The following is a 144,179-nucleotide window of genomic DNA, read 5'->3' as shown; positions in this document are numbered from 1 at the left end:
AATGACTGAAACATTCTTTATTGTTTGTCTCCTATAAGCATTTGTTTGGGTTTCGGTTTGCGCCATTTTACTGCAGTGCAGTAGGTTTTCAGCTATGTAAGTTTAAACCATTAATCTTATCAGTATTCCTGGATTTTGTTTGGGTACTAATCTGTTCTCCGCATGTTACAACAACCTTCTGGATGATGTATGATTTCAGACATATAGACCCGTAATAACACTCGGCAATTTCCATGTAATAGCATATTTTAGTTGGGCAATTCTGTATTATTTGGACGTAAATATAATTCAACTCGCAATTTAATTAAGCCGAACAAGATAACGATTGGGGCTCAGAAATATTGTTAAACAGGTACATATTCATTCAAAACTCGTGGATGAACATGCTTTAAAGATGAATAGTAAAAGTCATGCTAGTAGCTCTTTTTAGATTTGAAACAAACAAAGATTTCATTTAAAATAGAAAGGAAGCAAGAGTTCAAAATCTCAGTGATTATATTCCAGTCCATGTAATTTGTTTCATGTGTAATTTTATTAGCTGACCACACCAGGACTGCATAGGATTTTTCATAAGAAGTTTAAAAGTTACGTTATCCATTTATTATTCGGGAATTTTTATCTGTGCCACGAATGCCTTGTGCTATATCTGGTTGTACATATTCTACTGCTACGGAACGCAAGTCAAACATAAATGGCATGCGTATTTCAAGCCTTTGACAAAAAGACCTCAAATCTCATTATATGAAACACGAGAGCATTCCTATTAATCAATAAAGAAAAAGTTAAAATAAATGTATAAGGTCGACGTCAACGACACATTTTCGGGCCAGTGTTAAACGTTTCCTTGACTAAGCAAAATAATTTTGTTACAAAATGATTAATGTTTGTCATCCATGATGTTTTGGAGACCTACACATATTGTTATATAAATCTCTATTTATTTGCCTGTGCAGGGTACTTAAAACTTACTTGATTATCTCCAGATCTCTCTGGGAAGGTCGCAGTTGAGTGATATGGCAAAATCTGTGGATTCCTGAAAATAATAAGGTAGCTGTTTATCAAAGGAATTTATATGAAATTGCTTGATGTGCGAGGTTTTCTGAGACTGAGTTTATTCTGTTTAAAGTTAATTTATTCGTGAATCGTAATTTCTGGCTCTTTAGAGACAGCTTCGTAATTTTCAAAGTTCAGACAGAACGGGAACGACTAGCCATTTGTCTACTAAATTCAGCTTACTTCTGCGACAAAAAGTAAAGTTTTGGAAAACTAACGGTTTGTAGATACGAGTCATCGGTACGAATCGGTAGAAGCATAGATTAGTAATACGCCGTACATGTGTATTAGTGCGATCAATTCGTAACAGAAAATGCCAAAATACTTCAGAAAATGGGAAAAGCACCAAAATTGGCACAGCTATTTATTAAAGCATTAAAAACATTTTTTTTCATGGGACCCATTTGATATCTGTCAAGATGGCCGATATGGCGGCCATTTTCCAAAATGGCCGCCAAACTCAATATTTACCTTAGAAGATTCTAATGAAAGGTCATTATATTTACATTCACCCCCAAAATGCACTAAATATAAATGAATATAATAAAATAAATCCTAAATTTGCAACAAATGCAAAAATAACAATTCAAATGATGTTAGTTTCTTTCTGTTTCCATGGTAACGGCAGAAATCTAACCTTTAAAACTAAGTTTAATATTATCATTGTGTAGTTTTCATATTTTAAAGAATATTTTGTTTTAATATATGTAATATATATTATTTCACTTTAATTCCCTCCACAGCAGCATATTGAAACATTGTTGTTATTCCCTTACCAGTATTTAGCCAGATGGGGCTTATGGGTTGCCTCTGTATGCATGTCAATACGTCAGCCATGCAGAGTGGGATACTGCAATAACTTTGAAACTACAGCAGAATTTTTCATGATACGTGGTACATGGATAGATGGCAATGCAGAGAATGCCAATGTCATTTAAATTTGTTCCTATGGCAACAAATATTGTTGCTATGTCAACAAATAGTGCACGAATATGACACAAAGTGTCATCCTGCAATTCTTCAAAACAAGGAGAGATTGTTTCTTGAGGAATTTTACATAGACAGAGGGACAAATTGAGAACATGCTTGTTATCTTATTTTCTCCTCTTGTACATCATTTTGTCCGTCTGTATGTCGGTCCATCATTTGCAAATGGCAGATTCTTCAATAACTTCAAAATTGCAATTCTAAAGACTTCTTTATGAAACCTTGTTTATAGATGGTAAGTAATATGGAGAATGTGAAGATCAATTAACTTAGTTGCTATAAAAATTGTAGTTTCTTTGACACCAAGTACGACAACTACCCCTTTCAGTTTGGGACTTCGAAATGCAAGAATAGATTATAGCGACGGACTAGTAGGATCAAATGAAACAATGTTCCTTATTATGCACCCGCAGTCACAATGTCTGCGTAATAAATTGCTAACTGTGTAACAAAGAAGAGTAAGGCTGAAAATATAAAAGTTGCTTTCATGGACAACACTTAGTAACTATTCTGTGAAATATATTACTCTGAACAGGGAGCTGAAATCTGAAATAAGGTACATGTCAGATACTCTTGTCAGTACACACAAGCACGAGATTGTCGACAACTTTAGTTACCTTGTATAAGGCAGTGCAGAGCATTTCAGCACGTTTGACAAAATACGTCTTCCTCGACAGCCTTTATCGAGGTTGCAAATGCACTTGAGCAGCTGTTGGTACGAGACTCGGGTACTTGAGACAAAAACTATTGGAAAGGTTCCAATATATCAAAGATCTCTCTGGTCAGCCTTATTTATCTTGACTAGGAATTTTAGGAAAGTGATAGAACAACCGACAACCCATATGTGCCCGACCTAATGGGCAACCTTTTTTAGTATGTTCAAGAGGTGTAGCAGACGATGCAGGAATGCACATTATAGCCCTAATCTATATGTGAACATATGGTTGATCAAGCTACTTGACTTATTTTGCTGTAAAGAAGAGTATCGAAAGCCTCCATTTATACCCCAGAAATATAATACGAACAGTTTGCTTGTAGGAAGATGTAGAAAATGCATTTAAAAGCTTGATTCACCGGTAAGCGCGAGCTGTACTGGTTAGTTTTGTTTGACAAGACAGTGTTATTCTTACATTGGACTGCTTAACTGGAAGTACAAATGGTAAATAGATAATATTTGTCGTCTTAAAACTAGTAATTTAAATTGGTATTAAAATTGTGTTTCGAATGTACCTGTGCTCATTAGAAAAATCCTCAAGTACTCACATTTAATTTAATTTTAATTTCAGTAAAATGTCCAGAAATAGATATTAGAGCACATTTTTCTTGTAGAAATGATAGATTCTGCTCTTAATTTATACCCCCGTTACACTCAGCCATGTTCCCACTACGTCGTAAAAACTAGCAGGACGCAGTAAGAACATGTACAATGTAGAAGAAATACAGTAGACTCCGATAAGAACATGATAATTAATTATTATGGTCTCCATGAGTAGAGAACGCGGTCGAATTTTGGACATGTTCAAAACAAATGTAGTGAGAACGCGGTCTAATCAGGAAGCAGGAAGGACGTAGTAATGATTAACTAAAACCTAGTAGGACATAGTACAAGCGTGGTGCGGACGGGAAAGGCTGCATGGCGTGCTCACTGCGCTGTCATTGGGTTATCATTACGTTCTTGCTACGTCAATGGAGTTCTTACTACAACTTATCTACGTTTGTGTGCTATGACCATGCTACGTGCATGCCACATTGTAGTATACCGCATAAGGTTATTAATACGTTCTTTCGGTTCTTAACACATCTATGTCACGTTTGCAGCAGGTTCTCACCATGATTGGTTCAGATTCTGAAATTTAAGTATGAATACTGGATCCAATTCCCAATCACTTCGTTTTCAATCAGCAATGGGTATCGAACATCATCAGGAATTGCCACATAATCATGGACTCAGCAGTACTGGCAGCTTGTAGTGGACTTTTGGACCTTCGTATATCCTTCACACTGCTTTTGCTTATTCCACCACAGTCTCTCTATAAGACTGCTCTTTTTTCTTCATTGGGGCGTTGGGGTGGGGGGGGGGGGGAGTGGGGGTGGCGTCGTTTATTGTAATTTATGGTTGTTGAGTGTATATGCGGACACAATTATGTCAATATAACTTGCAGAAGGAATGAAAAGAAAAGAGGCGCATGGCGTTGTATTTATAAGAAGCTGACGAATGCAGGCAGTGAAAAGGTGATAAGCATATGGTTAAAGCATTATAAGCGAGAGGTGCAATCTGACTGATCGTACTAAGAATGTAGTAAGAACACACTGGACGTGAAGAAGCGCGTGGTAAGAAAATTAGTGTGAACGTGTAAGACGCCGTTAGAACCTGGCAAGGATGTTAAAAGCGCGCAGTATGAACTTTAGAACTGCACATTTTTCGAGTTTGATCCCCGTCCCCACCGCGTCAAAATTTTCAGGAAGCAGTATGATCTTCAAGGTCTTTGCCTGAGAGTGATCAGGGCATTAGTGACTGTACATTATATGCTTATGACATTAAACTATAAAACCATTGTTATGGCACAATGTGCTACAATTTGACAAAAACAGAATATTACAAGGACATGCAAATGTGAATTTGATTACGCTGATCAACCGGCAATGACTTTTTCCCAAAGAAATCATGATGATCTGACAGGCCAGGGATGTTCACATGGTCTATCACACTAACATAATTAATGAATTATACAGTTTTATTAAGAGTCATTAGTTCTCTTAGTGTATATAAATTGAAATGAATACAGCAGCACTTACAAATTCTGAGTCACGAAAACTAATGACAAAGTGAAACACATGTCATTTATTCACTAATACACATTACAGACTAAAACTTCGTTTGCTCAAACTCTGATAATTCGAACACCATTCTTCAATTAATCTATCGTCAGGTCCCAAACAAATTCCTTTAGAATATATTTTTCGATCACTCATTCTACCGATAATTCGAATAAATTTAGTCGATCCTGATGGGTTCCAGTTACCGAAGTTCGAATGTATTTATAATTAATTAATTTACAATTGTTGTAAAGTTCTGCACAGGACTGTTGCCATTTTAAACATTCTTGATATGCCAGTTACCATTATATACTTAATTTTGATTCATATAAATGCATTATGACTTTTCTTCTGCTTAATAGCACATTTTATCCAAGGGAGACAACTTTTTTCATTTTTGTTGGAAAAGCGGTATTTTTGTTAACATAATATGTTTGGATTTATTCAGGCTGGTGATTTTAGCTTATTATACTGATGACTGTAAGTGTCAATAGAAATTTTATATATAATATTATGTATTTTTGAAAATATATACATATATGGCGGCCATCTTGGATTTTTCGGCCATATTGGATTTTTCGGAGTGGGTCTCATGCTCATTTTTAGTATTTTGCCCTGAAGTAGTTATGTACCAAGTTTCATGCTTTTCCCATTTTCTGAAGTATTTTTACACCATTTTACTGTACTATATTGTCACAGGATCGTTTTTAAAAGTGACGAAGCTATTTGTTGCGAAGTTCACAAAACATGCATGCATACCCACACGCACGATGTCTATACATGTAACACATCATGATGATTTGTGTCTACTCAGTTTGGAAGAGTCCGTATATTAGTTATCGGCCGAAAAAGTTTGGGCTTTCATGAAAAGATTCATTCATCATTATGTATATGTTAGTCCAGTCATTACACTTTTGTATTTCTGATATGCTTAGAATATATGATTATTTCAAGATAACCAACGCTTGGGGACTATGAAACAAATTAGCAGAGTTAGCAAAGAAATGAAAAATGAAAACAAAGAACCACAAACGAGGTATAGGTTAGCAATTTGGAGAACATAGATCCTACATTGCATAAATTTTTACATTTCTCGATTTTAAGTTTTAGAGCAATTTTTTAACCTTGGTCTCAGAGCTTGTAGTGACTATGAACTTCATCAGAAGTACCGTTATCATGATTCTTCTCTGGATACATGCCAGTGAGAAGATATGGCCGGGAGAAATTGAAAAACCCTACCCCACCCACTTGATATTTGTAAATTCTGAAACGCTCACGGAGTTTTCGCATGGACATTTAACTTTTTATATGAATTTTGTTACATGCTTTTGTAAAAAAGCATGACAAGAAACTTCTGTAAGTATGTCAACGTGACGTGTAATTAATGCAACTTTAAAATATCATTATACCGACAAAATAACATGTTGTATATGTCGACATCTAGTAACATGCATGTCGACATACATCAAATCGACACAGCCAATCAAATTAGGAGTTTCCAACCACGTGGTAAGCTGACAAAATACATGCTTTCAGATCTAAGTTAAAATGAACATAAGAATTTACACTTTTTTACATGTATGATTTTGCTTTCGATATTTATACTGTAAACATGGCGTTTGCTTCTTTGGAAAGAGCCCATCGCGACGAATCCAACGATACCAAACACTCATATTTTCCAGTTTTTAGTTACTCGTTTTTAGGTTTATAGAATAAACCGAACCGACAGGTAACACTATATTAAGCACATTTGCAGAAAATGATGATCAGAGAGTTAGCAGTAGCAGTAGGAAACTCGTGAAGTTGGCAGTAGCAGAAGCTTACAGCAGCAGTAGCAAATCGTAAAATTAGCAGTAGCAGTAGCTGGTTGTAGCAATAGCAAACCGTGAAATTAACAGTAGCAGTAGCTGGCAGTAGCAGTAGCGAATCGTGAAATTAGCAGAAGCAGTAGCTGGCAACAGCAGTAACAAACCGTAAAATTGGCAGTAGCAGTAGCTGACAGTAGCAGAAGCAAATCGTGAAATTAGCAGGGCCAGTAACTAGCAGTAGCAGTAGCAAATCGTAAAAATAGCGGTAGCAGAAGTAAATCGTAAAATTAGCAATAGCTGTAGCAAATCGTGGAATTAACAGTAGCAGTAGCCGGCAGTAGCAGTAGCAAATCGTAAAATTAGCACTACATGTAGCAGTAGCTGGCAGTAGCACTAGCATATCGTAAAATCAACAGTAGCATTAGCTGGCAGTAGCAGTAGCATATCGTAAAATTAGCAGTAGCAGTAGCTTGCAGTAGCAGTAGCTGATCGTAAAATTAGCAGTAGCTTTAGTTGGCAGTAATACAAAAAATGTAGTAGGAAATTGAAGAATTAGCAGTATCAGTAGCAGACAATAGCAGTAGCAAATCGTGAAGTTGGCAGTAGCAGTAGCTATCAGTAGCAGTCGCAATTCGTTAAAATAGCAGTACCAGTAACTAGTAGTAGCAGTAGCAAACGTGAAATTATCAGTAGCAATAGCTGGCAGTAGCAGTAGCAGGCAGTATCAGTAGCAAATCGTGAAATCAACAGGGTCTGTAGCTAGCAGTAGCAGTAGTAAATCGTGAAATTAGCAGTAGCAGTAGCAGTAGCAAATCGTGAAATTAGCAGTAGCAGTAGCTGGCAGTAGCAGTAGCAAATCGTAAAATTAGCATCAACAGTAGCAGTTACAATTCGTGAAATAAGCAGTAGCAGTAGCGGGCAGTAGAAGTTGCAAATCGTGAAGTTGGCAGTAGCAGTAGCTAGCAGTAGGACTAGCAGAAGCAAATCTTTCTGCGGAATTCGACAATTACAAACGTTAAATGGACGAAATACAGAGACATTGAGACATCTGCAGGTGTGTGGCAGTACAAATAGAAAATATTGCGAAGAGGATCATTATATTATAATACATGTTGGTTGTTTTATATTATTATAAGAAACGAAAACTGTATGCGTGTACTTAATGACTGTTGTAAATGTCTGTTATATACACTATATATACAGATATACTATATATACAACAGAAAGTTGTAATTTGCAGAAAGGCATGTCCCGTCCCTCAAGGAATCTAGGTTTTGGCTCAGCCTGACTAAACTTCAGATAATGAAAATGTCAAGTAGGCCTATAATGTAATCTGAATTGGTAAAAGACACTCAGATTATTGTCATACACACACTTCGATCATCAGGATAAAGTTTTAAAATTTAAATACATTTAATAAAGATTAATACTTGGAAGATTTTCGGGTGTCACCTGAACTACACAAACGAAACTATACCTTATTTAGTATTTTTATACCCATGTTTTTTAAGAAAAAGTGGGGATATTGTTATCGCCTCCGTCCGTCCGTCTGTCTGTCGGGCGTTGAATACTGTGTGTCGACTTGATGCATGTAGGCAGGAATGTTACTAGAAGTCAACATATAGAACATATTATTTTGTCGGTATAATTATGCTGTAAAGTTGCATTAATAACACGACAAGTTGACATACTTACAGAAGTTTCTTGTCATGCATTTTGACAACTTCTGGCGTTGTATACCGTATGTCGACATGAAGTATGTCGGCAGGCATGTTACTTTAATTCGACATATATTAAATGTTATTTTGTTGGGATTTAATAAATCGACACCATGACATAATTTAAGACAACATGACGTGGTGTATAGAAGTTTTTCGTCATATTTTTGATGTTGTTTTCCATTACAGCTTCTTTTTGTTGTAGGCCTACTATGCAGATGCGTGGCTCTGTGGCTGTGCTTTTGGTGCTCTGTGCTTCCGAGAAATCTATCCTTACCTATTATCTATTATGTGCTGTGTTGTGCAACGCGACAGAGACGACATCATCCAATCATCAGGGTGCCCCATACAGGCTTCCGTATCATCATGCCCGATATCACCTGTGTAAGCAAAATTGTTTGTACAGGTAATGAAATATACTTTTTTCTCTCAGACTGGCTTTGATAAGGTCGGTGATCTATCTGGATGTTTGTTCTTATCTGAAATAATAAAATGTACGTGGGGTCCTCTTCCACAATCAAGGCTGGAAAACAACCACATGACTATAATTTTGTCGGCGTGGCAAAGAGAAAATAAAACTTACCTTTACTGTCGGCGGTAATGTAGCTTTAAGGAAGATATTAGCTACAAAACAGTTTTTAACAGTTTATTTGTATTTCTATAAGATGTACGAGGGATGTTCGAAATGCATTGCTTATTTCTATCTAGAGACTTCAAATTTCAAGTTAGCCCAAAAGGCTCATTTCATGCCCTCGAAGTACTCCGTGGCTAGAAATGCAAAGTTTCAGCCGATGTATCCACTTCTAAAGGGCTTTCACGGTACGCTGATTTGGGCACAGTAAAAAGGTACTGATGAATGGCAGACCCAAGTGCCTTTTGGGGAAACTGGTATTTCCGCCCAGCAAGGAATGTTTTCAATTTCGGAAACAAAAAATATCACATGGGGCAAGGTCTTGGGAAAACGGGGGGGGGGGGGGGGGGGGAGGAAAAAACAGTTACTTTTTCTTCTTCAAAAACGCCGTAACTATTGCGGAGGTATGAGCGGGGCATTGTCATGTAAAGACGGACAGTTTAAAAACCAGTGGCGGGGCGTCGTTTCTGATAATACTTTTTCAGTTTCTTCAGTACTATGTCTTTGTAGTATTTTCCCGGTGATGCTTTTGCCCTTTTTCACCGGCACTTTTTTTGCGACTCCCTTCACCAGAGAAGAAGATTGCATACAAAAACCTTCTTTGCACTCAAAGAACGTTGGCAATTATTGGGCGTTTGCTGTGTTTTTGGCCCAGATCTTATTCTAACCCTTTTTGACGGCTCAAAATAATGGACCCAGGGTTTTATCACCTTGACGACATTTGGCAAACTACTTTTTCATATTTTGGAAACATTTGAAGCAGCTTTTTGGCCACTTTAAAAAACCCCGTTGCCTCTTTTGCTCATCAGTCAACAATATGGCACCCATCTAGCAGAAATCTTTCTGACTTTTAAATGCTTTTTCCAAAATAAGGTGAACCGTTGATAGTGATATCCTACCTTTTGTGCAATATCACGAACTGTAAATTTTGGGATCTCCCTTTAATGATTTCCTTTATTTTGGAAAAAAATTTCTTTACGAGATGGTTTTTGGCCTACCTGATTTTGGTGCATTTTTGATGGACTCTACACCAGACTCAAATTTCTTTTTCCACCGCCGAACTGTGTCATAAGACACACAAGCAGGTCCATAAGCAGTAGAAAGTTCAGTCATCAGCTGCTTCAAAGAACAACCAAGTTTTGAGCGAGCTTTGTTGTAAGCCCGTATTTCATCTTTCTTGTCGACGCTTCTACCAACCATTTTTACTACAGTGGTCAATGATTGCGTGTATTCAAATGGCAAATTTTATGTCTTACACTTAGTCTAACATGTACATTTATACACCGTTGTGTAGGTATTGAATAACCCCATACAGGTAGGTATTGGTTTTTATCGTGCCCCACGTGGATATCGAGCTAGAGGACAATAAGCAATTCATATCGAACACTCTTCGTACACGTCAAGTTCCAGTGCATACTCGAATACTAGAGATGGTACCTAACCAAATAAATCAAAAGGGGACAACTCTGAATTGATCAATAAACTGAAGCCAACATTAAACATTGATCAAAAGTGAAAGAAAAATCAGATAGGTCCTTTTTCAAACAACTTACCAGGCAGACAAAATATGACCTACATTTGTTTAAATCCCTTTGTATTCAATATACAATATGCACGCTTTTCTCATGACTTACACTGACAGTTATTTTGTAAGTTGTAGTGAGGCCCTGATAGAAAGTTTAGTAATGCATGAAGATTATATAGAATAATGCATACATTCCTTTGAAGAAAATTAACGACATTAAGAAACGTTATTAAGTTTTGATCTTTTTGCCAAAGTTGTTTATTTATTGTTCTCATTGATTTACACAACATTTGTACATGTATCAAAATGTAAAATGTATATATCCAACAATGAGAAATAACAAATAAAAGTTAAATTGGTAACACAAAAAATCATTGTCGTCAAATATAAGTACAATGTTTTAAGGTAGTGGTTGTAATTACTACATATTAAGGTAGCTGACAGGTACTGACTCTATGTAATGTATTTTAAGCAATTCTCAATTTCAACATTTTCTGGAGGGAACAAGCACGATCATTTGCTTTCCTTGAAAAACGAATAAATGCTGAAAAAGCCTATGAAGATTACACTATTTGATGATTTTCGTTACAGGTCAACTACCCTAAGCAAACTAAAAGGTGTTTTATTTATTGTTGAAAACAAAGCAATCGGATAATTTCAGATATCAACATTAATTTAAAACTTATACTGTTTACACAGCTGGAATTTTTTTTGTTGTTGGGGCCTCTCATTTACTAGTACATCAACAATTATCACCTGAATTGAGTGCATTCATGAGTGAAAAATATTGATGGTAAAATGGTGTAGGGGTTTGTTTACAATATAAAATCTTTAATAACTTCTTTAAGGTACATTTTTAATCCCCCGTCCTTCCGTCTTTCCGTCCTTCCATCCTTCCGTTCGCCCGTCCTTCCGTCCGTAACAAAATCGTGTCCGGTCCATATCTCCTAAACCCCTTGAAGGATTTTCTTGAAACTTGGGTCAAATGATCACCTCATCAAGACGATGTGCAGAACCCATGAGTCAGCCTTGTCGGTTCAAGGTCAAGGTCACAACTCAAGGTCAAAGGTTTGAGCCTGCCATTTTGTGTCCGCTCTATATCTCATAAACCCCTTGAAGGAATTTTATAAAACTTGGGTCAAATGATAACCTCATCAAGACGATGTGCAGAACCCATGAGTCAGCCATGCTGGCTCAAGGTCAAGGTCACAACTTAGGGTCAAAGGTTTTGAGCCTTCCATTTTGTGTCCGCTCTATATCTTCTAAACTCCTTGAAGGATTTTCATGAAACTTGGGTCAAATGATCACCTCATCAAGACGATGTGTAGAACCCATGGGTCAGCCTTGTCGGCTCAGGGTCAAGGTCACAACTCAAGGTCAAAGGTTTGAGCCTTCCATTTTGTGTCCGCTCTATATCTCCTAAACCCCTTGAAGGAATTTTATCAAACTTGGGTCAAATGATCACCGCATCAAGACGATGTGCAGAACCCATGAGTCAGTCATGCCGGCTCAAGGTCAAGGTCACAACTGAAGGTCAAAGGTTTGAGCCTTCCATTTCGTGTCCGCTCTATATCTCTTAAACCCCTTGAAGGAATTTTGTAAAACTTGGGTAAAATGATTACCTCATCAAAACGATGTGCAGAAATTATGAGTCAACCATGCCAGCTCAAGGTCAAGGTCACAACTGAAGGTCAAAGGTTTCAGCTCTGTATCTCCTAAACCCCTTGAAGGATTTTCATGAAACTTGGGTCAAATGATCACCTCATCAAGAATTTGTGCAGAATTCATGAGTCAGCCATGTCAGTTCAAGGTCAAGGTCACAGCTAAAATGAAACGTTTACCCTTTCACTATCCATAGCAGTGGCGGGGGATTTAGCTGTCTTTCAGACTGCCTTGTTGGTATGGTTTTGGTAAGCTTATAATAAAGAGCATGTCATTCTCTTTCACTCAGATTTTTTTCAAGCGTTTTAGACTCTTGGCTAGTCTTGGAATTTGACTTTATTAAAAGACAAAATGAAGTTCAGTATAGGCTCTTTCAAAATGTTGAAAGTAGAGTAAACTTACCTTATATTCTATTGAATTTATTTAGCTGTGGGAGCTTTTGATATAGACTATAATTGGGGAAGTCCTAAAATCTTTGAAACACGGTCAATACAAGAGTTGTCCATTTTGCTTCAGATATTTGAGAAAGTCATTTTTTAGATATCAAATATTTCTATTTTTGACATGGAGAAGAGGAAAACCATTAATATATTTAGAAAATTGGTGCACTTAGCTATTATTTCATTCTGAAAAAAACCTAAACAGATGAATTTGAACTTTTTAGGTACCATCTCTACGAATACATGATGTCTAGATTCAGTAATAATTCCGAAATTAAAAATACATTGGAAGTGGTTATTTGTTTATGAATAAACAGTCGAACAACTATTTCTGGAATGACTGAAAAATTATTTATTGTTTGTGTCCTATAAGCATTTGTTCGGGTTTCGGTTTGCGCCATTTTACTGCAGTGCAGTAAGTTTTTAGCCTATGTAAGGGAAAACCATTAATCTAATCAGTATGCCTAGGTTCTGTTCGGGTAGTAATAACCTGTTCTCTGCATATTACAACCATCTTCTGGAGGATGTATTATTTCAGACATATAGACCCGTAATAACACTCGGCAATTTCAATGTTAAAACATTTTTTTCGTCGGTCAATTCCGTATTATTTGGACGTTAATATAACTCAACTCGCAATTCAATTAAACCGAACAAGATAACGATTGGGTCTCTGAAATATTTTTACATGTGTAATTTTACTAGCTGATCGCACAAGGACGGCATAGGAGTTTAATATAAGAAGTTTAAAAGTTACGTTATCCATTTATATTTCGGGATTTTGTTCTGTGCCACGAATGCCTTGAGCTATATCTGGTTGTACATTTTCTACGGATAGCAAGTTAAACTTAAATGACATGCGTATTTCAAGCCTTTGACAAAAAGACCTAAAATCTCATTACATGAAACACGAGAGCACTCCTATTAATCAATAAAGAAAAAGTTAAAATTTATGTATAAGGTGGACGTCAATGACGCATTTTCGGGCCAGTGTTAAACGTTTCCTTGACTAGGCAAAATAATTTCGTTACAAAATGATTTAATGTTTGTCATCATTGATGTTTTGTAGAACTACACATACTGATATATGAATCTCTATTTATTGTCTGTGCAGCGTACTCAAAACTTACTTGATTATGTCCAGATCTCTCTGGGAAGGTCGCAGTTGAGTGATATGGCAAAATCTGTGGATTCCTGAAAATAATAAGGTAGATGTTTGCAAAAGGAATTTATATCAAATTGCTTAATGTGTGGGCTTTTCTGAGACTGAGATTATTCTTTGTAAAATTATTTTATTCTTGAATCGTATTTCCTGGCACTTTTGAGACAGCTTGAGCAAAAAATACTGACCGTACATTTCAAAGTTCAGACAGAACGGGAACGATTAGCAATCTATCTGCTAAATTCAGTTTACTCCTGCGACAAAAATTAAAGGTTTGAAAAACTTACGATTTGTAGATACGAGCCATCGGTACGAATCGGTAGAATAGAGAAAAGTGGAAACTTCACAGGTCGCCAAACACGGAAAAAACGAAAATGTTGCAGGCTCGGTTTGATTGAGCCTGTTCATGGACGGTAGTGGAAATGCATAGGTTCATAATATGCCGTACATGTGTAATGTAACCGTTATAATTTGGGGTTACGGAAGCCACTGGGATAAAACCTGCAGAATCCAAGGAACAAGTCAGTCATGTAACTGCATACATGTGACTTTATTTTATACAAAACAACAAGAATACAAAGTATAATAGTATTCAGTGAACTAGTATATGAAAAATATGAATGCTAAATGAAAAGTATTTATTTGTCATAAATTACCAATAAACATGGGGCAAACATGTAAAATGCTGAATATATTCCGAGCAAACAAGAAGTATGATACTTATAAAATATAGATATACCGTCTAATAATAAACAATTAATCTATCACTACAATATTCTTTCAAAATGATTAGTAAGAAATTCATTACACTTGAACTACCTTTTTTTCGCACAGATTACCCTAATATAACTTCAATTATAAATAAATGAATATTCAAAATACAGTGTCTGGAAACAAATGACTGAATGTATGTGAATAAGAAATTATAGTCACAAAATACACATAATACATTTCTTTATAGCAATTGAACACTTCATTTACCGAATTATGAATATGAATTATCATTACATTACAACGAATCATTCAAATACCTAATAATATTTAACCGCAATATACAAGATACTAAAGTATATAAAATGATAGTAATTTTCTCAAAACAACATAACAAAATATCTTACCTGCAGAATCCAAGGAAAAAGTCAGCCATGTAACTGCATAAATGTGAAATGTACAGTATCAATAAATGTCAGCTATAACAATCAACAATATTAACTATTTCCAATAGTTAAGTTATCTCTTGTTATTAGAAAAATTAACATCACTATTGTAACCTGTCCAGGCAACATCTGGTATATTGATATTCATTAATGTCCACTTATCAACAACAAAAACTGTTACTACAGTATTGTCACAGGATCGTATTTTAAAGTGACGAAGTTATTTGTTGCGAAATTCACAAAACATTCATGCATACCCAAATGCAAGATGTCTATACATGTGCCATATCATGATGTTTTATGTCTATTCAGTTGGGAAGATTCCGTATATTAGTTATCGGTCAAAAAACGAGAATTATTTATATGAAACATCAATGCATAATAGAAAGTATACTACAATCCTGAAAGTTTTTAAGCCATTAGCTTGGGCTTTCATGAAAAGATTCATTCATGAATATGTACATGTCAGTCCAGTTTTACACTTTAGTGCTTCTGTTATGCTCTAATTAGAATTAACGATTATTTCAAGACATCCAACGCTTGGGAACTATGAACAATAGATTAGAGGAGTTAGCAAAGACATGAAAGAACCACGAACGATGTATACGTTAGCATTTTGGAGAACAAAGATCCTACATTGCATAGAATTTTTAATTTCTCAATTTTAACAGTTTTAGAGCAATTTTAAACCCCTGTGTTAGAGCTTGTAGTGACTATGAACATAATCAGAAGTACAGTCATCATTATTCTTCTCTGGATACGTGCCAGTGAGAAGATATGGCCGTGATAAATTGAAAAAACCGTACCCCACCCACTTGATATTTGCAAATTCTACAACGCTCACGAACTTTTCGCATGGAAATTAAAATTTTTATATGAATTTTGTTTCATGCTACATTACTAAGTCGTGCAGTAGGAAACGTACCCTGACATACGTGAATGTCAAATCTAGGAACTCTGCCCCAATATTACTTCTTATATGTGGTGATGTTCATCCATGTCCACGTCCCAAGGCCAGAGGACATAATACAAGCACTGACAGTCAATATGTCGGCCAGCGTGTATATGTCTCTCAGAGACTTGGTTGGACGAGTCAGTGGAGACACCGATATTACTATCAATAACTATATGGTTCTGCGATTCAGGTATACTGTTTAATGGAAAGTGCAAATGAGATATTGAGAAAAGGTTGTCTAAGGATCATGAACTAATGGCTGGTGGATAACAATCTTTCTTTACACTTGGGTAAAACGGAATACATATTTTTTGGGTCCAAACCTTATTTTTGGAACAGTTTCAGCTTGAATATTACTTGTAAGGGTATAAGTATCTCATCCTCAAGTTTTCCTTAATATTTGGTCGTTACGTTGGATCAGAATTGATCTGGTGAGGCTATTGCTAAGTCAGTTATTAGTACAGTTAATTCCAGGTTAAAGTTTCTCCGTAGGGTTAGTAAGTTTTTTAACATTGCATACTAGGAAGTTCCTAGTAATCACTTATGCAATGTCATTATGACCATTCCTAATCCCTCTGGTACCCTGGTCTGTCCCAGTACTTTAAGAACAGGCTTAAGACTACCCAAAACAAGCTTGTCAAATTCGTTCTGAACTTAGACACCAGGTCTCATGTTGGGCAAAAATATTTTATTTACTTTAACTGGTTACCAGTACAGAGAAGGGTCGGACAGATTATGTTGTGTCATGGTCATAAGATCAGGTATGGTTCTGTCCCGGAGTATCTTGGAGAACATTTTATCCCATTAAACACAGTGCATAGTCGCAATACCAGGTCACGTGTTACTGGAGGGGATTTCTTTTATTTACACTGTCCCATGTCTTTGGAACATGGTGGGGGTAAGAGTGAGGTTGGGTGCGCACCATAAACCGGTTTAAGCTCCCCAGTGGTGTTTTTGCCACTGACCGTTCCAAGGCGGTGCCCCACTGTGTTCCTTTGTTTGTTCGTTTTGTCCTTGTATGTTGACTTTGTGTGCGCGCGTGTGTGTATGCTTATTGTTCGTCTTGTCCTTATGTGTTGGCTTTGAGTGTGTGTGTGTGTGTGTGTGGTGCACGCGTTTGCGTGCTGGGGGGTTCGTTTTGAGGAGGCTGCGCTTTTGGTGCGTGGCATTCCCTGTTTGATATTTCTCTTTGTTTTTTACAGCCTATTCCAAACCCTGAAGTAGGTGACGGTAGTTTATTTTTAAGGACACGGGTCGTTTTGCTAAGCCTAAAGTACGCAGTTTTGGGGGAGAAGTCATTTGCTTGTAAAGGAGTACAGGGATGGAACAGTTTACTACAGTCCTTGAGAGATCTACCCACTTTATCAGTTTAGGACTGCTGTAAAAGAGCATCTGTTGTCCTTATAATACTGTTATTTTTAATATTAACATTCCAGTTAAAGCTACTTTTAACCAATAAAGTCTTATACTGTGAATTGATATTTGCTAATTTTAAAAAATGAGTTCTTAAAAATACTTAGCCCATTATATCAGTCAGTCTAGTCATCTTTATTACAATTGAATGTTTTTTTATGCCCCCACTTTGGCGGGGGGCATATAGATTTGCCCTTGTCCGTCCGTCCGTCCTTCCGTCTTTCCGTCCGTCCGTCCTTCCGAAAATGTTGTGTCGCGCCTAGCTCCAAAAGTATTTGACGTAGGGTCACAAAACTTTACAGGAATGTTGGTCAGCATGTGTAGTTGTGCACCTGGGGTTTCGCGTCCGGATTCATTCAGTCGTGTATGAGTTATGGGCCCTGACTTTGTAAAAATTGGTCATTTTAGTGTTGTGTCGCGCCTAGCTCCAAAAGTATTTGACGTAAAGTCACAAAACTTTACAGGAATGTTGGTCAGCATGTGTAGTTGTGCAACTGGGGTTTCGCGTCCGGATTCATTCAGTCGTGTAGGAGTTATGGCCACTAACTTTGTAAAAAATGGTCATTATAATTTTGTGTAACACATAGCTCCAAAAGTATTTGACCTATAGTCACCAAAGTTTACAGGAATGTTGGTCAGCATGTGCAGTTGTGCACCTGGGGTTTCGCTTCCGGATTCATTCAGTCGTATAGGAGTTATGGCCCCTGACTTAGTTAAAAATTGGTCATTTTAATGTTGTGTCGAGCGTAGCTCCAAATTTATTTGACCTACAGTCACCAAAGTTTACAGGAATGTTGGTCAGCATGTGCAGTTGTGCACCTGGGGTTTCGCGTCTGGATTCATTCAGTATTGTAGGAGTTATGGCCCCTGACCTAGGAAAATATTTGTGTCCTTTGTCATATAGTGGAGGCATCTGTGTCCCATGGACACATTTCTAGTTTTCTTTTAGTACTAAATTTTTATTGATAATGAATAAATGTATCATTTGTGTTTGTATTATTAGTATAAACATGGCTGTGCCATTTCACAAATAATTTTGCTCAATATTTATTCTACTTATCTGCATTTAAATTCATATCAGTACGTGCGTAGCTAAATTACTTGTTTCTATAATCTATCTGTGATCTCATATGATGTGATATTAGAAATACATGACTTTCCCATGGTTGTGCCACTAATATCAAGGACCACAATGGAAATAACAGAAAATCGTTTTTCTCTTTATTGTGCTAACCTTGGTATTGGTGTGCATGACTTGGTGATTAACAGTAATGTATATCATTGCTTTTTATTATTTCTGATATGCATTTCGTTATTGCCATGCTGTGTACAAGATTTGATACCAAATAAATCTATCTATCCTCGTATAATTACGAAATGAAATTATCACGATCAACATTTTCACATTACTCCGACAATCATATTTATAATGAAGTATATACCGAATACCAATCTCTACATCTGAACATAATTAAACGTTGAATTTGCAAAATTGACCCAGTTGTTAAGGTGTCCGCCTCGGGATCAGGAGGTCGAAGGATCGAGCCCCATGGGGAGCGTTCGTCCGAGGGATGTTTGTCATGGGACTCGTTCCGAAAAGGCCGGTTCGTGAGCCGCGAGCTAGTTAAATGAATGGTTACCGACTTCTATCCGCCTGGCGCCTGGCATAGTGGTAGGAGTTGGGAGGTAATTGGTACGCACAATAAAGGTGTCTCATAAGCCAAATTGGCTGGTCCTTTCACCTTTACCTTTTAGTGTTACTTCAAGTCAGATATGGAGAATCCATTTATACTCAAGTACAAACGAATGAGTTTCTTTCAAATCTGGTCATAGATATATGTTGCATATAAACATCACTGATTTAGGCATAACCTGTAGTGGTCAAACATGAATGAATAAAATTGTGTAGGCAAATAATTCTACATGGCACAAAATAAGAAGATTCTCTGAATGCATAGAACGCAGCTAAGGTAAATGTGATATAATTGGTTTGATTAAATCTGTTCGTGAGAGGTCCTCATGTCCCATATCACTTGCTTGAGCGGATTTTTAGTATATCATGGAATATACTTTTGGCTTAGAAAGGTCGGTGGTTCTAATTTGGTGTTCGTTCTAATAAACAGTACGTGGGGTCTTCCTCCACAATCAAAGGCTGCAAAGCTACCGTATGACATATAATTATGTCGGTGTAACAAAGAAAAAACTCACCTTTACTGCCGGCGGTAATCTAGTTCTCAAGCTGGATCAAAGTAGCTATATAGCCGTTTTCAACGGTTTACTTCATTCCTGGAAGATGTACACGTTAATTTCCCAAGTAAAAGTCATACAACAGATCTTTAGATTAAACTGATGACAAAAGGACTAGAAAATATATTATCATTGAGTCCAGGTACGGGGAAACTTTTTTACCACACTAAGACTCTTGAAATTTTATATTTAATAAGAACATTATATGCAAGCATTAGACGCTAACACATTTAGTCAAATATGAATTAGTAACCCCTACATTCTTTTTAGTTGTAAATGGCCTACTCTTCCGATTTAATGTTACTATATTCCTTAGACATACAGGAATCATCACCTGGCAATATTTAACAAAAAGACGGATATAGTACTAATGTGGATTTCGGTGTCATCGTAACGTAGCAGCAATTGTCTGTGTAAAAACGTACAATACTCACGCAAATAGACGGGAAATTGATACCAAGGTCTACGCGCCAATGATGTCAGTCAATGATGTAAGTAATATGGAGCTACTGCAGAGGCATGTTTCTTTTTTGAGAATTACACTGTGTACTAATAATTCTATAGACATAGATCGGTTGACCAGTTCATATTTGTAACCGTTCTCACTTATATTTGAAAGCACCTTACAGTACCTTTTTTGTCGAACTTCCCTTAGCAGAGCGGCTATAGTCTCTAACTTCAATATACTAGCATCTTGTTCTTTCGTTTCGAAAGCTTTAGATGTAGATATTTGTCATGTGAAGAAACTTTCCAACTTGCTTAGAGAAAGTCAGTGATTCTACCTAGGTGTTTGTTCGTTTTTTTAAATAATAAAAGGTATATGGCACGACAGATTTCGAGTATACCTCTGACGTGTAGGAAACTTTCTTTTCAAATAGACATCTGTACTGTCCTTGCGCACAAATTTAGTCTTTATCGAGATTAATTTTGGTACTACATGTTTTACTACTACATTGTGGCCTACACACATTATGTCTATGAAGCTGTCCTGCTGCTTTTTAAAAGAACAGTTTGTTTTCTTTGTAAATGGTGTTATTACTAGTTTTGGGCAAGTGAAGCGGACTGTTACCATACATATATCAAATGCAAAGGATTATGCAATAAAACACTCATTATGTCAAGTACGGGAGGAATTTTTACTGTCGACACACGGAACTTCTGTGATAGTGAAACGACTGCTTTTAGTGATAGTTAAAAAGTCGCCAAGAAGATCATTTGTAAGCATAGAACGCAGCCAAGGTAGTCAAATAAGAATGAGTAACCCCTATATTAAATTGTAGTTGTATACGACATGCTTGATGTTCCCAAATATATCCAAATCCGTAAGTATATAAATATTGTTTTACATCTGTAACCCAATTTAAATAACCTAAATTATCATAACAGAAAAGAAAATTTCATAGGACAATTTGATATATCTGTTTCTAGGCAAAGTTAGCAAACGCATCTATTATTTGATACAACGTTTAGCTGAGTATACATATACATGGGGAACCTACCAACGTCCCCAAGAACAGCATCGTTACATGCACTTCACTTTTAGAAAGCGTTTACACGCATATACCTGTATTGATTCGACACATCTGAACCATATAGTAACACAACTTTTGTATTTAATATTTTAAAGAACGTTTTATAAGGTAAACATTGCACATTTTGTAGAGAATTAAAAATATATATCAGTGCTTTTTCCGCTTTAACCAGCACAGCTTCAGCCATTTTGTACAAAGACAGTCTGTTAGAAAAATATAGGTAAACATAGGTAAAACCATTTACAGTATCTTGCACGTTGTTACCAAAGGACCAACGTTCTCTCCTCGCTGATCGTCCACCTCGTTTAAAGACTAGTACTTTCGTATTAAAAATTTTTACTGTAAGTTTACTTGTATTACAAAAAATTCTAAAATATTTAATTGCCTTTGTAGCCCTACCAAAGTATCTGCTAGAAGAGCAATGTCATCTGCGAACATAAGTAGGAATATTTCCATAGTATCAGGATATACATGGGTGCCTTTAGTATTGTTTTGACATAACAAAGTATACAATTCGTTTATACACATGGCAAACAAGATCGGACTCAAGTAACATCCCTGACGTAGTCCAACAGGGCATGAAAATATACTGGTATAACCTTGTTGTGTTCTAACACGTGCTTTAACAGACACCTAAATGGAATGTATAGCCTTGTATAAATTATCTTGAACACCATTGTTCTTTACAATACCGTACAATAGTGACCGATCAACCGAACTTTCTGAAAGTCAATGAAAGCTGTGTATATCGATTTTCCTTTCACACTTAAAAATTTGTTAACAATAGAATACAGTAAAATGAAATATATGATTATAGAGGGTAAGATAATTGAACAATCCAAATGTCAAATACGTGGAGAGTTTATTATCGCCTAACGGAACTTGAAGAGTGATTTTGTGATAGTTAACCTTTGTTGTAAGCATAGAACGCAACCAATGGTAGTCAATTAAGAATGAGTAACCATAGATTATATTTTAGTTTTATACGACATGCTCTTCATACATAATGTAACATTATTCATTAGCCATACAGGAATAATGAAACCTCGTTCGTATTATTTAAGATCATGGATGTAAGCAAGCCTAATGTTGATTTCAGTGTCGTTGTAAAGTAGCAGCAGTTATAGATGTATGTACAATACTCTCGCATTTGTATAGGAGACTCATACCATGGTCTACACATCTAAGGAGACTGTCGTTGCAATACATATAGTGTCATTACAGGTTTCTTTTTTCTATGTATTGGATTTCATCATTTCTCAATCAAATATTTATAAAGAAATGTTTGTTTTCTGAGAATTGCATTATATCGTTTGTCAGCCAGATATTTCTATAGAGACAGAATGGTTGACCAGTTCAGTATTTAAATAAACGTTCTTCCTTATATTTGAAAGCGGAGTACATACCTTAATTGTCGGAGCTTCCCTTTGACTTCAATTTTCTTGCATTTTGTTCTTTCGGTCTTGAAACTTTGCTTCGGAGGTAGATGTTTTTCATGTAACGAAACTCTCCATCTTACATAGAGAAAGTCAGTGATTCTGTCTAGGTGTTCCTTCGTGATTGGAATAATAAGTACATGTACATGCTACGTCAGATCTGCTCTGTAACTCTGACATCTACGCTGTTATTAGAGATTAATTTTGGTACTTTACGTTTTCCTAAACCTAACGTAAAAAATTATACACAAAAGAGAGTTTGAGATTTCAACTTTCGCCTTCCCCTTCAACGTCTCTTGCGAAGTTAACGTATGAAGTTGAAGTTCGATTTAAATTCCTTGAGACTTCAAACGTTAGAATGAACCGAACTTCATTTAATCCTCCTTTTCAATTTATCCGTAATTATGATCGTTTTTTTTCGTGCATTATAAAAATGAATATCAATGTATTTCATTGTTGATGGTGTTCTTGAAAGATGATGCAGTTAATATTTTTCAAACAAAGACATGAAACACCAACTATTACAAATGCATTTGTCGTAATCCTTTGGAATTAAGTTAAATATATGCGATAAAGAAAACACAAAAGGTATGACCGTAAAATATAAGGCGGATTCATCCGTCATGCTGTGGACTAGTATTTTATAGTTTCTCTTAAATGTTTTTTCACTTAAGGGGGAATGGTACTTTGTCAAAATTTAAGTTTTGCTGATTGTCTTATATACCAAAATAAACTTGAAGATATTTACAATAGATATCATCATCTTTTAGAGCAATAAACATGCGTATGACGTTACCATGACGTCGTAAACATGACCCGTTTTCGCGCTTTTTACGTCCCTTAATGGTAGCACTAACATAGTATAAAACTCGATACTACAAGCGTATTGTTGGCGTCAATGCATTAGATTATATATCAAACGATAGAATAAAGCAATTTCTTAGTGATTATTAACATGAACAGGTATTTCTATCTGAATTTTCGAAGGAGGTTCGAAAACAATCATTTGGTTGTTTAAGAAAATTCAGGAAGAAAATCGATTCTGATTCATTTTGCAAAAAATTGGCCCGTGGAATTTTTGCCAAATTTTTATATATGAAAATTCATTATGTTGTTAATATCTATGCCAAAATAGAAAAAAGTTCACCGAAGCGTTTTTGTAGTAAAACCGTTTGAACTTGACTACTGTAGAGTCGTTAAAAGACATGTAATCGTTATGTAACGTTACATGTGTTTATTTTAAATGACTTGTCATAATTCTACCTGGAAACCTATAAACAAGCAGTTATGAGACATGAATTAAATATTTCAATCTAATCGTAAAAATATTACACATTTCATAACATGTAGAGATAGACCCTAAAATTTTCAATGATAGAAACACATTAAATTAAGTCTAGATATTGATTTCCAAGTCCTTGACATAACCAAAAATGGTTTCACAATTGTGAAATTTATGATAGTTTTGTTAATATCAATTACAGAAGTTTAAATATTTAATTTAAAGTTGTGATTCACAAAGAATGAAAAACTCTTGCCTTGGGCTAGTACTTATAAGCAGAGATATCTATTAGTTTACTTCCCTTGCAATTACACAAATGAATGGAAAATGAAAACGATTTAGGACACAATATGATACTTTTTTGCACAACAAAAACATTTAGGATTTATTCATATGTATTTGATTTACTCCTCAAAACCTGGTTCCTATGATTTTGTCAACTTACTTATGGTGAAAAAATAACTTTTAACAAGCCGAAAATAAAATGAAATCCTTGTAAGTATTTTAAAGTACAGATAATACAGTTTTGCTTGTATCAAAATGTCACATGAGAATCACTTTTGTAATACAGAACACCTGGTAGGATTAGTAAGGTGCAATTATATTGATCTCATATTTCCTATGCCTATAACATGCAGTATTCCAAAATATTTTCACGGAAAAGTGCGTATCTTTTAAATTACTAGAAGTTCTTGATGTTTATTTCAATAGCCACTTCATGCACCTTTTTCAAACTCAGCTGCTCTCTAAAATAAGTCGCGATAAATACGAACAGTTCAGAAGGCTAAAAAAGTTAAGTTTTTGAAGAAAGGGAGTGTCGGGAGTGATAATAAAACGGAGAAAAGCAAAATAGAAGAATCGTCGATTATGCATTTTTTGGTAATGTATTTGACAATGGTTGCAAAATATGCGGAAAAAGACTTTATTGAAGCCCGCCCGCTTACCTCAGTAGGTAGGATCTCGGGGTCGCTAGTTCGATCCTCGGACGGGGCGTATGTTCTCCGTGACTATTTGATGAACGACACTGTGTCTGATATCATTAGTCCTCCACCTCTGATTCATGCGGGGAAGTTGGCAGTTACTTGCGGAGAACAGGTTTGTACTGGTACAGAATCCAGGAAGCTGGTTAGGTTAACAGCCCGCCGTTATATGACTGAAAAACTGTTGAAAAAATGGCGTTAAACTCAAAACAATATAGTGTACTACATTTTAAAATGTAAAATCTAAAATGCTATGGCATTTTACGGAACCACTTACGGAACCACTTTTTAATAAACGTTGCAGATGCATAGGATAATTAAAATACAAACATTTCCGCACAGTTCTATCCGAATGTGAATTTCGTTTAAATTGTATTAATGATACAATTAAAGGCAGATTTATAGAATTTAAGTAAGTACTACAGTAATAAGACTGTTAAAAAAGTTGATTAATTTTCTGAATCAAGTTTTTACGCTCGTTTCAACAGCACGGTGGGTAGTTTCCTTAAACATTGTTCCTGGGAACGACCAGTACTAAACCCCTAACCTCCGACACAAACTACCAAGTGTTCTCACATAAAGAGCCATGTTCGGTAGCGGGGCTCGAACTTACAGTCCTCCATCAGTGAGATATGTCAGTGAATCAGACCACGTAGGCAGTCCTAAAAATTGACAGTTTATATATATACGCTATTTTTCTTTTGCAAGCAGTACAACGGAATTTTAAAATTCGAATGTTACGTATGAATTTTAAGATTCCGCCGTGTACTGTTTGCAAAGATTACACGTCAAAACATTTACATAAATGGTTACCGTTCTACCTGTTTTAACATATGTTATTTGAGCCGCGCCATGAAAAAACCAACATAGTGGCTTTGCGACTAGCTTTGATCCAGACCGGCTTGCGCAGTCTTGTCAGGAGCTATGTTGTTCGCTTTTAAAGCCTATTGCAATTTAAGAACCGTTAGCGAACAGCATGGATCCTGACCAGACTGCAAAGCCACCGTATGTTGGTTTTCACAAGGCGCGGCTCATTTCATTTAAATATTTCTGTTATTTTTTTTTTGTTGCACAGACGGGGAAAAAAGCCTGAATAGAAACGACTAAATTAAAGAATTTTAAACATGCCATCAAAGACAGGTGCCCCTTCCGTTTACATGACGACATAACGATATAGAATGATGAATGTTCGTCCAGATGCCGTCGTGGCTTGTTTCACAATATTGTCTTTCCTAAAATTCAATAAAAAAATATTAAAGTTTGCAATGTTGGTCCAAATAGAAACTAGCAGTATACACTAGAAAACGATCACTCAAAAAGATGCTAAATCCGTTCCCGATCCTTGATTATGTACTGAGCTTTTATTTTACACGTATTTTAGAAAGAATAAGTTTGAATAGAATGGCTGTATAATAAGTCTTAATAAATTAAAAATGCTTATATTTTAATAAAAAAAACAGCCAATGAGCGGCAGTAAGCTCGTCTACCTGCCTGACATAACTGAAATACTGAAATGGCCGTAAAACAGGATTCTATCAATCAAAACAGACAATAATATGAATTCATTTGGAATTTCCATATAAGCCGACAATCTCGCATGTTATGCACCCTTTTCCGAGGTCACCGTACCGCGCTACTGATAATTTCCTGACAAGTCAACACGATGCTGGTATAAATCTATACTTTAGGTTGTGTAACTTGTGTTTCTGTAATAAGAATGTATATAACAGCCGTACTTAATCAGTATCTGTTTGTCTCCCTTGGCTATATTTTTGCATGAAAACAAAAATGGGATAATCTCGTTAATATTAGTACTAAAGAAATATTATCAATAAATCTATCTATAAATATAAATTTGCCATCAAAATTTTTGTTTGTTTCAAAGCAACTTATTACATAAAATAAATACACATACAAAAATATCATATATGTAAATTTAACACACCCGTAAGAGTGATAATTATCTATGACTGCTATATAAGTATAATAATTTCCTACAAGTGAGAGTGAAAAAGAGCATCACTTTTATTGAGGGTTTTCTGTCAATTACTTATGTTAATTTCGTTTTGAAAATTATATTATTATTGACCCTTGAGCCATTGGATATGCTATGGTATTCACTGGAAGAGGTCAATATTGTCCTCCTCCGTTGAATATCACATCATATCCGATGGCTTAACAGTCAATAACTGTTTTATTATATGGGTTCAAGTTTATAAATAAGTAACAAATATTGTTGCAACATATGTAATGTTTGAAAGTAACAATAACTGTGTGAAAACTTATCAAAGTTTACACGAAAACAATTAAATATGGTCAACTTCACAGATGCCAAAACATTGGAGCAATTCTGTAAAAGCTATGGAGCCCGATATTCGTGCTCAATTGCATAAATAGGCAAGCAGTTCTGGACTGGAGAGAGTAAATTCTGACATTGTAAAATTTTCAGATCCAGCACATACAAAACGGATCGTAGGAAATAAACTTGAAAAGATTAGTCGAACCTGTCCATCATTAACCGAGAAAGTGAAATCATCATTCATTAAAAAATTCACATACGCTGTCAATCAAAACAAACAAAAAGGAGAAGCTGAATTAATACAGGCGCTAGAAAGCATAGTTCCACATATGTATGGAGAGCACCATCTTTGCAGCCACTGGTGTAAAAATAAGGCTAATAATGTAAATATTCACGTGCTTATGTCATGTCTTAAGCGACGTTGTTTATTGCGTCACAATGCTCTAATTCAAACGGCTGTACTAGAAAAACGCTTCGGTGAACTTTTTTCTATTTTGGCACAGCCATTAACAACATAATGAATTTTTACATACAAAAATTTAGCAAAAATTCCACGGGCCATTTTTTTGCAAAATGGATCAGAAGCGATTTTTTTCCTGAATTTTCTTAAACAACCAAAAGTCTGTTTTCGCACCTCCTTCGAAAATTCGGATAGAAAATACCTTTTCATGTTAATGATCACTAAGAAATTGCTTTATTCTGTCGTTTGATATATAATCTAATGCATTGACGCCAACAATACGTTTGTAGTATCGAGTTTTATACTATTTTAGTGCTACCATTAACGGACATAAAAAGCGCGAAAACGGGTCATGTTTGCGACGTCATGGTAACGTCATACGCATGTTTATCGCTCTAAAAGATGATGATACAAATTTGAAATATTTTCAAGTTTATTTTGGTATATACGACTATTAGCAAATCTTAAATTTTGACAAAGTACCATTCCCCCTTAAATTGGTATTTTGTACATCGAAGTCCTTAAAAGACGCGTTTTACTTGCAGACACTCATAAACAATGTACCTGATGAAAATTTAACCTTTTAAATGATATGTTGATAACATGAGCCACATTTAACAAGCAAATTGAAACAAATGTAAGACACTCTCGTAATATCATACATTTTGGCATCATGACACTCTGCATGACTCTGTATAATGCCAAACTTTCAGACAGAACAATATAATTGTGCCAAGTCACCATGTGTCTAGCGAAACAGTCAAGAAAGGTTAGGTGGAGACGGAAATAACATTTGGGCATATACATGTATTTGTTTGAATACACTATTTTATAAGTAAAGCATGTGCAGATCCAGGATTTTCGGTTAGGGGGATACCAACTTTAAAGAGGGGGTCACTAAAAGGGGATGGGGGTGTCACACCGAGTTTCAAGACCGATTTTCTTTGTAAAATGTAAGAGTGGCACACAATGCCCCTCTGCCAGGCTCTGGGTCCGTGCATGTAAAGATTGAAATTATCCCATACGGCTAACAGGAAACTTCTCGCATCATGATATCATAGATCTGAAATGGTCTGATATTTCAGAAGAATTTTTCGCGTTACTAGTACCATTTTATGTTTATAATTAAAACGCAACTGTCATATAAAGTGTCAGACAGAAATGGATTGTTTTTATCTGGAAGTGAAAATAAGATGTTAATCGCGCGTAATTATTTATTTTTCAAGTAAAATGACTTTCCTGCCATGTGCCTCCATCCAGATTTCAGTCTTTGATGCCGAGTATGTGGACAGGGTAAATGAAAAAAGACTGAAGTTTTGACTTTCGTGATATCACATCTTCGGACGTTCAGAACTTCACAAAAAACCCATCTAGTATAATCGATACCGCCGCCTTGGGACACAATTATGCCGTAGAAAAAAACAAGGAAGAATATCAACAGGGAAAGCCACGTTAAAAAAACGCAGCCTCCCCAAAGACACACACGAGTAACTCTCGCACACCACACATAAAAATAAACACAAAAGTACAAAACAAACAAATACAGGAACACACGTAGAAGTTAAAGTTAGAACTAAATCTCAATGCCTCTCAAATCAGTTGATGACTTCATACTTCCCGGTTCAATTTAGTTAAAATTATTAGCCATACAAAGCTTCATTATTCTAATACTTAACAGATAGATAGATAGATAGATTTATTTCGATAATTGAGCAAACATAACATAGTTACAATACATGCATATAATAAAATTTATAATCAAAAATAAGTTGTCATATGAAGTAATGTGTTATGAACTATGTCAGTCACATCAATATCAAGGATGACACAAGAAAGAGAAAAAAATCTCTTATTTCCATTGTGGTCCTTGGTACCAATGGTCTGACATAGAGAGGCATGAAACATTAACATGAATATATATAAAAAAATTACTGAGTTCATTTATTATAAAATAACGTATATGTTATGCATATGTAATTATAATTGCTCAAACTAATCAATTTATGATTCTTAATTAAACGAAAAACAGATGAATAAATAGACACCAATATCACATCAATATCACAGTACATTGTAAAAATATAATTTCTTAAAAAAATGCATTACAACCAGGGACTAGATAACAGAAAGAACACAGAAGTTCAGCAACGAAGCTTATCGTTAAGAAAGTGATCCTTTACCGCCCTTTTAAAACTAGATATGTTGGGCAATTGTCTTATGTGGGGAGGCAGCATGTTCCATAACTTGCAGCCCAAGTAGGAAAAAGACTTTAGACCAAAACCTTTAACTTTCGGTGGCACAAATGACCCATTTTGGCTAGATCTAGTTTGTTATGCGTGAACAGAATCCTGTTTAACGATATGATGACCCATGTAATCAGGGGACTGACCATTTTTTATTTTAAAAACATGACAAAGAGTAATTTGTTCAACTCTTCTGGAAACGGGTAACCAGTCTAGGGAAATAAAATGATGTTGTTCAATATGACATCTGTGTTCCAAGTTCAATACAAGTCGGATCAATTTATTTTGTGTAACCTGTAGTTTGTCCTTCCAAAATTTTGTTAAACCAGGATACCAAAATGAACAAGCATAGTCAAAATGGCATTGAATAAGGGATAAAACCAAAAGTCTTTTAGTATGTTCATTAAGATGGGCCTTCTTTCTATAAAGAAATTTTAACCTGGCATTAGCTTTCTTAATAATGGAACTAGTCATAGATTCACCAGTTAAACTCTGATCTAAGGTTGCACCCAAGTATTTGACAGCTGAGGTAGGATTAATATTTTGACCATTACACTTTATATTAAGGTCCCTATTAGTCCTAAGTTTAGGCTTGGAACCAAATATAATAGATTCAGTTTTACCCAGATGTAGAGACAATTTATTATCAATTAACCATTGACTAACCATTTCAAGATCTTTAGCTAGATCATTTTCAATAGATGACTTAGTATTACCAGAGACCATTATAGCAGAATCATCCGCATAGAGTAACAGTTTATTTTGTACCACTGCAGACATATCATTCACATAAATTAAAAACAAAAGAGGCCATAGTATTGACCCTTGCGGGACACCACAAGTAATTTTACAAGGCTTAGGAAAGGTTCCAGAGACATCTACAAGTTGATGTCTGTCAGATAAATATGATCTGAACCAACGTAATACATCAGGGCCAAGACCAAGGCCTTCAAGTTTCATAAGAAGGATAGAATGATCCACAGTGTCAAATGCCTTCTGGAGATCAAGTAAAATCATGCCTATGAGATGACCTTTATCAATTTCAAACTTGATATAATCAGAAAGATGTATGAGACATGTATCAGTTGAAAATCCTCTTCTGAAACCAGACTGAAACTTGTACAATAAATTTTTGTCATTGAGATAGGAATCAACTTGGTCATAAACAACCCTCTCAAAAATCTTGGAAATTATACTAAGTATGGACACAGGGCGGTAATTACCAACATCTGTTTTATCATTTTTCTTAAAAAGGGGAACAACTCTTGCAGATTTCAACTCATCTGGTACTACCCCTTGAATTAAAGACACATTTATGATATGTGTGAGAGGACAAGCTATAATAGATGCACTATCTCTAACAAACTTACAAGGAATACCATCCAGTCCAGTAGACTTACTTACACTGAGTTTACTTAAATATTTTAATTAATTATAGTGTTTCGCATCAAATTTAGTCTAATTATACATATGGATAATCGAATAACTTTATAAGCAGAAATCCTGAAACGAAGTTTTTTATTTCACATAGTAATAAAGAGAAGTCTTACTTGATATTACATAGAAAACTTCAGTAGCAACGTCTGATATAAATAAAATACACGCTTATCGATGACGATATACCCCAACGTTGAAGGGGAAGGCGAATGTTGAAATTTCAAACTCTCTAATATATCTATAAAGCTGTCCTGCTGCTTGTAAAAACTGAAGAACTTGTTCTTTTTAAATGACGAATAAAATACTTTCAGAAGGTTGAAAGCGGAAATTTATTTTACAAATATATAATGAAATATATGATTATATAGGATTAGAAAATTTAACAAATCTAATGTCAAATACGTGGAGAGTTTATTATCACCTAACGGAACTTGAAGAGTGCTTTCGTGGTAGTTAACCTTTGTTAGCATAGAACGCAACCAATGGTAGTCAATTAAGAATGAGTAACCACTAGATTAAATTTTAGTTGTATATGACATGCTCTTCGTACATAATGTAACATTATTCATTAGCCATACAGGAATAATGAAACCTCATACGTAATATTTAAGATCATGGATGCAAGCAAGACTAGTTGTAATGTAGCAGCAGTTATACATAGAGGATATTGTGTGTCTTTTCATATTGAATTTATGAAACGAGTTGAATAAAATTATAAAATGCAAGGCTCTGCCGATCATTTTATCAATTTTATTCGACGAGTTTAATAAATTTAATGTGGAAAGTCACAAATGTAATATAATTTTTATCACATGTCAGCCTTTCCTGTAGAAACTTCAACAATTTAACTTTCTTTTACTATATAAACAAGTCAATTTGACCAACGTCTTCTATATCATTAACGACGTCGACATCAAAGCTTTATTACACTTGTGTATTATAATTTTTATTTAATGACTTTATTACACTCCCGCGACGTCAAATATGTGATAAATGTATGTATAATACTCTTGCATGTGTACGGGAGACTCATACCGTGGTCTACACATCTTAGAAGACTGTCGTTGCGATACATATTGTGTCATTACAGGTTCTATTTTCTATGTATTGGATTTTATCATTTGTCAATCAAATATTTATAAAGACATATACATTTTATATTCATTCTCTCTTATCTTTAAAAACACTGTACTATATATATTTTGTCGGAGCCTCCATGGCCGAATGGTTATGAACTTATCGCTTCGGTTTCAAAACCTCATTTCAGATGTAGATATTTCTTCATGCCAGGAAGCTCTTTACTTGGCTCAAAGAAGGTCGTTGGTTCTATCAAGGTGTTCGTTAGTGTATTCAAAGGCTGGAAAGCTACCTTATGACCTAAAATTGTGAAGGTTTGACAAAAAACTCACCTTTACTATCGATAGTAATCTTGTTTTAAGGCTGACAGATACAGTATTTCTTTTCAACCGTTTTCTTGCATTTCTGTAAGAGGTAAAATATCAAAAGTAAAATTAGTACACTTCATTTATAGGTTCAATTATAATTCCGAATAATAATCCTTTGCAAGTAAAAATATCTTTATAAATATTAAGCTGGTTAAAACAAATCTTGCTGGAATTATTGTAAAATGATTCCGAGTTTGTCTCCCACAATCGTTTTGTTTGTTCTTCGGATAAGAGCCATGTTTAAACCGTGCATTAATTTGTCAATAAATCTAATCAGTGGTCCTGGATTCTGTACTGGTACTAACCTGTTCTCCGCATGTAACATCGACTTTCTGCACATGAATGAGAGATGGAGGAGAAACTTTAAATGGTATGAACTCAGATTATAGACCCGTAATAACACTCGGCAATTTTCATGTAATAACATATTTTCGTTGGGCAATTCTGTATTATTTGGACGTAAATATATCCCAAGTCGCAATTTAATTAAACCGAACAAGATAACGATTGCGGCTCAGAAATATTTTTAAATAGGCATATATTCTTCCAAATGACATGAAACTCGTGGATGAACATGCTTTAAAGATAAATACATGTAGTAAAAGTCACGCTAGTAGCTCTTTTTAGATGTGAAACAAACAAAGGTTTCATTTAAAATAGAACGGGAGCAAGGGTTCAAAATTGCAGTCTATGTTAATTGTTTCATGTGTAATTTTACCATACAAGGACGGCTTAGGATGTTTCATAAGAAATTTATATGTTACGTTATCCATTTATGATTCGGGATGTTTTGAGCTATATCTGGTTGTTCATTTTCTACTGCTACGGATAGCAAACCCCACCTGCTTAGCTCAATAGGGAGAGCAAAAATGTACGGATCTCGGGGTCGTGAGTTCGAGCCCTGGACGAAGCATATGTTCTCTCGTGACGATTTGATGACAGACATTGTGTCTGATATCATTCGTCCTCCACCTCTGATTTATGTAGGGAGGTTGGCAGTTACTTGCGGAGAACAGGTTTGGACTGGTGAAGAATCCAGGAACACTGGTTAGGTAAACTGCTCGCCGTTATATAACGTAAAAACGGCGTTAAACCCAAAAGCAAACAAACAAACAAACAAACAAACAAATAAATAAATAAAAAAAAAAACAAAAAAAAAAAATGAAGAAAAAAGGATATATAAATGGCATGTGTTTTTCAAGCCATTTGACAAAAAGACCTCAAATCCCAATACATGAAACACGAGAGCAGTCCTAATAATCATTGAAGAAAAAGTTAAAATTTATGTATAAGGTTGCCGTCAATGACACATTTTCGGGCCAGTGTTAAACGTTTCCTTGACTAGGCAAAATAATTTCATTACAAAATGATTTAATGTTTGTCATCATTGATGTTTTGTAGAACTACACATACTGATATATGAATCTCTATTTATTGTCTGTGCAGCGTACTCAAAACTTACTTGATTATGTCCAGATCTTTCTGGGAAGGTCGCAGTTGAGTGATATGGACAAATCCGGTGGATTCCTGAAAATAATAAGGTAGATGTTTGCCAGATGCATTGATATCTAATTTCTTGATGGGTGAGGTTTCTGAAACTGAGCTGATTCTGTGTAAAATTATTTTATTCGTGAATCATATTTCCTGGCTCTTTAGAGACAGCTTGAGCAAAGAATGCTTAACGTGCATTTAAAAATTTAGACAGAACGGGAACGATTAGACATTTATCTACTAAATTCAGCTTACCTCTGCGACGAAAAGTAAAGGTTTGAAAAACTAACCGTTTGTCATCAGTACAAATTGGTAGAAGCATAGATTAGTACTAAGTCGTACATGTTTATTGTCACAGGATCGTTGTTTTAAGTGACGAAGCTTTTTGTTGCGAAGTTCAAGAAACATTCATGCATACACAAATGCAAGATGTCTATACATGTAACATAATCATGATGTCTTGTGTTTACTCAGTTGGGAAGATATCGTATAGTATTTATCGGTCGAATATGTAACATGAATGCATAATAGAAAGTATGCTACAATCCTGAAACCTTCTAAGCCATTAGCTTGGGCTTTCATTAAAAGATTCATTCATCATTATGTACATGTTAGTCCAGTCATTACACTTTAGTGTTTCTGTTATGCTTAGAATATATAATTATTTCAAGATGTCCAAGGCTTGGATACTATGTAACATAGTTTAGCAAAGAAATGAAAAACGAAATAAAAGGACCACAAATGATGTATACGTTAGCATTTTGGAGAACATTGATCCTACATTGCATAGATTCTTTTTTTTTTATTTTAGTTTCACGATTTTAACAGTTTTAGAGCAATTTTTGAACCTTGGTGTTAGAGCTTGTAGTGACTATGAACTTCATCAGAAGTATCGTCATCATTATTCTTCTCCGTACCCCACCCACTTGATATTTGCAAATTCTACAACGCTCACGAACCTTTCGCATGGAAATTTAACTTTTTATTTGAACTTTGTTACTTGCTATAGTACTAAATCGAGCAGTAGGAAAGGTACCCTTACATACGTGAATGTCAAAACTAGGAACTCTCCCCCAATATTACTTCTTATATGTGTTGCTGTTCATCCATGTCTTTGTCCCCCAGGCCAGAGGACATAACATGTCTAGTGATACAAGAACCGACAGTCAATATATTAAATCTCGTGGACTGCATTTCTTACATTTAAATGTATGGAGTTTGATTCCCAAGTTAGAGGAACTGAGACTGCTTGCATGTCTTACTCGGCCAGCGTGTATATGTCTTTCTGAGACTTGGTTGACACCGATATTACTATCCAGAACAATGTGGTTCGTAGGCGTGACCGAAATCGACACAGTGGAGAAGTCTGTGTCTGCGTTAGACAAAACCTAGCAATCAATCCTAGGGACGACTTGAATAATTCTGATTTGGAAGCAGTTTGGATTGATATACTTCTGCCTAAGACCAAACCCATACTCTGTGGTGTTATTTATCATGCACCGGAACAGCTTAATTTTTTCAAGTGTTTGAAGCAGTGTGTTCTCTAATTCAAGTAAATTCTGAAACCATAATTCTTGGTGATCTCTTTGTGAAAATTTGTCTGATTTTACAAATTCATTTAATTACAGTCAAATTATTCAGGAACCTACAAGAATTTGTAATTCTTCATCTACATATATTGATCTGATACTTGTTTCAGAAAGGGACAACTCAGAGTGGTGTGATATACTCTTCCATCAGTCATTCGTTGATCTTTTGTACACGTAATGTAATACAATCTTCTATTTGGAAGCACAACACTGTCAAACTTAGATCTATGAAAAACTACGATAAAGAAGACTTCCAGCTATCTCCTTTATCAACTGACTGGATTAGTGTAATGTTTTCTAACAAGGTTTCAGATGCTTAGACCAATTTTAAGGAGGTAGGATACCTTGTTACAAGGGTAAATTCAAATTAGTTCAACCGCAGCATGTTTTTGTATTTCGTGTAATATGAAGTTTTAACTGCTACAATCTCAATTTCGTTTGTCTCTGTCCCTTCAAGTTCAATTTTTATCCAGGTTTGAAGAACATGACCCTCCAAAGGTATTTCATATTGAAAGAAGAAGGAAAATACGGATATTAACACTTTTCAGTGTATTTTATTTTCATTGATATCCGTAGAAGTCTGCATAATTGATAATTTTACTGATATGCACGTTATCGTTCTAATATAAGCTTAAAATGTATATGTCGCGGGGCTCGTGTTTCCATGGTAACGCATTTTCTCTCATTTTTAAACAACTATGTATAAAAATAGGGGTTTTCGACGGCTTCAGTGCCATTCTGTTAATGACCAACATGAAATATTTGGATAATATTATTAGCAAAATACCAAGTACTTTACATGGTATCCTATTTTTCTTAAATTTTAAAGTAACCATGGCAACAGAGATGTTTAAAATAGCTTATATCTTGCTGCTTGTCGTAATTTCTTTAAAAAAATATTGAATAAGATTATCTTTCTAGTTGATGTAGCTTTAAAACATATTATTTCTAACGTAGGTTACATTTTCGTGTTATTTGCATTTATTTTAACAAATTTCACAGCTTAGAGTACGTACAGCAGTACCCCTCGTCTGCCATTTTTCATGGAAAAATCGTTCAGCGTGCTGCTATTATTCTCGTGGATATTGTTGAAATGAAAATAAAAAGCCGAAGCTGTGTTTCTTAAATAGACCAGTGTCAACGCTTTTGAATTTTACATTTAGATACATAGGTCACGGGCTTCGTTTCCATGGTAACATCAAATCAATTCAAGAAACCACAATTTTCTACTGGAATTTGAACAATTTTAGATCTTAGTTTTAGTATGTAAGTAACAAATTATCAATGGAACCTGAAAAATAGGTATTACAAATCAAACTGCTAGACTTTTTATTTGAAAATGGCCGTAACAAGTAACCTTTCACCCAACTATCCAAACAACATTGGTTGCCATCATCCATTTTCTTACATTCCGCATAACATTTCAATGTAACTACATAAAAGAAGCAAAATATTGATTATTATTCAGAGCAAAAGACTCATAAAAAATATTTCAGCAAATAATGGTTATTAGAAAATAGTTAAAATAAAGAAAATGTACAGAATTACGTACTTTCAAGATAAAAGCTATTAATTTTGCGCGGTAACTGACACGTAACGTCATGACGTCAATGACGTCATTTTAAGGCAACATTGTTTTGAAGCGTTTCTGCGGCAATTTATTCATTATTTCTGCATTATTAAACCATAAAGCATTAGATCGAAGACAAGTTCATGATTTGTTTTCAGAAGAATGAATATACAAACACATTTAGTTTGTCGTAAACGTCGTCGTAAATCGTCACGTTAGCTTCCGGTTGGACATGCGCACATACAAATATGAAGGTAACCTACCTCCTTAAAGTTATAGTTATGTCTGTTATTGACAATATTGCATCTGTAAAACAGTGTCGAATTAAACAGCGAACAGAACCTTGGATAACATATGACATTCTATCGAGCATTAAAGAGAGAGAGATAAAGCTTTCCATATTTATAACAAGAGCAAATCCGAAGAAAATCGTTTAAAACAATGTAGAAACAAAAATCAGTATCTTGTGTTTAATGCTAAGCTGAGGTTTCTTAAGGAGATACTTGAACAATACAAAACAAAAACAATCAAATTCCCGATGGAAAACTTTAGAAGAATTTGGTCTGCCTTCTAAAAAAGGCTGTGTGTCTGCTTGTAACATTGGTCTCTAAATTGATGGAGATATTACATTTGATGAAATTAGATGTTGCTAATAAATTCAACCCCTTTTACACTAATATTGCTTGCAAACTTTTGTACAAACGTTAGCCAATTGTTCCAACATTTTTGGTAAGAATTTTGTAAGTAATTTTTATGCTTCTAAGAGAGTTGTTCCTAATTGTTTTTCTTTAAGTATTGTCTCTGAAAATAAAATTTTGAAGTATTTATAAATTTAATTGCTAACAAGGCAACAGGCTTGGACGGCATTCCATCTTGATTTGTTAGGGACAGCGCATCTATCATTGCCCGCCCTCTTACACACATTGTTTACTTTTCCATTATCCAGGGCTCTATTCCAGATTATCTTATATACGCAAGAGTGATGCCCCTCGATATGAATAATGATAAGACAGAAGTAGGTTACTACCGGCCGGTGTCTGTTCTTAGTATTATATCTAAGATATTTGAAAGGATTATTTATGATCAAGTTGAAGACTGCCTTGATGATAGAGGTTTTCCTTTCAGTTTCCAGTCTGGTTTCAGTCAAGGTTTTTTTCTCCAAATATCTATCTGATTTTATTCGTTTTAACATGGTCAAAGATAATATGGTTGGGATGGTTCTTTTGGATCTGCAGAAATCCCTTTACACGGTTAATGATGGTACTTGAAACTATGGGCCTTCATACAAATGCTGGCAGACAGTATAGATCTATAGATAGTATTTATCTGATAGATAACACATTGTCGATATTTCAGGCACCTTGTCTTTGGAGGTATCTATTACATGCGGAGTACAGCAAGGGTCCTTGGCCCCCTGTTGTTCTTAATTTATGATAACGAAATGGCCGCAGTTATCCAGGATAAAGTTTTTAATATGCTGATGATTCAGCTATACTGATTACTAGCAAGTGTAAATCAGACATTGAGAATAGATTGTCTAAGGATCATGAACTAATTAGTTAAATGCTGGTGGATAACAAGCTTTCTTTCCACTTGGGTAAAACGGAAACCATACTTTTTGGGTCCAAACGTAAACTTAAGAACAGTTCCAGCTTGAATATTACTTGTAAGGGTATAAGTATCTCATCCTTAAGTTTTGTTAAATATTTGGGTGTTACATATGATCAGAAGTTATCTGGTGAAACTATTGCTATGTCAGTTATTAGTAAAGTTAATTCCAGGTTAAAGTTTTTCTATATGGTAAGTAAGTTTTTCTTACTAGGACTTTAAGAACAGGCTCCAGACTACCCAAAACAAGCTTGTCAGTTACTTTAACTGGTGACCAGAACACAGAAGAGTCGGATCGATTAGGTTGTGTCATGTTCATAAGATCAGGTATGGTTCTGTATCTTGGAGAACATTTTATCCCATTAAACAAAGTGCATAATCGCAATACCAAGTCATGTGTTACAGCCTATTCTAACCCTGAACTAGGTGATGATAGTTTTTTTTAAGGACACGGGTCTAAGCCCAAAGTAACAATTTTGGGGAGAAGTCATTTGCATGTAAAGGGGTACAGTGATGCAACAGTTTACAGCAGTCCTTAAGAGATCTGCCCAGACTTCATTAGTTTAAGACTGCTGTAAAAGAGCATTTGTTGTCCTTATAATACTGTAATTTCTAATATCTATATTCCAGTTGAAGCTACTTTTAACCAATAAAATCTTATACTGTGCAGTAATATTTCCTAATTTTAAAAAAATGAGTTTTTTTTTAAAAATACGTAGTCCGTTATATCAGTCATTCTAGTCATTTTTATTACAACTTAATGTCTGTTTTCTTTTAGTACTAAATTTTTATTGTTATAAGTTTGTATCAATGAAGCAGTGTCGTAAAATGGATGTGTACGCATTTAAATATTATCAGCTTCTTGATCAATTTGCCTCAAGAAAGAAACAGGTAAAGAGGTTAAACACGATAGGATAGCAATTAGACAATACATGACTTTCCCAAGGTTATGCCACTAATATCAAGGACCACAATGGAAATAACAGAAAATCTTTTTCTCTTTATTGTGCTATCCTTGGTATTGGTGTGCCTGACTTGTTGATTAACAGTAATGTATATCATTGCTTTTTATTATTGTTATTATTGCTGATATGCATTTCGTTATTGCGTGCTGTGTTCAACATTTGATATCAAATAAATCTATCAAATAGATCTATCCTCGTATAATTTCGAAATGAAATTATCACGATCAACATATCCACATGACTCCGCAAATTATATTTATAATGAAGTATATACCGAATACAAATCTCTACATCTGAACTTAATTGAATGTTGAATTTGCAAACCTAGAGCACTAGTATCAATTTAACTTTACTTCAAGTCAGATATGGACAGATATACAAAATTCTAATATAAAACGTCTATTTTCCGGCATTCATTTATACTCAAGTACAAACAAATGAGTTTCTTTCAAATCTGGTCATAAATATATGTTGCATATAAACATCACTGATTTGGGCATAACCTAAGGACATGTAGTGGTCAAACATGAATTAATAAAATTGTGTTGGCAAATAATTCTACATTGAACAAAAAAAGAAGATTCTCTGAATGCATAGAACGCAGTTAAAGAAAATGTGATATAATTGGTTTGGTTGAATCTGTTCGTGAGAGGTACTTATGTCCCATATCACTTGCTTGAGCGGATTTTTAATATATCATGGAATATACTCTTTGCTTAGAAAGGTCAGTGGGGGTCTTCCTCTATAATTAAAGGCTGCAAAGCTACCGTATGACATAATTATGTCGGTGTAACAAAAAAAAAGACTCACCTTTACTGCCGTCGGTAATCTAGTTCTCAAGCTGGATCAAAGTAGCTTTATAGCTGTTTTCAACGGTTTACTTCATACCTGGAAGATGCAAACGTTAAATTTTGAAGTAAAAGTCATACACCAGATTTTTAGATTAAACTGATCACAAAGGACTAGAAAATACAACATCACTGAGTCCAGGTATGCGGAAACTTTTCCACCACACTAAGACTCTTAAATTTTTTATATTTAATAAGAACATGATATGCAAGCTTTAAACGCTAACACGTTTAGTCAATTATGAATTAGTAACCCCTAGATAATTTTTAGTTGTAAATGGGCTACTCTTCCGACTTAATGTTACTATATTCCTTAAACATACAGGAATCATCGCCTGGCAATATATTAGAAAAAAAGAATGTAAGACTAATGTGGATTTCAATGTCGTCGTAACGTAGCAGTGTGTAAAAAAGTATAATACTTCCGTATAAAGACGGGAAATTGATACCAAGGTCTACGCGCCAATGATGTAAGTCGTTGTAAGTAATATAGAACTACTACAGATGCATGTTTCTTTTTTTAGAATTACACTGTGTATTAATAATTTTATAGACATAGATCTGTTGATCAGTTAATATTTGTAACCGTTCTCACTTCTGTTTGAAAGCACCTTACAGTACATTTATTGTCGAGTTTCCCTTAGCAGAGCGGCTATAGTCTCTGACTTCAATATACTAAACTGAAACTGAAACTGCTTTATTTGATTAAACGCCTAATTTTACACATAGTATATTCACTGGCGTTGTACATTAAATAAAAAAAAATCATGATAAATTATATACAAAATGGTATCAAACAATGAAACACGACATATTTGACAAAATTTCTGTACAACAAAATTACAACATTGCGTATAAAGGATACACGATCACACTACATAGTAGAGTATACTCAGCGTCTCTACCATATTCAGTCCACCAACAGAGAAATGATCAGAACCATGATTCAAACCTTTTAAAAAACAGTGTTTTGTGTTTTTTTTAAAAGTGTCTACCGAATTCAGAATTTCTCACGTCTACTGGTAGTTGGTTCCATAGTTTCGGCCCTACAGTACGAAAACTTCTGTCGCCAAATGTTTTACGTTTGTTAAATGGTACCTTGTAACAACCTTTAACAGGGTCTGAAGATCTTAAACTACGTTTTGGTGCTTGTTCCGATAATAATTCAGTCAAGTAAGATGGAGCTTGGCCGATTGAACAATTAAACATGACAGTTAAAATCTTAAATTCAATTCTAGCTTTAATAGGAAGCCAATGTAGTCGGAACAAAGCTTGTTTTGAACTGCCGTACTTGCTGAGTCTTAAAACGAGTTTGGCACACATCTTCTGTATCCTTTGCATTTTCTGAATTTCACAGTGAGGAATGCCATACAATATTGCACTGCAATAATCTATATGTGAAATGACCAGTGATAATACCAGAATTTCAGTAGCCTCTTTAGTAAGGTATTTTCTAATATTTTTGATTCTAAGATAATTAACCATTGCGGTCTGACATTTTCTCTTGACATGATCCTTAAAACTAAGATTTTCATCTAAGAACGCCCCTAGGTACCTTATAGAATGTACTGATTTGATTTTGTCACCTGCAATGTCAATTTCTGTTATTGAACATTTGTCAAGTTGCTGTCTACTACCGAATAAGATGAATTCAGTTTTTGACGTATTCATTTTAAGTTTGTTTTGTTTCATCCAGGTATCAATGTTGAATGCGCAGTTTTCAAGTTCTTGAATAGCCTGTTTCTCATTTTCAACTGAAGATGGTCGAAATCGTTTGTTGGCAATATGGTCATCAGCAAACCCATACACTGATATTGACTTGGGAATGACATTAAATAGAGTTCCTGCGTAAGTGAGATAGAGCCAGGGGCCTAAACAGCTACCCTGGGGAACGCTACATTGTAATGGGCGTGGAGTTGAAACAGCAGTTTCTACACTTACACTACAACTGCGTGGCCTAAGATAAGAGTAATCCAGTTGAGAGCTGTACCACATAGCCCATACTGAGAGTGTAACACTTGCACTAAAATATCGTGGTCAACAGTGTCAAAGGCGGCACTCAGATCCAGTGCAATTAGGGCACTGACCTCTTGATTTTCCAAGCCTTCCAACAAGTCACTTGTTAATCGGAGTAAATCCGTTTCGCATGAGTGAAAGCGTCTATACGCAGACTGATTCTTGGGAAGAAGATTGTATTCACTAGCGTGTTTATTTAATAAGAAAAGAGCTGAATTCTCTATAAGTTTCGATAGAAATGGCAAACTATCGCATGTTTCCACTTCCATGGAAAAACCCCTTGATGTAATGACAAATTAACCAAGTTAGTTATTAAAGGGACCAATTCATTGAGATGCATCTTTAATATTTTTGTGGGTAGTTTATCAAGCTCACAGGATTTGGTTTGAAGTTCATTTATTAATGTTTTCACTTCTGCTTCACTTAGATTTCTGAAAACCTCAAAACGTGGAACATCCCTTTTTTCTGGTACGTAACTTTCATAATTTTCAAGTGATTCGCGGATCTTTTCAATTTTGTTCAAAAAGAAATCCGCAAATTTCTCTGCCAATGTAATGTTACTTTCTTCAGCGGGCATTGGATTTTCAGACTTTGTTCCGGTGAGTTCCGATACTAACCTGTACAATTTTTTTGAATCTCCTTTTGAACTTACAACTTTCTCACTTAGAACTGATCTTTTTTCTTTACGAATTTCATAATGATACTTGAGACGTAGCTTTTTTACAGTGTCAAGTTGGTAAGGTTCTCGGTATTTTCTCCATAATCGTTCAGCTTTACGTTTCTTGTTCTTTCGTTTCGAAATCTTTGGATGTAAATATTTGTCATGTGAAGAAACTCTCTAACTTGCTTAGAGAAAGTCAGTGATTCTACCTATGTCTTTGTTCTTGTTTGGAAAAATAAGAGGTATATGGCACGACAGATCTCGACTGTACCTCTGATGTAGGAAGCTTTCTTTTCAAATAAACATCTGTACTGTCCTTGCGCACAAATTTAATCTTTACGAGGTTAATTTTGGTACTGCATGTTTTCCTACATCATTGTGGCCTATGCACATTATATCTATGAAGCTGTCCTGCTGCTTGTTAAAATCATAGTTTGTTTTCTTTGTAAATGGTGTTATTAATAGTTTCTGGCGAGTGACTATTATTATACAAATATTAAATTCAAAGGATTATGCAATATAACACTCATTATGTCAAGTACGGGAGGACATTTACCTTCGCCACACGGAACTTCTGCGATAGCGAAAAGACTGCCTTTAGTGATAGTTAAAACGTCGACAAAAAAAGCTTTTGTAAGCATTGAACGCAGCCAAGGTAGTCAAATAAGAATGAGTAACCCCTATACTAAACTGTAGTTGTATACAACATGCTCTTCGTACACAATGTAACAATATTCATTAGCTACACAGGAATAATAAAACTCCATACGTATTACTTAAGTGTCATATATGACATGCTCTTTTGATTCAATGTAGCAATATTCATTACCCATACAGGAAGTAATAAAATCCACAGGCAATAAATTAATAATAGCAGATGTTGAAAAGCCTAATAATGATTTTAGTGTTGTCGTACCGTAGCGGTAATATGTGTAAACGTACAATAAACTCGCACGTGATCAGGAGATTCATACACTTGTATAGAGTCGTTTCAATGATTATAGTGTTATTTCAGGTTTCTGTTTTTTGAGAATTGCATTTTATCGTTGATCAGGCAAATGTTGTAAAGATCCGGATGGGGCGACCAGTTCATTTGTTTTTGGACTTTATCGTTTGTCAATTAAAACCGATAAAGACATTTTATAACCATTCTCTCTTTAATATCTTTAAAAACACTGCACTATATCTATTTTGTCGGAGCCTCCATGGCCGAGTGGTTATGGACTTATCGCTTCGGTTTCGAAACGTCATTTCGGATGTAGATATTTCTTCATGCCAGGAAGCTCTCCATCAGGCTTAGAAGGTCGTTGGTTCTATCTAGGTGCTCATTCTTGTAATCAAAGGCTGGAAAGCTACCATATGATCTATAATTGTGAAGGTTTGACAAAAGACTCACCTTTACTATCGGTAGTAATCTTATTTTAAGGCTGACAGATACAGTGCTTCTTTTCAACCGTTTTCTTGCATTTCTGTAAGAGGTAAAAATCCAAAGTAAAATTCGTAACCTTGATACCTAGGTTCAACAATAAAGCCGAATCTGAATTGACATGAAACTGTTGGATGAACATACTTAAAGGACGAATAGTAAAATTCATGCTATTAGCTCTTTGTAGATGTGAAACAAACAAAGATTTCATTTGAAATAGAACGAAAGTAAAGAGACTTCAAATTCACAGTGATTATATATCAGTCCAGGTAATTTGTTTCATGGGTAATTTTACTGGCTGACCACACAAGGACGGTATAGGACTTTTCATAAGAAGTTTAAAAGTTATGTTATCCATTTATTTTTCGATTTTTTTTTCTGTGCCACGAATGCCTTGAGCTATATCTGGTTGTACATGTTCTCCTGCTATGGTTAGCAAGTCAAACTTAAATGGCATGTGCATTTCAAACCTTTGACAAAAAGACCTCAAATCTCATTACATGAAACATGAGAGCTCTCCTATTAATCATTGAAGAAAAAAAGTAAAATTTATATATGAGACTGACATCAAAGAATTTTTTTCGGGCCAGTGTTAAACGTTTCCGTGACTAGGCAAAAGAATTACGTTATAAAATGATTTAATGTTTGTCATCCATGATGTTTTGGAGACCTACACATATTGCTATATGGATCTCTATTTATTGCCTGTGCAGCGTACTTAAAACTTACTTGATTATGTCCAGGTCTCTCCGGGAAGGTAGCAGTTGAGTGATATGGACAGTTCCAGTGGATTCCTAAAAATAATAAAGTAAATGTATGCCGAAGGCATTTATATCTAATTGCAGGTTGGTTTCGGATTTGTAAAACGTTTGTAACATGTATGTATAATTAAAAACAAATAAAAAAAGAAGGAACAAGACCATGTGTGCTACAACTTTTCGGACATTATAAATATAACAAATGCCCAACAAGTTACGCACCTGTAAATATATTTGTCAGCAATTAGGACTGGGCATATCTCCGAAGGGAATATCATTTCGATCGGGATTAATAATATACACCCATCGATGTAACGGGGTTAACACAAGAAAAACACTAAAGTTTTGATAACTTTTTATTAAGAGAATGCTAATTCTCAGACTACCATGACAACTTTGTAAGATACATGTATAAAAGTTATTTTTTTTACAAAAGGAAATCAGATAAAATTGTACATAGACGTGTTTGTATTGGTGATATTTATGTAAACTAATCAAAAATATAAATTATATAAAATATAAACGGTAGCACTTTTCTAGAGATGATACTGAATCTTTTGTGTTCTTTCTGTTGTTCTTGTATTCCCTCGATCCGGGCAAAATAGTCCGACCGAGTAATTATCCCCGTCCAGGCACGCGCCAAGATGACATAAACGAAATGTGCTTAAAAACTTCGCGCGTACCATCAAGACATAACAAATTGTCCTAAATGACCCACCATGGAATCGGGGTATTTTAACTTGAAAGTGTTATAACAGTAACATAAGGCATAAGAAAAGCACAGTATTTTTGAAAAGTTTAATAAAAATATCGATATTCTTATCATCAGGCTCATTATGATCACACGATTATATTATGAATTGAAAAGCTTCTTTCACTTGTCAAAGCAAATGCTACATTATAAAATTGTGTTAGCCACCTTTGAAATAGGCCCGAATTTTCAAATCTTCTTCCCTAGGAAGACTCAAAGAGATAGTTCAGTACTACTAATTAAGAGGTTTGTTGTTCGTGGCCTTTGTACTTTGTGGCATGGCAAAGATTTGAATAAACATAATTTTGCTTAAAATCGTTCTCCTCTCCTCCAAAATCTGATTCACGCAAAGAAGTTTTCAGTTACTTGTGGATGTAAAGTCGATGCATGTATAGAATATAGGAAAGTTATGTAAGACTATCAGGTAAACGGCATAAGATCGACAAAACTTTGTACAGTGCAAAATATATAGTAATATTTAAAGGCATAAAATACCAACCGTTAATTTGATATGGATTAACGATATTCAGCAAAATTAGAACAATATTCAGAAAACCAGAAATGTGCTTTGACCATTCTCCATGCATTACCACTACTTAAAAAGTACGATTTCAGGTACGGGAGGACTATTTACATTATATTAAATGCAATGGATTATATTATGTAATATAACACTCATTATGTCAAGTACGGCTATTTGCCGTCGCCACACGGAACTTCTGTGATAGTTGAAAGACTTTTAGTGATAGTTAAAAAGTCGACAAGAAGACCATTTGTAAAAATAGAACGCAGCCAAGGTAGTCAAATAATAATGAGTAACCCCTATATTAAATTGTAGTTGTATACAACATGCTCTTCGAACACAATGTAACAATATTCATTAACCACACAGGAATAATGCAAACCCATACATATTACTGAAGTGTAAGACATGCTCTTTTGACTCAATGTAGCAATATTCATTACCCATACAGGAATAAGTAAAGTCCACAGGCAATAATTATGAATAACAAATGTTGACAACAGATAATAGATAAGGGTAGATTTCTCGAAAGCACGGAACACTAAAAAGCCTCAGAGGAACGCATTTGCAAAGTAGGCCCACAACAAAAAGAAGCTGTAACGGAAAAATATAACAGACGGGTTGCTTCAAAAATCTAACAAGTACAAATAAATTTATGCCAAATATAGATAGAGGGGGAGGAAGTGGTAAAGGGTAGATAGGGGTGGTGGAGGAGGTTGAAGGGGAAAGTAGAACAAGGATGAATATACAAAGGGAATGTCATGTTCCTTAATCACAGTTAACTACGTAAACCACAGTAGCGCAGACACTCGTGTATCAAAGATAAACACACAACCACACATAACTAACATAGAAAAGCAGACAAGTAAGATATAAAAACACTGCAGGTTACCGCTTTAGACACAAACACACACCAACAAGCAGGATAAAACAATCGTGCACCGCCCCAGGATCCAGGCAGACTAATATTGATTTTAGTTTTGTCGTAACGTAGTAGTACAATGTGTAAACGTACCATAAACGTGCACGTGATCTGGCCCCGTGTTCACAAAACGTTTTCAGTCTCAGCTGAGTTTGATAATGAAACTTAAATCGTCATTTATATCAAAAGAGTATGTTTAAAACTTAATTTTATGCTCAACATTATTTTCAAGTGGCTCTTCAGTATTGATGGTCTGTCTCAGATTAAATTTAACCTTGAAGTTTTAGTAAAACTGATATTAAAATATCAAACTCAAACTCAGCTGAGATCGAAAAATGTTTTGTGAACACGGGGCCAGGACACTTGTATAGAGCCGTTTCAATGATTATAGTGTTACTTCAGGTTTCTGTTTTCTGAGAATTGCATTGTATCGTTGATCAGTCAAATATTCTAAAGACCCTGATCGGGCGACCAGTACATATTTTTATAACCATTCTCTCTTACCTTCGAAAACGTTGACCCATGCTTCGGATGTAGGTGTTTCTTCAAGTGAGGAAGCTTTCCAACTGACTTAGAGATGTTGCTATCAAGCCGGTTGTTCGTGTCTGAAATAATAAAGAATAAAATCTGTAAAAAAGATCCTTTGGAAGGAAAGAATGCAACCAAGAAGAATAATAGCAGACTCGGTATGATTGAGTCTGTTCATGAGAGGTAATGAAACATGCAACACCTCTCACGCCCCCTAGCACCGGCTTAAGCGGAACTCTATTACACATATGTTGAATGGACTCCATGATCCCAAAGGACCAGAAAATATAACAACACTGAATCCAAGTACGGGGAGAGTAACGGGGTCTTTTTCTGCAATCAAAGGCTGGAAAGCTACCATATGACCTATAATTTTGCCGGTTTGACATGGAAAAATCCTATACTCACTTTTATTGTCGGCGGTAATCTGGTTCTCAGTTTTATGATAGCTAAGTAACTGTCTTTTATTCGTTTTCATATAGTTCTGAAAGATGTACACGTTAAATACACAAATGAAACTCCTACACTTGATTTCTAGGTTCAATAATAAAACAGCTCATGCTGGAATAATCGAAAACCGATTTACTGTTTGTCTCTCATAATCATTTTTTGGGGGTTTTACAGTTGTTTTACAGTTATGTAACGGGGGCTGTTATTCTAATCACTGTTCCCGGATTTTTGAATATAAGAACTAACTTCTGCACTTGAATGGGAAGAAAGGACGTATGATTCCAGATACAATGCCTTTTATCTAAATGTCACGGAAACATTTACGCGTCGTGCGGATATCGAACACAGGACTTTATGATTCATAGAACTGCACTCTACATATTTAGTTAACCGTACTTCAAACACATGTAGCAGACCTATAGTCATTGCGAGTATGTATCATCTTTGTAGCTTATTTCAAATTGTTAAGCAAAAAAGACCTGCATATAAATTAATTTAAAACTGTCTTGATAACCAATCATCTGAAGTTTGGTACAGATCATCATTATCGGACTGCAAAAAATTTCTGCGAAACAAAATTATCTGTCTTTATAAGATGATATAAAGCATTACAATTAAATTCAATTTCTACTCTAAAATGTATCATTGATTAAGTTGATTTCATTTATTATGAAATATTACACGTGGTCCTCTGTGGCTGAGTGGTTATATTCGCTGACTTTAAATCACTTGACTCTCACCAATATTGGTTCGTGCCTCACTTAGGGCATAAAATGCTTCTTGTGAGGAAGCCATCTAGCTGGCTTATGGGACTTTTTATTCTTAAAACGCTCCAGTAAAAACGGGATGTACATGTGTATTTGTTAATCTGTAAAATATAACTGACCTATTTTAGTTGTAGTTGCAATAAATGTTATCTCACAAGAGTTACTAGAGCAGCCTTAGAAAAAGAATTGTTTATAACTTTCTGTAGAAATTCAACCGCTTGAGCTTTTGAGAATGTTGCACAATGTGTTAATTACGATGACATTTAGACTGTAAGTACGTTTAGTGCATCACAAAGATTGTTCCGGATAGATAGTTTTCTATTTTTAAGGTGTAACATACAAGTATGTGCGCGCGTGTGTGTATGCTTGTTGTTCGTCTTGTCCTCATGTGTTGGCTTTGAGTGTATGTGTGTGTGTTGTTCGTTTTGTCCTGATGTGTAGGCTTTGAGTGTGTGTGTGTGTGGTGCACGCGTTTGCGTGCTGGGGGGTTCGTTTTGGGGGGGCTGCGCTTTTGGTGCGTGGCATTCCCTGTTTGATATTTTTCTTTGTTTTTTTTGCAAACTATTATCATATTTTCAAATTATATTTAGCTATAAAATGTATTTCTTAATGCATAAATGGCTATGGCAAATTCGTTAGTCACTAGTGTGACACATACTCGCTAAGTTTTGGCACGATAACATCCTGTATTGTTCGTAATACACTTGGAACGCTTCGTTGAAGACATCGCATTATGCCGATAGCAGCAGCAGCAGCAACACCAGCAGCAGCACCAGCACCAGCACCAGCAGCACCACCACCACCACCAAAACTCCCACCACCACCACCATCACCACCACCACCACCAACAACAACAACAGCTCAATATGTGGTATATGCATTATATCTAAGAACAATGGATGTAAGCAAGAATAATGTGGGTTTCAGTGTCGTCTTAATGTAGCAGCTGAATGTGTAAAAACATACAATACTCTTGACGGGAGATACATATGCAGGTCTGCGAGCTAATGTAGACAGTCGTTCAACTAACATTGTGCAAATACAGGTTTCTGTTTATGAAACTTGCATGATAATTTGATCAGTAAAATGTTTTCAAAGACATAGATTCGTTGCGCAGTTCAGATTTTAATAACTGTTTTCATTTATCTTTACTGTGCTTTACCTTTTTTGTAGCCTCTGTGACCGAGAGGTTATGGTCACATCGCTTCGGTTTCGATACCTCGCCTCGGCTATTAATATTTCGTCATGTGGGAAGCATTCCAATTGGCTTTGTGAAAGTCGGTGGTTCATTGTAGGTGTTCATCTGTGTTTAAAATGATGAAAGGTATGTAGGATCCTCTTCCATAAACAAAGCTAGAAAGCTATCATATGACCGATAATTGTGTTGATAGGATAAAAATACAATAAAACTCACCTATACTATCGGAGTTTTTCTAGTTTTAAACTAACAGGAGCTAAATAGTCGTTTTTAGCCGTTCACGAGCATTTATGCACGATGTACACGTTAAATTCCAAGTAAACCTCGTACACCTTGATTTCTAGATTCAATAGTAATGCCGAACTTAAATAATACCTTGGAAATGGTTATTTGCATATAACGAACAAACCATTTGAACAACTCTTGCTTTAATGGTTGAAAAATTAATCAACGCTTGTGTCCCGTAATCGTGTTTTTTGTTTTTATGGTTAGCGTCATTCTTCAATAGTGTAGTAGTTTTTCAGCTCTGTTAGGGTAAGCTGTTTAGTCTTTTATTATACCAGATTTATATTATTATTATACCAGATTTATATAGCGCCCTTTTCATGATAAACACGTTCAAAGGCGCTTTACAGCAACTGCAGCCACACAGGGCGCGAAATCATCCTCTACTAGTACAGACACAGAGCGATCTGACCAGAGGGACAGAGTGAGATAAAGCCCCCAGAACAGACAGAGAGAACTTTAGTCTAATCAGTGTTCCTGGATTCTGTACGGGAACTAACCTATTTTCACGTGTTACAACCAACTTGTCCACATGAATGAGTGGAGGAAGTAGTATGATTTATTTCAGACACAACGTCTTCTATCAAATCTTCACAAAGTACAAACACCTAGTGCGCAGATCAAACTCACAAGGCACTTAAACTTACTTTTTTTGGTACTTACACAGCTGTTTATAAAACTATTTGTTTAATGAAGTTTTGGGAGAAGGGACGGTTTATATATGAAATCAAGCTATATGCCTGTGACTCGCATTATTTGTTTAAATACTTACGTTTTTCTTTTGTTATATCAGGCATCTCCAGGAAAGTTAATATGCAGGAAGAGCGGGACGCAATCTCTGACCTTCAAATACGGTTGTAAAGGGAGCGGTGGTCTAGAGGTTAAAGTGTTGGCCACTTAACCCGGGAGTCATGGGTTTGAACTCCACCATGGTTACGACCTTGACTTTTAATATGACACCAGTACTGTTTTATCCAGTTAGCGGACTCGAAAGTGGTTCATATAACCTTAAAGCTTTCATCACAATCGAGCTAGAATAAACTTATATGAACTTAACTAAAATACGGTTGTAGGAATTATCCTTATATAGACAGCGTGTTGTGTACAGGACATGTTGAATGAATGCAGTCGTGACACGTCAGCTTTTGAATAGTCTGTAACTCTTATGTATATAGAGCACTTTTTAATATACATCTGCACTGTCCTTGGGCATTTATTCGAGGTTTCCTTTTAATACTGCATGTTCACTTATTGAATTTGTAAATATTGTTTAAAATAGTTTCAGGCTGAGGTAGAATGTGGGAATGGGGGCGGGAGCAAGATGCAAGGATGATGGATGGTGTTTCCAACGGATTATATAAGACGTTTTGCCGTCCATGAGAAGGTGTAACCAAATCTAGCCTGAACATTTCAATTTTGTCGTTCTTCGCAAAATGTGGAGTTTCCAGTTTTTCTATTACATGTATATTCATTATGGAGTAATTTGCAATTAGATGAAGTATTCTATTATAATTCTAACTTAAACTCAGCTTTAGAATAAATTTCGTAATTGTTAAAATGATTATTGTCAAACCCTGGTTGATATACAGCGCACAATTTGAGGAATTTGCGGGAATTTTGATGAGGTTGGCTGCGTTTTTGGAGGTGGGGGATGAGTTGGCATTCTTTGTCTAACTTTATTTTGATAAAATATTGAGTGGCTCACAGCACTTGTAATTAGCAATTCTATATGACATATTGCAAATCTTAGTATTTTAAAGTAAGAAGTATTACATCTGTACATATGAATGGTAATCATCATATTTTCATTTGCTCTCATAGTGCAGTGTCTCCTCATTTTTCTCTTAGAATTCTTATCTGATTATCATATGTCTTTTGAATGTGTGCGTAGCAATGCTACCTCAGAAAAATCTTTGCTGGAGCAAAGATGTTCATAGTTTTGTTGTACTTGGTGGATAGTAAGAAAAGTCAAGAAACTCTTACCAATCAAACTTACGTGGTGGAATCGGTCTATACTATAAGCAAATCGGGACCATAGCCAATAATTCTGTTTAGCAACGGCAGTAACGTCTTTCCGCGCTGCACGCTCCAGCATTCAAGACATTGCGTTAGCTTTACCATGCTCACGACATACACCGTGCTGCAGCGCTAAATTTAACAGAGAAAGCTCCCCCGACCACCGTTGTGTGGACTTTGTTCCACAAAGCAGTATATACTATGACGTTCAACCTTTGAAAGAATTATTTGAAAAAGTTTCAGTCGGAAATATTTTATCATTTTTAAAGCAGATAGTAATTTATCAAACAATCTGAACATTTCATATTCTTATTCACATCGTTTGCAATATTATTCTGTTTGCAGCTGATATTTTAACACATACGTATATACATTTTTACATAAATGATTTTAGATATGCTTTACACTTTTACATGGGTGATTTTCAATGACCTTCTCCTCGCCGCCCTGGACCTATGGGACCCATGTACTGATCTAATTATTCAATACATCTGTGTCAAGTATAAACTTATCCGCCCCCGTCGGCTAGGCTAACCCAGGCGGTAGCATCAAAGCCTCTATCAAAGCCTCAAAAGCTCCGACCTGCTCTCCCTGCCACACAAACCGAAGTTTGCCTGTCAAAGCATAAAAGAGATTCTGTTTTTATAAAGCCTCTATGGTAGTTCACCAGGTCTATCTCGACAGGATTTAAATGCCATGGCTTCTTCAAATTTAAGCTCTAATTGCTTAATTGCCTCCATGATAATCCTACTATCCGGTGCCACTTGTGTGCTACGGGCCATTTCTCCCACTGCAAATAAGCGTTCCTCCTCTTCGCACCACCTGGATTGGTGCTTTCGTATACCAAATATTGCCATGTGTGCCTGTTGGTATTTACGTACTACCTGCATGGCCTGTTGGATACTTGTAGGACTATCCATAAACACATGGTGGCCAGCAGCATTATCCAACATGCCCTGACAGAAACGACTTATGACTTGATTAGTCACAAACGAATCTGGCAGGCCGCAAGTGTCAAAAGCCGGTCTGCAAAATCATCCAACATATCGCCCTCTCTCTGGTAAGCCTGTTGAAACTGCTATTGAGTCGCAGTTGGCAACTCGTGCTCGCCAAACCGCGACTCAAGCTTACCATGTAAACTCTGGTAGGAGTTCACCTCAACACTATCATGTATCAGTACATAACAGTCCATAGCTTTGCCGGTAAGACACCGGCACAAACCCTCAAATGTCTTAGCATCTGACATCCACATGCCTATGCATATCTGGTAAACTTTAAATCAAAAGCTTCCCAGCTGCCCTCGAATGTCAAATGCTTTGGCAAAGAACTTAATTTCTTTGCCAGCTGACTATAGTCGGCTCCCACTTCCCCACCTGATGATGGCCTACTTGCATTAGCATTACTATCATCACCAAAAGGTGTGCTACCTACACCAACGTTGAAACTCAGTTTCGTTTCTGGTAACGATACCCTACTCCTGCCCTATGCTGGTGTCCCAAGAAATTCAGCCTTTTTATCCTTTTAAATAGACACATGCACTGTCCTTTGGGTATATAGTTAATCTTTATTTGGTACTGCAGGTCTACCTACTCATTGTGGCCTTCCATAGGCAAAGTATGCCCATTATATCTATGAAGCTTTCCTGCTGTTTGTTAAAAAAATAACTTGTTTACTTTGTAAATTGGTGTTTACAAAAGTTTCGGGTGGGTGTAAGATGGAAGGCTGGAGAAAGAAAAATATAGATACATGGTACTTGAGTTTTAGACATTTATGGTACTTGAGTGTTAGAAACTTAAGCCCATTTCGAGTAGTTTGTTTTGTTTGTTTGTTTTGGGTTTAACGCCATTTTTCAACAGTATTTCAGTTATGTAGCGGCGGGCAATTAACCTAACCAGTGTTCCTGGATTCTGTACCAGTACAAACCTGTTCTCCGAACGTAACTGCCAAATTCTCCATATGAATGAGCGGTGGAGGGCGAATAATTTGACACACCATGTCTTTTATCAAATCGTCACGGAGAACATACCCCTCGCCAATGGCTCAAACTCGCAACCCCGCGATCCGTAGATCTGCGCTCTAAGATCTTGAGCTAAGCGGGCGGGCTACCTTTCAAGTAGTAACCACTCCGTGTATTTTTTCACTTTTGTTTCTCTTCATGTATTTTGCTGTTACAGTAAGTGTTGTCTGTGTATAATTTTATAGTCAGAGAGAAAATGCGCTTTACCGGGGAGCTAACATTGAATAATATTTTAACGCTAATAACCGCTTATCAATTTCGATATAAAAATGTGTGTTCTGTTTGAAGTTTGAAGTGGTATTTGGAGCTACAGGAATCATTTTAAATGTCAAACCCTGGTTTATATATAACACACAATTTGAGGAATTTGCAGGTATTTTGATAGGGCGGAGCAGCGTTTTGGAGGTGGGGAGATGAGTGAGCATTCTTTGGCTAAATTGATTTTGATAAAGTATTTAGTGGCCAACAGTCATTGCAATTCTTATAATATTGCATGTCAGCTACCTCAGAAAATTCTTGCTGGAGTTCATTTTTTTCATATTTTCTAATTATAATTAAAATATATAATGTTATATATTTATATTATGTCATTGTTTTCATTTTAAACCACGGGCTTGTGCAATACAATCTTGTACCGAAATCATCATGTTATATATTTATTTTTCGTTTTTGTACTTGAAACTTACCGTAGTACGAAGCGATGAGAGTTATGGATGTTCTCCGCCTAGGGGCATTCTCTACAAAACAGTCAATATAAATTCATGTACATGATATAAGACAACGAACTTAAATGACAATATCTTTATTCAACCATACAAAATTTTCCTAGATTTTATATTTTAGAAATCTACAAATGTTATTTATTTTAATTATCTTTAACAATTTATAACATCTTACTTAAGATATGTTATATTTATAAATGAAATTGGACCTCGGTTACCTTGTACATAAGGGATCTGGACATCAAAATTCCAATGATTCCGCTTCAGTCGTTCATGCTTTTCTCTTATTCAGGTCTGGTTCAACATTGGGGGCCTCCGTGGCCGAATGGTTAAGGTCGCTGACTTCAAATCACTTGCCCCTCATCGATGTGGGTTCGAGCCTCACTCGGGGCGTTGAATTCTTCATGTGAGGAAGCCATCCAGCTGGCTTACGGAAGGTCGGTGGTTCTACCCAGGTGCCCGCTCGTGTTTAAATAATGCACGGAGGGGCACCTGGGGTCTTCCTCCACCATTAAAGCTGGAAAGTCGCCATATGACCTATCATGTGTCGGCGCGACGTTAAATCCAACAAAACAAAAAAAAAAAAAAAAAAAAACTGGTTCAACATCTCGATTTATGCTCTGTTGTTTGCCTATGTCTGGTCGGATTACTGACACAGGCTCTTCAAGCTTTCAAGCTTTTAGATTTTCTTTCATTTCAATTACCTTGAATAATTAAGCCGGTAGAAAATCAATAAAACAGTGAAAACTATTTTGATATTTACATTTGGCGTTTTGCATATTTGTTACCTTTTGAAAAGATTTTACTTTCATGTTCTTTAAAATCACCCGATAAGTATAATTCACATAAATAAACCTAGGCAGAGAACCAAAAGTGTCCAAATAAATTATTATGAAGTATATAAAAAGGTAAAATCAATTTCGGTATAATTCAAGAAGCTCACTTGAACACTATTGTACCTGAATTGTATCAATTTTCCGTTTATGTTTGCTAGCAGCAGTAAAGGTTGGTTGTCACTTTACCTGACCTAGGATGTAGGGCGTCGAGGACTTTGCCTGATCTAGGTAGTGGTGGTGTTGGGTCATCTAGATCTTTGTCACCTGGAATCTTCTAGTCCAGTTGCGAGAAACAGTGAAAGAAATCCATACAAAATTAAATTGTTGTCTCTCCATAAGAACGGTCGTTCTTACAAAATTCTATTAAACATTTAATTGTTAAATAGAAGAAAATTTGAATACAGCACACTCAAGGATATTTCAATAACAACAAACAACAAGTGCAAACTCGCAGAAAATTACCTTGTTGAACTGATACAAATGGAAGAAAAACAGGATTCCAAGGAAACGCTACATAGAATGAATTTCGTATTACCAAGCAGTCCATAAAAGCCAAAAACCAACGAAAACAAAACAAAACAAAACATATAAATCTAAGTTTTCACAGAGCAACACAGTCAAATAAACATTATTTCACCTTTACACACAACTAGCCAAAACCCACAGCCCAATACAAAAAATGCCTAAATTATCACAGAGGAACATAGACCAATAAACATTTTTTCACCTTTACACACAACTCGCCAAAACCAACAGCCCAATACAAAAAAAATACCTAAATTATCACAGAGGAACACAGCCCAATAAACATTATTTCACCTTTACACACAACTCGCCAAAACCCACAGCCCAATACAAAAAACTGCCTATATTATCATAGAGGAACACAGACCAATAAACATTATTTCACCTTTACACACAACTCGCCAAAACCCAGAGCTCAATATAAAAAATACCTGAATTATCTCAGAGGAACACAGACCAATAAACATTATTTCGCCTTTACACATAACGCGCCAAAACCCACAGCCCAATACAAAGAATACCTAAATTATCACAGAGGAACACTGACCAATAAACATTATTTCACCTTCGCAAGCAGTCCACCAAACCGACAACCGAATACACACAGAACACATTAATTGCATAAGAGGAAGACAGATAAATAGACGCAACAAGACAGAAAGAACACAAACATGTTGACATGATATATTAGTTTTATTCAAAGTGTAAATAAACGTGACAGAAGTCACGGAACTGTGCATTTTAATCATAACCATCCAAAGTTGTTTTTCAAAGAAGTGATTTAATGATCATCTGAGTTGTTAAAGTTACATATTAACCCACAAAATCTTTATTCGTTTCAATATCCTACATACAATTTTCCTCAAACCTACAGCGTGTAGTTTATCATCTGAAAACCTACAATAAAAAAAAGAAAAAAAAATAGTTAAAATAGTTAAACGGCAGAACTTTTTTAATCTTTTAAGAAATGAAGTTTTATTCAGTAATTCGAATTCTGAAATGGTATAATTGGATTTCTAGTGAGACCGAACGCTATCGTTCACGCTTTTTACACTCCAAGGTGTATTTTATGCATACATGGAAAATACTACATGAAATCACGAATATTTTGTTGCATTTTATGAATTTTGCAAATACAAATTAGCCCACTAGATATAACAACATATGTCAATATCAGACAAAGGTTTATAACGATACTGGTGCGGACACCAGAAAACCTTTATGGGGAATATAAATCTATGCTTGCCTGCCCGTTGTCCTTACATCAGTCCTTCCATTACCCAACAAAAAGACTGACTTTGTAAGAACTTTTCAGTTAACCGTTTTAAATATACCCTGTTTTATATATGGCGGACAATTTAGAGAAAATGCAGGGACTTTGGTATGTCTGCAACGTCCAAAGACATTAAATGTTGAAATAAAAACTGGTCATGCTTTAGCGACATTTAAAATATGATTGCTCTAGCAAATGAAACGGTTTCCTGCATTTGATTCTTCTGTTGTGCAATAGTCATCTTGTTTCAAAAGAAAGTACAAGTAATGTCTTTGTACTATTTTTGTGTTATTCATGTCTAGTCTTTCAACGTTTCTGATTACTATAAGATTATCTCAAGATGTGCAACAATTCGGAAGAATGAAAAACAAAGATTGGCAAAAATGAAACAACATGTTATGTATACACTAACCGTTTGGAAATCAAAGACCCTTATTTCCATAGCACTGCGCCAGTCATGTTTATAATTATTACCGAATGAAAATATCTAAATCAGAATATATACATTGAAATTACAAAACTCGTAAAACTCGAGACTAGTTTCAAAGTTCGTTTAGCTCCATGTCGAATATGCCTGTGGTATTAGACACGATCACTTGTGAGCGAATAGCTTAAGATATTTTGCAACATTTAAGTAGTAATTGTCTAATTGTCGGAATTAATAATTATGCACTAAAATATATATAAACTTCGCTTTTTATTAATATTAGTATGTTTCTTAGCCATGAATATCACTGCCTTAGGAATGATTATCAAGGGTATTAAAACAGGAAGGAGTTACCCCTTGATTACTAGTAAATTTCAGCTTGTGATGGCCTGCTCATCTAAAACAATGTATTTATATTCATATTTTCGAAGCCTCCGTGGTCGAGTGGTTATGACCATTTTGGTTTCGGTTTGATATTTCTTCATGTGGGGAAGCTCTCTAATTGGTTTAGAGAAAGTCGCTGGTTCAATCCAGGTGTTAATTCGTGTTTAAAAAGTACGTGAGGTCTTTCTCCATAAACAAAGGCTGGAATGCTATCACAGGACCTATAATTGTGTCGGTATGATATGATAAAAATACAAAAACACTCACTTTTACTAAAGGCGTTTATCTAGTTTTCAAGCAAACAGGAGCTAAAAAGTTAGGGTTTTCTGCCATTTACGTGCATTTATGCACGATGTACACTTTAAACTCCCAAAGTAAAACTCCTGCACTTGATTTCTAGGTTTAATAGTAATGCCGAACTTAAATAATACCTTTGAAAGGGTTATTTATATATAAAGAACAAACCATTTGAACAACTCTTACTGTAATGAGACAAAATTTATTTCACGCTTGTCTCCCATATTTGTTTGATTTGTTTTTAGGGTTAACGCCATTCTTCAACAGCTTTTCAGCTACGTTAGTGCAAGCCGGTAATCTAATCAGTGTTCTAGATTCTGTGCGGGTACAAACCTGTTCTACACTTGTAACAACCAACTTGTGCACATGAATGAGAGGAGGAAGACGTATGGCACATATGACCTATAATTTTGTTGGTGTGATAAAAATACAACAAAACTCACCTTTACTATCGGTGTTTTAGCAGGAGCTAAATAGTCGTTTATTTTTCAGCCGTTTACGTGCATTTATGTACAATGTACACGTTAAATTACCAAGTAAACTTCGTACACTTGGTTTCTAGGTTCAACAGTAATGCCGAACTTAAATAATACCTTGGAAATTGTAACAACTCGTGCTTTAATGGTTGAAAAATTATTCAACGCTTGTCTCCCGTATTCGTAATTTGCTTTTAGGGCTAGCGCCATTTTTCAACAGGGTAGTAGTTTCTCAGCTATGTTAGGACAAGCCGTTAATCTAATCAGTGTTCTTGGATTCTGTACGGGAACTTACCTGTTCTTCACGTGTTACAACGAACTTGTCCACATAAATGTCTACTATCACATCTTCACGCAGAACAAACACCTAGTGCGCAGATCAAACTTACAAGGCACTTTAGTTTACGTTTTGGTAGTGACACAACAGTTGATAATATAAAACTATTAGTTTTATGAAGGGGGGAGGGGCGGGATTTATATGAAATCAAAGTATATGCTGTGACTGAATATATGTCTGAATGCTTATGTTTATTTTTGTTATATCAGGTATCTTCAGGAAAGTAAATATGCAGGCAGAGCGGGACGCAATCTCTGATACTCAGGGGAGCGGTGGTCTAATGGTTAGGGTGTTGGTCGCTCAACCCGGAGATGAATGGTTCGAGCCCGACTAGGGTCACGACCATGACTTCTAATTTGAAACCAGTACTTGATTTTCCAGGGTTCGGACTCTAAAGTGGTTCATATAAGCTTTAAGCTTTCATCACATTAGAGCTAAAATAAAAAAGTATAAACTAACCTAAAATATGGTTGTAGGAACTAGCCATATATATAGACAGCGTATTGTGTACCGGACATTTTGAATGAATGCAGTAACGACACTTCCGCTTTTGAATAGTCTGTAACTCTTAAGTGTATAATACAGATCTGCACTGACCTTTATCGAGGTTTCGGTTTGGTACTGCAGGTTTACTTACTGAATTTGTAAACGTTGTTGAAAATAGTTTCAGGTTGAGGTAGAATGTGGGAATGGGGGCTGGTGCGAGATGATGGATGGTGTTTCCAAAGGATTATATCAGATGTTCTACCATCCATGAACAGGTTTAATTGAATCTAGCCTGAAAATTTTCATTTTATCGTTCTGCACAAACTTAGGAATTTGAAGTGTTTCTTTTAAAATCATTATAGCTTAATGCGCAATTAGATGAAGTATTTATAATTTTAAATAGTACTTAGCTTTACAACATATTTCGTAATTGTTAAAATGTTTATTGTCAAACCCTGGTTTATATATAACACACAATTTGAGGATTTTGCAGATATTGTGATAGGGTTTGGGTGCGTTTTGGAGGTTGGGAGATGAGTGGGCATTCATTGGCTCAATTGATTTTGATAAAGTATTTAGTGGCCCGCATTCATTGCAGTTTGCCACTTATAATATTGCATGCCATGGCGGTGTGGCTATACTACCTCAGAAAATTCTTGCTAGAGTATATTTTTTCATATTTTCTAATTATATTTTACAATATAAAATCTTGTACCGAAATCATCATGTTATGTTTCTATTTTTCGTTTTTGTACTTGAGACTTACCGTAGTACGAAGCGATGAGAGTAATGGATGTTCTCCGTCTAGGGACATTCTCTACAAAACAATCAATATAAATTCATGTACATGATATAAGACAACAAACTAAAATGTCAAAACTATATTCAACCATACAAAATTTCCCTAGATTTTATATTTAAGAAATCTACAAATGTTATTTGTTTTAATTATCTTTAACAATTTAAAACATCTTACTTAAGATATGTTATATTTATAAATGAAAATGCACCTCGGTTACCTTCTACATAAGGGATCTGGACATCAAAGTTCCTATGCTTCGATTCAGTCGTTCATGCTTCTCTCTTAATCAGGTCTGGTTCAACATCTCGATTTATGCTCTGTTGTTTGCATATGTCTGGTAGGATTACTGACACAGCCTCTTCAAGATTTTAGGTTTTCTTTCATTTCAATTACCTTGAATAATTAAGCCGGTAGAAAATCAATAAAACAGTGAAATTGTAAATATTTTTCACCATAATAAACTATTTTGAAATTTATACTTGGCGTTTTGTATATTTGTTACCTTTTAAAAAGATTTTACTTTCATGCTCTTTAAAATCACTCGATAAGTATAATTCACATAAATAAACCTAGGCAGAGAACCAAAAGTGTCCAAATAGAAATTATTATGAAGTATATAAAAAGGTTAAATCAATTTCGGTATAATTCAAGAAGCTCACTTGAACACTATTTTACCTAAGATGTATCAATTTTCTGTTTATGTTTGCTAGCAGCAGTAAAGGTGGGTTGTCTAGGACTTTACCTGACCTAGGTAGAAGCGGACGTGGGGCGTCTAGGACTTTGCCTGATCTATGTAGCAGTGGAGATGGGTCATCTAGAACTTTGCCTGATCTAGGTAGCGGTGGTGTTGGGTCATCTAGAACTTTGTCATCTGGAATCTTCAAGTCCAGTTGCGAAAACAGTGAAAGAAATCCATACAAAATTGAATTGTTGTCTCTCCATAAGAACGGTTGTTCTTACAAAATTCTATAAAACATTTGAGTGTTAGATAGAAGAAAATTTGAATACAGCACACTCAAGGATATTTTAATAGCAACAGAAAACAAGTGCAGACTCGCAGAAAATTACCTTGTTGAACTGATACAAATGGAAGAAAAACAGAAGGATTCCAAGGAAACGCTACATAGAATGAATTTCGTATTACCAAGCAGTCCATAAAAGCCATATACCAACGCAAACTAATCAAAACACATAAATCTAAGTTTTCACAGAGCAACACAGTCAAATAAACATTATTTCACCTTTACACACAACTCGCCAAAACCCACAGCCCAATACCAAACATACCTAAATTTTCACAGAGGAACACAGACAAATTAACATTATTTCACCATTACAAACTACTCGCCAAAACCCACAGCCCAATACAATAAATACCCAAGTTATCACAGAGGAACACAGACCAATAAACATAATTTTACCTTTACACATAACTCGCCAAAACCCACAGCCCAATACAAAGAATACCTAAATTATCACAGAGGAACACAGACCAATAAACATTATTTCACCTTCGCAAGCAGTCCACCAAACCGACAACCGAATACACACAGAATACATTAATTACATAAGAGAAAGACAGATCAATAGGCGCAACCAGACAGAAAGAACACAAACATGTTGACATGATATATTAGTTTTATTCAAAGTGTAAATAAACGTGACAGAAGTCACGGAACTGTGCATTTTAAGCATAACCATCCAAAGTGTTTTTCAAAGAAGTGATTTAATGATCATCTGAGTTGTTAAAGTTACATATTTACCCACAGAATCTTTATTCGTTTCAATATCCTACATACAATTTTCCTCAGTCCTACAGCGTGTAGTTTATCATCTGAAAACCTATAATAATACAAAATTTTAAAAAAATTGTTAAATATATCGGTGGTACTTTTCTAATCTTTTAAGAAATGAAGTTTTATTCAGTAGTTCGAATTCTGAAATAGTATAATTGGATTTCTAGTGAGATCGAACGCTATCGTTCACGCTTTTTACACTTCCAGTTGTATTTTATGCATACATGGAAAATGCTACATGTAAATCACGAATATTTTGTTGCATTTTATGAATTTTGCAAATACAAATTAGCCCACTAGATATAACATCATATGTCAATATCAGACAAAGGTTTATAACGATACTGGTGCGGACACCAGAAAACCTTAATGGGGAATATAAATCTATGCTTGCCTGCCCGTTGTCCTTACATCAGTCCTTCCATTACCTAACAAAAAGACTGACTTTGATAGAACTTTTCAGTTAACCGTTTTAAATGTACCCTGTTTTATATATGGCGGACAATTTAGAGAAAATGCAGGGTCTTTGGTATGTCTGCAACGTTTAAAGACATTAAATGTTGAAATAAAAACTGGTCATGCTTTAGAGACATTTAAAATATGATTGCTCTAGCAAATGAAACGGTTTCCTGCATTTGATTCTTCTGTTGTGCAATAGTCATCTTGTTTCAAAAGGGAGTACAAGTAATGTTCTTGTACTGTTTTTGTGTTACTCATGTCTAGTCTTTTAGTGTTTCTGATTACTATAAGATTATCTCAAGATGTGCAACAATTCGAAAGAATGAAAAACAAAGATTGGCAAAAATGAAACAACATGTAATGTATACACTAACCGTTTGGAAATCAAAGTTCCTTTTCTCCATAGCACTGCGCCAGTCATGTTTATAATTATTACCGAATGAAAATATCTAAATCAGAATATATACATTGAATTTACGAAACTCGTAAAACTAGAGACTAGTTTCAAAGTTCGTTTAGCTCCATGTCGAATATGCCTGTGGTATTAGACACGATCACTTGTGAGCGAGTAGCTTTAAGATATTTTGCAACATTTAAGTAGTAATTGTCTAATTGTCGGAATTAATATGCACTAAAATACATATAAACTTCGCTTTTATTTAATATTTATATGTTTCTTATCCATGAATATCACTGCCTTAGGCATGATTACCAAGGGTATTAAAACAGGAAGGAGTTACCCCTTGATTACTAGTAAATTTCAGCTTGTGATGGCCTGCTCATCTGAAACAATGTATTTATATTCATATTTTCGAAGCCTCCGTGGTCGAGTGGTTATGACCATTTTGGTTTGGGTTTGATATTCTTTCACGTGGGGAAGCTCTCTAATTTGTTTAGAGAAAGTCGATGGTCCAATCTAGGTGTTAATTCGTGTTTAAAAAGTACGTGAGGTCTTTCTCCATAAAAAAGGCTGGAATGCTATCACAGGACCTATAATTGTGTCGGTATGATATGATAAAAATACAAATTGAAGAAGTGGAAACTCCACAGGTCGCTCAACACAACAAAAACGAAAATGTTGCAGGCTCGGTTTGATTGAGCCTGTTCATGGACGGTAGTGGAAATGCAAGCTACCGTCCACGCCATCTAGCCCCGGGTTGAGCAGAACTCAACATTTACACATGTTAAAAGTACAAAAATCAATTTAGAGACATCCGCAGATGTGTTCATACGGCGGTGCACATAGAACCTTCAATGCTACTCTAGTGTAATTGCATGAAAAGCGGCGTATGGTCCCCAGTTAAAATGATGGGTCTGCCCTAAACGAGAAAACAATGAGCAGAACTAAACAAACTGGAATTTAGAAAGGGGATCTGAGGTTATGGAGCCTGCATATCATATGAACTGCCAAAAGACAAAATTAAAAAGCAGGCGCCATATCCAAGGGGTGATTATATAATACCCAAAGCTATAAAAGCGGGAGTATTGGAACCACCCAGGTCGAAATTCTCATGTTCAGAAACTTAACGGTACCAATAACACGACATAAAAGTCGTGCTGAACGATCTGAGAAGATCGAAACTATAACAGCCCTGATTGAATGTACGGGGAGACTTTTTACGGCCGCCACACGGCACAAACAACGCTGCTGTGATAATAAATAGAAAAAGTACTCACCTTTACTAAAGGCGTTTATCTAGTTTTCAAGCTAACAGGAGCTAAAAAGTTGGGTTTTTCTGCCGTTTACGTGCATTTATGCACGATGTACACTTTAAATTCCCAAAGTAAAACTCCTGCACTTGATTTCTAGGTTCCGTAGTAATGCCGAACTTAAATAATACCTTTGAAAGGGTTATTTGTATATAAAGAACAAACCATTTGAACAACTCTTACTGTAATGAGATAAAATTTATTTCATGCTTGTCTCCCATATTTGTTTGATTTGTTTTTAGGGTTAACGCCATCTTCAACAGCTTTTCAGCTATGTTAGTGCAAGCCGGTAATCTAATCAGTGTTCCTAGATTCTGTGCGGGTACAAACCTGTTCTACACTTGTAACAACCAACTTGTGCATATGAATGAGAGGAGGACGACGTATGACACATATGACCTATAATTTTGTTGGTGTGATAAAAATACAACAAAACTCACCTTTACTATCGGTGTTTTTAGCAGGAGCTAAATAGTCGTTTATTTTTCAGCCGTTTACGTGCATTTATGTACAATGTACACGTTAAATTACCAAGTAAACTTCGTACACTTGGTTTCTAGGTTCAACAGTAAAACCGAGGTTAAATAATACCTTGGAAATTGTAACAACTCGTGCTTTAATGGTTGAAAAATTATTCAACGCTTGTCTCCCGTATTCGTTATTTGCTTTTAGGGCTAGCGCCATTTTTCAACAGGGTAGTAGTTTCTCAGCTATGTTAGGACAATCAGTGTTCTTGGATTATGTACGGGAACTTACCTGTTCTTCACGTGTTACAACGAACTTGTCCACATAAATGTCTCATATTACATCTTCACGCAGAACAAACACCTAGTGCGCAGATCAAACTTACAAGGCACTTTAGTTTACGTTTTGGTAGTGACACAACAGTTGATAATATAAAACTATTAGTTTAATGAAGGGGCGAGGGGCGGGATATATATGAAATCAAAGTATATGCTGTGACTGAATATATGTCTGAATGCTTATGTTTTTTTTTGTTATATCAGGTATCTTCAGGAAAGTAAATATGCAGGCAGAGCGGGACGCAATCTCTGATACTCAGGGGAACGGTGGTCTAATGGTTAGGGTGTTGGCCGCTCAACCCGGAGTTCATTGGTTCGAGCCCGACTAGGGTCACGACCATGACTTCTAATTTGAAACCAGTACTTGATTTCCCAGGGTTCGGACTCTAAAAGGGTTCATATAAGCTTTAAGCTTTCATCACAATCGAGCTAAAATTAATAAGTATAAACTAACCTAAAATATGGTTGTAGGAACTAGCCATATATAGACAGCGTGTTGTGTACCGGACATTTTGAAAGAATACAATAACGACACTTCCGCTTTTGAATAGTCTGTAACTCTTATGTGTATAATACAGGTCTGCACTGACCTTTATCGAGGTTTCGGTTTGGTACTGCAGGTTAACTTACTGAATTTGTAAACGTTGTTGAAAATAGTTTCAGGCTGAGGTAGAATGTGGGAATGGGGGCTGTAGCGAGATGCAAGGATGATGGATGGCGTTTCCAAAGGATTATATAAGATATTCTACCGTCCATGAACAGGTTTAATTAAATCTAGCCTGAAAATTTTCATTTTATCGTTCTGCACAAACTTAGGAATTTGAAGTGTTTCTTTTAAAATCATTATGGCGTAATGCGCAATTAGATGAAGTATTTATAATTTTAAACAGTACTTAGCTTTACAACACATTTCGTAATTGTTAAAATGTTTAATGTCAAACCCTGGTTTATATATAACACACAATTTGAGGATTTTGCAGATATTGTGATAGGGCTTGGGTGCGTTTTGGAGGTGGGGAGATGAGTGGGCATTCTTTGGCTAAATTGATTTTGATAAAGTATTAAGTGGCACGCAGTCATTGCAATTTGCCACTTATAATATTGCATGTCATGGCGGTATAGCTATGCTACCTCAGAAAATTCTTGCTGGAGTATATTGTTTCATATTTTCTAATTATATTTACAATATAAAATCTTGTACCGAAATCATCATGTTATGTTTTTATTTTTCGTTTTACTTGAGAGTTACCGTAGTACGAAGCGATGAGAGTAATGGATGTTCTCCGCCTAGGGACATTCTCTACAAAACAATCAATATAAATTCATGTACATGCTATAAGACAACGAACCAAAATGACAATATCTTTATTCAACCATATAAAATTTCCCTAGATTCTACAAATGTTATTTGTTTTAATTATCTTTAACAATTTAAAACATCTTACTTAAGATATGTTATATTTATAAATGAAATTGGACCTCGGTTACCTTCTACATAAGGGATCTGGACATCAAAATTCCTATGCTTCGCTTCAGTCGTTCATGCTTCTCTCTTAATCAGGTCTGGTTCAACATCTCGATTTATGCTCTGTTGTTTGCCTATGTCTGGTAGGATTACTGACACAGCCTCTTCAAGCTTTTAGGTTTTCTTTCATTCAATTACCTTGAATAATTAAGCCGGTAGAAAATCAATAAAACAGTGAAATTGTAAATATTTTTCACCATAATAAAACTATTTTGAAATTTATACTTGGCGTTTTGCATATTTGTTACCTTTTAAAAAGATTTTACTTTCATGCTCTTTAAAATCACTCGATAAGTATAATTCACATAAATAAACCTAGGCAGAGAACCAAAAGTGTCCAAATATATATTATTATGAAGTATGTAAAAAGGTAAAATCAATTTCGGTATAATTCAAGAAGCTCACTTGAACACTATTTTACCTGAGTTGTATCAATTTTCTGTTTATGTTTGCTAGCAGCAGTAAAGGTGGGTTGTCACTTTACCTGACCTAGGTAGAAGCGGACGTGGGGTGTCCAGGACTTTGCCTGACCTAGGTAGCGGTGGTGTTGGGTCATCTAGAACTTTGTCACCTGGAATCTTCAAGTCCAGTTGCGAGAAACAGTGAAAGAAATCCATACAAAATTAAATTGTTGTCTCTCCATAAGAACGGTCGTTCTTATAAAATTCTATTAAACATTTAATTGTTAGATAGAAGAAAATTTGAATACAGCACACTCAAGGATATTTCAATAACAACAAACAACAAGTGCAAACTCGCAGAAAATTACCTTGTTGAACTGATACAAATGGAAGAAAAACAGGATTCCAAGGAAACGCTACATAGAATGAATTTCGTATTACCAAGCAGTCCATAAAAGCCAAAAACCAACGAAAACAAAACAAAACATATAAATCTAAGTTTTCACAGAGCAACACAGTCAAATAAACATTATTTCACCTTTACACACAACTCGCCAAAACCCACAGCCCAATACAAAAAATACCTAAGTTATCACAGAGGAACACGGACCAATAAACATTATTTCACCTTTACACACAACTCGCCAAAACCCACAGCCCAATACGAAAAATACCTAAATTATCACAGAGGAACACGGGCCAATAAACAATATTTCACCTTTACACACAACTAGCCAAAACCCACAGCCCAATACAAAAAATGCCTAAATTATCACAGAGGAACACAGAGCAATAAACATTATTTCACCTTTACACACAACTCGCCAAAACCCAGAGCCCAATACAAAAAAATACCTAAATTATCACAGAGGAACACAGACCAATAAACATTATTTCACCTTCGCAAGCAATCCACCAAACCGACAACCGAATACACACAGAACACATTAATTGCATAAGAGGAAGACAGACCAATAGACGCAACCAGACAGAAAGAACACAAACATGTTGACATGATATATTAGTTTTATCCAAAGTGTAAACAAACGTGACAAAAGTCATGGAACTGTGCATTTTAATCGTAACAATCCAAAGTGTTTTTCAAAGAAGTGATTTAATGATTATCTGAGTTGTTAAAGTTACATATTTACCCACAAAATCTTTATTCGTTTCAATATCCTAATACAATTTTCCTCAGACCTACAGCGTGTAGTTTAACATCTGAAAACCTACAATAAAACAAAATTAAAAATAAAGTAGTCAAAATAGTTAAATTAACGGCAGTACTTTTCTAATCTTTTAAGAAATGAAGTTTGATTCAGTAGTTCGAATTCTGAAATGGAATAATTGGATTTATAGTGAGACCGAACGATATCGTTCACGCTTTTTACACTCCAAGGTGTATCTTATGCATACATGGAAAATACTACATGAAAATCACGAATATTTTGTTGCATTTTATGAATTTTACAAAGAGAAATTAGTCCACTAGATATAAGAACATATCAGACAAAGGTTTATAACGATACTGGTGCGGACATATTTTATGACTTCGGTTCGCTACAAAACTAACAACTTTTCACCAACCTAACAATACATCACACACACAAACGATGTATCACATAATTAAGTTTTACTGCTTTTTTACGGAGTACCAGACTTATACACGAAAGTGGATACTTATATCCTAACTTTGGCGAACTACATATAGTTTGGTGCGCGTCATTACACTGCATAAAGTAACTTGTCAATCTAATGAATTCCTCTGCTAGAAACGGCACAGTGGAGATTTATAATTACGATTTAGGACACTTAGAAAAAAAATATCAAATTAGTTAAAACAAACTAAGCCCGTTAACTCCAATGCCAGTTATGTACATGCAAATGAACATATATTTTTTTAGATATAAATTTCAGTTCATTTTCAAAAAACTTACTCTTAACAAAAATGTTTAGAGTAATACCGAGAAATGGCATTTTCTTCTTTTATAAAGGTTTTACACCATGAAAAGGCTATTAATATAGAGTAAAATATTTATAAAACATTTACAGCCTGCGCATAATGGTCTCCTTTCCTTTTTATAATCTATTTACCTACTTACTTTACTTAACAAGAACAATAATTCAAACCATAGCATATATTCCTTTTTACAGCAGCAGTCTCCCTTTATCACCGGTGTTTTCCATTATTCATTAATGTCACTGCCATAAAATACTAAAATTTCGCAATAAAACAAAAAAGAAAAAAAAAGGTTTTAAATAGATTGAAGAAAACACATGAAAATTGCGATATATTTTATAACCATTTCTCAATATTTATTGTTCAGGTATTATAAATTAATCACGGGCTTTAATGCGATGACAACTGTATAACCCTATACAAATTCATTGTAAATAAATATAGTTATACTTTCATTCTTTAAATGGAAGATCAGCAACAGTTTATTTTCACTTAAAACTTGTAAATAAAATCATAAAATAGGAGAAAGCGGGTGTTTTTATTTTAAATTCATGTACACCTCAATAATCACTGATAACCTTTCCTTGTACAGGTTGGTACACTTCAAACAAGCTGTTAACACGATATTAAATTTCATGTATCGTAATGCGCTTCAAGCTAAATTATCATAAAATCTATCACTTAATGTATTTTTTTCATATATTTTTGAATTATTAGACACGAAATGGGGTAGCCTGTCTCCATCTGACCATGAAAATTAAAAAATAATCGTACTGTCGAAAAAGCAGTCATAATGAAATAGTGTTATTTTTGCGGCTAGCACAGCTTATAATATAATGAAAGGGAATAATCTGTATGTGTTGTGTACATCTTTAATAAGTTTAGTTTTATAAGTGTTTTAAGTGTTAATTTCTGAAATTGCTATATGTATGGAGGTAAAGGATAAAAAAGTGTGTTATCTTAGTCATTTCATGGAATTAAAAGGATATAAAAATGATAATAAAATCTTGGAATTATACCTATACAGGCAAAAGGTTTCTGATAACGTAAGTATTTTCAGAACATAGATCATTTTATTCCTCTTTGCTGTGTCTATGCATTCAAATTGTATGCAATATGTATCTTCAAACAATATATTATATAAATCATAATAATTAATAAAACTTGTAATTGATATATTTAGGCAACCGTTTACTTGACAGGTTTGTTGAAATAAAATGTCATAAAATACAATCGAATGCAGTTTAAATGTTTAATGCCACAAGGAACGGTTTCACTTTCAGTACATACAGACATAATTATTTAATAGGTACGTTTTCTTTTTACGTATGCAACGTAAATAATGTCAATTAATTTGAAAATATGTTTGATAACTTCATACTTCTGCAAACTGAATCAAAGTCAAACTATGATAGTTTTATTAATTTATTTTTATGACTTTATGTCCCGCGGTATATATGAATAAAGATTTAAAATAAATTTCTGATGTACTTCATTAATAAATATCTCATTTAGCTATTGCAGAGATTAATGGTTTCAAAAGTTTGCCTGAGCATTGCGCTCATTTCATATTTCAGTATTTATTGATATAGGTACATTAAAAGCTAAGCTAATGCTCATATTAAGCACACAAGTTCGAAATGAAATGGCAACAACTGCAGCATTTTTGTATGTTACTAGCTTAATGTTTTCAAAGTCAAAACAATCGTTTTTCATCGTTTATGTTTCTGTAATTTAAAATGTAAATTGTTGCAATCAACTATAGCTAACAGAGTGTGCAAGTCGCAAATATTTTGCATACAGTTTAGGGGCCTCTTACCTTACCGGCATGCGAAATGAAGGGCAAGACCTAGCGATATATATTCTTTCTTTTATTAGGTCTGTGACGAAAAAAATTGCAAGCCTTTTTATTTTTTTTTCAAATGTCATATTGTATTTAAGAACAACTACTAAAATATATATTGGACAGCGGCTTTTATCTAAAAGAGCTTTTATTATCTATGTGAGACCTTTAGAATTGCATTTGTAATTACCACAAGAAGTTTTTATAACGGAATCGCTAAAGGAAACGGAAACGGAAACTGACTCATCCATAGGGTTTTTTGTAGGGTTTTAGATTCATGCACTTAAATTAAGGAATACTGCATTTAAAAAGGAATGTTGTAGAATTTGATTGTCGAGGAGACGGCTACCTAGATATTTCTATCAAGTGGCGTTATGGCTCGTATGAATTAACCCTGGCCTAACGTTTGTTTGGTGAGAATTTGTGTCCAAATTGCAACTGAGCTTCGGATAAAGCTTCACTTGGCAGCAAATTCAAGTTATTTTATCATGTTCCGCAGAATACAGAAGTCGGTTACAAAACATTAGTTTAGTCTCAGTTTGTCCTCTTTTATTTTGTAGTTTTAGTGTTTTTTAAAAAAACATTTTAATTGAAATTTCCATATAAAATAAAAGCTAATTTCCTCGTTTTTATATCATCGTGACTAGCCAAATAAATCTAAATTGATGACATATTAACCTTTATTCCTTCTTTATATTCCTGTAAATTTTAAACAGTTTACCGTTCAAAATAAGTGAGAAATCAAATTATTCAGTTTCAGTTTCATTTTTTATGATTGCATATGTCATGTTTTGTGATTTTCCTACATATCTGCGATATGTCACATGTTTAATTAAAATTAAAGCGCCCTAGAACGTATATTTCATATGAAAAGGGCGCTCAACAAATCTGGTATAATATTAGATAATAATAAAAATGAAGAACAAAATGAAAACAAATCTTATCACTTACCGCTTATTCATATTTTGTAGCAAAACTCTGAATTCATTTTATAACCGTTATCCATCATTGTTATGTTTTACAGAAAATACTACACTGTCTAAGATCTAATTTCTTACAAACCTATATGAAAAATGTAAGAAATCTTAAACAAAATAGACACCTAGACACTTCTGTAACTTCAACTGAAATGAGAATCGCCCAGCTACACTTTTAATAATTCACTGTTTTAATGTAATGATAAGAGCTGGCGTAAGTACATTACTTATTTGATTTTTTTAAACATTATAATGACGAGAAACAACGCCTTCCAAATCAAATTCCTAAAGAGAAAAGTTGATTGACAACTATATACATCACATGACAACTGCAAATCAATACACCTATGTATAGATTAGAGAAGTAACTAGAAAATGAAGGTAAACACTGCTGGAATGTATATTCATTTAAATAGTTTAGATTACTTTTATTTTCCATTACCTTTTATCTTGTATAAAACACAGCAAACGTTATTCAATTACAAGATTCAAAATATATTAAACAATAACCAATGAAAATATTTTGTATAACAAAACAGTAAAAGTAATATAACGTAAGCATTGGGAAAAGCAAGGTATTTTGGTAGCTCCGGTCCGAATTTTCCCATAATGTTAGACCTAAATAGCTCCTTTAAAATCTACATCATCAGCTACATGGAGTGCTTGAATTTGCGAAAGCCAGGGATAGTTTTTGGTTTGTTTACAGTTATTGTCAAAATGCATTTTGTATACCGTTGTTATTTTTCTTAAACAGTAATTCATCATGCAATTATAACATAAGGACCTTGTTTAGCAAAAATAAGCAAATTATTTACATATTCTTTGTGTTATATTTTCCCTTCTTAATTTGTAGCGTTATTTCTACATTGTACATGACAGCTGTGATTTAAAGTATGACATGGAAAACATAAAACTTTACTTTTGACTGAACTTGAAACATTGTTTATAGACCTTTCAATAACATTTCTTTCTATTTGGAGTAAAAATAAAATATAAGACATTTTATGCTTACAAACGTTGCTACGAAAGCGAAAGTCACACAAAAAGAAATTTGGAATTAAACTCTATGACGATTGTATTGAAAACCAAATGGATAAGCTAATTATATTTCACATTCATTTTGAAGTAAAAATTATGTTTATATTTGATTATTAAGGCTTTATTGTAACAAAACGCTTACAGTTGTGTATTCAACATGGCTGTAAACAAACCATAATATAATGAATATAAATTCCGACATTATTTTCTTGTAATGACAAATATATTAACAAAGATAATTGCATATTGACACGGCTAAATGTTAAGGGAAACTTAAGTTAAAAAGATTTAATGTATCTCTCTAAAGAACTCTAATATTTTAAGAATGACACATACATAAATCACTCTGCATTTACGGATGTACCACAAACAAATATTTATGATAATATGAAGTTAACTTAAAATTTGCTATCTTCAACAAGCTTTGCAATTCACCATGCATCAGAAATGTTTTGTTTGAAGTAACTGTATGACAGACTTTCACATTATCTTGACTAAACTGTTTAAACATTTAATGATAGTAGGTACTTTTGCTTTTTGTTTTTATGCAAGTAAACATTAACTATTGTTTTGCATTTTCTTTTAATTTTTGTTAGATAGTCAGATGTCAAGCTGTCCCATATCTGTGTTCCTTATCAGGAGATGGTTCTGTCATTCCCAACACTTTGTGACAGATAATTTCATAAGCGGTATGTAGGATCTGTCATTAACTCGAACCTAGTTTGATACTTACGAACAGTGCTGATATGGTAAAATTCATACTTCAGTACACAGGAGCAAGAAATGTATTTATTAAAAACAAAAAACAGTTCCACTAAGCAGAATCCACTGTAATCAAAAGATTTCTGCCCAAAACCTTTGACCTTTTGGATAGCTTTTTCTTCTATATGACGATAAACATAAATCATCAAGAGTAGGATCTGTTGTTACCTTAAACCTTGCTGGGTACTTATGCACAGTGCTAATAGTGGTAAAAATAAAGAAGCAAGATTTGAATCAATTTTTATAACGTGACAGAAGATTATATGCTTAATTCTTCATGCAACTAGTAACCATTTAGGAATTGAAAAATGCCCTTTACAATCTGTGACCATGGGTGTAAATTCAACATGTAATTTGTGTTTTAACTCCAGTGTTAAATCATCAGAGAGGTCACACATAGTCAAAATGACCTTGTACACGAAAAGTACCCAACTAGTCCAGCAGAACTTGAACTGGACATTGCAAAGGGGTATATAACAGATATTTATCCAGTTTCCTGTTTCTTGGGATTTAGTTAATGAGAATACACTGTATGATATTTTGTAAGCTTTAGGGAAATGATAGCGTACTTTTAATGTTGAATTTCAATTGATTGCTTAATAACTAAGAGTTGTATTGTTGTTATTTGCAATAGCATTTTGGTAGGAATAAAAAGCTCTTGAAACCAATTTATTGAGAGAAAACATTGTTTAAACGTTTCAAACAGACCGGCACAGCAGCAGTAGCGATATTTACATGAAGATTTGTATGAGCCACTTACATATGTTAACATCTAGTGCATTTTATTTATGTTTAGGTAGTGCAGAATCTTTCATTTAACATTGGTAACTACATGAAAACCCTTACACATTTGAGATATTGCCATTAAGGGAAATGTTTCCTTTCAAATTCTGTAGCTCATGTAAAGGAGGTTAAGATGAAACTATGGGATGATTATTCAAGAAACATGAAAATGATTAAATCTGACACAAAATCAAAGCTGTGGTTGATAACAGGAATCTGTTTATAATGCTGGGGTGGGAAGGAGGGGTTTTCATCGCTCAAAGAAAATTTATATTATGTAGAAAAAACTAGTTTACTACATCAGCATCACCATAAGCTGAAAATAGCATTTTGTTTGCAAAATGTTTGATCTCAACTTAGAAAATTTAAAAACAAAGATTGGGATCCAATAACAATATCGGTATTAATAAACGCATTGTTATGATTCTGAAGCGTAATGGAAAACAAGAATCAGGAGATTTGTTCACAATGAAGAATTGTTTACATATTAAAAAAAGTTAAGTTTCTTATTTATTGTTTGCAGTCGGCGAAATACCATAACTGAAATTGACGAAACACCTTTGTTCAAGACGAGCTAACGACAAATGATATTTTCCATCCGCAACGTCCAGTTTAGGCTGATTCATGTAAAAAGGCCTAATAAGACATGAAAAAATACTAAATCACATTTGGAGATGTGTTTGTACATGTATATGTAATGAAAACAAGATAGTGTATTACATTAAAGTTTTAATTTAATAAATTATATAAATTCGGAGCAAGTCCTAACATGAGTGACATTTCAGATATGGCGCGGAACATGTTTTGGCGCACCATTCAGTCAACTGTACAGCCAATTCATACCCGCAGTCTTCACAGTTTTTTAGAAGTGCTGTTTACCGTAAGAAAATAATAAAAGGCCGGTAAACAATTGGGTACGAGTAATGGAAATCTAATAAATGTGCGTAAGTAAAATAATTTGGCATTATTTCTGATTTCTTCTCAATTTAACTGTTGGAAGGTGCACAATTTCATATTACTCTGTGATAAAATACTTTTAAGTGGGAACCATTCATTAAAGCAGGAAATGCATTTCTTATTTTCTTACATGAAACATAAATCAGGACTCAATAAGTTGTCTGTAGTGAAAGGTTCTAAAATCTTGATAGGTTAAACAAAGTTCTTATCAGTTTAACATTTACGTGCGTCAAAACCCATACTTTGAGATACAGGAAGACATTTACATGATGTTTTGTATGAGCCACTAACACATTTCCACAAACAACTTAACATTCAGTGCATTTTATTATGTAAAGGCAGTTCAAAATCTTTTATTTAACAGTAATAATTACATGAAAAGTCCTACACATTTAAATTATTTCAATTAAGGGAAATGTTTCAGCTCATGCCTTAGGATGTTAGGAAAATACTCAGGGATACTTATTCATGAAACATGAAAAACATTATAATAGCTCATTTTTTATAAATATAGAAAGGGCAGTTAAAATAAGACTGATTACTTTAGATCAAATTGAAGAAAATAGAAAAAATCATATTCCAAAATTGAAAAGATGAATGAGACTTACAGATTTGCTCCTGAAGAATTATTTACATATCAAGCATTTAAAAAAAGGTATATATTCTTATTGGATGAGGACAGTAGACGAAAGGCCACACCTGGAATGGATGAAAAATCTTTTTCGAGCCAAGCCCACAGCAGATTTTAATGTTATATTCACCCTCTCCTACATAATTCAGTCTAGGTTGACACTTAAATATCTCATGAAACATCAAAATACCCTAAAGAGCAAGTGAGCATCAAATGTCGAAATATGATGTTGTATATGTATATTGAATTGATGTAATGAAAATTAGATTGGGTATTAATTAAAATTTTAATGTATTATAATTATATAAATTCTGACTAACAGTATCCTCCTGACATCAGAAATGACGCGGTATACGTTTTGACGCAATATTTATGATTGCTTATGCTGTCAAATTTATTGCACATTCAGACCTGCAATCTTCTCCGTTTCTTAGAAGTGTTGTCGTAAACTGCTAGAAAATAACAAAAGGTTGGTAAACACATGGGTATGAATAATGAAAATCTAATAAATGTGCATAAGTATACTAATTTAGCATTATTTCTGATATTTTTTCGAGCCAGTGTGTCTTTATTCTGTCATTTGAAAAACGCTGACTGACACACACAATTTAAGCAAGGATAGATGTACGCACATATACAATTTCTTGTCATATATTTTATAGAGAGGCATTTAAGATGTCACAGAGAGAAATATGGTTCCGTATATGGCATCTCCTTATAACAAGATTAGCAAAATAACTTTGTGTGCTTGGGTGTACTACTATAAGATTTTATCTTTCATTTTGAAAAAAAAATATTTCAGAAGTTTCAAATTATTTATGTAATTGTTTTGCTTAAATAACATGTGATATCAAACATTAAAATTGATTTCAGTGAACATATAATGATACGATTTATGTATTCATATTTACAGCATTTCCGTTGTTATTTTATTTTAACTTTCCTAATTCCTCAGAAACTTCCTGTCTAAATGACACAGTTGTAAAATGTGATATGAATTTCTTCTAAATAGCTAAGACATTTTCTCTAAATTTCAATTTCACTGTTGAAGGATGCGCCATTTCATATTACTCTGTCTTAAATTATTAAGAGGGGTCTATGTATTGAAGGAAATATACAAGTTTTCATACAACTAATTTCTTATTGGTTACACGAAACGTAAGCTTAGGATGCAGTTAGTTTTCTAAAGTAAAATGTTTAAAAGTATTGTTTGACTATTCAATGGTCTGATCAGTTTAAAATTTATGTGCGTCAAAACTCATTCATGGAGAATCAGGTAGGCCTTTAAATGAATAGCCACATACATATTTCCACAAACAACTTAACATTCAATGCATTATATTAAGTAAAGGCAGTGCAGAATCTTTCATTTAACATTAAAAAATACATGAAAACCCTTACACATATGAGATATTGCCATTAAGGGAAATGTTTCCTTTAAAATTCTGCAGCTCATGTCATGGCGGTTAGGATAAAACTAATAGTTGCTTATTTATGAAACATGAAAATAAATATGGTAGCTCATTTATTTTATATAAAGAAAGGAAAGTTATACTGCAGACCGGTACATTGGAGATCAAATCCCAGAAAATAGGAAAAGGTGAAAGTATATATGGCATACAAGAAACAAAGACTGGGAATGATAACATGAATCTGTTTATATTGTTGACGAAAGGTATTCACCTCTCAAAGAAAATTTCAGATCATTTTAAAAACTTGTTTATTACAACAGAATCACAATAAGTAGACAATAGCGTTTGACTTTAACTAGCTTTATTGGAAACAAGGATAAGGATCCTTGACCTCTATAATTTGTAATCTCTAGAACACTTAATCTTCCTCCGCAACATGTCTCATTGTGACTCCAACAACAAGCTATGGCTTCAAAAGAAACGTTCCTGTGATACCCAACTTATTCTCACTATAAATGACATGGCTGAAGGCATCGATAAAACCATCAAATAGATGCTGTTCTTCTAGATTCTAGTAAGGCATTTGATAAGTTTAGTCATGGCCGCCCTCCTACAGAAGTTAGAACACTACGGAGTAAGGGGCAGCATTCATTCTTGGATCAGACACAACAAGTAGTCATTGATAGTGCTAGTTCAGAAGTCTCTTCTGTCTCATCATTTCACAAAGGGCAGTGTTCTTGGCCCTTTTCTCTTCCTAACGTACATCATCGATTTGTTTTCGAGAGTCAGACCAACAGTCCGCCTTTGTGCAGATGACTGTCTAATGTACAGACAAATCAGGAGCCAGGAAGACGCTCGACATCTTTTACGCGATCTTGATTGTTTGCAAGATTACAAGTGTTAAGTTATAAACAAATGAATTAAAATTGACTTCACAAACAACATCCATGGAACCCGGCTGAAACCTACAGAAGGCGCTAAATATCTCTGAGTCACCATCACATCCGATCTCTATTGGAAAACCCATATAAATAATATCACCAAAAAGACCAGCTCCACCATGGCATTCATCCACAAGAACATCCGCTCACGTCAACTAAGTGCCAAAGCAACAGCCTACAAGACCTATGTTTGTCAAACGGTGGAGTATGCTTCCACTGTGTGGTTCCCCTACGCTGACAGCAACATCAGCCAGCTGGAAATAACTCTGCAAACAGCTGCAAGGTTCGTCCAAAACTACTATCAACGAACAAATTCAGTCTCGAATATACTCCATGAACTCCAGTGGGACACACTTCAGCATATACGTAATATTTTCAGAGTAACCATCTTGTACAAAGTGGTAGGGTAAATCTTGACATTATTCCTGATCCTCCTCTGCGGCAATGAAGATCAGCCAGACATTTCAATAAACAGTACAACCAAATCTTCTTTAGCAAATCTGTCTACCATCACAGCTTCTTCCAAGCCACTGTTGTCCTTTGGAACCGCCACACCCAAAGTGCCTTAAATTAACCTATGCTAGAGGGCTTAAATGCTGTTCTAGGAAATATCAACACATTCTAAACGCCAGACTTCTTTTTATTAGTATTTTAAACAGTGAAGAAAGAGAGACTTTTAGTCTTTTAGATGTAGATAGTTGTCACTTGCGGCTGTGCATGTATACTATGTTAATCAAATCGCGTGTATACTCTTTTAGACTGAGGCTATTATTCAAAATGATGATGATGATGACCAAATAAGTATATCCATTGTCCATGGGGGCGGATATTCCAACTTAAAACAAGAATAAGACTTATATGCTCATGATGAAAGAATTGTTAACATGTCAGTCATTTTAAAAAGGTAAAGGTTCGTATTTAATGTGGACAGTAGATGAAAGTCCACACCTGGAATGGATGAAAAAATCTATTTCGAGCCGAGACCACTGCAGATGTTATATATACCCCCTCCCCCACAATTCAGTCTAGGTTGATACCGAAGATCTCATAAAACACCAGAATACACTAAAGAGCAAATGTCGAAACATGCAATTATACCTGTATACTGAGTTTATGTAATGAAAATTAGATAGTGTATTACATAAACAGTTTTTAATGTATGTATGTTAATTATATAAAATATGACCAACAGTATTCTTCAGACATGAGATATGACGCGGCATACGTTTAGACGCACTATTTATGATTGCTAATGCTGTCAAATTTACTGCACATTCAGGCCTTTACCGTTTCTTAGAAGTGATGTTGATTACTGCTAGAAAATAACAAAGGTTGGTAAACACATGGATACAAATAATGAAAATCTAATAATTGTGCATAGGTACACTAATCTAGCATTATTTCTGATTCCGTTTTGAGCCACTGCGTCTTTATTCTGTCATTTAAAAAACACTGACTAAAACAGACAATTTTAGCTTGGATAGATGTATGCACACATACAATTTCATGTCATGTATCTTATAGAGAGGCATTTAAGATGTCACAGTGAGAAATTTAATTCCGTATACGGCATCTCCTTATAACCAGATCAGCAAAATACAATAAAGAGCAATTGAGCATCAAATGTCGAAATATGTTTTTGTACATGTACATTGGTTTTTAGTAATAAATTATATAAATTCGGAGCAAGTCCTTACATCAGATATGGCGCGGTACATGTTTCGGCGCACCATTTAATCAACTGTACGGCCCATTCATACCTGCAGTCTTTACAGTTTGTTAGAAGTGTAGTTTACCGTAAGAAAATAATAAAAGGTTGGTAAACAATTGGGTACGAGTAATGGAAATCTAATAAATGTGCGTAAGTAAAATAATTTGGCATTATTTCTGATCTGTTTTCAATTTAACTGTTGGAGGGTGCGCAATTTCATATTACTCTGTGATAAAATACTTATAAGTGGGAACCATTCATTAAAGCAGGAAATACATTTCTTATCTTCTTACATGAAACATAACTCAGGACTCAATAAGTTGTCTGTAGTAAGAGGTTCTAAAATCTTGATAGATTAAACAATGTTCTTATCAAACATTTACGTGCGTCAAAACCCATACCTTGAGATATAGGAAGACATTTACATGATGTTTTGTATGAGCCACTTACAAATTTCCACAAACAACTTAACATTCAGTGCATTTTATTATGTAAAGGCAGTTCAAAATCTTTGATTTAACAGTAATAATTACATGAAAAGCCCTACACATTTAGATTATTTCAATTAAGGGAAATGTTTCAGCTCATGCCTAAGGAGGTTAGGAAAACACTCAGGGATACTTATTCATGAAACATGATAATCATTATAATAGCTCATTTTTTATAAATATAGAAAGGGCAGTTAAAATAAGACTGATTAATTTTAGATCAAATTAAAGAAAATAGAAAAAGTCATATTCCAAAATTGAAAAGAAGAATGAGACTTACAGAATTCGAGGCCACACCTGGAATGGATGAAAAAATCTTTTTTCGAGCCAAGCCCACAGCAGATTTTAATGTTATATTCACCCTCTCCTACACAATTTAGTCTAGGTTGACACTTAAATAACAAAATACACTAAAGAGCAAGTTAGCATCAAATGTCGAAATATAATGTATTATATGTATATTAAGTTGATGTAATGAAAATTAGATTGTGTATTAATTAAAATTTTAATGTATTTTAATTATATAAAATCTGACTAACAGTATCCTCCGGACATCAGATATGACGCGGTATACGTTTTGACGCACTATTTATGATTGCTTATACTGTCAAATTTATTGCACATTCAGACCTGCAATCTTCACCGTTTCTTAGAAGTGTTGTTGTTTACTGCTAGAAATAACAAAAGGTTGGTAAACACATGGGCACGAATAATAAATCTAATAAATGTGCATAAGTATACTAATTTAGCATTATTTCTGACTTCTTTTTGAGCCAGTGTGTCTTTATTCTGTCATTTTAAAAACGCTGACTGACACACACAATTTTAGCAAGGATAGATGAACGCACATATACAATTTCTTGTCATATATTTTATAGAGAGGCATTTAAGATGTCAAAGAGAGAAATATAGTTCCGTATATGGCATCTCCTTATAACCAGATTAGCAAAATAACTTTGTGTTCTTGGGTATACTACTAAAAGATTTTATCTTTCATTTTGAAATGAATATTTCAGAAGTTTCAAATTATTGATGTAATTGTTTTCCTCAACTAACATGTGATATCAAACATTAAAATTAATTTCAGTGAACATATTATGATATGATACATATATTCATATTTACATCATTTCCGTTATTATTTTATTTTAACTTTCCTAATTCCTCAGAAATTTCCTGTCTGACACGGTTGTAAAATGTGATATGAATTTCTTCTAAATAGTTAAGACATTTCCTCTCAATTTCAATTTAACCGTTGAAGGATGCGCCATTTCATATTACTCTGTCTTAAATTATTAAGTGGGGTCTATGCATTGAAGCAAGAAATATACAACTTTTCATACAAATAATTTCTTATTGGTTACACGAAACGTAAGCCTAGGATGCAGTTAGATTTCTAAAGTAAAATTTTTAAAAGTATTGTTTGACTGTACAATGGTCTGATCATTTAACATTTATGTGCGTCAAAACTCATTCATGGAGAATCAGGTTGGCCTTTAAAGGAATAGCCACATACATATTTCCACAAACAACTTAACATTCAATGCATTTTATTAAGTAAAGGCAGTGCAGAATCTTTCATTTAATATTAAAAAATACATGAAAACCCTTACACATATGAGATATTGCCATTAAGGGAAATGTTTCCTTTAAAATTCTGCAGCTCATGTCAAGGAGGTTAGGATAAAACTAATGGTTGCTTATTAATGAAACATGAAAATGAATATGGTAGCTCATTTATTTTAAATAAAGAAAGGAAAGTTATACTGCAGACCCTTTACTTTTGATATCAAATCGCAGAAATTAGGAAAAGGTGAAAGTATATGTGGAATACAAGAAACAAAGACTGGGAATGACAACATGAATCTGTTGATTTTGTTGACGAAAAGTGTGCACCTCTCAAAGAAAATTTCAAATCATTTTAGAAACTTGTTTATTACAACAGAATCACAATAAGTAGACAATAGCGTTTGACTTTAACTAGCTTTATTGGAAACAAGGATAAGGATCCTTGACCTCTATAAGTAAGCTCCTAGAACACTTAATCTTCCTCCGCAACATGTCTCACTTTGACTCCAACAACAAACTATGTCTTCAAAAGAAACATTCCTGTGATACCCAACTTATTCTCACTATAAATGACATGGCTGAAGGCATCGATTAAACCAGCAAATAGATTCTATTCTTCTAGACTTTAGTAAGGCATTTGATAAGTTTAGTCATGACCGCCCTCCTACAGAAGTTAGAACACTACGGAGTAAGGGGCAGCATTCATTCTTGGATCGGACACAACAAATAGTCATTGATAGTGCTAGTTTAGAAGTCTCTTCTGTCTCATCTGGTTTCCCAAAGGGCAGTGTTCTCGGCCCTCTTCTCTTCCTAACGTACATCAACGATTTGCTTTCGAGAGTCAGACCAACAGTCCGCCTTTGTGCAGATGACTGTCTAATGTACAGACAAATCAGGAGACAGGAAGACGCTCGACATCTTTTACGCGATCTTGATTGTTTGCAAGATTACAAGTGTTAATTTATTCACAAAATAAACAAACGATGTTAAATTGACTTCACATACTACATCCATGGAACCCGGCTGAAACCTACAGAAGGCGCTAAATATCTTGGAGTCACCATCACACCTGATCTCTATTGGAAAACCAATATAAATAACATATGTTTTTGTACTTGTATATTGAGTTTATGTAATTAATTATATAAATTCGGAGCAAGTCCTTACATCTGTGACATTTCAGATATGGCGAGGTATATCTTTTGGCGCACCATTTAGTCAACTGTACGGCCAATTCATACCTGCAGTCTTCACAGTTTGTTAGAAGTGTTGTTTACCGTAAGAAAATAATATAAGGTTGGTAAACTATTGCGTACGAGAATAGAAATCTAATAAATGTGCGTAAAATAAAAAAAATTGGCATTATTTCTGATTTCATTTCGATTTAACTGTTGGAGGGTGTGCAATTCCATATTACTCTGTGATAAAATACTTTTAAGTAGGGTCCATTCATTAAAGCAGGAATTACATTTCTTATTGTCTTACATGAAACAGAACTCAGGACTCAGTAAGTTGTCTGAAGTAAAAGTTTTCAAAATCTGGATCGGTTAAACAATGTTCTTATCAGTTTAATATTTACGTGCGTCAAAACCCATACCTTGAGATATAGGAAGACATTTATATGATGTTTTGTATGAGCCACTTACACATTTCCACGAACAACTTAACATTCAGTACATTTTATTTTGTAAAGGCAGCTTAAAATATCTTTCATCTAACAGCAAACATTACATGAAAAGCCTCACACTTTTGACATATTTCCATTAAGGGAAATGTTTCAGCTCATGCCTAAGGAGGTTAGGAAAACACTCAGGGATAATTATTCATGAAACATGAACATCATTATAACTGCTCATGTTTCTGTAAATATAGGAAGGGTAGTTAAAATGCAGACTGATTACTTTTAGATCAAATTAAAGAAAATAGAAAAAGTCAAATTCCAAAATTGAAAAGATGAATGTGACTTACAGATTTGCTCATGATGAAGTATTGTTTACATGTCAAGCATTTTAAAAAGATATATATTCTTGTTATATGTGGACAGTAGACGAAAGTCACCAGAAATGGATGACAAAAATCTATTTCTAGCCAAGCCCACAGGAGATTTTAATGTTAAATACACCCCCTCCTACACACCTCAGTCTAGGCTGACACTTAAATAAAGATCTCATAATCAAAAACACTAAAGAGTAATGAGCATCAAATGTCGATATATGATTTTGTATATGTATATTGAGTTTATGTAATGAAAATTAGATTGTGTATTAATTAAAATTTTAATGTATTTTAATTTTTATAAAATCTGACTAACAGTATCCTCCTGACATCAGATATGATGCGGTATACGTTTTGACGCACTATTTATGATTGCTAATGCTATAATATTTACTGCACATTCAGGCCTGCAATCTTCACCGTTTTTTGTTTACTACTAGAAAATTACAGAAGATTGGTAAACACATGGGTACGAATAATTAAAATCTAATAAATGTGCATAAGTACACTAGTTTGGCATTATACGTGAGTCAAAACCCATACCTTGAGATATAGGAAGACATTTACATGATGATTGTATGAGCCACTAAAACATTTCCACAATTAACTTAAAGTCAATGTAAAGGCTGTGCAGAATCTTTCATTTAATATGAAAAGTTACATGAAAACCCTTACACATTTGAGATATTGCCATTAAGGGAGTTGTTTCCTTTAAAATTCTGTAGCTTATGTCAAGGAGGTTGCGATAAAATGAATGGATGCTTATTCATGAAACATGAAAAATGGATATGGTTGCTCATTTATTTTAAATAAAGAAAGGAAATTGATACTGCAGACCAATTACTTTTGAGATCAAATAGCAGAAAATAGGACAACGTGAAAGTATATGTGGCATACAAGAAACAAAGACTGGGAATGATATGAATCTGTTTATATTGTTGACGAAAAGTTTTCGCCTCTCAAATAAAATTTCAAATCATTTTAAAAAAACTTGTTGTTTACAGCAGAATCACAATAAGTAGACAATAGCGTTTTGTGAACGAAATGTTTGACTTTAACTAGCTTTATTGAAAACAAGGATAAGGATCCTTGACCTCTGTAATCTGTAAGCTCCTAAACCACTTCATCTTCCTTCGCATCATGTCTCACTTTGATTCCAACAACAAACTAGGCTTCGAAAGAAACGTTCCTGTTATACATCGACAAAAACTAGCTAAAAGATGACCGCCTCCTACAGATGGTAGAACTCTACGGAGTAAAGGAGAGCATTCATTCTTGGATCGGAGACAGCAAGTAGTCATTAATAGTGCTAGTTCAGAAGTCTTTTTTGTCTCATCTGGTTTCCCAAAGGGCAGTGTTCTCGGCCCTCTTCTCTTCCTTACGTACATCAACGATTTGCTTTCAAGTTTCAGATCAACAATCCGCCTTTGTGCAGATGACTTTCTAATGAACATACATATCAGGAGTCAGGAAGACGCTCGGCATCTTTAACGCTATCTTGATTGTTTGCAAGACTGTGAACGCGAGTCGTTCATGTCATTTAATCCTGACAAGTGTTAACTTATTCACAAAACAAAGAAACGAAATGAAATTGACTTCACTACAACATCCATGGAACCCGGCTGAAACCTACAGAAGGCGCTAAATATATCTGAGTCACCATCACATCCGATCTCTCTTGGAAAACCATATTAATAACATCACCAAAAAGGCCAACTCTATCATGGAATTCATCCGCAAGAACATCCACTCAAGTCGACCAAGTGCCAAAGCAACAGCCTACAAGACCTACGTTAGTCCCACGGTGGAGAATGCTTCCACTGTGTGTATCCCCTAAGTTGACAGCCACATCAGCGAGCTGAAGATAATTCAGCAAACAGCTGCAAGGTTCGTCAAAAACGACTATCAACGAACAAATTCAGTCTCGAATATACTCAATGAACTCCAGTGGGACACACTTCAGAATATACGCAATATGTCTAGAGTGTTGTGTAAAGTTAGGGTAAATCTTGTTGACATTATTCCTGATTCTCTTCTTTGGCAATGAAAATCAGCCAGAATTCACAACCAACAGTACAGCCAAATCTCCTTTAGCAAATCTGTCTACCAACACAGCTTCTTCCAAGCCACTGTTGTCCTTTGGAACCGCCACCCACAATGTGCCGTAAATCATCTTACGCTAGAGGGCTTGTATGCTGTTTTAGGAAATATCAACATATTCTTAACGCCATCACTTGCCCCTCATCGATGTGAGTTCGAGCCTCACTGGGCGTTGAAATCTTCATGTGAGGAAGCCATCCAGCTGGCTTACGGAAGGTCGGTGGTTCTACCCAGGTGCTCGCTCGTGATGTAATAATGCACGGAGGGGCACCTGGGGTCTTCCTCCACCATCAAAGCTGGAAAGTCGCCATATGACCTAAAATTGTGTCGGTGAGACGTTAAACCCAATAAAATAAATAAATAAATTCTAAACGCCATTCTTCTTTTTATCAGTATTTTAAACAGTGAAAAAAGACTTTTAGTCTTTTAGATGTAGGTAGTTGTCATTTGCGGCTGTGCATGTACAGTAAATTAATCAAATCGCATGTATACTCTTTTAGACTGAGGCGATTACTCAAAATAATGATGATGATGATGACCAAATAAGTATATCCATGTTGAAAAAAAACCGCATTGTTACAGGACGGAAGTGTTGCGGTGTGTGTGTGTGTAGGGGGTGGGGGGGGGGGAAGCGGATATTCCAACTTAAAAACAAGATTAAGACATACACGTTTGCTCATGAAGAAGTACTGTTAACGTGTCAAGCATTATAAAAAGGTAAAGATTAGTATTTAATGTAGAAAGTAGACAAAAGTCCACAGCTAGTACGGATCTATTTCGAGCCGAGACCACGGCAGGTGTTATATATACCCCCTCCCCCACAATTCAGTCTAGTTTGATACTGAAGATCTTATAAAACATCAGAATTCACTTAAGAGCAAGTGAGCATTAAATGTCTAAATATGTTTTTGTTCCTGTATACTGGGTTTATGCATTTAAATTATATAAAATATCTATCTATCTTCCGTTGACGTCAAACCCCGGGAACGTAGACCTTTTGCGCGTCAAAATCAAATAGAGAAAGAATATAGTGATAAAATTTTAGAGTGGAAGACACTAAAAATAACTTTGGTGATATAAAAAGGTTAAAACTTGAGTTTGCAGGGTAACTAGGGCGAGGCATGTTCAAGGCTGCAAACTGCAGCACTGAACTGCTCTAGGGTAGCGAGGTGGGCGACACTGGGGGAAGTTGGTTCCAATGGTTCACTGTTCTCGGAAAATAAGAAAACTTGTAATAGTCGGTGGTTGCAGTAATTAACCTATAACTTAGGGAATGGCCATAGCGGACACATCGGGTCATTAGGGTCAGGTAATCTACAATTGGGATAGCAACCAGATCATGATGAATCTTATAGAAGAGTGATAACCTAGAATCTATACCCTTAAATCCAGTCGACGAAGGTTTAGGGAGAGTAGCATATCTGTTACACTGAAAATACGGCCGTAGTCAGTCTTGATCCAACGGGCGGCTCTCCTTTGGACGCTTTCAATTTGATCAATTTGAGTTTGGGTGTGGGGCGACCATACCTCGTAGGCATATTCGAGCTGGGGTCGGACTAGAGTCTGGTAAGCAATGGTCTTAATGGGTTGGGATTTGACCTTAATATTTCCTCGTAAGAACCCTAGGGTTTGGTTAGCTTTCTTGGTTGACCTGTTTATGTGATTGTCCCATGATAGGTCATTTGAGATATCCACGCCTAGGTATTTAGCTGAGCAGACCGTTTCAAGTTGGACTCCATGTAGGTAATACTGGGTAGGGATAGGATGTTTCCTTCTAGTGGCGTGGATCACTTGACACTTGGAGGGGTTGAACTCGTTATTCCACTCCAACTCCCACTTTTCTAGAAGTTTTAGGTCATTTTGGAGAGTGACAGATTGGTCTGCAGATGACAAAGTTAGATATATTGTCGTGTCATCTGCAAACAGACGGACTTTGGAACTGACGTTTTGTGAGAGGTCATTTATGTAAACTAGAAAGAGCAGGGGACCAAGTACAGACCCCTGCGGTACACCTGATGATACTGGGATGGCATCAGAGGTAGTGCCATTTAGGACTACTGATTTGATCCTATTATCTAAGAAGCCTTTGACCCATCTTAGTGTGTTACGTCTGACTGCATATTCGTGCATTTTTAAAAGGACTTTCTCATGGCTAACCTTGTCGAAAGCCTTACTAAAATCTAGTAGCATAAGATCTACTTGTTTCTTATTGTAGACTGAAGTGACCAGATCATTTACTAACATAACTAACTAAGTAACGCATGACCTTTTTTCCCTAAATCCATGCTGTAGATCATACAGAATACCATGGTTGGTGAAGTGCTTAACAATAGATGAGGAAACAACGTGTTCAAGATCTTTGCATAGGACAAATGTTAATGACATTGGCCTATAATTTACTGGACTTGACCTATCACCTTTTTAAAAATAGGGGCAACATGTGCGGATTTCCACTGGGATTGAAGTGATCCTTCCTCCAGGGATTTCTGGAATATGACATCAAGGATGGGGGATAGTTCTACAGAGAGTGTTTTAAGTATTATAGGCTTGAGTTTGTCAGGACCACTGGCCTTATGGGGGTGCAGGTTGCTGAGAAGTTTCTGGAAACCATTTGTGCCTATCCTAATATCTGGCATACCAACGATATGACCAACAGTATCCTCCAGACATTAGATATGAGTCGGCATACGTTTAGGCGCACTATTTATAAGTGCTACTGCTGTCAAATTTACTGTACATTCAGGCCTGCAATCTTCACCGTTTCTTAGAAGTGTTGTTGATTACTGCTACAAAATAACAAAAGGTAAACACATGGGTGCGAATAATGCAAATCTAATAAATGTGCATAAGTGCACAAATTTAGTATTATTTCTGATTTCTTTTTGAGCCAGTGTGTCTTTATTCTGTCATTTTAAGAAACGCTGACTAACACTAACAAGTTTAGCTGGGACAGATGTATGCACACATACAATTTCATGTCATATACAATATAGAGAAGCATTTAAGATGTTACAGTGAGAAATTTAGCTCTGTATACGGCATCTCCTTATAACCAGGACTTATCTTTGAAGAACTTAGAGGTAAAATGGCATCCGGACAGAGGCATATACCTTGAGGACTCTGTTTTCATGCTGAATGTTAAGGTATGGGTTGTATGATGTATCAGTTGTATGCAGATCATTCAAATGAACCATGGCAATGCACAAATTGTGGAGTACCACACTTAGATTCTTCCTTTGTTGATCATAGTAAATCACAAGACTTACATCAAACATTTTCATCTGTTAGTACGGACAACTCATCTATACAGTCACCATGTGGTGTACCGCATTCTAGGCCACTACACTGTAGCACACCAATCAGTAAATCTCACAGTACAAATTCCAGCAGCCAGCCAAAGCCAAACAGTTATAAATATCGCTATGTACAACATTTGAAAATTGTATCTGTCAACAGTCAGTCTGTAAAAAAGAAAAACATAGGTTTCTTATCTATGCTAGCCAATGTGAAACCAGATGTGTTCCTAAGAAATGAATCATGGCTAAAACTTAAAATAGGAAACTCTGAAGATTTCCCTCCTGATTATGATGTTTACAGGAATGATAGAAAAGGTAGAACAGGAGGTGGTGTTTTCATTTTGGTATCTAAGATGTTAAATAGTTTATCTCCGATAGAGTTGAAGTCTGATTCTGAAATTATATGGGCAAATATCAAACTTAAAGGCGAAAAGGACTTGCTTGTTTGTAGTGCAAAAAAAGTACAGGCCAGACAAAGATTTAAAGTGCATAAATGAACTTGAACGTACACTCTGCCTTACTGACCAAATAAATAGCACAATCGTGATTGGTTGGGACCTGAATCTAGGTGATATTAATTGGGAGTCCAAAACCTTAAATACAGGTGCCTATCATCCAGAAGAAAGTAATTAACTTCTGGATTTTGTAGATTCATACTGTCTCACACAATTGGTAAATTGGTAATTCTAGTAATTGCCTTGATATCATAATTTTGTCCAATCCCACTTTGGCAGAAACAGTGAAAGTCATTCCTGGTCATCCCTGTGACCATTGCATACCATTTGTTGACCTTTTATCATCAGCAAGAACTAATCTAAAATGTGAGCACAAAATTTTACTATTTTATAAAGCAAATTGGTCAGAGATTAAAAAAAGGGTTAGTTAACTTTGTCACCCTAAACCACCCTCAAAACTTGGGTGTTCAAGAATTGTGGCATAGCTTTAAACAGAAAATAGATGAGCTAGTATCAAGTTTGTACCGAGCAAAATTGTCTCAGGTAGACATCATCTTACATGGTTGAACTCTGAGATTAAAAAAACCAATATAATGAAAAAACGTGATAGACTTTTTAGTAAAATAACAAAATAAAAATGTCTCGTTGTTTTCTAAACTCAAAAAGGTTAAAACTCTTATCCAAAAGATAACACATGATTCATACTGGGATTACATGACTTATAGTGTTTATAGCTCAGAAGAACATAAACATGGCACAACTAAACGTTTCTTGGGTTTTATTAAAAGTTTGAAAAATAACTATTGTGGTGTTGCTTCTCTGAGAGAAAATGGTGTCTTGAAATCTAGTGCTAAGGATAAGTCAGAAGTTTCAAATAAACAGTTTTCTTCAGTATTTACAAATGACCCCAGTTCAAGCTTACCAAATCTTGGTCCTAGCCCATTTGCTATCATGTCCAGAATAAAAGTAACTGAAAATGGTGTTAAGGAATTGCTTGAAAATTTAAACCCGTACAAAGCAGCAGGTCCAGACCAAATCAAACCTAGAATTTTAAAAGAATGCGCAACTGAAATAGCTCCAATCTTTACAATTATTTGTTTAATAAATCTCTTGATAGTGGTACTCTTCCCTTAGATTGGTCTGAGGCTTACGTAACACCAATCTTTAAAAAGGTGAAAAGTTTCAAGCTTCAAATTATAGACCAGTCTCATTGACATGTATAGCTTGCAAACTATTAGAGTGAGTTGGGTTGTACGGCGAATCGACACAAAAAGGTCATATATCGCCGAACAAACTATTGGAACACATTGTGGTCAGTAATACCTTGGATCACTTATACAAATTTAATATCCTTGTGGACAACCAGCATGGCTTTCGTGCCCGGCGGTCTTGCGAGATCCAACTTGTGAGTTTTATTCATGACTTAGCTAAATCAGTACAGCGAAGCCAAGTTGATGTTGCCACCATGAACTTTAGTAAAGCATTTGATGTAGTTCACCATGGCCGGCTCTCATTAAAATTAGATCATTATGGCATCAGGGTCTCTGCACATTCCTGGATCAAAGCCTTCCTAGAACATAGAACACAAAGGATGGTGATAGATAGGGCAACATCTGGTTTGTCTCCTGTTATATCAGGCGTCCCCCAGTGGTCCGTCCTGAGGCCTCTACTATTCCAGCTCTACGTAAATGACCTACCGGGTTCTTATCTTCCAATGTGCGTCTTTTTGCAGATGACTGTTTTACCTACAGTACAATTAAGTCACAGGTAGACTCAGCTCAGCTGCAACAGGACCTTAACAGTCTGTCATTATGGGAGCAGAAATGGAAGGTGTCCTTTAACGTGAGCAAATGTCATATCATGCATGTTTCTAGATCCACAAAACCAGTAAATACTGTCTATACCTTACATGATCAGCCTCTGTCTGTTGTCAGTCAAGCTACTTACCTAGGTGTAGAAGTAACATCTAACTTATCTTGTTCCCCTTATATAAATAAAATATCTAGTAAAGCATGTCAAAGTCTTGGTTTCTTAAAACGTAATATACATTCTGCTAAGAGTAGTACCAAAAAACTGCCTATAACACCATTGTTTGACCAACTTTAGAGTATTGCTCCAGTGTTTGGGATCCTTATCATCAGACGGGTATAGATAAATTAGAAAACATTCAGAGGCAAGCTGCGAGATTTTTAGTAAATAATTATAGCAAGACCACCGGCACAGTTACAAATATCCTAACAAATTTAAGTTGGAATTCCCTCCAATCCAGAAGGAAATATAGTATGTTGGTTTTATTTTATGAAATGGTTCATAATCATGTTGATGTCAATCCTAAACAATATCTCGCTCCAATCACGAGACCATCACATAGCTCTGCAAATACCTTCTACTACAATTGACTACTACAAGTACTCATTCTTCCCCAAAACTATGGTAGAGTGGAACATCTTACCATCTCATGTAGTCAGTGCTGAAACAATCTTCGGATTCAAATCAGGACTGGCTGCATCGATGTTCCAACCATAATTACTAAATAAACTTGTTTTTATCCTGTTTATAACCCTACTAATATTTCTCTTTTCCTGCACAACAGCTTATGCATGTACATGTTTTACACTTAGGGCTATAAGATGTTAGGTTTTGGCACTTTTTTTTATCACCAACTGTCAGGGAGTACTAGGTGGACTGAGTAGCTTGGGAAACCTGATAGTCTTTCACCTTTTAACACCCCCCCCACGCATGGCCAAAATATATCAGTAATTAAACGAGGCCATTACGATAATCGTAAAAGAAGAAGAAGAAGAAGAACCAGATAAGCAAAATACACTAAAGAGAAAGTGATCATCAAATATCGAAATATGTTTTTGTACATGTATATTTAGTTTATGTAATGAAAACAAGATAGTGTATTACATTAAAGTTTTAATGTATTAAAATATAAAAATTCGGAGCAAGTCCTAACATCACATATGACGCGGTACATGTTTCGGCGCACCATTCAGTCAACTGTTCGGCCCATTCATACCTGCAGTCTTCAAAGTTTGTTAGAAGTGTTGTTTACCGTAACAAAATAATGAAAGGTTGGTAAACAATTGGGTATGAGTAATGGAAAACTAATAAGTGTGTGTAAGTCGAATAATTTGGCATTATTTCTAATTTCTTTTCAATTTATCTGTTGGAGGGTGCGCAATTTCATATTACTCTGTGATAAAATACTTTTAAGTGTGATCCATTCATTAAAACAAGAAATGCACACGTTTTCATGCAAGTAATTTCTTATTTCCTTACATGAAACATAACTCGGGATTCAGTAAGTTGTCTGAAGGTAAAGTTTTCAAAATCTTGATCGGTTAAACAATGTTCATATCAGTTTAACATTTACGTGCGTCAAAACCCATACCGTGAGATATAGGAAGACATTTACATGATGTTTTGTATGAGCAACTTACACATTTCCACAAACAACTTATCATTCAGTGCATTATATTACGTAAAGGCAGTTCAGATCTTTTTTTAACAGTAATAATTACATGAAAAGCCTTACACATTTGAAATATTTTCATTAAGGGAAATGTTTCAGCTCATGCCTAAGGAGGTTAGGAAAAAACTCAGGGATAATTATTAATGAAACATGAAAATCATTATAATTGCTCATTTGCTATAAATATAAACAGGGTAGTTAAAATGGAGACTGATTACATTTAGATGAAATTGAAGAAAATAGAAAAAAAGTCATATTCCAAAATTGAAAAGAAGAATGAGACTTACAGATTTGCTCATGATGAAGAATAATTGTTTACATGCCAAGCATTTTAAAAAGGTATATATTCTTATATAATGTGGACAGTAGACGAAAGTCCACACCTGGAATGGATGAAAAATCTATTTCGAGCCAAACCCATAGCAGAATTTAATGTTATATACAACCCCTCCTACACAATTCAGTCTAGTTGACACTTAAATAAAGATCTCATAAAACATCAAAATACACTAAAGAGCGAATAAGCATCAAATGTCGAAATATGATTTTATATATGTATATTGAGTTGATGTAATGAAAATAAGATAATATATTAATTAAAGTTTTAAAGTATTATAATTATATTAAATCTGACCAACAGTATCCTCCTGAGATCAGATATGACGCGATATACGTTTTGACGCACCATTTTTGATTGCTAATGCTGTCAAATTTACTCCACATACAGGACTGCAATTTTCACCGTGTCTTAGAAGTGTTGTTGTTTATTGCTAGAAAATAATGAAATGTTGCTAAGCAAATGGGTACGAATACTGAAAATCTAACAAATGTGCATCAGTACACAAATTTGGCATTATTTCTGATTTCTTTTTTGAGCCAGTGTTCTTTATTCTGTCATTTTAAAAACGGTGACTGACATATACAATTTAAACTGGAATAGATGTATGCACATATACAATTTCATGTCATATATTTTATTGAAAGGCATTTAAGATGTCACAGAAAGAAATATAGTTCCGTATATGGCATCTCCTTATAACCAGATCAGCAAAATAACTTTGTGTGCTTGCGTGTACTATATAAGATTTTACCTTTCATTTTGAAATAAATATTTCAGAAGTTTCAAACTATTGATTTAATGTTTTTCCTCAAATAACATGTGATACCAAACATTAAAATTAATTTCAGTGAACATCTAATGATATCATTTATATTTTCATATTGACACCATTTCCGTTGTCTTCTTATTTTATTTTTCCTAATTCAACAGAAATTTCCTGTCTAAATGACACAGTTGTAAAATGTGATATGAATATCTTCTAAATATATAAGACATTTCCTCTAAATTTCAATTTCACTGTTGAAGGATGTGCCATTTCATTTTACTATGTCTTAAAATATTATAAAGTGGGGTCTATGAATTGTTTGACTATACAATGGTCTGATCAGTTTAACATTTATATGCGTCAAAACTCATACCTTGAGAATCATGTAGGCCTTTAAATGAATAGCCACATACATATTTCCACAAACAACTTAACATTCAATGCATTTTATTATGTAAAGGCAGTACAGAATCTTTAATTTAACATTAAAAATTACATGAAAACCCTTAAACATTTGAGATATTGCCATTAAGGAAAATGTTTCCTATAAAATTCTGTAGCTTATGTCAAGGAGGTTAGGATAAAACTAATAGATGCTTATTAATGAAACATGAAAATCATTATGGTTGCTCATTTATTTTCCATAAATAAATGAAAGTTATAATGCAGACCGATTACTTTTAAGATCTAATAGCAGAAAATAGGAAAAGGAGAAAGTGTATGTGACATACAAGAAACATAGACTGGGAATGATAACATGAATCTGTTTATATTGTTGACGAAATGTTTTCACCTCTCAAAGAAAATTCCAAATAATTTTAAAAACTTGTTTATTACAACAGATTCACAATAAGTAGACAATAGCGTTTTGTGAACAAAATGTTTGATTTTAACTAGCTTTATTGGAAACAAGGATAAGGATCCTTCATCTCTGTAATCTGTAAGCTCCTAGAACACACCATCTTCCTCCGCATCATGTCTCACTTGGATTCCAACAACAAAATATGGCTTCGAAAGAAACATTCCTGTGATACCCAACTTATTCTAACTATAAATGATAAGGCTGAAGGCATCAACAAAAACCAGCAAATAGACGCTATTCTTCTAGACTTTAGTAAATTTGATAAGTTTAGTCATGACCGCCTCTTACAGAAGATAGATCACTCAGAGTAAGTGGCAGCATTGATTCTTGGATCGGACACAACAAGTAGTCGTCATTCATAGTGCTAGTTCAGAAGTCTCTTTTGTCTCATCTGGTTAAAATGCAGACTGATTACTTTTAGATGAAATTAAAGAAAATAGAAAAAAATAATATTCCAAAATAGAAAAGAAGAATGTGACTTACAAATTTGCTCATGATGAAGAATTTTGTTTACATGTCAAGCAATCAGAAAAGGTATATAATCTTATTTAATGTAGACGGTAGACGAAAGTCCACACCTGGAATGGATGAAACATCTATTTTGAGCCAAGCCCATACCCCCTCTCCCACAATGTTGTCTAGGTTGACACTTAAATTAGGATCTCATAAAACATCAAAATACACTAAAGTGCTAGTGAACATCAAATGTCGAAATATGATTTTGTATATGAATATTGAGTTGATGTAATGAAAATTAGATAATTTATTAATTAAAGTTTAAATGTATTTTAATTATATAAAATCTGACCAACAGTATCCACCGGACATGAGATATGACGCGGTATAAGTTTTGGCGCACTATTTATGATTGCTAATGCTGTCAAATTTACTGCACATCCAGGCCTGCATTCTTCACCGTTTCTTAGAAGTGTTGTTTTTTACTACTAGAAAATTATGAAAGGTTAGTAAACACATGGGTACGAATAATGAAAATGTAATAAATGAGCATAAGTACACTAATTTAGCATTATTTCTGATTCCTTTTTGAGCCAGTGTGTCTCTATTCTGTCATTTGAAAAACGCTGACTAACACAAACAATTTTAGCAGGGATAGATGTACGCACATATACAATTTCATGTCAAATATTTTATAGAGAGGCATTTAAGATGTCACAGAGAGAAATTTAGTTCCGTATACGGCATCTCCTTATAACCAGATCAGCAAAAAAACTTTGTGTGCTTGGGTGTACTACTGTAACAGTTTTTCTTCCATTTCAAATGAATATTTGAGAAGTTTCAAATTATAGATGCAATTGTTTTCCTCAAATAACATGTGATGTCAAACATTAAAATTAATTTCAGTGAACATATAATGATATAATCTGTATATTCAATATATTCATATTAATACCATTTCCGTTATCTTTCTATTTTAATTTTCCTAATTCAGGAGAAACTTCCTGTCTAAATGTTACAGTTGTAAAATGTGATATGAATATCTTCTAAATAGATAAGAAATTTTCTCTTAATTTCAATTTCACTCTTGAATTATGTGCCACTTCCTATTACTCTGTCTTAAAATATTCTGAAGTGTGGTCTATGTATTGAAGCAAGAAATATACAAGTTTTCATACAAAACGTACACGAAACGTAAGCCTAGGATTCAGTTAGTTATCTGAAGTAAAAGTTTTAAAAGTAATGTTTGACTTACAATGGTCTGATCAGTTCAACAGTTATGTGCATCAAAACTCATACCTGTAGAATTATGTAGGCCTTTAAATGAAGAGCCACTTACATATTCCCACAAACAACTTAACATTCAATGCATATTATTATGTAAAGGCAGTGTAGAATCTTTCATTTAACATTAATAATTCAATGAAAACCTTTACACATTTGAGGTTTTGCTGTTAAGGGATATGTTTCCTATGAAATTCTGTAGCTTATGTCAAGGAAGTTAGTTAGGATGAATTTAATTGATGCTTATTCATGAAACAAGAAAATAATTATGGTTGCTTATTTATTTGATAAAAAAAGTAATGAAAGTTATAATGACCTATTACTTTTGAGATAAAATAGCAGAATATAGAAAAAAGTGAAAGTATGTGGCATACAAGAAACAAAGACTGGTAATGATAACACGAATCTCTTTATGTTGTTTACGAATAGTTTTCACCTTTCAACGAATGTTTCAAATCATTCTAAAGACTTGTTTATTACAGCAGAATCTCAATAAGTAGACAAATGCGTTTTGTGAACAAAATGTTTGACTTTAACTAGCTTTATTGGAAACAAGGATAAGGATCCTTGACCTCTGTAATCTGTAAGCTCCTAGAACACATCATCTTCCTCCGCATCATGTCTCACTTTGATTCCAACAACAAACTATGGCTTCGAATGAAACGTTCCTGTGATACCCAACTTATTCTAAATATAAATGACATTGCTGAAGGCATCAACAAAAAGCAGCAAATAGACGCCATTCTTCTAGACTTTAGTAAGGCATTTGATAAGTTTAGTCATGACCGCCTCTTACAGAAGATAGATCACTACGGAGTAAGAGGCAGCATTCATTCTTGGATCAGACACAACAAGTAGTCATTCATAGTGCTAGTTCAGAAGTCTCTTTTGTCTCATCTGGATTCCCAAAGGGCAGTGTTCTTGGCCCTCTTCTCTTCCTTACGTACATCAACGGTTTACTTTCGAGAGTCAGACCGTCTTCACCATTTTTAAGAAGTGTTGGTGTTTACTGCTAGAAAATAATGAAAGGTTGGTAAACAAATGGGTACGAATAATGAAGATCTAATAAATGTGCATTAGTATACTAATTTAGCATTATTTTTGATTTCTTTTTGAGCCAGTGTGGCTTTATTCTGTCATTTTCAAAACGCTTCGTAACACAAACAATTGTTAGCTGGGACAGATGTATGCACATATACAATTTTATGTCATATATTTTATAGAGAGGCATTTAAAATGTCATAGTTAGAAATTTAGTTTCGTATACGGCATCACCTTATTACCAGATCAGCAAAATACACTAAAGAGCATGTGAGCATCAAATGTCGAAATATGCTTTTATACATGTATATTTAGTTGATGTAATGAAAACAAGATAATGTATTACATCAAAGTTTTATTGTATTAAAATATATAAATTCGGTGCATGTCCTAACATCAGTGACATTTCAGATATGGCGCGGTACATGTTTTGGTGCACCATTCAGTCAACTGTACGGCCCATTCATACCTGCAGTCTTCACAGTTTGTTAGAAGTGTTGTGTACCGTAAGAAAATAATAAAAGGTTGTAAACAATTGGGTACGAGTAATGGAAATCTAATAAATGTGCGTAAGTTAAATAATTTGGCATTATTTCTGATTTCTTTTCAATTTAACTGTTGGAGGGTGCGCAATTTCATATTACTCTGTGATAAAATACCTTTAAATAAAATCCATTCATTGAAGCAAGAAATATACAAGTTTTCAAGCAAATAATTTCTTATTTTCTTGCATGAAGCATAACTCAGGAATCAGTAAGTTGTCTGATGTAAAAGTGTTCAAAATCTTGATCGGTTAGATAATGTTCTTATCAGTTTAACATTTACGTGCGTCAAAACTCATACCTACAGATATAGAAGCAAATCATTATAATTGCTCATGTTTTTATACTTATAGAATGGACAGTTAAAATGCAGACTGATTACTTTTAGATCAAATTAAAGAAAATAGAAAAAGTCATATTCCAAAATTGAAAAGAAGAATGTGACTTACAGATTTGCTCATGATGAAGAATTTTGTTTACATGTCAAGCAATCAAAAAGGTATATAATCTTATTTAGTGTAGACAGTAGACGAAAGTCCACACCTGGAATGGATGAAACATCCTTTTTGAGCCAAGCCCATACCCCCTCTCCCACAATGTTGTCTAGGTTGACACTTAAATTAGGATCTCATAAAACATCAAAATACACTAAAGAGCAAGTTAGCATCAAAAGTCGAAATATGATTTTGTATATGAATATTGAGTTGATGTAATGAAAATTAGATAATGTATTTATTAAAATTTAAATGTATTTTAATTATATAAAATCTGACCAACAGTATTCTCCTGACATGAGATATGACGCGGTATAAGTTTTTGGCGCACTATTTATGATTGCTAATGCTGTCAAATTTACTGCACATTCAGGCCTGCATTCTTCACCGTTTTTTAGAAGTGTTGTTGTTTACTGCTAGAAAATTATGAAAGGTTAGTAAACACATGGGTACGAATAATGAAAATCTAATAAATGAGGATAAGTACACTAATTTAGCATTATTTCTGATTCCTTTTTGAGCCAGTGTGTCTTTATTCTGTCATTTTAAAAACGCTTACTAACACAAACAATTTTAGCAGAGAGAGGCATTTAAGATGTCACAGAGAGAAATTTAGTTCCGTATACGGCATCTCCTTATAACCAGATCAGCAAAAAAACTTTGTGTGCTTGGGTGTACTACTGTAACATTTTATCTTCATTTTTCAAATGAATATTTGAGAAGTTTCAAATTACTGATGCAATTGTTTTCCTCAAATAACATGTGATGTCAAACATTAAAATTAATTTCAGTGAACATATAATGATATAATCTATATATTCAATATATTCATATTAATACCATTTCCGTTATCTTTTCATTTTATTTTTCCTAATTCAGGAGAAACTTCCTGTCTAAATGTTACAGTTGTAAAATGTGATATGAATATCTTCTAAATACATTTTCTCTAAATTTCAATTTCATTTTTGAATTATGTGCCAATTATGTATTGAAGCAAGAAATATACCAGTTTTCATACAACACGTACACGAAACGTAACCCTAGGATTCAGTTAGTTATCTGAAGTAAATGTTTTAAAAGTAATGTTTGACTTACAATGGTCTGACCAGTTCAACAATTATGTGCGTCAAAACTCATACCTGTAGAATCATGTAGGCCTTTAAATGAAGAGCCATTTACATATTTCCACAAACAACTTAACATTCAATGCATTTTATTATGTAAAGGCAGTGCAGAATCTTTCATTTAACATTAATAATTCCATGAAAACCTTTACACTTTTGAGGTATTGCTGTTAAGGGATATGTTTCCTATAAAATTCTGTAGCTCATGTCAAGGAGGTTAGTTAGGATGAATTTAATTGATGCTTATTCATGAAACAAGAAAATAATTATGGTTGCTCAATTTTTTGAAAAAAAAAAAAAAGAAATGAAAATTATAATGCAGACCTATTACTTTTGAGATAAAATAGCAGAATATAGGAAAACGTGAAAGTATGTGGCATACAAGAAACAAAGACTGGTAATGATAACACGAATCTCTTTATATTGTTTACGGAAAGTTTTCACCTTTCAACGAATATTTCAAATCATTCTAAAGACTTGTTTATTACAGCAGAATCTCAATAAGTAGACAAATGCGTTTTGAGAACAAAATGTTTGACTTTAACTAGCTTTATTGGAAACAAGGATAAGGATCCTTGACCTCTGTAATCTGTAAGCTCCTAGAACACATCATCTTCCTCCGCATCATTTCTCACTTTGATTCCAACAACAAACTATGGCTTCGAAAAAAGCGTTTCTGTGATACCAAACTTATTTTCACTATCAATGATATGGCTGATAGCATCAACAGAAACCAGCAAATAGATGCTGTTCTTCTAGATTTTAGTAAGGCATTTGATAAGTTTAGCCATGACCGCCACCTATAGAAGGTAGATCACTACGGAGTAAGGGGCAGCATTTATTCCTGGATCGGACACAACAAGTAGTCATTCATAGTGCTAGTTCAGAAGTCTCTTCTGTCTCATCTGGTTTCCCAAAGGGCAGTGTTCTTGGCCCTCTTCTCTTCCTTGCGTACATCAACGATTTGCTTTCAAGAGTCAGATTGTGCTGATGACTGTGTTATGTACAGACAAATTAGAAACGGGAAAATGCTCGACATCTTTAACGCCATCTTTGATCTTGATTTTTTCCAAGATTTGGAACGGGCGAGTTTCATGTCATTTAATCCTTATTCACAAAATAAAACAAACGAAATGAAATTGACTTCACATACAACATCTATGGAACCCGGCTGAAACATACAGAAGGCGCTAAATATCTCGGAGTCACTATCGCACCCGATCTCTCCTGGAAAGCACGTATTTATAACATCACCAAAAGGCCAACTCCATCATGGCATTAATCCGCAGGAATTTTCGCTCAAGTCCATCAAGTGCCAAAGCAACAGCCCAGAAGACATACTTTGTCTCACGGTGGAATATGCTTCCACTGTGTGTTTCACCTACGCTGACAGCCATATCAGCCAACTGGAGATGATTCATCAAACAGCTGCTGGGTTCGTCAAAAACGACTATCAACGAACAAATTCAGAATCGAATATACTCCATGAACTCCAGTGGGACACACTTCAGCATATACGCAACATGCCCAGAGTAACCATGTTGTGCAATGTTAGGCAAACTTTTGTTGACATTATTCTTGATCCTTCTCTGCGGGAATGAAGATCAGCGAGAATTTATTACTAACAGTACAACCAAATCTCCTTTAGCAAATCCGTCTACCAACACATCTTCTTCCCGGTCACTGTTGTCCTTTGGAACCGCCAACACCCAATGTGCCTTAAATCAGCCTACGCCAGAGGGCTTTAAAGCTGTTCTAGGAAATATCAACACATTCTAAACGCCAGGCTTCGTTGGATCAGTATTTTAAACAGTGAAGTATATCCATTTTGAAGGAACGCATCGTTACAGAACTGAAGTGTTGGGGGATAATCCAACTTTAAAACAAGAATTACACTTACATATTTGCTCATGATGAAGAATTGTTAACATGTGAAGCATTAAAAAAGGTAAAGAGTCTTATTTAATGTGGACAGTAGACGAAAGTCCACGCCTGGAATGGATGAAAAAATCTATTTCGAGCCGAGACCACTACAGATGTTATAAATATCCCCTCCCCCACAATTCAGTCTAGGTTGACACTGAAGAACACATAAAACATCAAAATACACTAAAGAGCAAGTGAGCATCTAATGTCGAAATGTTTTTTTTATATGTATACTGAGTTTATTTAATGGAAATTAGATAGTGTATTACATTAAAGTTTTAATGTATTTTAATTATATGAAATCTCACCAACAGTATCCTCCTGACATCAGATATGACGCGGCATACGTTTTGGCGCACTATTTATGACTGCTAATGCTGTCAAATTTACTGCAAATTCAGGCCTTCAGTCTTACCGTTTCTAACAAGTGTTGATGTTTACTGCTAAAAATGACAAAATGTTGGTAAACACATGGGAACGAATAATGAAAATCTAATAAATGTGCATAAGCACACTAATTTAGCATGATTTCTGATTTCTGTTTGAGCCAGTGTGTTTATTCTGTCATTTTAAAAAGCACAGATAATTTTAGCAGGAAAAGATGTATGCACATATACAATTTCATGTCATATATTTTATATAGAGGCATTTAAGATGCCATAGTGAGATATTGAGTTCTGTATACGGCATCTCCTTATAACCAGATCAGCAAAATACACTAAAGAGCAAGTGAGTATCAAATGTCGAAATATGATTTTGTACGTGTATATTGAGTTGATGTAATGAAAACAAGATAGTGTATTACATTAAAGTTTTAATGTATAAAATTATTTTAATTCGTAGAAAGTCCTAACATAGTGACATTTCAGATATGGAGCGGTACATGTTTTGGCGCACCATTCAGACAACTGTACGGCCCATGTATACCTGCAGTCTTCACAGTTTGTTAGAAATGTTGTTTAGTGAAGAAAATATTGAAACTTTGGTAAACAATTGGGAACGAGTAAAATAAATCTAATAAATGTGCGTAAGCTAAATAATTTGGCATTATTTCTAATTTCTTTTCAATTTAACTGTATAAAATACTTTTAAAGGGGATCCATTTATTAAAGGAAGACATATTCAAGTTTTCATGCAAATAGTTTGATATTTTCTTACTTGAAACATAACTCAGGACTCAATAAGTTGTCTGATGTAAAAGGTTTCAAAATCTTGATTGGTTAAATAATGTTCTTATCAGTTCAAGATTTACGTGCGTCAAAACCCATACCTTAAGATATAGGAAGAAATTTCCATGATGTTTTGTATGAGCCACTTACACATTTCCACAAACAACTTAACATTCAGTGCATTTTATTGTGTAAAGGCAGTTCAAAAGCTTTCATTTAACAGCAATAATTACACGAAAAACCTCACACATTTGAAATATTTTTTTCAACTAAGGGAAGTGTTTCAGATCATGTCTAAGGAGGATAGGAAAACACTCAGGGATACTTATTCATGAAACATGATAATAAATATAATTGCTCATTTTTTATAAATATAGTTAGGGCAGGTAATATGCAGACTGATTACTTTTAAATCAAATTAAATAAAATAGAAAAAGTCATATTCCAAAACTGAAAAGAAGAATGAGACTTACAGATTTACTCATGATGAAGAATTTTGTTTACATGTCAGGTATTTAAAAAAGTTATATATCCTTATCTTATATGGACAGTAGACGAAAGTCCACACCTTGAATGGATAAAAAATCTATTTTGAGCCAAGCCCACAGCAGATTTGAATGCTATATACACCACCTCCTACACAATTAAGTCTAGGTTGGCACTTGAATAAAGACCTCATAAAACATCAAAATACACTAAAGAGCAAGTGAGCATCAAATGTCGAATTATATTTTTGTATATGTATATTGAGTTGATGTAATGAAAATTAGATAGTGTAAAACATTGAAATTTTAATTATTTAAATTATATCAAATCTGACTAACAGTATCCTCCTGACATGAGATATGACGCAGTATATATGTTTTGGCGCACTATTTATGATTGCTAATGCTGTTAAATTTACTGCACATTCAGGTCTGCAATCTTCACCGTTTCCTAGAAGAGTTGTTGTTTACTGCTAAAAAGTAACGAAAGGTTGATAAAGACATGGGTACTAATAATGAAAATTTAATGACTGTGCATAAGTACACTAAATTAACATTTTTTTCAGATTTCGTTTTGAGCCAGTGTGTCTTTATTCCGTCATTGTATAAAGGCTGACCAACACAACCAATTGTAGCACGGATATATAGATGTATACACATATGGAGAGGCATTTAAGATGTCACAGTGAGAAATTTAGTTCCATATACAGCATCTCCTTATAAACAGATCAGAAAAATAAGTTTGTGTGCTAGGCTGTACTACTATAAGATTTTAATGTTTCAGAAGTTTTAAATTATTCATGTAATTGTTTTCCTAAAATAACATGTGTTATCTTTTCATTTTAATTTTCCTAATTTAGCAGAAACTTTCTGTCTAAATATTACAGTTGTAAAATGTGATATGAATTTCTTCTAAAATGATATGAAATTTCCTCTAAATTTCAATTTCACATTTGGATGATGCGCCATTTCATATAACTCTGTCTTGAAATATTCTTAAGTGGCGTCTATGTATTGAAGCAAGAAATATATAAGTGTTCATACAAATAATTTCTTATTGTTCACACGAAACGTTATCCTAGGATGCAGTTAGCTATCTGAAGTAAAAGTTTTAAAAGTATTGTTTGACCATACAATGTCCTGATCAGTTCAACAGTTATGTGCGTCAAAACTCATACCTGGAAAATCAGGTAGGCCTTTAAGTGAAGAGCCACTTGCATATTTCCACGAACAACTTAACACTTAATGCTTTTCATTATGTAAAGGCAGTGTAGAATCTTTCCTTTAACATTAATAATTACATGAAAACCTTTACACATTTGAGGTATAGCAATTAAGGGAAATGTTTCCTTCAAAAATATGCTTATTCATGAAACAAGAAAATGATTATGGTTGCTCATTTATTTTAAATAAAGAAATGAAAGTTATAATGTAGACCGATTACTAGTCATCTAGTAGTAATATTAGTTTGAAAATAGATGATGAAATTTGTTTTATATTTAAACAGTAGCTGAGAAATACAACTGTGGCATCCAAACTTGTTGAAAAAATTCCAAGTTCTACCTTAATATTTGGAAAGAATGTGTTGAGTCTTTTTATAGTGCTAAAGGTATTTTCCAAGATTCCTTTTCATTCAATATTGTTTCAGAAAATATTATTCTAAAACATCTAAATAAATTAATTGGTAATAAGGATACCGGTTTGGATGGCATTCCAAGTATGTTTATTAAAGAGTGCATCTATTACAGCTTGCCTTCTAACCCATATAGTAAATTTGTCTATCATCCAAGGTTTGGTGCAAGGTAATCTTAAAACTGCAATGGTCATTTTTCTCCACAAGGAAATGATAACATTGAAGTTTGAAATTACAGACCTGTCAGTATTTTGTGTATCATCTCAAAGATATTTGAAAGGGTCATATTTGAATAATTATTTATATGATAAGAAAGCTTTAAACTGTAACAGTTTTCAGTTTGGTTTTAGGAGAGGTTCGAATACAGGTTCCTGTCTTATTCATTTATCAGATTTTGTTAAATTTCAAATGGACAAAGAAAATATGGTAGGGATAATTTTATTGAATCTTCAGAAGGCCTTTGACACAGTCAACCATAGTATTCTTTTTATGAAACTTAAGGCACTTGGCCTCAATTAACTTGCTCAAAGCTGGTTTCTGTCTTACCTTTCTGATATAGTTACAACAATCAGATGATGTATGTGGAACAGACTCTAGTCAGGCTGCTGTCACATGTTGGGTGCCACAAGGGTCAATTTTAGACCCCCTCTTATTTTTTGCGTTTTAATTATAAACATAAAATGGTACTAGTAAGACGGAAATTTTTTTCTGAAGTATCAGACAATTTCAGATCTATGATATCATGATGCGAGAAGTTTCCTGTTAGCCGTATGGGATAACTCCATTCTTTACATGCACGGACCCAGAGCCTGGCAGAGGGGCATTGTGGGTCAATCCCTCTTTGATTCTTACATTTTACAAAGAAAATCGGTCTTGAAACTCGGTGTGACTACCCCCCCCACCCCCATGAATGGGTGACCCCTCTTTAAAGTTGGTGTTCCTCTAATCAAAATTCCTTGATCTGCTGCACAGGCTTTACTTATGAAATAGTATATTCAAACAAATACGTGTATATGCCCACATGTTTTTTGTGCGACAATTTTCGTCTCCACGTAGCAGTTCTTGACTGTTTCGCTAGACACATGGTGACTTGGCACGATTATATTGAGCTGTCTGTGAGTTTGGCAATATACAGAGTCAAACTGAGTGTCATGATGCCGAAACGTATGATATCACGAGAGCATCTTACATTTGTTTCAAATCGCTTGTTAAATGTATTCATAAAGTGTGTATATTGGCTCATATTATCAACAAATATTTTAAAAGGTTAGATTTTCAACAGGTACAGTCTACAAGTAAAACGCGTCTTTTAAGGAATTCGATGTACAAAGTACCAATTCAAAGTAAAAAAAAACTTTAAGAAAAACTATGAAATACTAGTCAACAGCCTTTTATGTTTGCTTTATCTCATATATTCAACTTAACTTCAAAGTATATCGAGAAATGCATTTGTAGTAGTTGGTGTCTCATATTTTTGTTTAAAAAATATTAACTGTAATATCTTTCAAGAAAACCATCAACAATAGAATACGTTGATATGATTATCATTTTTATTTCCTCTCATGTATCATTTATAATCGTGCATTGTATAATGACATCATTTTATATAAAATGATTTTTTTTTAAATCGCACTAATATCCATGCGATGATTATGTTAATTGAAATGTTTTTATTCAATTTTCATTTTTACAACCTCTTGTAAAAGTCCTGCACTTAAGATAGATTGAATGGGCGGATTAAGACAAGTAAGGTTCATTCTAAAGTTTGAAATCTCAAGGAATTTTAATCGAACTCCAACTTCATACGTTAACTTCGCAAGAGACGTTGAAGGGGAAGGCGAAGGTTGAAATCTCAAACTCTCTATTAAAACAACTTGGATACAACAAACAAAGACTTAGAATGATAACACGAATCTCTTTGTTGTTGACGGACAGTTTTCACCGCTCAAAGACATTTTCAAATCACTTTTAAAACTAGTTTAATTCAGCAGCATTAAAATAAGTAGACAATAGCGGTTTGTGAACAAAATGTTTGATCTTAACTCGGTATATTAGCCACAAGGATAAGGATCCAATAAGGATATCCATATTTAAAGAACGCACCATTACAAAACTGAAGTGTATGGTGGATATTCCAAAATTGAAAAGTAAAAAGAGAGGAGCCTCCGTGGCCGAGTGGTTAAGGTTGCTGACTTCAAATCACTTGCCCCTCCTTGATGTGGGTTCGAGCCTCACCCGTGGCTTTGAATTCTTCATTTGGGGAAGCCATCCAGCTGGCTAGAGGAAGGTCAGTGGTTCTACCAAGGTACCCGCTCGTGATGAAATAATGCACGGAGGGGCACCTGGGGTCTTCCTCCACCATCAAAGCTGGAAAGTTGCCATATGACCTATAACTGTGTCGGTGCGACGTTAAACCCAACAAAACTAGAGCTATCACTAAAGGTGATGAATGTACCCCCCACATGCACTGACACAGTACATTGCAATTTGACGCACACAAGATTGCATAATTATGTGGACTGTATGTATATAGACTGTATGTATACAGTATAGTAACAAAAAACAAAGTCCCATAACTATGCAGAATATTTATCTAAAAGAACGTAATATGCACCATGCACAAATAAGGTTGATACTGATCACTTGTGTGAAGTTTCATTAAATTGTGTGCAAGGGTTCGGAAGATTAGGCGCGCACAAGATTGCATATGCAGACTGTATGTACATAGTATGTGAACAAGAAACAAAGTCCCGTAACTCTGCAATTTTTGTCGTTGAAACAACCTAACATGCCCCATGCACAAGTACTGTTGTTACTGATCACTTGTGTGAAGTTTCATTATATTGTGTCAAGGGGATGAGGAGAGATGGAGCGCACAAGATTGTGTCTATGTATATAGTATAGTAACAAAAAACAAAGTCCCGTAACTCTGCAAAAAAATTGTCTGAAAGAACCTAACATACCCCATGCACAACTACTGTTGTTACTGATCACTTGTGTGAAGTTTCATTAAATTGTGTCAAGGGGATGAGGAGAGATGGTGCGCACAAGATTGTGTCTATGTATATAGAATAGTAACAAAAAACAAAGTCCCGTAACTCGGCAATTTTTTTATCTGAAAGAACCTAACATGCCCCATGCACAACTGCTGTTGTTACTGATCACTTGTGAGACGTTTCATTAAATTGTGTCAAGGGGATGAGGAGAGATGGTGCGCACAAGATTGTGTCTATGTATATAGTATAGTTACAAAAAACAAAGTCCCGTAACTCTGCAAAATTTTTTTCTGAAAGAACCTAACATGCCCCATGCACAACTGCTGTTGTTACTGATCACTTGTGTGAAGTTTCATTAAATTGTGTCAAGGGGATGAGGAGAGATGGTGCGCACAAGATTGTGTCTACGGACAGACAGACGGACGGACAGACAGACAACCTGAAACCAGTCTACCACCCCTTACAACTTTGTTGTCGGGGGGTACAAAAAAGAGACTTACAGATTTGCGCATGATGAAGATATTTTAACATTTCAAGCATTTAGATAAAGGTAAAGATTCTTATTTAACACGGACAGTAGACTGAATTCCAGACCTGAAATGGATGAAATGATTTTCGATCCTAGCCGACGGCAGATGTTATATTTACCCCCTCACCAACAATCCAGTCTAGGTTGATTGAAATGAATATCTCATAAAACATCAAAATACACCAAAAGCTTAGAAATTTTAATATTCCTAATTTGTCAGTAACTAAATTTTACATGTAAAATGTGATACAAATTTCTTATAAATACTTAGAAATTCCCTCTAAATCTTAATTTTACTGTCGAAGGATGCGCCGTTTTATATTACTCTGTCTTAAAATATTCCTAAGTGTATATGTTGGCATATTATATTGGTGATGTGTAACCTAGAGAGGCATTTGTTTACATTTTTAAAACAATCATTTTTCTATCAAGAAGAAAGTTTTCCCACTTCAGATGAAACATACATGTATTAAATGGATATGCTAAAGACGTTTTCAATATGAACAATTTACCTATTACGCTTCTCCAAAGAAGACAATTCATTTAGATATGAAGTGTACCAATATACGGACGTCACATTGAATTCGGACTTTGTTGAAATATCGCCAGTTTTATATTGTCAACTTATATATTATCATAATTTTACCAGTTTTTAGGTCAATCACACGAAGAAGAACACTCAGTCGTGATATTCCATAAAGAGACATGATAGCTCCTTATCCATTTGTTTACTCTTATGTGGCGATGTTCATCCTTGCCCAGGACCTGCAGATAATAGTGATATGTTTGACAATTACAAGGCATTTACCAAACATGGCTTTCATTTCATTCATATTAATGCTGAAGCCATCTTCCCAAATTGGATGAAATTCGGATTATTTCAAGCCAAACAAAAGCTGCGTGCATATGTATCTCAGAACGTTGGCTGGACGACACGGTCCCGGATGTAGAAAGTTTTATCCATACTTACCTAGTTCAACCGACATGGCGGTGGAGAAATTGTCTACATACGCAAAGATTTTGCTTTTAATAGTCGCAGCGATTTAGACCATGAAGATCTTGAAGCAACATGACTGGAAATTGTATTGCCAAAATCCAAACCTATTCTATGTGGAGTTATTTATAGACCACCGCATGGAACAAACTTTTATATTATTTTAGACAGTGTGTGTTCATCAACTAGTAATTTTTTAGTATGAAACATTTTTATTAGGAGATAGAGTGTAATACTGATGTCTCTAAAACATCGAAATCATGCTCTCTATTTTCAGCTTTTAGTTATTGAATTAATATGTTTAATTTTACGCAATTGATAAATGATTTTACAAGAACGTGTAGTACAACATCCATCTACTACGATAGATTTGATATTAGTGTAAGACCCGAACAATCTGAAGTTTTAGAAACCAGTTTCAGTGATCAAAACATGTCAGTTGTTGACAGTATTGCACCAGTTAAGCGAGTTCTTGGCTTACCTTCTAAAAAAGGGTTATCTTCTTCTAGTTCCAAAATATGTCTCAATATTGATGGTAATATTTGATTTGATAAGGAAACTATTGCTGATAATACATTTTATACTTCAGTAGCCTCAAAGCTTGTTGAACAATTGTTGGCTAGTGTCAATAAGTTTTGAAAACCATTTGTGACAAAATTTTATTCCAATTTAGATGTGTTTTCAAATACTCTTTTTTCATTAGATCCTGAAAATCAGGTATTGAAATACTTAACTCAGCTAGGTACTAACAAAACTACATGTTTAGATGATATGCCTTCCCGTTTTGTAAAAGATAGAGCTTTCATTATTGCTTAACCTCTTGCTCATGTCATAAATTTGTCCCTCATTCAAGATGTGGTACGAGATGATCTAAAATCAGTCAGGGTTGTTCCTATTTTTAAGAAGAATGACAAAACTTCTGTAGGTAACTATCGCCCGGTTTCAATTCTGAGTATTTTATCCAAGATTTATGAAAGGGTTGTATATGACCAAGGTGAATCATACTTCAAGTTAAACAAGTTATTGTATAAATTTCAAAAGACTTTTGACACAGTCGACAACTCGATTCTTCTTCTGAAGCTTCGTTCAGCAGGACCTTTCGATGACATTTTAAGATGGTTTCATTCATATCTTTCAGTTAGACAACAACTGGTGTATGTTTTTGGTACACATTCTACTTCTGTTCCCGTTCCATGTGGAGTTCCACAAGGGTCCATACTAGGCCCTCATTTATTTTTAATTTATGTCAACAATATGTCAGCTTTGGTTAAACACAAGCAACAGTGACGACCTTAATGCTAGGTCGCACATTTCCCCAGAACACTATAAATCTCTCAACTGGTCACCTGTCAACAAACGTCTGACCAGATTATTCTGTGTTATGTTGTTTTAGATAAAAATGGCATAGCTCCGGACTAAATGGGAGATCATTTTATCCCCAAGGACACTGTGCATTCATATAGGTCAAGGTTAAGTCACAAAAGGGCTTTTGCTGATCCAAACGTCAAACGTTATGGATTAAAGTCCTTCACCTTTTTCCGGTATTTCCATATTGAATAAGTTGCTTGCTAGAATAGCACAGACTGTGAAATTACGTTTTTCAAGAGTTAAAAATCAAGATAGTGTATTACATTTAAACCCTAATGTATTTAAGTTATACAAATTCTGAGCAACCACTGATATCAGATATGGCGCGGCATATGTTTTGGCGCACCATTGACAATTGTTTGTGCTGTCAAATTTACTGCCCATTCAGACATGCAATCTTCTCCGTTTGTTAGAAGTGTTGTTTACCGCTAGCAAGTAATGAAAGGTTCGTAAACAAATGGGTACGAATAAAAAGCACCATAATATTCATTTTTGATTGCATTTTAAGTCAGTTTGACTTTATTCTGAATAAAAAGCTGACTGACACAAACAGTTTTAGCAGCAATAAACGTATGTACACATTCAATTTCATGTCAGCAGAGTAACATTTAAGATAGCAGTGAGAGAATATAGTTCCATATCCGGCGTCACATTATTACCAAATCAGGAAAATGCATTTTAAGATTTTATCTTCAATTTCGATTTTTATAAATCCTTATTTTCAAATAATATATGTCGTTGTATTCTTTGAATAACAAGTGATGTAAAACTCGAAATAGCACTTAATTTTTCAGTTTGAGATTAATCTAAGTAAGTATGTAATGCTATGATTTATATATTCATATTGATAGCATGTTCCTATTCCTTTTTTTCAATTTTCCTAATTCTTCATAAACTTTATGTTTAAATGTTACAATTTTAAATGTGACATGTGTATATACACATTTGAGATATTGCCATTAAGAGAAATGTTTCCTTCAAAATGCTGTAGCTCTAAGGAGGCTAGTTAAACACTCAGGGATGCTTATTCATGAAACATGAAAATCATTATAGTTGCTCACTTATTGTAAATACAGAAAGGGAGGTTGAAATTTAAAGACTGGTTAGTTTTGAGATCAAAGTGCAAAAAAGTAGAAAAAAGTCACAGTATATATGGCAATATTAAAATAACTTGGATAGATAAAACAAAGGCCGGCAATGACAACATTATTATCTTTATATTGCTGACGAAAAGTTTTCACCGCTCAAAGAAACTTTCAAATCATTTTAAAAATTGGCTTATTACAGCAGCATCAAAATGAATAGAAAATAGCGTTTTTTTTATATCTTAAACTCGCTTTAAAAGAAGCAAAGATAAGAATCCAATAAGTATATCCATGTTCAAAGAACGTATCATTACAAAACTAAAGTGTATGGTGGATGTCCAAAATTGTTAACAAGAATGAGTCTTACAGATTTGCTCACAATGAAGTATTGTTAACATGTCCAGCATTTAAAAAGGTAAAGTTTCCTATTTACAGTGGAAAGTCGACGAAAGTCCACACCTGGTATAGATGAAAATTACATTAGCTGAGCCCACGACAAATGTTATATCTACTACCTCTCCATACCACCCGGTCTATGTTGATACTTGAAGATCTCACAAAGTCATCAACATACACGAAATGAGCAAATAAACATCACCTGTCGAAATATCTTTATGTAGATTGAGTGTATGCTATAAAACTAGATAGTGTACAATATTAATGTTTTGATGTATTTAATAGGTTATATAACTCCTGACCAACAGTTTCCTCATGACATTAGATATGGCGCGGTATACGTTTTGGCGCACCATTTATAATTTCTAATGCTGTCGAATTTACTACCCATTCACACTTGTAATTTTCACCGTTTTGTTAGAAAGGTTGTTTACTGCTAGAAAATAACAAAAGGTTGATAAAGAGATGGGTACCAATAACGAAAATCAAATAAATGTACACAAATATCCTTATTTGGCCTTATTTCTGATTCCTGAGTTACAAGTAGACATTTATATGAAGATTTGTATGATCCCCATACAGATTTCTACAAACAACTCAACAATAAATTAAAAAACCCATTCGCATTTGACATATAGCAATTAAGGTACATATATATGTTGTGTCTCTTTTATTTCTTTTTATCTTCTCTTTTTGTTGTTGTGGGTCTAGGCTCTGATGCTGTGTTTGTGGTTCTCTGTGCTCCCGAGAAATCTATCATTACCTATTATCTATGGTAATAATGTTTTACGAAGATAGAGAGAGATACTTGTAAGAACTGATGTTTTAACTGTCTGAATTATTATTATACTTTTGCACATGACTTTTTATACAGCTCCATTTACCTAAACAGTCTTATAACTGATTTTTGCAGACTGTATCTCCTAATTTCCGTCTGTAGCATCTTCTTCTTGGAGAAGTCGACATGTCTAATAAACAGATATCTGGTGCTTTATTTAATCTATTCTCTAATCTTTTGAGGACATTTATTTACAATAAAATTTTAATGATTTCACAATAATCGTTAAAAATGAAGTAGTATAATTGATCATATGAATTACTAGCTCATAGTAAAGGATAAGCCAGTTTGGTTGTGTTAACGTAAGAGTCACTGAACATGTACATGACATGTTATGCAAGAGGAATTTGGCAGAGAAGATTGATTAACTTCGTCAGTCCAATAGAGTAAATATTGGAACAGTCCAGAAGACTGGAAAATATAAGTGTACATCCTGCATTACTCTGAACTGTAGATCTGCTGTGAACAAAGATGATTTTGTGGCCAATACCCCAGGAATAAGAAGAAATAGATTTCGCTCTTTTGACTGAAAGTTGGTACTCGGGCGAGAAACAATATTAGTTTGAAACTTCTGGCTTGAACCAAAATGAATATTAATTTAGCGTTACTAAAACTTAAGTGTTACTAATACAAAAAAGTAGAGATGTTGCAATCACTTGTAGAAACATGATCAATATGCGAAGCTTAAGTCATGGTACTGTTCGAAGCTTTGAATATGGTATTCTGAAACTCGTTTTTTTTTTAAAAAAATATGACCATACACGTAGTGGGCGTGTATAGACCCCTGGTTCTATAGACTGGAAACTAGTTCGTTATTGAATTCTTTGAATTTACCGAAAACATTTCACTTCATTATGAAAATTTACTTATAATGGTTGATTCCAATTTGCATATTAACAGTGACAACAGTGTTATCACTAACTTCAAAGACTCCCTAGTAGCAATGTGTCTGGAACAACATGTTGATTTCAATACTCATTCAGGAAGACATAGCTTGAATCTAGTCATCACTTAGTTACTTAATGGTGTTCATGTAGCGAAATATGCGTCTGGACCATTTTTAAGGGGCCTCCGTGGCCGAGTGGTTAAGGTCGCTGACGTCAGATCACTTGCCCCTCATCGATGTGGGTTCGAGCCTCACTCGGGGCGTTGAATTCTTCATGTGAGGAAGCCATCCAGCTGGCTTACGGAAGGTCGGTGGTTCTACCCAGGTGCCCGCTCGTGATGAAATAATGCACGGAGGGGCACCTGGGGTCTTCCTTCACCATTAAAAGCTGGAAAGTCGCCGTATGACCTATCATGTGTCGGTGCGACGTTAAATCAAACAAGAGGACCATCTGATCACTGTGTTGTTAAGGTTCTCCTAGATGTTAACAAAGACTATAACTAGTAGGAGCGTATCATTTAGAAACTTCAAAAATCTGAACGAATCAGAATACTCCAGTGACCTTAGTGCAATAAACAGTGATTACGGAATATCAACAACTTTGTGAATGTGTTTGTGAATGAGTTTGAATAAAAAATAAATGATATCATGAATAAGCACGCTCCTTGAAATCAGAAAATTGCAACAGCTAACAACACGTTAGGAAGTCTGAGAGTACATGGAGGGGGGTGGGGGGTAGGGTACGGTACAACAGATCTGTTTGGGTGAGTCATAGACAGCAGTACGAAACGAATACAATTTTGAAAAAAAAACGTCAAAAGGGAAACACTTTCAGTGAAAAGATAGAGAACACTAAAGGTGATTCCAAGAGTCTGTATAGATTAATATCTGAACTAACTAGTACCAAATCTGAAAACCCATTGCCTCAAGGAGAGTCTTAAAATTTAATGGCCGAAAAATTTACTGACTTTTTCATGGCAAATATCTCAAACATACGTCAATGCCTCAGTGAATACCAAAACTTTGAACTTCAAGTAAGGAATGTACAGAATTTATACAAATTTGCTGAAGTGGCTTAGGATGAACTGAAAAAACACATCAGTGAATATGACTTCTACGTCTTTGGAGCTAGATATTTTGCCAACACGTATTCTGAAATAACATGTAAACGAACTTTCATTGAAAAAAAGGTGTTTTCCCTGTGAAATACAAAAAAGCTGTTGTTAGACCTTTGCTAATAACCAGGTCTCAACTAGAACCTTTCAACTACCGTCCTGTGGGTAACTTATCATTTCTGTCAAAACTTAATTAAGAAAGCTTTTCTTTACAGATTTAAACAAAACAATCTTTTGCCTAAGAACCAGTCTGCATATAGGAAATATCACTCCTGTTATTTTGCGCTGCTTCGGCTGGTTAATGATCTATTCAGTGGTATGAACAGGAAGTCACAACCCTTATTGCATTGACTGAAGTGCGGCATTTAACTTTGCCTACCTTAAGGTACAGTATGGTGTCTGAGAAACAGCTCTTCAATGGATAAACTCCTACTTAAGGCCTCTTACTTGCAAGTTTATTGTCACCAATGCATATTAATTAGACCGCCGGCTTGAATGCAGTGTGACCCAAGGCAGTTGCAATAATTTTCTTGAACAATGTTTATCATGGCTTATTGACAATAAATCATATTTCTTTATTTCATATCTAGGAAAAACTAAATATTTGAAATTTTGATATCAAACTCACACTAAAGCAGGTAGAAAATTTTAATTATTTGCAAGTGATACATCCCTATATTTTCAAATGCAGTAAGCACTTTGGTCTCAAGATGTGCAATTCGGAAATAGTTTTGTAACTCACATCTGAAGCTGAAACATTTTGAAGTTATGAAATATTATTGCTCTGCAATAAAACAATGAAATAAAACAATGTTACTTAGATATTGTTTGATAGAAAACTTTTAAATATAATATAAACATATGGCTTTGACTTCTTGTGATTGACCCTTACACAGTGCGTCACTACGCTTTCATATGTGATGGTGCTATGACTGCTCAAGTGTGAGACACTTTTATCTCCTATCCTAAAAACGGAGGAAGGGAGTTGTTTTTGTCTTGCAACTTGCCTAGTCGTGCCCCTCAAAAGTTTTGCTTTTGGTGCTCTGACTTCGGACAAGTTATTGTTCCTTCTCAAGGGAAGGAACACTTATGCTGAACATGTCACACTTGACTGAGCATGTAATGGATACAAGGGTATCGTCAAAGGAATCCGATTTCCCGTAGTGCGCCGCCATCTTGGACTAATGCATATTCATTACAAATAGCCTCTAGCTTATATGTGTTTACGCATAATCAATCTTTATTTCAGTCTTTCGTGCAATACAACTACGTAAAATAACAGAAAAATAAGGCACAATAATAAAGTTTAAATCATGTAACTCCTCGATTGAATATATCATAGTAAAGAATCGAGATTAATGAAATGAATTTGCATCATCTAAACATAGACTCCCGCCAAAAAAAAATTACGAAATGAAATTGTCCCTGCTCACATTTTTTAGCTTCTAACGTTCCAGATTTGCAATTGCTTTCTTTTGCTTACCTTTTTTTACTGTTCCTGATTTGTTTTTCGAATCGCAAATGCATGTATGAAATGTCTTTGTGTCAAGTGTGCGGGTACTCGCTGGTGTACGTAGTCGCGTGATGAAAATATCCGGAAGTGAAATACAGAGTCTGCAAGACAAATGCTTCCAAATAGCATAATATGTACTGCACTTGCTTATATATTATAATAAAACAACTTTGGGTTAATATATGATAAAACTGTTAATACTTAGATTGGTTCTTAAAAAGTAAATTTTGCACCAAAAATGACAGAACATACTTTTCTCATTGCATTATTAAACATTTGTAACATTATCCTAAAACAATACCCTTTAAAAGAATATTTTATATGCGCTAGAAGGAACCTTTTGGTAAGCTAAATCTTGTTGAGTATATTGGTGAACTGATACCTCGGATGGTCTCTCTCTCTATATATTTTTTATATGTTTTATTTTATTCAGTAATATAGAAGCTTATCAAAGCAATTAACTGTTGTATCTATACTGTCTTGTTTTACTCGTTGAAAATAATATTAACGTTGGCATGCCCTAAACGGGTTTAAACCTTAAAGTTTCCTACATTTATGTTACTGGTCGTTCCAAGGCGGCGCCCCTATTTTCAACTTGTATTTATCTTGTCCATTTCGTTTAAATGTTATGTATATTGTCGAGTGAGCTTTTACATTTGATTCCGGTAAGGAAGTACTCTACAGTTGGTCATTCTACTCACTGCAACAAGTAGACACTAGTCTGAAAAAAATGTTGAAAAAGATGCTAAACCCAAACATGAAGACACCCGTGCAAGCATCCGCGCACACAAAGTGTCGAGTATGTCTGTGATGCTTTTTTCCGTTCACCGCACTTTTCATGCCCCCTTCTCATCTTCTAACTATCTTTCTCCTCCAAAATTCATCCCATTTCTCAGGGTGAGGTACCATATGATCTAAAATCTGCCTTGTCACTTAGTCTAATGAATAATGACTGTGGTTGAAACCAACCTTAACCCTGTGTCAAGTCTACTTGACCTCCTTGGAGGTAACCATGATTTTCTGCTAGTAAACTCAAAGCACTAGGGCTGAGCTGTGATGTAACGTCTTAGTTTAAGTCATGCTTTTCAAACAGACACCCGCCAGTATCATCCGTAGTGTGCCGCAAAGATGTATTTTACGGCATACATTTTCGTGAATTATTATCTTTTTTTTGGATTTAACGTTGCACCGGCACATGATTGGTTATATGGCGACTTTCCAGCTTTAATGGTGGAGGAAGACCCCAGGTGCCCCTCCGTGCATTATTTCATCACGAGCGGGCACCTGGGTAGAACCACCGACCTTCCGTAAGCCAGCTGGATGGCTTCCTCACATGAATAATTCAACGCCCTAAGTGAGGCTCGAACCCACATCGATGAGGGGCAAGTGATTTGAAGTCAGCGACCTTAACCACTCGGCCACTGAGGCCCCCGAATTATTATCTGTATAAATATAGAATAAAAACGCGGTAGATATGTGATATCGACTAAAAGCTAATTTGTATTTATGTTTTAAAATCATCAGTGGTAAATAGCTATGTTTATGCCATCAACATTCAAGAACACAATGGAAAAAAGGGATTATGTTTTACCTTTATTTGCTATCTTTGATAACAGTTTGCATTCATATTTTTATATTAAATTTTTCATTTATTAATGCCTAGGCATCTTCAATAGGTTTATTTCTGATATAACCAAATATCTGTCTACGCAGGACCACACCATGGCATTCCTTTAGTTGACTGACCTCTGGCAATTTCTCTTTGCCCTGTTTCGTCTTGGTTAGTCTCTCTAAACATGCATATGCATCAATTCCAATTGGTGTGCTGCAATGAAAACTGCGATATTTCTGGCTTTTCCTGTTGGACTGTTGTCGTTACTTTGTGACGGGTTTGTTGGTCTGCCGGTGCATGTTTGAATGTATGCAAGCCTTTACTGGAAATCTATAGTTTAAATCAGTGAGAATAGGACGCCGTTCTGAGCATTGTCTTTAAAATCACAATAGATTAAAAATTATTTTCTTTACTAGAAGTTAATATATGTATGTGATATATATATATAATATTATTTTCATAAGTGCATAATTTGTATGATATAATGTAAGAGGTATGAAAAAATGACGAAATGTTAGCATATATTATGAATCACCATCGAGACAAACCATCAAGTAGAAAACATACATTATTATTCTTTAGAAATAGTATTTTATAAATAAAACAAGAGCTGTCTCCATAGGATGACACATGCCCCTGATGGCACTTTGAATGAATAGTTATGGCCGATGTTAGAGTTTAGGACCTTTGACCTACGGACCTGGGTCTTGCGCGTGACACGTCGTCTTACTGTGCCACACATTCATGCGTAGTTATTTTAAAATCCATGCATGAATAACAAAGATATGGACCGGACACGCCCATCAATGCACTATCATGAAATATGACCTTTAACGTCTAAGTGTGACCTTGACCTTTGAGCTACGGACCTGGGTCTTGCGCGCGACACGTCGTCTTACTGTGGTACACATTCATGCCCAATAATTTTAAAATCCATGCATGAATGACAAAAATATGGACCGGACACGCCCATCAATGCACTATCATGAAAAATGACCTTTAACGTCTAAGTGTGACCTTGACCTTTAAGCTACGGACCTGGGTCTTGCACGCGACACGTCGTCTTACTGTGGTACACATTCATGCCAAGTTATTTGAAAATCCATCCATGGATGACAAAGATATGGACCGGACACGCCCATCAATGCACTATCATGAAAAATGACCTTTAACGTCTAAGTGTGACCTTGACCTTTGAGCTACGGACCTGGGTCTTGTCTGTGTGTGTGTTCGGGTTTAACGTCTTTTTCAACAGTTTTTCAGTCATATAAACGACGGTGTCTACTTGTAGCAGTGAGCACAATGCCCAACTTTATAGTGCTGCCTCACTGGAATATCACGCCGTAGACACGTGATATGATACCCCACCCAGTCACATTATACTGACACCGGGCTGACCAGTCCTAGCACTACCCTCTTAATGCTGAGCGCCAAGCGAGGAAGCTACTAGTACCATTTTTTACGTCTTTGGTATGACGCGGCCGGGGATCGAACCCACGACCTCCCGCACTCGAAGCGGACGCTCTACCACTAGGCTACCGAGGCGGTGGACCTGGGTCTTGCGCGCGACACGTCGTCTTACTGTGGTACACATTCATGCCAAGTTATTTGAAAATCCATCCATGGATGACAAAGATATGGATCGGACACGAAAATTGCGGACAGACCGACAGACTGACAGACTGTTCAAAAACTATATGCCTCCCTTCGGGGGCATAATAAATTGCAAAAAGTCCAAAAAGGCACTGCTCAAATACTAGTACCAATATTTTTTTATATTTATTTTGTTGGATTAAATGTAACACCGACACAATAATGAATCATATGGTGACTCTTTAGCTTTTGATGGTAGAATACGACCGCGCAACAATTCAGGCATGGGCTTGCACCTAGTTAGACTCATCATCCTTCCAGAAAGAGGACCCTCGATCGTCTCTAGCTGTCAACAATTGTGTTTATTAGTTCTGCTGGTTTTATTCAATCCTTATCGTTAATATTCTAGAATAGGACCATCTGTAGAAGTGAACAAAATCTTGTCAATTGATTTAATATCTCAATTTCAGTAAGCCTTATGACTTAATAAGCTTTATATCAGTTATCACCAGACGAGGAAATGCTTTGGACCAAGACCAAATATCTATCAACGGCTAGGTAAGATAGAAAAGTAAATGCAGGTCAGAAACTATTTTGTTCATGATGCCCAGGTAGTTTGTCAAAATGTTTTTCAAAAGTCACACCGAATTGGACACGGTCACCACCAGCCGCACTTGAAGGCATAAAGCAACTGTTTGTAAAGAGTAATGGAGTAATGTAGGTGTTATGTGTATATCTGAATATTTTCAGGACTCGGAATAAATAACTGCATATATACCAGGACGTCGTAGACTTGCCACATAACGCCGTTGTTTCCCACCTTGGTACGAAGTTCTACGGTTTCTCCAAGATACGCCTTGTTTCGATAGAAACACCTAGTTGGACATATGGGTAATGAAACAAATATGACTGCAAGCTTTCTTTATGTATACTATTAGATCTAAACGGTACTTACATCAAACACGAATGAAATGCTCATGAACTCTGCATGGTAAAAAGCGCATTCAGTAACATTATTTAACTATAGGTCTTATGTTACTTTTTAACTTTGTTTTTTGGCTCAGAAAGTCTTATAAAAAAGTTTACCATCAGTGACAGAAATATTGATCAATTGTAATGCAATCAATGGATATATGAGACTTATGTTTCAAGCTTATGTGTTTATATATTCTTATAAATGATTTTTCTTTCAGCTTAACACTTCGTTTAAACAAAGATCCTAAGTGATACTGACAGTCCGCATAAAAGGTATTATTAATTTTCCACCAGCTTGTATTGACAAATGATTGAGCTATCATTGATTAGGATAGGAGTAGATTTGTTGAAAGATTACAAAAAAATCTTGTATTGTGTTTATTGAGTTAAATGGTATGAAAATGACGAAAATCTATATTCTCTTGAAAAGGCAGAATACAATATAGATTTGATATTTGTCTTTATATTTCAGACATTTGAAATCTGACTCAAATACAAAAAAAATATTTTTGAATAATGTTGACTGCATTTTAAAACAATAATAACAGAAGACTGGTCATTTCTAGCGTTTCAATTTGTTGCTTATGTAATCACCCCTGAAGCCTGCTACAAGAACACCACCACTTGATGTCTTCTGTAACCATCCATGAAGCAGCCCTGCTAAATATAATCTTAACTTGAAGTTTTCTGCAACCATCCCTAAAGCCCTGCTGCATGTGCTCCACCACTCAATGACTTCTGTACAAATCATTGAAGCTCTGCTTCATGTACACCAATCTTGATGTCTTCTGTAACGATCCCTGAAGCCTGCTTCATATACACAACGACTTGACGTCTTCTGTAACATCCCTGAAGCCTGCTTCCTGTACACAACTACTTGATGTCTTCTGTAACCATCCCTGAAACATTCTTCATATACACAACTATTTGATGTCTTCTGAAACCATCTTTAAAGCCTGCTTCATGTACACAACTACTTGATGTCTTCCGTAAACATCTCTGAAGCCTGCTTCATGTACACCATTACTTGATGTATTCTGTAACCATCCCTGAGGTCTGCTTCATGTACACAACTACTTGATGTCTTCTGTAACCATCTGTGAGGCCTGCGTCATGTACACAACTACTTGATGTGTTCTGTAACCATCCATGAAGCTTGCTTCATGTACACAACTACTTGATGTTTTCTGCAACCATCCCTGAAACCTGCTTCATGTACACAACTACTTGCTGTCTTCTGTAAACATCCCTGAAGCCTGCGTCATGTACATAACTACTTGATGTCTTCTGTAAACATCACTGATGCTTGCTCCATGTACACAACTACATGATGTCTTCTGTAACCATCCCTGAAGCCTGCTTCATGTACACAACTACTTGATATCTTCTGTAACTATCCCTGAAGCCTTTTCATGTACACAACTACTTGATGTGTTCTGTAACCATCTATGAAGCCTGCTTCATGTACCCAACTATTTGATGGATGTCTTCTGTATCCATCTCTGAAGCCTGCCTCATGTACACAGCTACTTGGTGTTTCCTGTAACCATCCCTGAAGCCTGCTTCATGTACACAACTACTTGATGTCTTCTGTAACCATCCATGAAGCCTGCTTCATGTACACAACAACTTGATGTCTTTTGTAACCATCCCTGAAGCCTGCTTCATGTACACAACTACTTGATGTCTTCTGTAACCATCCCTGAAGCCTGCTTCATGTACACAACTACTTGATGTCTTCTGTAACTATCCCTGAAGCCCTGGTACAAGTATACCACCATCAATGACTTATGTAACTATCCCTGAAGCCCTGCTACATTTACAACTCCTATCACTCAATGTCTTCTGTAACTATCCTTAAAGACCTGCAACTACTTAATGTTTTCTGTAACCATCCCTGCAGCCCTGTTACATGTATTCCACTGCTTGATGTCTCTGTAACCATTCCATTCATGAAACCTTGAAGCAGATACATCACCAGATTATTTGATAGGGCTGTAGAATTGTACAAAAACAAGTGTATTTTCTTTGAATATATGCCATAAAAGAGAAAATAAAAAATAAAAAACGTCCCTGAAGTCCTGCAACACATGTACACAACCCATCACTCAATGTATTCTTTAATAATCCCTGAATCTCTGCTACATGTATACCACTGCTTGATGTCTCTGTAACAATTCCTGAAACCCTGTACATGTACACCACCACTCAATGTATTCTGTAACCATCACTGAAGACCTGCTACATGTATACAAGTACTCAATGTCTTCTGTAACCACATATGAAGCACACCTCTATTCAATGTCTTCTGTAAACATGCCTGAGGCCCTGCTATATGTAGACCACACACCACTCCATGTCTTCTGTGACCATCCCTGAAGCCCCGTTACATGTATACCACTGCTTGATATCTCTGTAACCATTCCATTCCTGAAACCTTGTAACATGTACACCACAATATTATGTGATAGGTCAATAGAATTATGCAAAAACAAGTGTAACATGTTTGTATACATGTCATAAAAGAGCAATTAAATAAATGAATAATAAAAAACATCCCTGAAGCCCTGCGACATGTACCAACCCATCACTCATTGTATTCTTTATTAATTCCCGAAGCCCTCCTACATGTATACCACTGCTTGATGTCTTCTGTAACCAATCCCGAAACCCTGTAACATGTACACCACCACTCAATGTCTTCTGTAACCATCACTGAAGCCATGAAACATGTATACAACTACGCAATGTCTTCTGTAACCACCATGAAGCATACCACTTTTCAGTGTCTTCTGTTACCATGCCTGAAGCCCTGCTACATGTTAACCACCCACCACTCAATGTCTTCTGTAACTATCCCTTAAGCCCGGCTATATGTATACTACTGCGTGATGTCTCTGTAATCATTCTCGAAACCCTACAACATGTACTTTGCAACTAAATGTCTTCCCTAACCACTACTTGATGTCTTCTGTAACCACCCCGGAAGTGCTGCTACATGTACAACACTACTTGATGACCTCTTTCACCATCACTAGCCCTGCTACATATATACACTTACTTGATGTATTCTGTAACCACCCCTGCTACTTGTATTCCACTACTGGATATCTCTGTAACAACCCCTGAAGGCTTGCTACATGTTTACAACTACATGTACTTGATGTATTCTGTAACCACCTTTGAAGCCCTGATACATGTATATTACTATTTGATGTCTTCTGTAACCACCCCTGAAACCTTGCTACATTATACCACTACTTGATGTCTTCTGTTACACTGAAGCCTTGCAAAATGTATACATTAACCTGACGTCTACGGTAACCACCATTGAAGCCCTACTTCATGTTCACACCTACATGATGTATTCTGCAACCACCTATGAAGCACTGCTACATGTATATCACTATTTTATGTCTTCTGTAATCACCCCTGAAGCCCTGCTACATGTATACCTACTACTTGATGTCTTCTGTAACCACCCCTGAAGCCCTGCTACATGTATACCACAACTTTATTTCTTCTGCAACAACCCCTCAAGCCCAGCTGAATTTATACCACTAATTGATGACTTCTGTAACTCCCCCCTGAAGCCTGCTACATGTATATAACTTCTGGATGTCTTGTGTAACCACCTTTGAAGCCTTGCTACATGTACAACACTATTTGATGTCTTCTGTATCAACCCTACTTAATATCTTCTGTAATCACCCCTGAAGCTCTGCTGTATACATACCACTAATTGATGTCTTCTGTAATCACATCAGAAGCGCTGCTACATGTATATCACTACTTGATATTTTCTGTAACCACCTCTGAAGAACTGATACATGTATACTAGTAATTGATGTCTTATGTAGCCATGCATGATGCCTTACAAAATGTACTCCACTACGTAATGTCTTCTGTAACAATCCCTGAAGCCTGCTACACGTGCAACCACTTCTTGATGTCCTCTGTAACCATCGTTGAAAGCCTGTTACATGTATACCTACTACTTAATGTCTTCTGTAACCATCCTTGAAGCCCTGCTACATGTATACCTACTACTTGATGTCTTCTGTAACCACCCCTGAAGCCCTGCTACATGTGGTGTACCTACTACATGATGTCTTCTGTAACTATCCCTGAAACCCTGCTACATGTACACCACTACATAATATCTTCTGCAACCACCCCAGAAGCCCTGCTACATGTATACCACTACATGATGTCTTGCTGTGGGTTTCGTTTTTGGGGAGGCTTCGATTTTGGTACTTGGCATTCCCTGTTTGATATTTTTCTTTGTTTTTTTCGTCTGTAGCCACCCCTGGAGCCCTGCTACATGTATACCACTACTTGTTGTCTTCTGTAACCATCTCTGAAGCCCTGCTACATGTTTACCAGTACATGATGTCTTCTGTAACAATCCTTCTGCAACAATTTCTCAAACTCTGCTATACATTAGCTTGATGCTTTTCTTGGCCATCTTTCAAGCCTAACTATATCACCACTTATGTGTTCCTTAGCCGGTTCTCCCGCTTAGCTATACCACCACTTGATTTCTTCCTTAGCCATCTCACAAGCCTTATTATATCACAACTTGATGTCTCCTGCAAACACCCCTGAAGCCCTGGGACATGCATACTACTAATAGATGTCTTCTGTAACCACACCTGAAGGCCTGATTCATGTACACTACTACTTGATCTCTTGTCTTACCACCCCTGAAGCCCTGCTACATGTATTCCACTACCTGACGTCTTCTGTAATCACCCGGAAGCCCTGCAACATGTATAAAACTGCTTGATGCCTTCTGTAACCACTCTTGAAGCCCTGGTACTTGATGTCTTCTTCAACAATTTCTCAAGCTCTTCTACACAACAGCCTAAGTATATCATCACTTGATGTCTTCCTTAGCTATTCCTAAAAATGTTATTACCTCAGAAGCCCTGCTACATGTATAGCACTACTTCATGTCATCTTTATCCACCCCTGAAGCCCTGCTACATGTATACCACTACTTGATGTCATCTTTATCCACCCCTGAAGCCCTGCTACATGTATACCACTACTTGATGTCATCTTTATCCACCCCTGAAGCCCTGCTACATGTATACAATTACTTGATGTCATTTTTATCCACCCCTGAAGCCCTGCTACATGTATACAATTACTTGATGTCATCTTTATCCACCCCTGAAGCCCTGCTAAATGTATACTCCTACTTGATATCTTATGTATCCACCCCTTATACTTACAGATGTAAATTGGACAATGCCTGCATAGGGGGACAAGTTTGTACTTAGAATGAGTGGTTTGTGTATAAAATTGAATTATTTGAAAGTAATAAGAGGTCTGGTTTACATGATATATGGGTAGAATCCAATTTGTTTGGTCATATAGCCGCATATCAGGTATTGACTGGAAAACACTACAACAGTGGAATAAGGACTCACAAGAAAACAACACAGGCTCTCTGGACATTGTTTCTTCCACATTAAAATACATGGGACATTTATGGAAATGAAGTATTCTGAGAGCATAGAAAATCTCGTCGTGGCTGAATTGCAATACGACAACTTTAGAGGCCACTAAGACTGATCAAAGTCCTAACATGCGATTTTGGTGGACATACCTGGGAATGGTTTCGTGCTTCTGCCCTTCACGCGAGCTGTAAGGGATGGTTTTTGGGATCTATATCTCTACACATATAGGTGCATGTTGCTTTAATTTAATAGATCAAACAAACTATGCACGTTTGGGAACTGTCTATCTGGCTGATTCATATCAGCTGCCTCAAGAAGTCTTGCAAGATTGGTTTTATTTAACTTGGAAGAAAGATAGAGGAATATTTGTTATAACGAAAACACCTACAGCTTTGACTAGATGGTCTTTAGTATACAACCTGAGATCTCACATGAACTTTCTGACTAAGTGTAGGCAAAAAGTCAATGACGAATACATACTTGTGGACAAGGAAACATCAAAGAGCAGGAAAGCCGTGAACTAACAAGCTTAAGAATCAGTTCAAAGTATGTAACAAAGATATAATGTGGCTGATCCACATTTGTAAGGTGAATGTAGTAACTGATACAATTTCAACTGACACCATAGAATTGTCTTCCCTGAAACTAAGCCTCGAACAAGTTGATAATTTATCAGAGAGAGGCTCAGTGAGAATGTATAAAATATTCAGCTATGTCATACAATAAAAGGAACAATCCATCTACATTTGCTTCTTTATATATAACTGATAAATCATCAAGGTCAACAGCTGAAAATAGCATAATATTAAAAGCAGATTTAAATACCCTGCATTGTACAGTAACGGCATATAATGCAGGCAGGAATGTTAATAAGAAGATAATACTTAAACATGAATTGTTGCCGGTTTCAGTTTCAATTTCTGAAACAAATGGAACTCTCAAAATGGGCAAGAAATCCATATTGTTAAATGAACTTGTCAACGATATTTAGATGATTAACCAAATAATTTGGTAACTGTGATACTATTACATATTTGTATTAAAATACCTCAATTTGGCGGCCATGTTCTCGGCCACTTTTGCCTATAAAAATTATTTGTCAGATGGTCAACATATATTTTTTAATTCAGCATACCAAAATTATACTAAAAAGTATATGGGACCAGATACTAATAAATAGAGGATATTGGTTTGTTTGCAGTGTGATATCTATATTTCGATATCTCACTGAAAGAAAGCAAATTTTCTTTTTATTTTATGCTAATTTGTGAAGATCAACGAATTTTCTGTTTATTACATGCTTACATGTTTAAAGAAGACCAATACCTCTTGACAAAATTAGGATTTTTTTAGGGTAGCATGTTACATATGACGCTAAATTACCATGGGCACATAGGCACTAATATCGAATATTGGTGATTAGGCTCGTGAAATCAACACGACGCCATTTTGTTTTTAAAAATAAAAACTGTATTTAAATATTTTGTTTACAAAAAAACAATCTGCGTCTAACAGACAGTGGCAAGTAGGCATATTTAAACTTTTCGGGTCAATGCCGTCAGTTCGTTGAATAACCGGAAGCTTGCTTTGTTTACCACAAACATACGCTGAAGTGAATTTCAGATTGAAAAAGAACACGAAAAAGGTAAACAACTGAGGAATATTCAAGAGTCCTTGATAAATCAAAAAGCTGCAGAATTAGGCATCATCATGGATTTAATAGAAAGAGCTAGGAAATATTGATCTAGGAGCTGCATAACATAACAAATAGGGATAGAAGTTGGAACAGAACATTTACGACGAAAATGCTGGCATATTACGTAAGGTTGAGTTGATGTCTTGTGATAATTAACTAAGACAACGACCAACTAAATGTGCTGTCGCCAGTAAAATCTACCATACGATGGTGAACTGATGAAAAATGGAGGAAGCACACACGTAAATGGCTAGGCCAAGAAAGCCAAGAGGACAAGATAAGATAAGTTTTATTGTAAGTTGACAAGACATATAACAATACAACATAAGCTCCTACTGAGCTTTTTAACCGACTACATCATTTCTACATGATTATTTTTTTCACACTTTATTATAGCTAGCTTGTTCTTTATAGCATTGTCTAGCTCCCCAGTGGTGGTTTTACCACTGACCGTTCCAAGGCGATGCCCCACCGTGTTCCTTTATTTGTTCGTTTTGTTCTGGTGGATTTTCTCTGTGTGTGTGTGTGTGTGTGTGTGTGTGTGTGTTCGCGTCCGCGTGCTTGGTTGGCGTTTTGGGAGGCTGCGTTTTTGGAACGTGGCATTCCCTGTTTGATAGTTATCCTTGTTTGTTTTTAGTATTAGGATAATCATAGGATACCAGTAATTCCAAAGACTACGAAGGGAGGTAATTAAAGAATATATTTCAAGGGAGATAATTTTCTTCTAGAAAAAATGAAGTTCGGCACTGTGAGTGATATAGAGAAATATCTCACTGATATTTTCGTCTACTGCAAGGGCCGTAGATTAGTTTTGCACATGTCCATGCATTTCATCAACACGAACAAAGTCTAGAATTAACACAGTACGCGAGGGTTTTTACTATTTTTTCAGTTCTTAAAACATTTTTTTCCAAACCTTGTCTTCAATTATTTCGATTGGTTGCGTTTCTTGTTTTTTTTTATTTCATTATAGTTTGTTTATGTGTTTGTGTTTGATGCAAATAAAAACAATGAACGTATTAACATGAAAATACATTAAACATTTTTGTATCTGTCAACCGCAAAGACAATACAAGATAAAATAGTTCGAACGTATCTCTTAGTGCAAATGCACATATAAACAAGTTTCCCTGCACATAATAAAGGAAACAATCAAAATACATTGATTCATATTAAATGGAATTGTTTAATTTTAAGTCTTTTATACATTTTTAAAGGTAGTTATTCAAATGTTACATTCAAAGCGAAACACCGGAACAAAAATGCTAAACCAAAGGACATTATTCTTTTTATTCGTGAATATAATCTACACTTTATACTTCACTAATTTTTGTACATGTCTCTTAAACTGAATAGTATTTGGGAAAAAAAAAACGAAAAAAGAAAAAAAAAAAGAAAAACAAATTAGAAAAATAAAGTGACATCACCGTAGAAGAACAGAACTAAGATTTATAGCTGATTAAAAAATATGATATCACTGGTTAGTACAGATAGGCGCTAATAAAGTTATAAATCCCGAAAAAACATTAAACAGTTGGCAATATTTTACATTGATACATCTATCATGTATTATCTTGACACATATCACGCTAGTTTAAGAGTTTGGTTTTAATGTTTTCATCCCTGCGTCTCCCGTGTACTACAAAACAAATGTCTAACAATCACTATGTTTTTCATTTGAGAATGAATTATCTGATCATGATTTATGATTTATTTTGATCAAAGCCTGTATAATGGATAAAAACTAAATATTGCCGGCACTTGCTTTCACCAAGGTGATTATAGTTAAAAAAATGGATATAATTAATTGACAGCTGTGCATTATTTCGGTTTGAAATATTTTCACATGAAAATCATTGGGTCCGAATTTTACCAAACTCTTTCGTCAGTGGGTCATGATATCGGGCATTTAAGTTACTCTGTAATGGAAGAATCATTGTGCCAAGGATTTTAAAAGCTTTTCATATGAAGGTATTTTTTGTCACTCTGAAATGGTAGAATCGTTATGCCTGGGGTTTTCTCAACTCTTTCGCCAGGTGTTCATTATGTCTGGCATTTAGGTTACTCTTTAACTGAGAAATCGTTGTGCATGGAATCTAAATTACCTTTTTATGTATTGAAAACAGCAAACAAAGCCAGAGCCAACCATTGCAAAATATATAGGCAAACCACAAACAGAAGATCATCTAAATGAAGAAACGGAACATAAAAGAAATAATACATTTTGATTCTGTAAGTCTATGTTGCAATTGATTCCGTTGACTTTCATTGAATAATTTTGTATGTACAGTCAAGAATATCAAATGGAATGGTGAAAAGCAAAGAAGGCGAAAGTCTCAGGATAAAGCAAGCACAATTTTTTAATTCAAAATATGTTTTTACGATGATGCATTAAACGGACTTGTTGTTATATTTTCTAGTCCTTTGAAATCATGGAGTCCTTTCAAAATTTATAGATAATAGTTCCGCTCAAGCCGTTACTAGGAGGCATGAGGGGTGTTTCACGTTTCATAACGTCTCTTCATCATACATAGTCTACTATTTTTGTTTGTTTGTTTTTTGTTTTGGTTTGGTTTGTTATGTTCAATGCTTATAAGGAATATTCTTCAAAATTTTACTTCTTCAGACGGCGAAAGCTTAACAAGGACCTTAATATGTACACCACTTTGTATTTATGCACGTTCACTGATCTCACTGTAAAATAAATGAATTCTGCGACTGGAATTTTAAGAATTCTCAAGGAATATGTGTATCAAGTTGTCCGAATAGAAGTGGACGTGGCCGGAAATTTATAATGAGCAGTTATTAATTTATACATTTATAAGAACTTATAACCGAATTCCTGCATCATGACTGCATGATATTTTTGTTTTTGATACAAGTTCCGTGACATTTCGTGTGTATTCCTTGCTATTTTAAGAGCTATATACAGGAATAGAAACATATATATTATTCCTTAATAGAGTGAACAAAATATAAAACAATAAATACAAGATTCGAGCGCAACCGAGCGAAATATTCATTCATGCTTCTTTCAAAAATATTTGAAAAGTTGTTCCGGATTTTATGCTCTTCAAAATAAATTTAAAATTTAAAAAGTGTTTACTTTATTAAAAGATAATAAGATTTCGTGCTTGTTAACTAATTAAAAAACAACAAAAACCCATTACGCCTATTGTAGTTCATGTGTGATTATTTCTCTTTTAAGTTGCCAAAATGCAAACTAAATAAATAATAGGGGACCGACCTGTATTTGTTAGATATTATAATTGTAATCAGTATTTACCAAGTTAGGCAATATGGGAATTGTTTTTACATGAACTTGACAACTCTTAGGAATGTTCTACTGCAATAACTAGAAGTGCTTTACATTTTGGTCACATTGTTCTTTGATCTGCAAACTGATCAAATCAAATCGAATCAAATCAAATTTATTCACTCAGTGCATCATACATGATACAAACATGAGGTATATATAGAGTAATACATTTTAAACAGCGGTACATAGCAAACCTAATTTACAGAGAACAAACAGGATATATTTCGTAAAACGTAACCATCTATTGTTTACAATTCTTTTTACAATACTATTAGTCATAAATTTGTGTTATGAGGACAGTATATGTATGTCGCATGTGGAAAAGATTCACCACCCCAAACCCAGCACCGCACCCAGTACGAGTCCGTAGCTGAGTGTGTTTATCTTTTACTATTTTAGCAATCATCGGTATGCAAATTTTCGGATTTACGTTATTTGAATAATTAATTTGACCAGCTATATTTGTTTTGTCGAATTACAGATTGGTTTGAATCTAGTATTTGGCACGAAATTGTGTATATTTCAGACTGTCTAAAAGTGACATCTCTTGTAAAAACACTGACCGTCTGTCTTTTGTTCATGAATAATAGCTTTGCGCAGTTCATTCAAATTTATATAATACTTTGGAAAGCAGATTAAAATTTAATTGCAACTCTATTTTAATTTTTTATGAAAGAAATCTTACTATGATGTGTATATTTAAATTTTATGGTTAGTTGTGCGTGATGCATGGATTACATGCTTTTTTGTAGTTTATGTTAAGTTGATACACAAGTTTGGACTTGCCGTTTCTGCGTGTTATTTTGAAAGTGTGTAACTTCAGTTTGGATATTATGAAGGAAGGGTGAAGGATATTGTTAAATTATATCCGTGATTGGCTTATACTGACTGCAAGAGATTCACAGATTACGATGACCAAATATATTTTTTATAACCGTGACGCTATTTTAAAGTAACTGCAATTGAATTTCATGCTTACACGTATAAAGGGAGAAAAGACAAGCATGTGCTGTAAATATCCGATGAAAAGTTCTTTCCCTTGAAAACCAAGACATGATAGTGTGCTATCTAATGAGTGTTTTTCTGCATTTGTCAAAATAATGATTGTTTTCTCTTTTTTATACCAGGGCAGCCAAGGACAAACATAGGAGGATCCCGGAATGCAGTCTTTTCTAAACGAAACCCCACAAAAGCGAATGGCTGGATATGTGACAGTGGAGTGCAGTTAGAAAAAATAACTTTGTTTCTTTTGTAATAATCATAAAAATGTAGATGATTACCATAACCAATAGACTGATTCAAAATTTAGAAGATGGACATTAAAAATAATCTGAAAATTATTGCCACTAGCTGTCCAAGAAAGGTAGTTGATGTCCTGTAAATGCTTATTTGCAAGGCAATGATAAAAACATATTCATCTTACATATAATTATGTCTCTTATATGATATGATATATATAATGATATTTGTGCAGTTTGCAGAATGGAATTAGTGCATTAATACCAGTTTATTTTCGTGAAATATAATATTGCTACGTATATATGTATATTTTGTGTCCTATAAGTCCATTTAGCCAGCTGCTGTGTTCAACTGAGTACGTCCCCGACATATATATGAATAAAGTGTCAACTTATTTCCTTACATATGCTAGCTACAAAAATTACAAGATAAATCCCATGCCAAACCACCCTTGCTTCAAAAAGCAAATAACTTTGTGTTTACTTTCAAACAGATTGTTAACTTATAACAAACTTTTCTTTCATATCAGGAAGACAAAATCTTTGGTTGTTAGCCTAACTTTTCGTCTTAGTTAAATGTAGGAGAACTTGAGTTTAGACAATAAATACAGTTAAATATCTTTGTGTTACACTTGACCAACATCCATCATGTGACAAAATACAGTTGAATATCTTTGTGTTACATTTAACCAACATCCATCATGTGACAAAATACAGTTGAATATCTTTGTGTTACACTTGACCAACATCCATCATGTGACAAAATACAGTTGAATATCTTTGTGTTACACTTGACCAACATCCATTATGTGACAAAATACAGTTGAATATCTTTGTGTTACACTTGACCAACCAACATCCATCATCTGACAAAATGGCTAAATCAGTGATTAAGAAGCTAAAGCTAAATGCTTAATTATTCCGTCTACACACCGAAAAAAACCCCAAAGAAACACTACCACCCCCAACAAAAAATACCTTTACGGTAGAAGAACAGAACTAGGATCATTATAAACTGTTTGTGGAAACTATAGGTTTATGTATGTGTTGATATTTTACTCTTTATTTCGAATTTTCGGAACTTGTCCTTTTTCAAGAATATGGAAATATTTTTCTGACTAAGTAATATCCTTGTAACATTTATATGACAGGAAATGAATGATGTTGACGTCCTGTTGCTCTAAACATGGATAACATATCTCATACTTGCTGATAACGTTTGTGGTTTCTTCAAACAAGCTTCTTGTCTCATAGAGAGAGAACGTCATAGAATACTCTTAACCATGAAAATAAAAGCCTGGTATTAAACCTTGATTATTCTACTGATGTCCACCACTCTTTGCTGTGACACTGTAATGTGATAGCACAATCTTTTCTTAATTCCCGTCCTAGCTTTATGGTCAATAGTTCGTTCGTTTTTTTTTACCGAAAGAAGGCAATTTCGCAAAGACAACTTCATTTGCTTCAGTGTATTTAATATATAAGTTGGGACAATGAATAAAAGAATGTTTTAAAAATTGGACCGAGATGGTTAAATACAAATGTTGTTGTTTTTTAATTATGCGGACATAGATATATAATCACGTACGCATCTGTAGGAAGACGGTTTGAAATGGCTTACTTTATGAAATCTAGCCAACCTCCGCGCAGGAATATTGTAAAACAATCATCGCTGCATCGAAGCAAATCACGTGATGATGATTCAACCATGTGACCCTAAAATGGCGACATGTTTGGCAACGCCTGTTAATTTAAATGCTTGCCATAATCTAAAGGCAAATTGACATTTATGTATCAACCATTAAGAACATAATGAAAGTATTTAATGTATCTACATTTTGTAGTATGTCATTCGTTAAATTCTCTTACTGTACTCAAAATACCGTCAAATAATTCCATTGTTTACATTTTAAGCAAGTGCGCGTCACAACACCAGAAAAAGAAGTAATTTAAGCATTACTGAATTATTGTTTAGTTATCTTTTCTGGCTCGTTTTACAAGCACATATAAAATATATCGGCTGAAGTTCACAAAATTAAAATATTTAAAAAAAAAAAAAATAAATAAAAACTCGGCTGAAATTTAACCCAATTTATACGTGGTGGCAGTATCTACTGTACCGGTAAGGGGAAATAACACTGTGTCAGAGTTTGGATCTAGCCTTTCCTGTTGTTTGTTTATCCTGCTTTTTTGTCACATATACAGTTCTATTTGATTGTGTAAGTCGAATCAGAAACGGTTTTAAAGCATGACCTCAGAACCATGATTTAAATGCAAAGGGAAATCCCGAGACATTGCAAAGAAGACAGTAGTTGTATTTCTTTGTAATACTGAGAGTATAATTTTACACTATCCTTTATTTGTCCTCCGTTGGCAGGTAAGTGTACATTTATACACGTACACGATGACTGAGCACACATACACATTAACACAAACGAATAAAAAATAACAACATAGAAGTAACAAACTGGCACAATCACACACGAAGAACGAATACCGTAAGACACCGCCAGAGACAAAAAGAAAGAAAGAAAAAAAAACCAACCGGGTTGATAAAACATAAATACAGTGAAAACGCCAAATCTCACTCTTAGTCCCACAATATTCCAGTATAATAGAATGCCCATCATCTCAAACACATTTAAAGGGAGACAATTCGATTACCTGTTTTACTTTCATCTTAAAAAGTTAACTCCCTTTACTAACTATGTTAAAAGTTGCATAAATCAACCCTTATCATGTTAAGTTGTTTGTTTTTGGTTTAACGCCGTTTTCAATAGTATTTCAGTCATGTAACGGCGGGAAGTTAACCTAACCAGTGTTCTTGGATTCTGTACCAGTACAAACCTATTCTCCGCAAGTAACTGCCAACTTTCCCACATGAATCAGAGATGGAAGACTAATGATTTCAGACACATTCTCGTTTATCAAATAGTCACGGAGAACATAAGGCCCGGCCGAGGATCGAATCACGACCCTGCGATCCGTAGACCAACGCTCTACCTACTGAGCTAAGCGGGCGGGTATCCTTATCATGCTGGACAAGATTGATTCTGCCTTTGCGACCAGTGTGGATCATGATCGCACATCCATGCAGTCTGATCTTGATTTGCACTGTTCGCCATTCAGACAGTATCATTTGGGTAAGCACCCCTTTCAACGTTTAATGGTACTGTCCCAGTTGAAAGATGGACACGTTCATTATAGAAACTTAGAAGGGTAAGGGTTAAAGCGCTATAACAATCATACCGATAGAAATACCACATAAGTTAAATATTCTTGCTTGCTTAATTCATCACTGCTTATTTACATTCATTAACAGATTGTTTTTATCCGTTTATGAGTAGTTGCCCTAGTTTTGTCTGATCAATATTCTCAGAGTTCCTAAGTTTTTGTAATTAACAGAACAAAATAATAATCATAATAATCATAATCATACCAGATTGTATAGCGTCTTCTTCATAATAAACACGTTCAAAGGCGCTTTACATAATACATGTAGCAAACGCAGCCACACAGGGCGCGAAATTCATCCTCTACTAATACAGACACAGAACGATCAGACCAGAAGGACAGGGCGATGTAAAGCCCCCAGAATATATAGAAAGAAATCCTGTTTAGCCTAACTCTTTGCGAACAGACAGTCTGGTTCTTTAGCGTGCCCGGTGTACAGTAGCGACACAGGCGAAACCGTCTTTCCTGGGAAGAACCAGTACAGGCCGAGATCCCCGGACCTTTGGATTGACAGTCAAACGTGTTACCACTAGACCACCTAAGAAGATCCCGGGCAACATATAACGAGACCAAATAATGTAACTGTAGGCTAGGGTTTAAAATATTAAAAAATAAAATAAAATCAAAATTTCAGTTCAGTGTCTCTCATACTAAATATTTGGTTACGTAATAAGATGCACTTTTCTTATGGCAATAAAACATCCTAAATGATCATACCTTTATTTCGACAATTATTGTTGAAGGTAGTATAATTTTTAAGCAAATTCATATCAAAACTGTAAAGCGGTCATTGTCAATATGTTTTTATCAAAGGGACAGAAATCTATCAGAATTTGCATAAATCTTCACTTAGTACTTTCCCTTAATTCTTTAACTAGAATGGGCTTCTTAAAGGCACTGACCTCCTGATTTTGGCTAAAATGACTTTGCTTAAAGTCAAAGTTTTGTCATATTATGAACATTAGGATATGAAGTTTTGTTTCTAAAAATACCAAATCAAGAAAATAAAAATGCCCGAGTCGGGCCGCGCGGCAATAAAAGCTTAAAATTCCGCTGCCACTGAGGAATATGTATTTAACGGCCGTTTAGTATAGATATTTATAATTAAGACAGTTTACCTCAAGTAAAGTGTTCAGTACCAACGCTTTTCAATTCCCAGTGTAAAAATAGTTAAAAGAACTAATTCTCATGTGTTTCCATAACACATAGTCTGTCTGTAATGAAGTTTCAAAGCTTTCTTAAGAAATATAGGATTAATTTCCTGATACCTAAAATGTTCCCATTGCCTTTAAAGGTGTTTAGTATTGGGAAATATCTGCACTGTTTACAAGTATGTTATGTGTGAGTACGAGTACACACCTGACATCAATACAAACATACGAAAAACGAAACAAAGAAATATGATAGCATATTGGAGGGGCCATATGCTTATCATCAGTAGATAGTTTAGACCGATAAATGGCAACATCAAACTTCACATTTAAGTTACCAGTTTGCAGTGTATATAGGGATGTGTTTATTTTAAGTAACCCTAACCCTAACAAAAATACACTGATAAAACGATTGAATAAAGTAACACACAGGAATCGCTCTGGTGCTAAATGCACCTCAGTCTGAGTTAATGAAACCGCTGAATGCATCACCAATCCTCGCGGTGCATAGAGATCACAATATGCTAGACACACCAGAACAGTATATTCAAAAATAAAAGCTATTCCCACCAGCTGAAACCCTTACCACGTGACTTAACCTTTAACCTGCTAAATTTCTAAAATGGACTGGTCCATCATTCAAATTGGGCAATACCAATTATTTAATATTTGATGTGGTGTTCACTGAAAATTTACTGACTGCATAGTGAACAGTGTAGACCATGTCTGCACAGGCTGATCTTTGTCTACACTGGTCGCAAAAAAAAATCATTTGCTGCCAGCAGGCTAAAGGTTAAAGGAAGGAAGCGCTAATAAGGAATAGATTTTACATCTTCATGCTGATAAACACAAGCACATTGTTTGTGCAATCAGTTACAATATACGTACAAAGGGAGATAATTCTATTAAATGCTGAAGATTTTTATTCGGTACAGTTACTTCCCATAAATATCAATGTATTAAAGTTGCATAGATGCTAATATTACAAACATCTATATAGTGAAACTATTCCCGGTACACTCATAACTGTTCATCATACGGTAACTAATAGTCCTGATCTCATAATTTGCTATGAGTGTTTTAATTTGTAAAATGGAACATAGAAGAACAACTTCATAATTCCGAATAGCTCTTATCCTTACAAAATCTTTCTTTCATTCTGTTTATCTGTCTGCAGCTGTCTTACACGATCAATATCAGTATCAATCAATTCCATGATTAAAACTTGAGAGTTAACTACATCTTGTTTTGACAAAAACAGCATTTTAGTAAAAGCAAATGTATTCAATAAACTTACGAAATCATTGTTTTTATTCTTTTTCTTTTACTTTCCCTAAAAATGAAGACATTTTCGAAATTCAAAAAACAAATCCATGTATTCGTAGGAGTGCAGCTTAAAGGGATCATCAAATTGCAACACGCATCTGACTCATTTATCGTCAGCTACTATCACTTTGAATTAAGGTAATTCTGCATGTTCGGATCGATTTTTTTTCTACAATGTAGAATTTGATCAAACTCTGATTTTTCAAAACTTTAGAATATACTTTAAAAATTCTTCAAATAAAAAAGATTGGGTCGTGTGCTTGATTTCTGCTGATTTGAAAAATTTGGACCTGACGCAATGTTTCATAATGGCTTTTATAACATTTTCATGAATATAATTTTTGCTACATAAAATAATTTCAACTTCCGTACCCCGAATCCAGGCTTTATTCTACGTTTTCCGGATAAATGACGTTACGCCACCACATTCTGTTTGTCGGAACTACCCTATTAAACTAAATTTGAAAGGATCAGTGCAAACTACTGACACTAGTACTTATTCTCAACATTATTGAAATTATTAATTTGATTCTCAATCCTACTTTTCTATATTCCTTATGCCTTTATCAAAGTGATACATATCTTTCAACATATGTTTAAATATTGTGTTGACAGTATTTTCTCAGAGCAACCCGCATATATCAATTTGTAAAGTATTATTAAACAATGATTTTGACTATGTAAGCTAGATCTATTAAGCTTGCACTATTATAACGGAAAGACAATTTAAAGCATACAACGAAACCAAGCAACATAAAAGCAGACTAGGTTTGATTGAGTCTGTTCTTCAGAGGTAATGAAAATGCAACACCATTCACGCTCCTGTAGCACCGCAAGCAAAATAACAGCAGACTAGGTTTGGTTGAGTCTGTTCATCAGAGGTTATGAAATATGCAAAATATAATAGGTAGTGGTAGATTTCTCGTTTGCACAGAGCACTAAAACACAGCCCCAGAACCACGCATTTGCATAGTAGGCCCACAACAAAAAGAAGCTGCAATGGAAATATATTTCAGACGAGTTGCTTCAAACACCCAACAAGTACATATTAATTTATGCTAAATATAGATGGAGGGGAAGGAAATGGTAAGGGGCGAAATTGGGCCGGGACGTGGGAAGGAACCCGAAGAGGAAAGTTGAACAAGGACAAATATACCAGGAAATGCCATGTTCTTTAATAACAGTCACACTACAACGTAAACCTTAATACTTTTCATCAGAGGTTATGAAATGTGCAACACCACTCACGCTTCTGTAGCACCGCAAGCAAAATAAAAGTAGACTAGGTTTGATTGAGTCTATTCATCAGAGGTAATGAAATGTGCAACACCACTCACGCTCCTGTAGCACCGCAAGCAAAATAAAAGCAGACTAGGTTTGATTGAGTCTGTTCATCAGAGGTAATGAAATGTGCAACACCACTCACGCTCCTGTAGCACTGCAAGCAAAATAACAGCAGATTAGGTTTGATTGAGTCTGTTCATCAGAGGTAATGAAATGTGAAACACCACTCACGCTTCTGTAGCACCGCAAGCAAAATAACAGCAGATTATGTTTGACTGAGTCTGTTCATCAGAGGTAATGAAATGTGCAACACCACTCACGCTCCTGTAGCACCGCAAGCAAAATAACAGCAGATTAGGTTTGATTGAGTCTGTTCATCAGAGGTAATAAAATGTGCAACACCACTCACGCTTCTGTAGCACCGCAAGCAAAATAACAGCAGATTATGTTTGACTGAGTCTGTTCATCAGAGGTAATGAAATGTGCAACACCACTCACGCTCCTGTAGCACCGCAAGCAAAATAACAGCAGATTAGGTTTGATTGAGTCTGTTCATCAGAGGTAATGAATTGTGCAACACCACTCACGCTCCTGTAGCACCGAGGACTGCAAGCAAAATAAAAGCAGACTAGGTTTGATTGAGTCTGTTCATCAGAGGTAATGAAATGTGCAACACCACTCACGCTCCTGTAGCACTGCAAGCAAAATAAAAGCAGACTAGGTTTGATTGAGTCTGTTCATCAGAGGTAATGAAATGTGAAACACCACTCACGCTTCTGTAGCACCGCAAGCAAAATAACAGCAGACTAGGTTTGGTTGAGTCTGTTCATCAGTGGTTATGAAATGTGCAACACCACTCACGCTCCTGTAATCCGCAAGCAAAATAACAGCAGATTAGGTTTGATTGAGTCTGTTCATCAGAGGTAATAAAATGTGCAACACCACTCACGCTCCTGTAGCACCGCAAGCAAAATAACAGCAGATTAGGTTTGATGAGTCTGTTCATCAGAGGTAATGAATGTGCAACATCACTCACGCTCCAGTAGCACCGAGCACTGCAAGCAAATAAAGCAGACTAGGTTTGATTGAGTCTGTTCATCAGAGGTAATGAAATGTGCAACACCACTCACGCTCCTGTAGCACCGCAAGCAAAATAAAAGCAGACTAGGTTTGATTGAGTCTGTTCATCAGAGGTAATGAAATGTGAAACACCACTCACGCTTCTGTAGCACCGCAAGCAAAATAACAGCAGACTAGGTTTGGTTGAGTCTGTTCATCAGAGGTATGAATATTGCAAAATATTAAGGTAGTGGTTGATTTTCTCTGTTGCACAGAGCACTAAAAACAGCCCAGAACCACCATTTGCATGTAGCACAACAAAAAGAATGCAATGGAAATTCATATACAGACGAATTGCTTCAAACACCAACAACGTAACATATTATTTATGCTAATAAGATGAGGGGATAGAAAATGGGAAGGCAAATGGGACTGTGAGTGAAGGAACCGAAAGGAAGTTTGAACAAGGACAAATATTTCCAAAATTGCCATGTTACTTTAAATAACAAGTCCACTACAACGTAAAACCTTAATTACTTCATCAAGTAATGAAATTCAACAAACACCTCTGAGCACGCAAGCAAATAAAGATACTAGGTTTGATTGAGTCTATTCACAAAGTAATGAAGGCAACACCACTCACGCTCCTGTAGCACCGCAAGCAAAATAAAAGAAGGACTAGGGTTTGAGTTGAGTCTGTTCATCAGAGGTAAATGAAAGTCTCAACTAGATCCCTCCTGTAGCACTGCAAGCACATAATCGGGACAGATTAGATTGAATTGATCTGTTCATCAGATGTAATGAAATGTGAAACCCACTCACGCTTTCTTAGCACCGCAAGCAAAATAACAGCAGATATGTTTGACTGAGTCTGTTGATCAGAGGTAATGAAATGTGCAACACCACTCACGCTCCTGTAGCACCGCAAGCAAAATAACAGCAGATTAGGTTTGATTGAGTCTGTTCATCAGAGGTAATAAAATGTGCAACACCACTCACGCTTCTGTAGCACCGCAAGCAAAATAACAGCAGATTATGTTTGACTGAGTCTGTTCATCAGAGGTAATGAAATGTGCAACACCACTCACGCTCCTGTAGCACCGCAAGCAAAATAACAGCAGATTAGGTTTGATTGAGTCTGTTCATCAGAGGTAATTAAATGTGCAACACCACTCACGCTTCTGTAGCAGCGCAAGCAAAATAACAGCAGATTATGTTTGACTGAGTCTGTTCATCAGAGGTAATGAAATGTGCAACACCACTCACGCTCCTGTAGCACCGCAAGCAAAATAACAGCAGATTAGGTTTGATTGAGTCTGTTCATCAGAGGTAATGAATTGTGCAACACCACTCACGCTCCTGTAGCACCGCAGCACTGCAAGCAAAATAAAAGCAGACTAGGTTTGATTGAGTCTGTTCATCAGAGGTAATGAAATGTGCAACACCACTCACGCTCCTGTAGCACCGCAAGCAGAATAACAGCAGATTAGGTTTGATTGAGTCTGTTCATCAGAGGTAATGAAATGTGCAACACCACTCACGCTCCTGTAGCACTGCAAGCAAAATAACAGCAGATTAGGTTTGATTGAATCTGTTCATCAGAGGTAATGAAATGTGCAACACTACTCACGCTCCTGTAGCACCGC

The 144,179-nt window shown here is 35.1% G+C and overlaps 1 long non-coding RNA gene across 1 annotated transcript; it reads left to right on the top strand.

Annotated features, from left to right (window-relative positions):
- The first annotated feature begins 70,937 nt into the window (after positions 1 to 70,937).
- On the top strand, positions 70,938 to 135,097 carry LOC123552571 (uncharacterized). Its single transcript, XR_006686648.2, has 4 exons — positions 70,938 to 71,343; positions 122,534 to 122,674; positions 122,977 to 123,031; positions 134,369 to 135,097. It is a non-coding gene; the product is annotated as an uncharacterized LOC123552571 (long non-coding RNA).
- Positions 135,098 to 144,179: the final 9,082 nt, after the last annotated feature.

This window comes from Mercenaria mercenaria, chromosome 4, assembly GCF_021730395.1.
Source record: "Mercenaria mercenaria strain notata chromosome 4, MADL_Memer_1, whole genome shotgun sequence".
In the NCBI taxonomy this organism is placed as follows: domain Eukaryota; kingdom Metazoa; phylum Mollusca; class Bivalvia; order Venerida; family Veneridae; genus Mercenaria; species Mercenaria mercenaria.
This window is presented reverse-complemented; position numbering and strand designations above follow the sequence as displayed.